Below are 130,987 nucleotides of genomic sequence, written 5' to 3' on the forward strand. Positions count from 1 at the left end.
ATATATATTACAGGAGGAGACAGACCAAGACCCCAAACTGATGCTAAGTTTGAGGAGGTCCCAAATGGCACCCCATTTCCTATATAGTGCACTACTTTGGATCAGAACCCTGTGGACCAGAGCCCTATGGACCAGAACCCTGTGGACCAGAGCCCTATGGACCAGAACCCTGTGGACTAGAACCCTGTGGACCAGAACCCTATGGACCAGAACCCTATGGACCAGAACCCTATGGACTAGAACCCTGTGGACCAGAACCTTGTGGACCAGAGCCCTATGGACCAGAACCCTATGGACCAGAACCCTATGGACCAGAACCCTGTGGACCAGAACCCTATGGACTAGAACCCTATGGACCAGAACCCTGTGGACCAGAATCCTATGGACCAGAGCCCTATGGATGAGAACCCTATGGACTAGAACCCTGTGGACCAGAACCCTATGGACCAGAGCCCTATGGACCAGAGAACCCTGTGGACCAGAACCCTATGGACCAGAACCCTATGGACTAGAACCCTGTGGACCAGAACCCTATGGACCAGAACCCTGTGGATCAGAACCCTATGGACCAGAACCCTGTGGATCAGAACCCTTTGGACCAGAACCCTATGGACCAGAACCCTGTGGATCAGAACCCTATGGACCAGAACCCTGTGGACCAGAGCCCTATGGACCAGAACCCTGTGGACCAGAACCCTATGGACCAGAGCCCTATGGACCAGAACCCTGAGGACCAGAGACCTACGGACCAGAACCCTATGGATCAGAGCCCCAGAACCCTATGGATCAGAGCCCCAGAACCCTATGGACCAGAACCCTATGGACCAGAGACCTACGGACCAGAACCCTATGGATCAGAGCCCCAGAACCCTATGGATCAGAGCCCTATGGACTAGTACCCTATGGACCAAAACCCTATGCGAATAGGGTACCATTTGGAATGTAGCCTGTGTTTTCAGTTGTCGTAATAGAAAGCTATTAGGACATGCTAAAGCTACTATTGTCATTATGCGATTTAAAGTGGTGGTCTCGTGTTTCCTGAGCTAAAATTAATGTTCCATTTGCACAAAAAGCTTCTTTCTCTCAAATTTGTTAACATCCCTGTTAGTGAGCATTTTCTCCTTTGCCAAGATAATCCATCCACCTGACAGGTGTGGTATATCAAGAAGATGATTAGACAGCATGATCATTACACAGGTGCACCTTGTGCTGGGGAGAATAAAAGGCCACTTTAAAATGTGCAGTTTTGTCACTGAACACAAGGCCACAGATGTCCCAAGTTTTGAGGGAGCGTGCCACTGGCATGCTGACTGCAGGAATGTCCACCAAAGCTGTTACAAGATAATTTAATGTTAATTTCTAATCCATAAATTATTTTAAGAGAATTTGTCAGTATGTTCAACCCGGCTTAAAAAAAACAGACCATCTGCATGGTGTCGTCTGGGCAAGTTGTTAGCTGATGTCAACGTTGGGAACAGAGTGCCTTGTGGTGGGGTGATGGTATGGGCAGGCTTAAACTACGGACAATGAACACAATTGCATTTTATTGACGGCAATTTGAATGAACAGAGAAACCATGTCGAGATCCTGAGGCCCATTGTTGTGCCATTCATCCACTGCCATCACCTCATGTTCCAGCAGGATAATGCACGGCTCCACACTACCGATTGAGCGATTCCATAATGTGGTAGGTGTGTCTAGGGTTTAAAATCCCGGTAAACCTCTCCAAAGTTCCCAGGTATTCCAGAAATTCTGGTTGGGCGGTAACTGGATTTCCTGCTAATCCCCTCCTGCTTCTGGTTTAATTCCAACCCGGGATTTATGAAAAACCTGGGAATTTTGTGAAAGTTCCAGAACTTTTGTGAAAGTTCCAGAACTTTTGTGAAAGTTCCAGAACTTTTGCAACCATAGGTAGGTGTCTCAGTATGGTGGACGGGTTTATGATTGTATGAGAAAATTATGTTAGTTAAATAAGATGAAATGTCACCCCCAGAAATATTTGACACGTTTATTTCTTAACAGCTTTTTTTTGGGGGGGGCTTTGTGCACATATTGTTAAAAGAAAAAGAACTTAAAAAAAAAATACATAATGTAAGCTTAAGGGACAATGACAGGCCAAACATACCCAGGGATATGTAATAGGATTGGGATGGGTTAAATCCCATGGATACTTGCTCATACCACATACAGTATACACCGAGTACAAAACATTAAGAACACCTGTTCTTTCTATGACATAGACTGACCAGGTGAAGCCAATTGACAAACACAGCTGAGGTGCTGACCTGTTGCACCCTCTACAACCACTGTGATTATTATTATTTGACCCTGTTGGTCATCTATGGACATTTGAACATCTTGAAGAATGATCTGGTGGTAATGGCCGTGTACTCTTATAATCTCCACCCGGCACAGCCAGAAGAGGACTGGCCACCCCACATAGCCTGGTTCCTCTCTAGGTTTCTTCCTAGGTTGGCTAATGCCTTTCTAGGGAGTTTTTCCTAGCCACCGTGCTTCTACATCTGCATTGTTTGGTGTTTTAAGCTGGGTTTTTGTACAAGTACTTTTTAAATTTTATTTTATTTCACCTTTATTTAACCAGGCAAGTCAGTTAAGAACAAATTCTTATTTTCAATGACGGCCTAGGAACAGTGGGTTAACTGCCTGTTCAGGAGCAGAACGACAGATTTGTACCTTGTCAGCTCGGGGGTTTGAACTTGCAACCTTCCGGTTACTAGTCCAACGCTCTAACCACTAGGCTACCCTGCCACTTTGAGACAGCTGCTTTATAAATACATTTCATTCATTGATTGATTGACATCCAGCCAACTTGACACAACTGTGGGAAGCATTGGAGTCAACATGGGCCGACACTCCCGTGGAAACGCTTTCCACACCTTTTAGTGTCCATGCCCGAGTCTTTTAGTGTCCATGCCCGAGTCTTTTAGTGTCCATGCCCGAGTCTTTTAGTGTCCATGCCCGAGTCTTTTAGTGTCCATGCCCGAGTCTTTTAGTGTCCATGCCCGAGTCTTTTAGAGTCCATGCCCGAGTCTTTTAGAGTCCATGCCCGAGTCTTTTAGTGTCCATGCCCGAGTCTTTTAGTGTCCATGCCCGAGTCTTTTAGTGTCCATGCCCGAGTCTTTTAGTGTCCATGCCCGAGTCTTTTAGTGTCCATGCCCGAGTCTTTTAGTGTCCATGCCCGAGTCTTTTAGTGTCCATGCCCGAGTCTTTTAGTGTCCATGCCCGAGTCTTTTAGTGTCCATGCCCATTTAGTGTCCATGAGTCTTTAGTAGTCTTTTAGAGTCCATGCCCGAGTCTTTTTAGTGTCCATGCCCGAGTCTTTTAGTGTCCATGCCCGAGTCTTTTAGTGTCCATGCCCGAGTCTTTTAGTGTCCATGCCCGAGTCTTTTAGTGTCCATGCCCGAGTCTTTTAGAGTCCATGCCCGAGTCTTTTAGTGTCCATGCCCGAGTCTTTTAGTGTCCATGCCCGAGTCTTTTAGTGTCCATGCCCGAGTCTTAGTGTCCATGCCCGAGTCTTTTAGTGTCCGGACGAATTGAGTCTGTTCTGAGGGCAAAAGGGATTTCTCATGTGTTTTTTTTTACAGACAGTGTAAAAAACAGCATTATTAATGACGTATAGATCACCTTATAGTAATGCCATTATGCTATTCAAGGAGCAATCGGAGGATAACGTTTCGGGGTTAAGTCCCTAATAGCACCCTACTGTATGTAGTTTAGTACACTACGCCCATATGGAGCTGGTCAAACGTAGTGCACTACAAATGGAATAGGGTACCATTAAGGACGCATTTAAAGGTTTTGACATTGTGACAGTTGTCTCCTTGTGAAATGGAACTTGGAGAGGATAATGGACATTAACTTTGAATCCTTGATTATCACTAAGGGAAGACAGGTCTATGTGATGGGAGTTAGTAGGGGCTGCTGGGTGTTCAGAAGAATAATGTATTTTTATTTTTATAATTTACTCAATGATTACTTCTACTCATACGAATTTCCTACCCATTCTTATAAATCGTTTTGTGTGCAGTAGTTAAAGCTGCAATCTGTAATTTTTTTTTCTTCGGCAACCCAAAGAAATTCACATAGAAATGTGAGTTACACAGTGGAGCTGTCCTCATTGAAAGCAAGTCTGAGAAGCGGTAGACCCTGTTCTATGTGTGCTATTTCTATAACTTCCCATTCTTACATTTAATTTTGGGTTTTGTATACCAACTTCAAAACAGCTGAAAATACAATATTTTTTGGTGATGGAAAATATATTTCACAGTGGGTTTAGATGGTACAATGATTCTCTGCACTATACTTGCTTGTTTTGTCACAAACTGAAATTAGGCGAACGAATGGAATTTTAGAAACCAGGAAATGGCGAAGCGATTTCTGCATGTTTCACCTTTAACAATTTATGTTTACTATCTGAAGTTTTAATTTGAGTGTAGAGGCTGGGTGTACTGTAGACCAAAATGTGAAATAGGGAGAAGTTACTGTAGCTATAAGAGTAACATAACAACATAGTAAACAAAGTTAAATAATTATATTTAGCAAATCATTAAATTATGGTAACAATGTTCATTTTTGTCATTTTCTTTTTTGAAACTATAAACGGTCACATTCAGTGTTTCACTTGCAGTAGCAGTTATCCATAAAATGACTGTGTTCAAAATGAAATACCAATGATCAGTATTAAGCATCATGACACAATTGGGAGTTACACTGACCGTGTCCGAATACCCTAGTAGGTTACATATGCAATATAATATATCGTTTTATAGTATGTGACGTTTTGAAAATCGAGTATACTTTAAATGCCCAGATCTCATACTCATTTGACTTTTGATGAAATAGAATTCGCAGCACACTATTGAGGAAGCGACGCAGCTTTTTTCCCCCACGTGTTTGACAACAGCTGATAATCAGAATAGGGGATGCGGAACAAGTGTGATTGCGCAGTCGATGACTCCTTCTCAGTGTGGATGAGCAGTACGTTGATATTTGTTGCTTACTTCGTACATTCTTACTAAACCATGCGTTCTAAATAGCATGTAGTACGTTTAGTACACAATGTTTAGTTTAAGTAGTAGGCAAGTCAGATTTCGGACATGACCCAGTGACTACCTTTTTCCAAACCACACACATTTAAACTAAAGACAACGGTCAGTTCAAGGGAAAAGCTGAATGTTTAAAGTGCGTTTAGGGTCAAACTGTTGGCATCATCTGAGTGATGATCGGTCTAGAGATGACTTAGGGCGGATTCAATCCGATCGCGCATTATCGACAATGCGTCTTTTAAAAAGGTAACGCTCCCGCATTCACAGGCAATCGTATTCACAGTAAACACTGCAAATGTCAGCTCAATCGGAAAATGACTTTAAATGTCAAGCACTCTTTAACACGGATCTAACGCAGATCAAATTGCGTCCCGGCCTGAGTCTGTTAGCATTAGCCAACTTCATTGTAGCACACCAAGGTGTTAGCATTAGCCAACTCCATTGTAGCACACCAAGGTGTTAGCATTAGCCAACTCCCTTGTAGCACACCGAGGTGTTAGCATTAGCCAAGTCCATTGAAGCACACCAAGGTGTTAGCATTAGCCAACTCCATTGTAGCACACCAAGGTGTTAGCATTAGCCAACTCCATTGCAGCACACCAAGGTGTTAGCTAACGCCAAAAGACAACTATAAACTTCAGACCAGGAAATGGTTTCACCATTCTTATAACCTTTAATATATATATTTATTATTAAAATGGTCAACTGTGTTATTTTGTACTTGGATCTTAATTAAAATCAATTAAAAGTTGAATTCCCCACATTTCAATAATTTCTGCTGTGTTAAGGATTTACATTTTTTTTTACAAAATATATATTTTGAAAAAACAAAACACTGTAGTTTTTCTAATAATAATAAATGAAAGCACCTGTGAAAAAACAAAAACAAGAATAACTTTAATACTCATTAATAATACAGCACTAACTGACTGGTGCTGAAATCATCGTCAGCCATCTTGGCTCTCCATCTCCCCCAGTTTCTGTGTGTCTCTATGGTGACCATCAGGCTTCATCGTCAGCCATCTTGGCTCTCCATCTCCCCCAGTTTCTGTGTGTCTCTATGGTGCCCACCAGGCTGCCCAATGGCAGGTCAGCACCTTTAATTTGTCTGTATGTGTCTCACTGGGTGTGGTTGGAGGAGGGCTGAGGGGATTGGCCCTAGGGAGTCTACTGCATCTCTACCTGTTACTGTTGGGTCTGGAGGTGCTGGCCCACTACCAACCCAGTCCCCTTGGGAGCTCCCAGTGATAGTGTTGGAGGCCTGTATTGTGGGCATCATTGTCTGTCTGTGGGGAGAGGGGGAGGTAGCCTTGGGCCTCTTCCTCCCAGCTCCAGTCCCTGGATGAGGCTTCCTCCCAGCTCCGTCCCCCTCTCCAGGTCATTGTGTCACACCTCCTTCTCCGTCAGCCCGTTGTTCCTGTTGCCACTGAAGACCAGCCCCGCCCCCTTGCTGTCTAGCCCCTCCTCCAGCTGATGGGCCACTCACGGGCAACCACCTCCCCCCAGGCCCCTCCCCCTCTGATCTGCTGACGATGACGTCACAGAGATGATAACACACCACCTGAGGTCTGTCTAATGGGTTAGTCTCATCCGGAAGCTCATTCATAGATTGTAGTTGACCTCTAACCTTTGAGTCGCGTGCTGTGTGGGTGGTACTGAGGAGGTGGTGATTGGGGGGGGGGTGCTTGGGGCAAGAGGAGTGGTGAGGGGGGTCTCTGGGAGTCCCGTGGTGGCCCAGTTCAGGGTGACCAGGCCTGGCTGGGGGTCTCCTCCAGCCCCACGGGCACCCTCTGCACAGACGCCGGGTCATCCTTAAAGTCAAGCTTTTTGGGGTTTTGGTCGTCGTCGTTGTTTTTCTCCGGTTGGTCTAAAAGGTGTAGCAGAAACATCATCAACGTCCTTCTGGAAGATGTGTGGGTGGGGGGTGGGGGGGGGGAGGAGAGGGACATTAGTATCCAGTCCAACATTAGTATCCAGGCAACATTAGTATCCAGTCCCTGGGCTGTAGTCACCTCCTCCTCCTCCGTCAGGTTGGGTATCCAGTCCAACTTCCAGCCCAACATTAGTATCCAGTCCAACATCGTATCCAGTCCCAGACTGGTTGTATCCAGTGCTGTGTATCCAGTCCAACATTAGTATCCAGGTAGTATCCAGTCCAACATTAGTATCCAGGGGTCTAATCCAGTCCAACATTAGTATCCAGGGGGTCCAACATTAGGGGAGTCCAACATTAGTATCCAGTCCAACATTAGTATCCAGTCCAACATTAGTATCCAGCGCAACATTAGTATCCAGTCCAACATTAGTATCCAGTCCAACATTAGTATCCAGTCCAACATTAGTATCCAGTCCAACATTAGTATCCAGTCCAACATCAGTATCCAGTCCAACATTAGTATCCAGTCCAACATTAGTATCCAGTCCAATCCAGTTAGTATCCAGTCCAACATTAGTATCCAGTCCAACATTAGCCCATCCACATTAGTAAGTCCAACATTAGTATCCAGTCCAACATTAGTATCCAGTCCAACATTAGTATCCAGTCTAATCCAGTCCAACATTAGTATCCAGTCCAACATTAGTATCCAGCCCAACATTAGTATCCAGTCCAACATTAGTATCCAGTCCAACATTAGTATCCAGTCCAACATTAGTATCCAGTCCAACATTAGTATCCAGTCCAACATTAGTATCCAGTCCAACATTAGTATCCAGTCCAACATTAGTATCCAGTCTAATCCAGTCCAACATTAGTATCCAGTCCAACATTAGTTTCCAGCCCAACATTAGTATCCATCAACATTAGTATCCAACATTAGTATCCAGTCCAACATTAGTATCCAGTCCAACATTAGTATCCAGTCAACATTAGTATCCAGTCCAACATTAGTATCCAGTCATTAGTATCCAGTCCAACATTATTCCAGCCCAACATTAGTATCCAGTCCAACATTAGTATCCAGTCAACAGTCCAACATTAGTATCCAGTCCAACATTAGTATCCAGTCCAACATTAGTATCCAGTCCAACATTAGTTTCCAGCCCAACATTAGTATCCAGTCCAACATTAGTATCCAGTCCAACATTAGTATCCAGTCCAACATTAGTATCCAGTCCAACATTAGTATCCAGTCCAACATTAGTATCCAGTCCAACATTAGTATCCAGCCCAACCAGCCCAACATTAGTATCCAGTCTAACATTAGTATCCAACATATCCAGTATCCAGCCCAACATTAGTATCTAGCCCAGCATTAGTATCCAGTCTAATCCAGTCCAACATTAGTATCCAGTCTAATCCAGTCCAACATTAGGTTCCAGCCCAACATTAGTATCCAGTCCAACATTAGTATCCAGTCCAACATTAGTATCCAGTCCAACATTAGTATCCAGTCCAACATTAGTATCCAGCCCAACATTAGTATCCAGTCCAACATTAGTATCCAGTCCAACATTAGTATCCAGTCCAACATTAGTATCCAGTCCAACATTAGTATCCAGTCCCAACATTAGTATCCAGTCCAACATTAGTATCCAGCCCAACATCAGTATCCAGATGTCCTAATAGACACACAGACAGACAGATACAGACAGACAGATGTTCTAATAGACACACAGACAGACAGACACAGACAGACAGATGTCCTAATAGACACACAGACACAGACAGACAGATGTCCTAATAGACAGACAGACAGACAGACACAGTCTGACAGATGTTCTAATAGACAGACAGACACAGTCTGACAGATGTTCTAATACATTTACATTTAAGTCATTTAGCAGACGCTCTTATCCAGAGCGACTTACAAATTGGTGCATTCACCTTATGACATCCAGTGGAACAGTAGTGCATCTAAATCTTTTAAGGGGGGTGAGAGGGATTACTTTATCCTATCCTAGGTATTCCTTAAAGAGGTGGGGTTTCAGGTGTCTCCGGAAGGTGGTGATTGACTCCGCTGTCCTGGCGTCGTGAGGGAGTTTGTTCCACCATTGGGGGGCCAGAGCAGCGAACAGTTTTGACTGGGCTGAGCGGGAACTGTACTTCCTCAGTGGTAGGGAGGCGAGCAGGCCAGAGGTGGATGAACGCAGTGCCCTTGTTTGGGTGTAGGGCCTGATCAGAGCCTGGAGGTACTGAGGTGCCGTTCCCCTCACAGCTCCGTAGGCAAGCACCATGGTCTTGTAGCGGATGCGAGCTTCAACTGGAAGCCAGTGGAGAGAGCGGAGGAGTGGGGTGACGTGAGAGAACTTGGGAAGGTTGAACACCAGACGGGCTGCGGCGTTCTGGATGAGTTGTAGGGGTTTAATGGCACAGGCAGGGAGCCCAGCCAACAGCGAGTTGCAGTAATCCAGACGGGAGATGACAAGTGCCTGGATTAGGACCTGCGCCGCTTCCTGTGTGAGGCAGGGTCGTACTCTGCGGATGTTGTAGAGCATGAACCTACAGGAACGGGCCACCGCCTTGATGTTAGTTGAGAACGACAGGGTGTTGTCCAGGATCACGCCAAGGTTCTTAGCGCTCTGGGAGGAGGACACAATGGAGTTGTCAACCGTGATGGCGAGATCATGGAATGGGCAGTCCTTCCCCGGGAGGAAGAGCAGCTCCGTCTTGCCGAGGTTCAGCTTGAGGTGGTGATCCGTCATCCACACTGATATGTCTGCCAGACATGCAGAGATGCGATTCGCCACCTGGTCATCAGAAGGGGGAAAGGAGAAGATTAATTGTGTGTCGTCTGCATAGCAATGATAGGAGAGACCATGTGAGGTTATGACAGAGCCAAGTGACTTGGTGTATAGCGAGAATAGGAGAGGGCCTAGAACAGAGCCCTGGGGGACACCAGTGGTGAGAGCACGTGGTGTGGAGACGGATTCTCGCCACACCACCTGGTAGGAGCGACCTGTCAGGTAGGACGCAATCCAAGCGTGGGCCGCGCTGGAGATGCCCAACTCGGAGAGGGTGGAGAGGAGGATCTGATGGTTCACAGTATCGAAGGCAGCCGATAGGTCTAGAAGGATGAGAGCAGAGGAGAGAGAGTTAGCTTTAGCAGTGCGGAGCGCCTCCGTGATACAGAGAAGAGCAGTCTCAGTTGAATGACTAGTCTTGAAACCTGACTGATTTGGATCAAGAAGGTCATTCTGAGAGAGATAGCGGGAGAGCTGGCCAAGGACGGCACGTTCAAGAGTTTTGGAGAGAAAAGAAAGAAGGGATACTGGTCTGTAGTTGTTGACATCGGAGGGATCGAGTGTAGGTTTTTTCAGAAGGGGTGCAACTCTCGCTCTCTTGAAGACGGAAGGGACGTAGCCAGCGGTCAGGGATGAGTTGATGAGCGAGGTGAGGTAAGGGAGAAGGTCTCCGGAAATGGTCTGGAGAAGAGAGGAGGGGATAGGGTCAAGCGGGCAGGTTGTTGGGCGGCCGGCCGTCACAAGACGCAAGATTTCATCTGGAGAGAGAGGGGAGAAAGAGGTCAGAGCACAGGGTAGGGCAGTGTGAGCAGAACCAGCGGTGTCGTTTGACTTAGCAAACGAGGATCGGATGTCGTCGACCTTCTTTTCAAAATGGTTGACGAAGTCATCTGCAGAGAGGGGAGGAGGGGGAGGGGGAGGAGGATTCAGGAGGGAGGAGAAGGTTGCAAAGAGCTTCCTAGGGTTAGAGGCAGATGCTTGGAATTTAGAGTGGTAGAAAGTGGCTTTAGCAGCAGAGAGAGAAGAGGAAAATGTAGAGAGGAGGGAGTGAAAGGATGTCAGGTCCGCAGGGAGGCGAGTTTTCCTCCATTTCCGCTCGGCTGCCCGGAGCCCTGTTCTGTGAGCTCGCAATGAGTCGTCGAGCCACGGAGCGGGAGGGGAGGACCGAGCCGGCCTGGGGGATAGGGGACATAGAGAGTCAAAGGATGCAGAAAGGGAGGAGAGGAGGGTTGAGGAGGCAGAATCAGGAGATAGGTTGGAGAAGGTTTGAGCAGAGGGAAGAGATGATAGGATGGAAGAGGAGAGAGTAGCGGGGAGAGAGAGCGAAGGTTGGGACGGCGCGATACCATCCGAGTAGGGGCAGTGTGGGAAGTGTTGGATGAGAGCGAGAGGGAAAAGGATACAAGGTAGTGGTCGGAGACTTGGAGGGGGAGTTGCAATGAGGTTAGTGGAAGAACAGCATCTAGTAAAGATGAGGTCGAGCGTATTTCCTGCCTTGTGAGTAGGGGGAAGGTGAGAGGGTGAGGTCAAAAGAGGAGAGGAGTGGAAAGAAGGAGGCAGAGAGGAATGAGTCAAAGGTAGACGTGGGGAGGTTAAAGTCGCCCAGAACTGTGAGAGGTGAGCCGTCCTCAGGAAAGTAGCTTATCAAGGCATCAAGCTCATTGATGAACTCTCCGAGGGAACCTGGAGGGCGATAAATGATAAGGATGTTAAGCTTGAAAGGGCTGGTAACTGTGACAGCATGGAATTCAAAGGAGGTGATAGACAGATGGGTAAGGGGAGAAAGAGAGAATGACCACTTGGGAGAGATGAGGATCCCGGTGCCACCACCCCGCTGACCAGAAGCTCTCGGGGTGTGCGAGAACACGTGGGCAGACGAAGAGAGAGCAGTAGGAGTAGCAGTGTTGTCTGTGGTGATCCATGTTTCCGTCAGTGCCAAGAAGTCGAGGGACTGGAGGGAGGCATAGGCTGAGATGAACTCTGCCTTGTTGGCCGCAGATCGGCAGTTCCAGAGGCTACCGGAGACCTGGAACTCCACGTGGGTCGTGCGCGCTGGGACCACCAGATTAGGGTGGCCGCGGCCACGCGGTGTGGAGCGTGGCCGCTCCACACCGACAGACAGACAGACAGACACAGACAGACAGATGTTCTAATAGACAGACAGACAGACAGACAGACAGACAGATGTTCTAATAGACACACAGACACACAGACAGATGTTCTAATAGACAGACAGATGTTCTAATAGACACAGACAGACAGACAGATGTTCTAATAGACAGACACAGTCTGACAGATGTTCTAATAGACAGACAGACACAGTCTGACAGATGTTCTAACAGACACACAGACAGACAGATGTTCTAATAGACACACAGACACAGTCTAACAGATGTTCTAACAGACACACAGACAGACAGATGTTCTAATAGACACACAGACAGACAGACACAGACAGACAGATGTCCTAATAGATACACAGATACAGTCTGACAGATGTTCTAACAGACACACAGACAGACAGATGTTCTAATAGACACACAGACAGACAGACACAGACAGACAGATGTCCTAATAGACACACAGATACAGTCTGACAGATGGTCTAATAGACACACAGACAGACAGACACAGTCTGACAGATGTTCTAATAGACACACAGACACAGTCTGACAGATGTTATAATAGACACACAGACAGTCTGACAGATGTTCTAGAAGACACACAGACAGTCTGACAGATGTTCTAGAAGACACACAGACAGTCTGACAGATGTTCTAGAAGACACACAGACAGTCTGACAGATGTTCTAGAAGACACACAGACAGTCTGACAGATGTTATAATAGACACACAGACAGTCTGACAGATGTTCTAGAAGACAGCCCTGATGCATGAAGGAGTGGAGAGAGGGGCTGAAGACAGATCTGTGCCTCAACCAGAAGATAAAGACAGTTTTGTTCTGACTAGAAGTCAATCTGGATGAGAGTATCATCTTAAATGAACACAGTGTAAAGATACAACGATGACTCCCCCTCAGACTTCCTGGTGACGTGATGACAAGCTACTTTCAATTAAGAGGAAATCTAAAAATCGAGTCGACTAATCGATTATTAGTTAGCATAGTTTCCCAGGCATGCAGTCAAAAAACCAAGCAGCTTCGAACACCTCATGGATTATTACACTATTCCCTATGTAGTGCACTTTAGACCAGAGCCCTAAGGGACCTAAGGGTTCTGGTCAAAAGTGCACTATATTGGTAATAGTGTACAATTTGGGACACACTCAGAGAGATCGTAAAAGAAGGGTGGGATACCTGTGTGCTTCGTAGCTGTCTCCATCTTTACCTCCTGGTCAGGAAAATAAGAACCAATGTTAATAAAGAGATGTGTTGTGGGTAAGAAAAATAACAAATCATTCACATTGTCTCTTCATGAACAGGACAAACCAGCATCTCTAGAGGAGAACTGACGGTTCTGTTAGAGTATGGATGGAGAGACGATGGAGGAGAGGAGGAGCAGGACAGGGCTCGGGTGGAGAGGATGGAGGGATATTTGATTGGGTTGGATGGGTAGATAGATGGTGAGATTGGGAAGGACGTAACTAGTGGGATGGTGTGGGTGTACAGTAAAACACTGTAGGGTACAGTAACACACTGTCGTGTACAGTAACACACTGTAGGATACAGTAACACACTGTAGGGTACAGAACCACACTGTAGGGTACAGTAACACACTGTAGGGTACAGTAAAACACTGTAGGGTACAGTAACACACTGTAGTGTACAGTAACACACTGTAGGGTACAGTAACACACTGTAGTGTACAGTAACACACTGTAGGGTACAGTGACACACTGTAGTGTACAGAGACACACTGTAGTGTACAGTAACACACTGTAGTGTAAAGTAACACACTGTAGTGTACAGTAACACAGTAACACACTGTAGTGTACAGTAACACAGTAACACACTGTAGTGTACAGTAACACACTGTAGTGTACAGTAACACACTGTAGGGTACAGTAACACACTGTAGGGTACAGTAACACAGTAACACACTGTAGTGTACAGTAACGCAGTAACACACTGTAGTGTACAGAGACACACTGTAGGGTACAGAGACACACTGTAGGGTACAGTAACACAGTAACACACTGTAGGGTACAGTAACACACTGTAGTGTACAGTAACACACTGTAGGGTACAGTAACACACTGTAGTGTACAGTAACACAGTAACACACTGTAGTGTACAGTAACACAGTAACACACTGTAGTGTACAGTAACACACTGTAGTGTACAGTAAAACAGTAACACACTGTAGTGTACAGTAACACAGTAACACACTGTAGTGTACAGTAACACACTGTAGGGTACAGTAACACACTGTAGGGTACAGTAACACACTGTAGTGTACAGTAACGCAGTAACACACTGTAGTGTACAGAACCACACTGTAGGGTACAGTAACACACTGTAGGGTACAGTAACACACTGTAGTGTACAGTAACACACTGTAGTGTACAGTAACACACTGTATGGTACAGTAACACAGTAACACACTGTAGTGTACAGAACCACACTGTAGGGTACAGTAACACACTGTAGGGTACAGTAACACACTGTAGTGTACAGAGACACACTGTAGTGTACAGTAACACACTGTAGTGTACAGTAACACACTGTAGTGTACAGTAACACAGTAACACACTGTAGTGTACAGTAACACAGTAACACACTGTAGTGTACAGTAACACACTGTAGTGTACAGTAACACAGTAACACACTGTAGTGTACAGTAACACACTGTAGGGTACAGTAACACAGTAACACACTGTAGTGTACAGTAACACACTGTAGTGTACAGTAACACAGTAACACACTGTAGTGTACAGTAACACACTGTACAGTAACACAGTAACACACTGTAGTGTACAGTAACACACTGTAGTGTACAGTAACACAGTAACACACTGTAGTGTACAGTAACACACTGTAGGGTACAGTAACACAGTAACACACTGTAGTGTACAGTAACACACTGTAGGGTACAGTAACACACTGTAGTGTACAGTAACACACTGTAGTGTACAGTAACACACTGTAGGGTACAGTAACACAGTAACACACTGTAGTGTACAGAACCACACTGTAGGGTACAGTAACACACTGTAGGGTACAGTAACACACTGTAGGGTACAGTAACACAGTAACACACTGTAGTGTACAGAGACACACTGTAGTGTACAGTAACACACTGTAGGGTACAGTAACACACTGTAGGGTACAGTAACACACTGTAGTGTACAGTAACACACTGTAGGGTACAGTAACACACTGTAGTGTACAGTACAGTAACACACTGTAGGGTACAGTAACACACTGTAGGGTACAGTAACACAGTAACACACTGTAGTGTACAGAACACACTGTAGTGTACAGTAACACACTGTAGGGTACAGTAACACACTGTAGGGTACAGTAACACACTGTAGGGTACAGTAACACAGTAACACACTGTAGGGTACAGTAACACAGTAACACACTGTAGGGTACAGTAACACAGTAACACACTGTAGTGTACAGTAACACACTGTAGGGTACAGTAACACAGTAACACACTGTAGTGTACAGTAACACACTGTAGGGTACAGTAACACACTGTAGGGTAACACAGTAACACACTGTAGGGTACAGAACCACACTGTAGTGTACAGTAACACACTGTAGGGTACAGTAACACAGTAAAACACTGTAGTGTACAGTAACACAATGTAGTGTACAGTAACACACTGTAGGGTACAGTTACACACTGTAGTGTACAGTAACACACTGTAGGGTACAGTAACACACTGTAGGGTACAGTAACACAAAACACTGTAGGGTACAGAAAACACTGTAGTGTACAGTAACACACTGTAGTGTACAGTAAAACACTGTAGTGTACAGTAACACACTGTAGTGTACAGTAACACACTGTAGTGTACAGTAACACAGTAAAACACTGTAGGGTACAGTAACACACTGTAGTGTACAGTAACACACTGTAGGGTACAGTAACACACTGTAGGGTACAGTAAAACACTGTAGTGTACAGTAACACACTGTAGGGTACAGTAACACAGTAACACATTGTAGTGTACAGTAACACACTGTAGTGTACAGTAACACAGTAAAACACTGTAGTGTACAGTAACACACTGTAGTGTACAGTAACACACTGTAGGGTACAGTAACACACTGTAGGGTACAGTAAAACACTGTAGTGTACAGTAACACACTGTAGGGTACAGTAACACAGTAACACACTGTAGTGTACAGTAACACACTGTAGGGTACAGTAACACAGTAACACACTGTAGGGTACAGTAACACAGTAACACACTGTAGTGTACAGTAACACAGTAACACACTGTAGTGTACAGTAACACACTGTAGGGTACAGTAACACAGTAACACACTGTAGGGTACAGTAACACAGTAACACACTGTAGTGTACAGTAACACAGTAACACACTGTAGTGTACAGTAACACACTGTAGTGTACAGTAACACAGTAACACACTGTAGTGTACAGTAACACACTGTAGGGTACAGTAACACAGTAACACACTGTAGTGTACAGTAACGCAGTAACACACTGTAGGGTACAGTAACACAGTAACACACTGTAGGGTACAGTAACACAGTAACACACTGTAGTGTACAGTAACACACTGTAGTGTACAGTAACACACTGTAGGGTACAGTAACGCAGTAACACACTGTAGTGTACAGTAACACACTGTAGTGTACAGAACCACACTGTAGGGTACAGTAACACACTGCAGTGTACAGTAACACACTGTAGTGTACAGTAACACACTGTAGGGTACAGTAACACAGTAACACACTGTAGTGTACAGTACCACACTGTAGGGTACAGTAACACACTGTAGGGTACAGTAACACACTGTAGGGTACAGTAACACAGTAACACACTGTAGTGTACAGAGACACACTGTAGTGTACAGTAACACACTGTAGGGTACAGTAACACACTGTAGGGTACAGTAACACACTGTAGTGTACAGTAACACACTGTAGGGTACAGTAACACACTGTAGTGTACAGTAACACAGTAACACACTGTAGGGTACAGTAACACACTGTAGGGTACAGTAACACAGTAACACACTGTAGTGTACAGTAACACACTGTAGGGTACAGTAACACACTGTAGGGCACAGTAACACACTGTAGGGTACAGAACCACACTGTAGGGTACAGTAACACAGTAACACACTGTAGGGTACAGTAACACAGTAACACACTGTAGTGTACAGTAACACAATGTAGTGTACAGTAACACACTGTAGGGTACAGTAACACACTGTAGTGTACAGTAACACACTGTAGGGTACAGTAACACACTGTAGGGTACAGTAACACAGTAACACACTGTAGGGTACAGAACCACACTGTAGTGTACAGTAACACACTGTAGTGTACAGTAACACAGTAAAACACTGTAGTGTACAGTAACACACTGTAGTGTACAGTAACACACTGTAGGGTACAGTAACACAATGTAGTGTACACTAACCCACTGTAGTGTACAGTAACACACTGTAGGGTACAGTAAAACACTGTAGGGTACAGTAAAACACTGTAGTGTACAGTAACACACTGTAGTGTACAGTAACACACTGTAGGGTACAGTAAAACACTGTAGTGTACAGTAACACACTGTAGTGTACAGTAACACACTGTAGTGTACAGTAACACAGTAAAACACTGTAGGGTACAGTAACACACTGTAGTGTACAGTAACACACTGTAGGATACAGTAACACACTGTAGGGTACAGTAACACACTGTAGGGTACAGAACCACACTGTAGGGTACAGTAACACACTGTAGGGTACAGTAAAACACTGTAGGGTACAGTAACACACTGTAGTGTACAGTAACACACTGTAGGGTACAGTAACACACTGTAGTGTACAGTAACACACTGTAGGGTACAGTAACACACTGTAGTGTACAGAGACACACTGTAGGGTACAGAACCACACTGTAGTGTACAGTAACACAATGTAGGGTACAGTAACACACTGTAGGGTACAGTAACATAGTAACACACTGTAGGGTACAGTAACACAGTAACACACTGTAGGGTACAGTAACACAGTAACACACTGTAGGGTACAGTAACACACTGTAGGGTACAGTAACACACTGTAGTGTACAGTAACACACTGTAGGGTACAGTAACACAGTAACACACGGTAGTGTACAGTAACACACTGTAGGGTACAGTAACACACTGTAGGGTACAGTAACACAGTAACACACTGTAGTGTACAGTAACACACTGTAGGGTACAGTAACACACTGTAGGGTACAGTAACACACTGTAGGGTACACACTGTAGTGTACAGTAACACACTGTACTGTAGTATCGCTGTAGTAGTACTAATAGACGTACTGTAGTATCACTGTAGTAGTACTAGTAGTATCACTGTAGTAGTACTAATAGACATACTGTAGTATCGCTGTAGTAGTACTAGTAGTATCGCTGTAGTAGTACTAATAGACGTACTGTAGTATCGCTGTAGTAGTACTAATAGACGTACTGTAGTATCGCTGTAGTGGTACTAATAGACATACTGTAGTATCGCTGTAGTAGTACTAGTAGTATCACTGTAGTAGTACTAATAGACATACTGTAGTATCGCTGTAGTAGTACTAGTAGTATCACTGTAGTAGTACTAATAGACGTACTGTAGTATCGCTGTAGTAGTACTAATAGACGTACTGTAGTATCGCTGTAGTAGTACTAATAGACGTGCTGTAGTAGTATGTGTGTGTTTACCTGTTGTGTCCAGCCCTTTGGGTCGGGGGTTACACTGCCTGTGTCCCTGGCAGCTCCTCATCTCCATCAGCTGGGAATGGAGGGTGTTCAACACCTCTCTGTCCACGGAATACACCACGTTGGTCAACTATAAGACACACACAGACACGGACACACACAGACACACATACACACGGACACACACAGACACACAGACACATACACACGGACACACACAGACACACAGACACAGACACACGGACACACACAGACACACGGACACACACAGACACACACAGACACAGACACACACACAGACACACACAGACACACAGACACACACGGACACACACAGACACAGACACAGACACACACACATGGAGGCACACACACAGACAGGCACAGACACACACACATGGAGGCACACAGAGGCACACAGACAGACACACATAGACAGACAGACACAAACACAGACAGACAGACACAAACACAGACAGCCACACACAGACACACACGGACACACACAGACACAGACACAAACACAGACAGACAGACACAAACACAGACAGCCACACACAGCCACACACAGACACACACAGACACACAGACACAGACACACGGACACACACAGACACACGGACACACACAGACACACACAGACACAGACACACACAGACACACAGACACACACACACAGACACACACAGACACACGGACACAGACACAAACACAGACAGACAGACACAAACACAGACAGACACAGACACACACAGACACACACAGACACACACACAGACACACGGACACAGACACAAACACAGACAGACAGACACAAACACAGACAGACACAGACACACACACAGACACACACAGACACACGGACACAGACACAAACACAGACAGACAGACACAAACACAGACAGACACAGACAGACACAGACACACACAGACACACGGACACAGACACAAACACAGACAGACAGACACAAACACAGACAGACACAGACACACACAGACACACACAGACACACACACAGACACACACAGACACACGGACACTGGAGGATTAGAGGAAGACACAAACACAGACAGACAGACACAAACACAGACAGACACAGACAGACACAGACACACGGACACAGACACACACACAGACAGACAGACACAAACACACACAGACACACACAGACACACACAGACACTGGAGGAAGGACAACAAGGTTAACTACTAACTAGAACAGAACCTCCAACTGGAGGAAGGACAACAGGGTTAACTACTTAACTACTAACAGACAGTTAACTACTAACACAGACTTCAAGGGTTACATAGTTTTCTAGAACAGAATAGACAGAAAATACAAACTGAAAGGTATCTGAAGGGGGAGGAGGGTTCCACTAGAACAGAACCCTCCAACTGATAGGGGTAACTAGTGGTTGAGGTCAAAGTACTAGAGGAAGCCAGGTTAACTACTAACTAGAACAGAACCCTCCAACTCACAGAACAGGGTGTTGAACGCCTCCAACTGGAGGAAGGACAACAGGGTTAACTACTTTAGAACAGAACCTCCAACTGATGGTCCTCACGCACCAGTAGGTGTTGTTGTTGGAACTGGTGCAGGCACAGAATGCTCCCACTGGGGGATTAGAGGAAGGGACAGACCAGGGTTAACTACTAACTAGAACGGAACCCTCCAACTGTAGGAAGGACAACAGAGTTAACTACTAACTAGAACAGAACCCTCCAACTAGAGGAAGGACAACAGGGTTAACTACTAACTAGAACAGAACGCTCCAACTGGAGGAAGGACAGACCAGGGTTAACTACTAACTAGAACAGAACCCTCCAACTGGAGGAAGGACAACAGGGTTAACTACTAAATAGAACAGAACCCTCCAACTAGAGGAAGGACAAGGGACAGACCAGGAAGGGTTAACTACCCTCTAACTAGAACAGAACCCTCCAACTGGAGGATTAGAGGAAGGACAACAGGGTTAACTACTAACTAGAACAGAACCCTCCAACTGGAGGAAGGACAACAGGGTTAACTACTAACTAGAACAGAACCCTCCAACTAGAGGAAGGACAGACCAGGGTTAACTACTAACTAGAACAGAACGCTCCAACTGGAGGAAGGACAACAGGGTTAACTACTAACTAGAACAGAACCCTCCAACTAGAGGAAGGGACAGACCAGGGTTAACTACTAACTAGAACAGAACCCTCCAACTGGAGGATTAGAGGAAGGACAACAGGGTTAACTACTAACTAGAACAGAACGAACCCTCCAACTGGAGGAAGGACAGCAGGGTTAACTACTAACTAGAACAGAACCCTCCAACTGGAGGAAGGACAACAGGGTTAACTACTAACTAGAACAGAACCCTCCAACTAGAGGAAGGGACAGACCAGGGTTAACTACTAACTAGAACAGAACGCTCCAACTAGAGGAAGGACAACAGGGTTAACTACTAACTAGAACAGAACCCTCCAACTAGAGGAAGGACAACAGGGTTAACTACTAACTAGAACAGAACGCTCCAACTGGAGGAAGGACAGCAGGGTTAACTACTAACTAGAACAGAACCCTCCAACTAGAGGAAGGACAACAGGGTTAACTACTAACTAGAACAGAACGCTCCAACTGGAGGATTAGAGGAAGGGACAGATCAGGGTTAACTACTAACTAGAACAGGACGCTCCAACTGGAGGATTAGAGGAAGGGACAGATCAGGGTTAACTATTAACTAGAACAGAACCTTCCAACTGGAGGAAGGACAACAGGGTTAACTACTAACTAGAACAGAACCCTCCAATTGGAGGATTAGAGGAAGGGACAGATCAGGGTTAACTACTAACTAGAACAGAACCTTCCAACTGGAGGAAGGACAGACCAGGGTTAACTACTAACTAGAACAGAACCTTCCAGTGTAGTAACAGTGTACTGTTGGGGTAGTAACGGTGTAGTAACAGTGTATTGTTGGCGTATTAATGGTGTAATAACAGTGTAGTGTTGGTGTAGTAACAGTGTAGTGTTGGCGTATTAACGGTGTAGTAACGGTGTAGTAATGGTGTAGTAACAGCGTAGTAACAGTGTAGTGTTGGCGTAGTAACGGTGTAGTAACAGTGTAGTGTTGGCATATTAACGGTTTAGTAACCGTGTAGTAACAGTGTAGTGTTGGCATATTAACGGTGTAGTAACAGTGTAGTAACGGTGTAGTGTTGGCATATTAATGGTGTAGTAACAGTGTAGTGTTGGCGTATTAACGGTGTAGTAACAGTGTAGTAACGGTGTAGTGTTGGCATATTAATGGTGTAGTAACAGTGTAGTGTTGGCATATTAATGGTGTAGTAACAGTGTAGTAACGGTGTAGTGTTGGCATATTAATGGTGTAGTAACAGTGTAGTGTTGGCGTATTAACGGTGTTGTAAAGGTGTAGTGTTGGCATATTAACGGTGTAGTAATGGTGTAGTGTTGGCATATTAACGGTGTAGTAACAGTGTAGTAACGGTGTAGTGTTGGCATATTAATGGTGTAGTAACAGTGTAGTGTTGGCGTATTAACGGTGTTGTAAAGGTGTAGTGTTGGCATATTAACGGTGTAGTAATGGTGTAGTGTTGGCATATTAACGGTGTAGTAACAGTTTAGTAACGGTGTAGTAACAATGTAGTGTTGGCATATTAACGGTGTAGTAATGGTGTAGTGTTGGCATATTAACGGTGTAGTAACAGTGTAGTAACGGTGTAGTAACAGTGTAGTAACAGTGTAGTGTTGGCGTAGTAACGGTGTAGTAACGGTGTAGTAACGGTGTAGTGTTGGCGTAGTAACGGTGTAGTGTTGGCGTAGTAACGGTGTAGTAACGGTGTAGTAACGGTGTAGTGTTGGCGTAGTAACGGTGTAGTAACGGTGTAGTGTTGGCGTAGTAACGGTGTAGTAACGGTGTAGTGTTGGCGTAGTAACGGTGTAGTGTTGGCGTAGTAACGGTGTAGTGTTGGCGTAGTAACGGTGTAGTAACGGTGTAGTAACGGTGTAGTGACGGTGTAGTAGCGTACGGTTCCAGAAGGGGGCGGTCTGCCAGTGGTCGTTGTTGTGAGTGAAACAGGTGAGGCCAGGTAGACTACAGTCATCCCCATTTTCAGCCTCTTTCTCTCTTTCCTCTCCTTTTTCTTCCGCCTGATCTCGTTAAACAGCTGCGTCTTCCCATCCACTTCTTGGGCCGCCTCCCTGCACAGACAGGACAGACAGACACACCCACCAAATAAAAGTACAGACAGTAGTGCATTATATAGGGAAAAGTGTGCCAATTCAGACCCATCCCCCTGGGGCAAAGCGATGGTTAAGAAGCAAAGGCTGATCCCTTTCAGACTGAGTCACGGTATTGTGTTCCTACTGCCGCTTGTGACGATCCCTTCCAGACCTCTGCACAGAGGCTGGCTTGACTGGAGAACATGCAACCTCCATACAGGAACCATGAAGATTTACCACAAGACAGGACACATCATACAGTACCAGTCACCTACTCATTCCAGGGGTTTTTCTTTATTTGTTCTATTGTAGAACAATAGTGAAGACATCAAAACTACGACATAACACATACGGAATCATGTAGTAACCACAAAAGTGTTAAACAAATCAAAATATATTTTATATTTGAGATTCTTCAAAGTAGCCACCTTTTACCTCGATGACAATAGGAAATGGCCTTCCCCAAACTGTTGCCACAATGTTGGAAGCACAGCATCGTCTAGAATGTCATTGTATGCTGTAGCGTTACGATTTACCTTCACTGGAGCTAAGGGGTGTAGCCCGAACCATGAAAAACAGCCCCAGACCATTATTCCTCCTCCACCAAACTTTACAGTCGGAACTATGCGTTGGGGCAGGTAGTGTTCTCCTGCCATCCACCAAACCCAGATTAGTCCGTTGGACTGCCAGATGGTGAAGAGTGATTCATCACTCCAGAGAACGTGTTTCCACTGCTCCAGCGTCCAATTGTGGCGAGCTTTATACCACTCCAGCAGAGACTTGGCATTGCGCATGGTGATCTTAGGCTTGTGTGCGGCTGCTCGGCCATGGAAACCCATTTCATGAAGCTCCCGACGAACAGTCCTTGTGCTGACGTTGATTCCAGAGGCAGATTGGAACTCTGTAGTGAGGGTTGCAACTGAGGACAAACAATTTTTCTGCGGTATGCGCTTCAGCACTCGGTGGTCCCGTTCTGTGAGCTTGTGTAACTTATCACTTCGCGGCTGAGCCGTTGGTGCTCCTAGACGTTTTCACTTCGTTGACAGCGGCAGCTCTAGCAGGGCAGAAATGTGATGAACTGACTTGTTGGCAAGGTGGAATCCTATGACGGTGGCACGGTGAAAGTCACTGAGCTCTTCAGTAAGGCCAATCTACTGTCAATGTTTGTCTATGGAGATTGCATGACTGTGTGCTCGATTTTCCCCTAACTTTACCAGCCCTCCCCTAATTGGAGTAAACTATACGACAACACTTAGGCTTCTACTTCCAGTTTATACATTTTACAGACACAGTATATATATTTTTTTACATTAGTTCTCTTCAGTTTGTTTTTAGTCCCATCCTTCATCTACCCTAACCCCCTCTCATCTATCTCTGAACACCGTCCAGTTATGAGTACTACCTGAAATATATATATTTTTTTAAATCTGTGCTGTGACGTTTCATAAAGGTTCTGAACTTTTCTACTCTCATAGTTTCTACAGACCGTAAACTGAAGATAAACATGTTTGCTAACAGTATTGTTACATTATTGATCGATTCACGATGACTGTTTAAATCACCCAGCAATGCTATCTGCAGAGTTAGCTACAGGTAAATGTTACAATTCAAAACCCATTCCTGAACCTGCGACCAAAAACAAGCTACTTATGGACAGTAGCGATTTTATTTCTACAGTTCGAAGATCTGTAGTTCATCGTGATGTATGGCCCAATCTGTATGGCTCAGCATGTTTGGCCCAATCTGTATGGCTCAATCTTATTTCTGCAGTTCGAAGATCTGTAGTTCATCGTGATGTTTGAATCCCATCATTTAAACTGAAAAACCAAGATTTTAATCATCCAGTGTTGTTTTGTGTATCGGTTCATAAACCATGTGACATAGAATCAGTACATCCAAAATCTCTTCCCAACTATTTTAGAATCTGTATGGCTCAATCTGTATGGCTCAATCTGTATGGCTCAATCTGTATGACTCAGCATGTATGGCTCAATCTGTATGGCTCAGCATGTATGGCTCAATCTATATGGCTCAGCATGTATGGCTGAGCATGTATGGCGCAATCTGTATGGCTCAATCTGTATGACTCAGCATGTATGGCTCAATCTGGATGGCTCAATCTGTATGACTCAGCATGTATGGCTCAATCTGTATGGCTCAGCATGTATGGCTCAATCTATATGGCTCAGCATGTATGGCTGAGCATGTATGGCTCAATCTGTATGGCTCAATCTGTATGGCTCAATCTGTATGGCTCAATCTGTATGACTCAGCATGTATGGCTCAATCTGTATGGCTCAATCTGTATGGCTCAATCTGTATGGCTCAATCTGTATGGCTCAATCTGTATGGCTCAATCTGTATGACTCAGCATGTATGGCTCAATCTGTATGGCTCAATCTGTATGGCTCAGCATGTATGGCTCAATCTGTATGACTCAGCATGTATGGCTCAATCTGTATGGCTCAATCTGTATGGCTCAATCTGTATGGCTCAATCTGTATGGCTCAATCTGGATGGCTCAATCTGTATGGCTCAATCTGTATGGCTCAATCTGTATGGCTCAATCTGTATGGCTCAATCTGTATGGCTCAGCATGTCAATCTTTTTTTTACAATTTTCTTAAACCATTGGTTGTCTTTAATACTGACCTCTTCTTCAATGTTGGTCTTTAATACTGACCTCTTCTTGCCACAGTCACATAATATTTGGGCTATTTTTTATCCACATCCAATAACAAGGCTATACAGTACAACAATAATTAGGCAAGTTAGCTGGCTAACTCATTGATCCGTCTTTGTTTGTATACCCCTCAGTTGAATAATTTTTTAAATTATTTTTTATTTTACTAGGCAAGTCAGTTAAGAACAAATTCTTATTTTCAATGACGGCCTAGGAACAGTGGGTTAACTGCCTGTTCGGGGGCAGAACGACAGATTTGTACTTTGTCAGCTCAGGGATTTGAACTTGCAACCTTTCGGTTACTAGTCCAACGCTCTAACCACTAGGCTAACTTGCCGCGAATGAGGAGGCATTACTACGATTTTTTAGAAAGGCAAATAAACAAACACCAACCTCTTCTTTCCACAGTCACACTCATCAGGTCGCCTCCTCTTCAGATGACCCCTGACCTCCCGAAGGTTCTTTATCTTGTCCTGAAGGGCCTCGATCTGCAATCATATAAAGCGTACTTTTAATATTTTCATTCACACAGAGCGAGGAGAGAGAGTAGCTGATAGAAGAGAGGAAGGGAAGAGAGGAAGGGAAAGAGATCAGACAGGACAGTTATATGATATATAGAGAGGAAAGAGATCAGACAGGACTGTTATATGATGTATAGAGAGGAAAGAGATCAGACAGGACTGATAATGGATTATAGAGTAAAGAGATTAGACAGGACTGATATGTGATGTATAGAGAGGAAAGAGATCAGACAGGACTGTTATGTGAGGTTTAGAGTAAAGAGATCAGACAGGACTGATATTGGATTATAGAGTAAAGAGATCAGACAGGACTGTTATGTGATGTTTAGAGTAGAGAGATCAGACAGGACTGATATGTGATGTTTAGAGAGATCAGACAGGACTGATATGTGATGTTTAGAGTAAAGAGATCAGACAGGACTGATATTGGATTATAGAGTAAAGAGATCAGACAGGACTGTTATGTGATGTTTAGAGTAGAGAGATCAGACAGGACTGATATGTGATGTTTAGAGAGATCAGACAGGACTGATATTGGATTATAGAGTAAAGAGATCAGACAGGACTGTTATGTGATGTTTAGAGTAGAGAGATCAGACAGGACTGATATGTGATGTTTAGAGTAGAGAGATCAGACAGGACTGATATGTGATGTTTAGAGTAGAGAGATCAGACAGGACTGATATGTGATGTTTAGAGTAGAGAGATCAGACAGGACTGATATTGGATTATAGAGTAAAGAGATCAGACATGACTGATATGTGATGTTTAGAGTAAAGAGATCAGACAGGACTGATATTGGATTATAGAGTAAAGAGATCAGACAGGACTGTTATGTGATGTTTAGAGAGATCAGACATGACTGATATGTGATGTTTAGAGTAAAGAGATCAGACAGGACTGATATGTGATGTTTAGAGTAGAGAGATCAGACAGGACTGTTATGTGATGTTTAGAGTAGAGAGATCAGACAGGACTGTTATGTGATGTTTAGAGTAGAGAGATCAGACAGGACTGATATGTGATGTTTAGAGTAGAGAGATCAGACAGGACTGATATGTGATGTTTAGAGTAGAGAGATCAGACAGGACTGTTTTGTGATATATAGAGTAAAGAGATTAGACAGGACTGTTTTGTGATGTAAGATAGTTATGTGGTGTATAGAGACAGACTAACTTCCTGGTCCACATAGCTCTTATGGTCCTTCCAGGCTCTAGAGGAAGAGTAGATCTCTCTCTCACAGTGGACCGTGTCATTCATCAGGAAGTAACACCTGGGAGAGGGGCGAGGGAGGACTGTGTCATTCATCAGGCAGTAACACCTGGGAGAGGGGCAAGGGAGGACTGTGTCATTCATCAGGCAGTAACACCTGGGGCGAGGGAGGACTGTGTCATTCATCAGGAAGTAACACCTGGGGCGAGGGAGGACTGTGTCATTCATCAGGCAGTAACACCTGGGAGAGGGGCGAGGGAGGACTGGGTCATTCATCAGGAAGTAACACCTGGGAGAGGGGCGAGGGAGGACTGTGTCATTCATCAGGAAGTAACAACTGGGGCGAGGGAGGACTGTGTCATTCATCAGGCAGTAACACCTGGGAGAGGGGCGAGGGAGGACTGTGTCATTCATCAGGCAGTAACACCTGGGAGAGGGGCGAGGGAGGACTGTGTCATTCATCAGGAAGTAACTCCTGGGTGAGGGAGGACTGTGTCATTCATCAGGCAGTAACACCTGGGAGAGGGGCGAGGGAGGACTGTGTCATTCATCTGGAAGTAACTCCTGGGAGAGGGGTGAGGGAGGACTGTGTCATTCATCAGGCAGTAACACCAGGGAGAGGGGCGAGGGAGGACTGTGTCATTCATCAGGAAGTAACACCTGGGGTGAGGGAGGACTGTGTCATTCATCAGGCAGTAACACCAGGGAGAGGGGTGAGGGAGGACTGTGTCATTCATCAGGAAGTAACACCTGGGAGAGGGGCGAGGGAGGACTGTGTCATTCATCAGGAAGTAACTCCTGGGAGAGGGGTGAGGGAGGACTGTGTCATTCATCAGGCAGTAACACCAGGGAGAGGGGCGAGGGAGGACTGTGTCATTCATCAGGAAGTAACACCTGGGGCGAGGGAGGACTGTGTCATTCATCAGGAAGTAACACCTGGGAGAGGGGCGAGGGAGGACTGTGTCATTCATCAGGTAGTAACACCTGGGAGATGGGCGAGGGAGGACTGTGTCATTCATCAGGCAGTAACACCTGGGAGAGGGGCGAGGGAGGACTGTGTCATTCATCAGGCAGTAACACCTGGGGCGAGGGAGGACTGTGTCATTCATCAGGAAGTAACACCTGGGGCGAGGGAGGACTGTGTCATTCATCAGGCAGTAACACCTGGGAGAGGGGCGAGGGAGGACTGGGTCATTCATCAGGAAGTAACACCTGGGAGAGGGGCGAGGGAGGACTGTGTCATTCATCAGGAAGTAACAACTGGGGCGAGGGAGGACTGTGTCATTCATCAGGCAGTAACACCTGGGAGAGGGGCGAGGGAGGACTGTGTCATTCATCAGGCAGTAACACCTGGGAGAGGGGCGAGGGAGGACTGTGTCATTCATCAGGAAGTAACACCTGGGAGAAGGGCGAGGGAGGACTGTGTCATTCATCAGGAAGTAACACCTGGGAGAGGGGCGAGGGAGGACTGTGTCATTCATCAGGTAGTAACACCTGGGAGAGGGGTGAGGGAGGACTGTGTCATTCATCAGGAAGTAACACCTGGGAAAAGGGCGAGGGAGGACTGTGTCATTCATCAGGAAGTAACTCCTGGGAGAAGGGCGAGGGAGGACTGTGTCATTCATCAGGCAGTAACACCTGGGAGAGGGGTGAGGGAGGACTGTGTCATTCATCAGGCAGTAACACCTGGGAGAGGGGTGAGGGAGGACTGTGTCATTCATCAGGAAGTAACACCTGGGAGAGGGGCGATGGAGGACTGTGTCATTCATCAGGTAGTAACACCTGGGAGAAGGGCGAGGGAGGACTGTGTCATTCATCAGGAAGTAACACCTGGGAGAAGGGCGAGGGAGGACTGTGTCATTCATCAGGAAGTAACACCTGGGAGATGGGCGAGGGAGGACTGTGTCATTCATCAGGCAGTAACACCTGGGAGAGGGGCGAGGGAGGACTGTGTCATTCATCAGGCAGTAACACCTGGGGCGAGGGAGGACTGTGTCATTCATCAGGAAGTAACTCCTGGGAGAGGGGCGAGGGAGGACTGTGTCATTCATCAGGCAGTAACACCTGGGAGAAGGGCGAGGGAGGACTGTGTCATTCATCAGGCAGTAACACCTGGGAGAGGGGCGAGGGAGGACTGTGTCATTCATCAGGCAGTAACACCTGGGAGAGGGAGGACTGTGTCATTCATCAGGCAGTAACTCCTGGGAGAGGGGTGAGGGAGGACTGTGTCATACATCAGGAAGTAACACCTGGGGCGAGGGAGGACTGTGTCATACATCAGGAAGTAACACCTGGGGCGAGGGAGGACTGTGTCATACATCAGGAAGTAACTCCTGGGAGAGGGTCAAGGGAGGACTGTGTCATTAATCAGGAAGTAACACCTGGGAGGGGTGGGAGGACTGTGTCATACATCAGGAAGTAACTCCTGGGAGAGGGTCAAGGGAGGACTGTGTCATACATCAGGAAGTAACACCTGGGAGAAGGGTGAGGGAGGACTGTGTCATTCATCAGGAAGTAACACCTGGGAGAGGGGCGAGGGAGGACTGTGTCATTCATCAGGCAGTAACAGCTGGGAGAGGGGTGAGGGAGGACTGTGTCATTCATCAGGAAGTAACACCTGGGGCGAGGGAGGACTGTGTCATTCATCAGGCAGTAACAGCTGGGAGAGGGGTGAGGGAGGACTGTGTCATACATCAGGAAGTAACACCTGGGGCGAGGGGGGACTGTGTCATTCATCAGGCAGTAACAGCTGGGAGAGGGGTGAGGGAGGACTGTGTCATTCATCAGGCAGTAACACCTGGGAGAGGGGCGATGGAGGACTGTGTCATTCATCAGGTAGTAACACCTGGGAGAAGGGCGAGGGAGGACTGTGTCATTCATCAGGAAGTAACACCTGGGAGAAGGGCGAGGGAGGACTGTGTCATTCATCAGGAAGTAACACCTGGTCGATGGGCGAGTGAGGACTGTGTCATTCATCAGGCAGTAACACCTGGGAGAGGGGCGAGGGAGGACTGTGTCATTCATCAGGCAGTAACACCTGGGGCGAGGGAGGACTGTGTCATTCATCAGGAAGTAACTCCTGGGAGAGCGGCGAGGGAGGACTGTGTCATTCATCAGGCAGTAACACCTGGGAGAAGGGCGAGGGAGGACTGTGTCATTCATCAGGCAGTAACACCTGGGGCGAGGGAGGACTGTGTCATTCATCAGGAAGTAACTCCTGGGAGAGGGGTGAGGGAGGACTGTGTCATACATCAGGAAGTAACACCTGGGAGAGGGAGGACTGTGTCATTCATCAGGCAGTAACTCCTGGGAGAGGGGTGAGGGAGGACTGTGTCATACATCAGGAAGTAACACCTGGGGCGAGGGAGGACTGTGTCATTCATCAGGAAGTAACTCCTGGGAGAGGGGTGAGGGAGGACTGTGTCATACATCAGGAAGTAACACCTGGGGCGAGGGAGGACTGTGTCATTCATCAGGCAGTAACACCTGGGAGAGGGGTGAGGGAGGACTGTGTCATTCATCAGGCAGTAACACCTGGGAGAGGGGTGAGGGAGGACTGTGTCATTCATCAGGAAGTAACACCTGGGAGAGGGGCGAGGGGAGGACTGTGTCATTCATCAGGTAGTAACACCTGGGAGAAGGGCGAGGAGGACTGTGTCATTCATCAGGAAGTAACACCTGGGAGAAGGGCGAGGGAGGACTGTGTCATTCATCAGGAAGTAACACCTGGGAGATGGGCGAGGGAGGACTGTGTCATTCATCAGGCAGTAACACCTGGGAGAGGGGCGAGGGAGGACTGTGTCATTCATCAGGCAGTAACACCTCAGGGAGGACTGTGTCATTCATCAGGAAGTAACTCCTGGGAGAGGGGCGAGGGAGGACTGTGTCATTCATCAGGCAGTAACACCTGGGAGAAGGGCGAGGGAGGACTGTGTCATTCATCAGGCAGTAACACCTGGGAGAGGGGCGAGGGAGGACTGTGTCATTCATCAGGCAGTAACACCTGGGAGAGGGAGGACTGTGTCATTCATCAGGCAGTAACTCCTGGGAGAGGGGTGAGGGAGGACTGTGTCATACATCAGGAAGTAACACCTGGGGCGAGGGAGGACTGTGTCATACATCAGGAAGTAACACCTGGGGCGAGGGAGGACTGTGTCATACATCAGGAAGTAACTCCTGGGAGAGGGTCAAGGGAGGACTGTGTCATTCATCAGGAAGTAACACCTGGGGCGAGGGAGGACTGTGTCATACATCAGGAAGTAACTCCTGGGAGAGGGTCAAGGGAGGACTGTGTCATACATCAGGAAGTAACACCTGGGAGAAGGGTGAGGGAGGACTGTGTCATTCATCAGGAAGTAACACCTGGGAGAGGGGTGAGGGAGGACTGTATCATTCATCAGGCAGTAACACCTGGGGCGAGGGAGGACTGTGTCATTCATCAGGCAGTAACACCTGGGGCGAGGGAGGACTGTGTCATTCATCAGGCAGTAACAGCTGGGAGAGGGGTGAGGGAGGACTGTGTCATTCATCAGGAAGTAACACCTGGGGCGAGGGAGGACTGTGTCATTCATCAGGCAGTAACAGCTGGGAGAGGGGTGAGGGAGGACTGTGTCATACATCAGGAAGTAACACCTGGGGCGAGGGGGGACTGTGTCATTCATCAGGCAGTAACAGCTGGGAGAGGGGTGAGGGAGGACTGTGTCATTCATCAGGCAGTAACACCTGGGAGAGGGGCGATGGAGGACTGTGTCATTCATCAGGTAGTAACACCTGGGAGAAGGGCGAGGGAGGACTGTGTCATTCATCAGGAAGTAACACCTGGGAGAAGGGCGAGGGAGGACTGTGTCATTCATCAGGAAGTAACACCTGGTCGATGGGCGAGTGAGGACTGTGTCATTCATCAGGCAGTAACACCTGGGAGAGGGGCGAGGGAGGACTGTGTCATTCATCAGGCAGTAACACCTGGGGCGAGGGAGGACTGTGTCATTCATCAGGAAGTAACTCCTGGGAGAGGGGCGAGGGAGGACTGTGTCATTCATCAGGCAGTAACACCTGGGAGAAGGGCGAGGGAGGACTGTGTCATTCATCAGGCAGTAACACCTGGGGCGAGGGAGGACTGTGTCATTCATCAGGAAGTAACTCCTGGGAGAGGGGTGAGGGAGGACTGTGTCATACATCAGGAAGTAACACCTGGGAGAGGGAGGACTGTGTCATTCATCAGGCAGTAACTCCTGGGAGAGGGGTGAGGGAGGACTGTGTCATACATCAGGAAGTAACACCTGGGGCGAGGGAGGACTGTGTCATTCATCAGGAAGTAACTCCTGGGAGAGGGGTGAGGGAGGACTGTGTCATACATCAGGAAGTAACACCTGGGGCGAGGGAGGACTGTGTCATTCATCAGGAAGTAACTCCTGGGAGAGGGGTGAGGGAGGACTGTGTCATACATCAGGCAGTAACTCCTGGGAGAGGGTCAAGGGAGGACTGTGTCATTCATCAGGAAGTAACTCCTGGGAGAGGGGTGAGGGAGGACTGTGTCATACATCAGGAAGTAACACCTGGGAGAAGGGTGAGGGAGGACTGTGTCATTCATCAGGAAGTAACACCTGGGAGAGGGGTGAGGGAGGACTGTATCATTCATCAGGCAGTAACACCTGGGGCGAGGGAGGACTGTGTCATTCATCAGGCAGTAACACCTGGGGCGAGGGAGGACTGTGTCATTCATCAGGCAGTAACAGCTGGGAGAGGGGTGAGGGAGGACTGTGTCATTCATCAGGAAGTAACACCTGGGGCGAGGGAGGACTGTGTCATTCATCAGGCAGTAACAGCTGGGAGAGGGGTGAGGGAGGACTGTGTCATACATCAGGAAGTAACACCTGGGGCGAGGGGGGACTGTGTCATTCATCAGGCAGTAACAGCTGGGAGAGGGGTGAGGGAGGACTGTGTCATTCATCAGGCAGTAACACCTGGGGCGAGGGAGGACTGTGTCATTCATCAGGAAGTAACTCCTGGGAGAGGGGCGAGGGAGGACTGTGTCATTCATCAGGCAGTAACACCTGGGAGAAGGGCGAGGGAGGACTGTGTCATTCATCAGGCAGTAACACCTGGGGCGAGGGAGGACTGTGTCATTCATCAGGCAGTAACAGCTGGGAGAGGGGTGAGGGAGGACTGTGTCATTCATCAGGAAGTAACACCTGGGGCGAGGGAGGACTGTGTCATTCATCAGGCAGTAACAGCTGGGAGAGGGGTGAGGGAGGACTGTGTCATACATCAGGAAGTAACACCTGGGGCGAGGGGGGACTGTGTCATTCATCAGGCAGTAACAGCTGGGAGAGGGGTGAGGGAGGACTGTGTCATTCATCAGGCAGTAACAGTAGGGAGGACTGTGTCATTCATCAGGAAGTAACTCCTGGGAGAGGGGCGAGGGAGGACTGTGTCATTCATCAGGCAGTAACACCTGGGAGAAGGGCGAGGGAGGACTGTGTCATTCATCAGGCAGTAACACCTGGGAGAGGGGCGAGGGAGGACTGTGTCATTCATCAGGCAGTAACACCTGGGAGAGGGAGGACTGTGTCATTCATCAGGCAGTAACTCCTGGGAGAGGGGTGAGGGAGGACTGTGTCATACATCAGGAAGTAACACCTGGGGCGAGGGAGGACTGTGTCATTCATCAGGAAGTAACTCCTGGGAGAGGGGTGAGGGAGGACTGTGTCATACATCAGGAAGTAACACCTGGGGCGAGGGAGGACTGTGTCATTCATCAGGAAGTAACTCCTGGGAGAGGGGTGAGGGAGGTCTGTGTCATACATCAGGCAGTAACTCCTGGGAGAGGGTCAAGGGAGGACTGTGTCATTCATCAGGAAGTAACTCCTGGGAGAGGGGTGAGGGAGGACTGTGTCATACATCAGGAAGTAACACCTGGGAGAAGGGTGAGGGAGGACTGTGTCATTCATCAGGAAGTAACACCTGGGAGAGGGGTGAGGGAGGGCTGTATCATTCATCAGGCAGTAACACCTGGGGCGAGGGAGGACTGTGTCATTCATCAGGCAGTAACACCTGGGGCGAGGGAGGACTGTGTCATTCATCAGGCAGTAACAGCTGGGAGAGGGGTGAGGGAGGACTGTGTCATTCATCAGGAAGTAACACCTGGGGCGAGGGAGGACTGTGTCATTCATCAGGCAGTAACAGCTGGGAGAGGGGTGAGGGAGGACTGTGTCATACATCAGGAAGTAACACCTGGGGCGAGGGGGGACTGTGTCATTCATCAGGCAGTAACAGCTGGGAGAGGGGTGAGGGAGGACTGTGTCATTCATCAGGAAGTAACACCTGGGAGAGGGGTGAGGGAGGACTGTGTCATTCATCAGGCAGTAACACCTGGGGCGAGGGAGGACTGTGTCATTCATCAGGCAGTAACACCTGGGAGAGGGGCAAGGGAGGACTGTGTCATTCATCAGGCAGTAATACCTGGGGCGAGGGAGGACTGTGTCATTCATCAGGAAGTAACACCTGGGGCGAGGGAGGACTGTGTCATTCATCAGGCAGTAACACCTGCGAGAGGGGCGAGGGAGGACTGTGTCATTCATCAGGAAGTAACACCTGGGAGAGAGGCGAGGGAGGACTGTGTCATTCATCAGGAAGTAACACCTGGGGCAAGGGAGGACTGTGTCATTCATCAGGAAGTAACACCTGGGGCAAGGGAGGACTGTGTCATTCATCAGGAAGTAACACCTGGGAGAGGGGCGAGGGAGGACTGTGTCATTCATCAGGCAGTAACACCTGGGAGAGGGGCGAGGGAGGACTGTTTCATTCATCAGGCAGTAACTCCTGGGAGAAGGGTGAGGGAGGACTGTGTCATTCATCAGGAAGTAACACCTGGGAGAAGGGCAAGGGAGGACTGTGTCATTCATCAGGAAGTAACACCTGGGAGAGGGGCGAGGGAGGACTGTGTCATTCATCAGGTATTAACACCTGGGAGAGGGGTGAGGGAGGACTGTGTCATTCATCAGGAAGTAACACCTGGGAGAGGGGTGAGGGAGGACTGTATCATTCATCAGGCAGTAACACCTGGGGCGAGGGAGGACTGTGTCATTCATCAGGCAGTAACACCTGGGAGAGGGGCGAGGGAGGACTGTGTCATTCATCAGGCAGTAACACCTGGGGCGAGGGAGGACTGTGTCATTCATCAGGAAGTAACTCCTGGGAGAGGGGCAAGGGAGGACTGTGTCATTCATCAGGCAGTAACACCTGGGAGAAGGGCGAGGGAGGACTGTGTCATTCATCAGGCAGTAACACCTGGGAGAGGGGCGAGGGAGGACTGTGTCATTCATCAGGCAGTAACACCTGGGAGAGGGAGGACTGTGCCATTCATCAGGCAGTAACTCCTGGGAGAGGGGTGAGGGAGGACTGTGTCATACATCAGGAAGTAACACCTGGGGCGAGGGAGGACTGTGTCATTCATCAGGAAGTAACTCCTGGGAGAGGGGTGAGGGAGGACTGTGTCATACATCAGGAAGTAACACCTGGGGCGAGGGAGGACTGTGTCATTCATCAGGAAGTAACTCCTGGGAGAGGGGTGAGGGAGGACTGTGTCATACATCAGGCAGTAACTCCTGGGAGAGGGTCAAGGGAGGACTGTGTCATTCATCAGGAAGTAACTCCTGGGAGAGGGGTGAGGGAGGACTGTGTCATACATCAGGAAGTAACACCTGGGGCGAGGGAGGACTGTGTCATTCATCAGGCAGTAACAGCTGGGAGAGGGGTGAGGGAGGACTGTGTCATTCATCAGGAAGTAACACCTGGGAGAGGGGTGAGGGAGGACTGTGTCATTCATCAGGAAGTAACACCTGGGAGAGGGGAAAAGGCCTTAACTGCACCGCCAGGCCAAACCCCCACAAAGAGCAAGTTAAGCAGACATTGGCTAGGGAAATATTCCCTCGGTAGGAACGATGTCATACTTGTGTGTGACCTTGACAGAGTTCGGGTACCCCACGGCGTTGGTATCATCCGCTAGCATCTCCTCTGACCTGTCGTCTGACTCCAAGGCAAACTCGGGGTCCTCCTGCTCATAGTGACGCTTTTTGATGACACGTCTCTGCACGGCTGACTGGTCGTCTGCCGCGAGGTCAACGTCATAGATCTGCCCTTCGAACTCCACTGATAGAGATCTGGTGGGTCGAGTATGGACGAAACGAGGCCTGTAGCCTAATAGATATTATAGCAGAGAGAGTATAACACACTTTTATTTTCTTGTGTCTTTTTTATAGATGTATCTCTTACAAGATTTAACACAACAAACACAACAGACTGTCAACAGCCCACAGTGATAAAGATCCAGACAGTCATTCAGCCCACAGCGATAAAGATCCAGACAGTCATTCAGCCCACAGCGATAAAGATCCAGACAGTCATTCTGCCCACAGCGATAAAGATCCAGACAGTCATTCAGCCCACAGCGATAAAGATCCAGACAGTCATTCTGCCCACAGTGATAAAGATCCAGACAGTCATTCAGCCCACAGACAGTCATTCTGCCCACAGTGATAAAGATCCAGACAGTCATTCAGCCCACAGTGATGAAGATCCAGACAGTCATTCAGCCCACAGACAGTCATTCTGCCCACAGCGATAAAGATCCAGACAGTCATTCAGCCCACAGCGATAAAGATCCAGACAGTCATTCTGCCCACAGTGATAAAGATCCAGACAGTCATTCTGCCCACAGCGATAAAGATCCAGACAGTCATTCAGCCCACAGACAGTCATTCAGCCCACAGCGATAAAGATCCAGACAGTCATTCAGCCCACAGTGATGAAGTTCCAGACAGTCATTCAGCCCACAGACAGTCATTCTGCCCACAGCGATAAAGATCCAGACAGTCATTCAGCCCACAGCGATAAAGATCCAGACAGTCATTCTGCCCACAGTGATAAAGATCCAGACAGTCATTCTGCCCACAGCGATAAAGATCCAGACAGTCATTCAGCCCACAGCGATAAAGATCCAGACAGTCATTCAGCCCACAGCGATAAAGATCCAGACAGTCATTCAGCCCACAGCGATAAAGATCCAGACAGTCATTCAGCCCACAGTGATGAAGCTCCAGACAGTCATTCTGCCCACAGTGATAAAGATCCAGACAGTCATTCAGCCCACAGTGATAAAGATCCAGACAGTCATTCAGCCCACAGACAGTCATTCAGCCCACAGTGATAAAGATCCAGACAGTCATTCTGCCCACAGCGATAAAGATCCAGACAGTCATTCAGCCCACAGCGATAAAGATCCAGACAGTCATTCAGCCCACAGCGATAAAGATCCAGACAGTCATTCAGCCCACAGCGATAAAGATCCAGACAGTCATTCAGCCCACAGCGATAAAGATCCAGACAGTCATTCAGCCCACAGTGATGAAGCTCCAGACAGTCATTCTGCCCACAGTGATAAAGATCCAGACAGTCATTCAGCCCACAGTGATAAAGATCCAGACAGTCATTCAGCCCACAGACAGTCATTCAGCCCACAGTGATAAATATCCAGACAGTCATTCAGCCCACAGACAGTCATTCAGCCCACATTGATAAATATCCAGACAGTCATTCAGCCCACAGCGATAAAGATCCAGACAGTCATTCAGCCCACAGTGATAAATATCCAGCCAGTCATTCAGCCCACAGACAGTCATTCAGCCCACAGCGATAAAGATCCAGACAGTCATTCAGCCCACAGTGATAAAGATCCAGACAGTCATTGAGCCCACAGTGATAAAGATCCAGACAGTCATTCAGCCCACAGCGATAAAGATCCAGACAGTCATTCAGCCCACAGTGATAAATATCCAGACAGTCATTCAGCCCACAGACAGTCATTCAGCCCACAGCGATAAAGATCCAGACAGTCATTCAGCCCACAGTGATAAATATCCAGACAGTCATTCAGCCCACAGACAGTCATTCAGCCCACAGTGATAAATATCCAGACAGTCATTCAGCCCACAGTGATACAGATCTCCAGCATGTGATGAATCAAATTTAACATACATGTTGGTATGGGACTATGTAAAGATATACTGAAATTAAATGAATTGGATGTGGAAAAAGTCCATTCAGTAGCAATGTCTCTTAATTCCACTAGGTGGCGCCACAACATTCCAAACTACCAGATCCTTGGCAGACGTGACAGAGCGACATCTCATCTCAACTACATATCCACCAGACCACTGATCTAATGTAAGAAGGTGTATTGGTCTGGCTCTCTCTCTCTCTCCTCTGCATCGGCCTCTCTTTATAGCCGAGCGTGTAAATCAAGGCTCTGACAAAACACAGACATGGTCATTTTCCCCATTGCTATACACACATAGTCCACAGAGGGACATCTGTTCAAATCCAAATCAAATCGATTGTTATTGATCACATACACATATTCATCAGATGTTATTACAACAGTGCGGTAGTATCTAACAATTCACAACAATACACACAAATCTAAAAGTAAAATAAAGAAATTAAGAAATATATAAATATTAGGACGAACAATGTCGGAGTGACACAGACTAAAATGCAGTGGAATAGAATACAGTATATACATATGAAATGAGTAAAGCAGTATGTAAACATTATTAAAGTGACCAGTGATGCCATGTCTATGTATATAGGGCAGCAGCCTCTAAGGTGCAGGGTTGAGTAACCGGGTGGTAGCCGGCTAGTGATGACTATTTAACAGTCTGATGGCCTTGAGATAGAAGCTGTTTTTCAGTCTCTCGGTCCCAGCTTTGATGCACCTGTACAGACCTCGCCTTCTGGATGATAGCGGGGTGAACAGGCAGTGGCTCGGGTGGTTGTTCTCCTTGATGATCTTTATGGCCTTCCTGTGATATCGGGTGATTGTTCTCCTTGATGATCTTTATGGCCTTCCTGTGACATCAGGTGCTGTAGGTGTCCTGGAGGGCAGGCAGTGTGCCCCCGGTGACGCGTTGGGCAGACCGCTCAGAATACAACTCCCTTGCCAGCCTGAGCCACCATCAGCCTCAGTCTCAACCTCAGCTCCATCCCCGGTCCCCCAGAAACTGTCTCTTAGATAACCCCTTATAACCCCAGCTACAACCCCGGTCCCCCAGAAACTGTCTCTTAGATAACCCCTTATAATCCCAGCTCCATCCCCGGTCCCCCAGAAACTGTCTCTTAGATAACCCCTTATAACCCCAGCTCCATCCCCGGTCCCCCAGAAACTGTCTCTTAGATAACCCCAGCTCCATCCCCAGTCCCCCAGAAACTGTCTCTTAGATAACCCCAGCTCCATCCCCAGTCCCCCAGAAACTGTCTCTTAGATAACCCCAGCTCCATCCCCAGTCCCCAGAAACTGTCTCTTAGATAACCCCAGCTCCATCCCCAGTCCCCAGAAACTGTCTCTTAGATAACCCCAGCTCCATCCCCAGTCCCCCAGAAACTGTCTCTTAGATAACCTCAGCTCCATCCCCAGTCCCCCAGAAACTGTCTCTTAGATAACCCCTTATAACCCCAGCTCCATCCCCGGTCCCCCAGAAACTGTCTCTTAGATAACCACATCACCATCCCCAGTCCCCCAGAAACTGTCTCTTAGATAACCCCTTATAACCCCAGCACCATCCCCGGTCCCCCAGAAACTGTCTCTTAGATAACCCCATCACCATCCCCGGTCCCCCAGAAACTGTCTCTTAGATAACCCCTTATAACCCCAGCTCCATCCCCGGTCCCCCAGAAACTGTCTCTTAGATAACCCCTTGTAACCCCAGCTCCATCCCCGGTCCCCCAGAAACTGTCTCTTAGATAACCCCTTATAACCCCAGCTCCATCCCCGGTCCCCAGAAACTGTCTCTTAGATAACCCCTTATAACCCCAGCTCCATCCCCGGTCCCCCAGAAACTGTCTCTTAGATAACCCCTTATAACCCCAGCTACAACCCCGGTCCCCCAGAAACTGTCTCTTAGATAACCCCTTATAACCCCAGCTCCATCCCCGGTCCCCCAGAAACTGTCTCTTAGATAACCCCAGCTCCATCCCCAGTCCCCCAGAAACTGTCTCTTAGATATCCCCATCACCATCCCCGGTCCCCCAGAAACTGTCTCTTAGATAACCCCTTATAACCCCAGCTCCATCCCCGGTCCCCCAGAAACTGTCTCTTAGATAACCCTTGTAACCCCAGCTCCATCCCCGGTCCCCCAGAAACTGTCTCTTAGATAACCCCTTATAACCCCAGCTCCATCCCGGTCCCCAGAAACTGTCTCTTAGATAACCCCTTATAACCCCAGCTCCATCCCCGGTCCCCAGAAACTGTCTCTTAGATAACCCCTTATAACCCCAGCTACAACCCCGGTCCCCCAGAAACTGTCTCTTAGATAACCCCTTATAACCCCAGCTCCATCCCCGGTCCCCAGAAACTGTCTCTTAGATAACCCCAGCTCCATCCCCAGTCCCCCAGAAACTGTCTCTTAGATAACCCCAGCTCCATCCCCAGTCCCCCAGAAACTGTCTCTTAGATAACCCCAGCTCCATCCCCAGTCCCCCAGAAACTGTCTCTTAGATAACCCCAGCTCCATCCCCAGTCCCCCAGAAACTGTCTCTTAGATAACCCCAGCTCCATCCCCAGTCCCCCAGAAACTGTCTCTTAGATAACCTCAGCACCGTCCCCAGTCCCCCAGAAACTGTCTCTTAGATAACCCCTTATAACCCCAGCACCATCCCCGGTCCCCCAGAAACTGTCTCTTAGATAACCCCATCACCATCCCCCGGTCCCCAGAAACTGTCTCTTAGATAACCCCTTATAACCCCAGCTCCATCCCCAGTCCCCAGAAACTGTCTCTTAGATAACCCCAGCTCCATCCCCAGTCCCCCAGAAACTGTCTCTTAGATAACCCCAGCTCCATCCCCAGTCCCCCAAAACTGTCTCTTAGATAACCCCAGCTCCATCCCCAGTCCCCCAGAAACTGTCTCTTAGATAACCCCAGCTCCATCCCCAGTCCCCAGAAACTGTCTCTTAGATAACCCCAGCTCAATCCCCAGTCCCCCAGAAACTGTCTCTTAGATAACCTCAGCTCCATCCCCAGTCCCCCAGAAACTGTCTCTTAGATAACCCTTATAACCCCAGCTCCATCCCCGGTCCCCCAGAAACTGTCTCTTAGATAACCCCATCACCATCCCCGGTCCCCCAGAAACTGTCTCTTAGATAACCCCTTATAACCCCAGCACCATCCCCGGTCCCCCAGAAACTGTCTCTTAGATAACCCCATCACCATCCCCCGGTCCCCCAGAAACTGTCTCTTAGATAACCCCTTATTACCCCAGCTCCATCCCCGGTCCCCAGAAACTGTCTCTTAGATAACCCCTTGTAACCCCAGCTCCATCCCCGGTCCCCCAGAAACTGTCTCTTAGATAACCCCTTATAACCCCAGCTCCATCCCCGGTCCCCCAGAAACTGTCTCTTAGATAACCCCTTATAACCCCAGCTCCATCCCCGGTCCCCCAGAAACTGTCTCTTAGATAACCCCTTATAACCCCAGCTCCATCCCCGGTCCCCCAGAAACTGTCTCTTAGATAACCCCTTATAACCCCATCACCATCCCCGGTCCCCCAGTAACTGTCTCTTAGATAACCCCATCACCATCCCCGGTCCCCCAGAAACGGTATCTTAGATAACCCCTTATAACCCCAGCTCCATCCCCGGTCCCCCAGAAACTGTCTCTTAGATAACCCCTTATAACCCCAGCTCCATCCCCGGTCCCCAGAAACTGTCTCTTAGATAACCCCTTATAACCCCAGCTACAACCCTGGTCCCCCAGAAACTGTCTCATAGATAACCCCATCACCATCCCCAGTCCCCCAGAAACTGTCTCTTAGATAACCCCTTATAACCCGAGCTCCATCCCAGCTCCCCCAGAAACTGTCTCTTAGATAACCCCTTATAACCCCAGCTCCATCCCCAGTCCCCAGAAACTGTCTCTTAGATAACCCCTTATAACCCCAGCTCCAACCACCGGTCCCCCAGAAACTGTCTCTTAGAGAACCCCATCACCATCCCCAGTCCCCCAGAAACTGTCTCTTAGATAACCCCTTATAACCCCAGCACCATCCCCGGTCCCCCAGAAACTGTCTCTTAGATAACCCCATCACCATCCCCGGTCCCCCAGAAACTGTCTCTTAGATAACCCCATCACCATCCCCGGTCCCCCAGAAACTGTCTCTTAGATAACCCCTTATAACCCCAGCTCCATCCCCGGTCCCCCAGAAACTGTCTCTTAGATAACCCCTTATAACCCCAGCTCCATCCCCGGCCTCCCAGAAACTGTCTCTTAGATAACCCCTTATAACCCCAGCTCCATCCCCGGTCCCCCAGAAACTGTCTCTTAGATAACCCCATCACCATCCCCAGTCCCCCAGAAACTGTCTCTTAGATAACCCCTTATAACCCCAGCACCATCCCCGGTCCCCCAGAAACTGTCTCTTAGATAACCCCATCACCATCCCCGGTCCCCCAGAAACGGTATCTTAGATAACTAAGAGACAGTTTCTGGGGGACCGGGGATGGAGCTGGGGTTATAACGGGTTATCCCCTTATAACCCCAGCTCCATCCCCGGTCCCCCAGAAACTGTCTCTTAGATAACCCCTTATAACCCCAGCTCCATCCCCGGTCCCCCAGAAACTGTCTCTTAGATAACCCCTTATAACCCCAGCACCATCCCCCGGTCCCCCAGAAACTGTCTCTTAGATAACCCCATCACCATCCCCCGGTCCCCAGAAACTGTCTCTTAGATAACCCCTTATAATCCCAGCTCCATCCCCGGTCCCCCAGAAACTGTCTCTTAGATAACCCCTTATAACCCCAGCTCCATCCCCGGTCCCCCAGAAACTGTCTCTTAGATAACCCCTTATAACCCCAGCTCCATCCCCGGTCCCCAGAAACTGTCTCTTAGATAACCCTTATAACCCGAGCTCCATCCCCGGTCCCCCAGAAACTGTCTCTTAGATAACCCCTTATAACCCCAGCTCCATCCCCCCGGTCCCCCAGAAACGGTCTCTTAGATAACCCCTTATAACCCCAGCACCATCCCCGGTCCCCAGAAACTGTCTCTTAGATAACCCCATCACCATCCCCGGTCCCCCAGAAACGGTATCTTAGATATCCCCTTATAACCCCAGCTCCATCCCCGGTCCCCCAGAAACTGTCTCTTAGATAACCCCTTATAACCCCAGCTCCATCCCCGGTCCCCAGAAACTGTCTCTTAGATAACCCCTTATAACCCCAGCTCCATCCCCGGTCCCCCAGAAACTGTCTCTTAGATAACCCCTTATAACCCCAGCTCCATCCCGGCCCCCAGAAACTGTCTCTTAGATAACCCCATCACCATCCCCGGTCCCCCAGAAACTGTCTCTTAGATAACCCCTTATAATCCCAGCTCCATCCCCGGTCCCCCAGAAACTGTCTCTTAGATAACCCCTTATAACCCCAGCTCCATCCCCGGTCCCCCAGAAACTGTCTCTTAGATAACCCCATCCCCGGTCCCCAGAAACAGTCTCTTAGATAACCCCTTATAACCCCAGCTCCATCCCCGGTCCCCCAGAAACTGTCTCTTAGATAACCCCTTATAACACCAGCTCCATCCCCGGTCCCCCAGAAACTGTCTCTTAGATAACCCCTTATAACCCCAGCTCCATCCCCGGTCCCCCAGAAACTGTCTCTTAGATAACCCCTTATAACCCCAGCACCATCCCCGGTCCCCCAGAAACTGTCTCTTAGATAACCCCATCACCATCCCCGGTCCCCAGAAACGGTATCTTAGATAACCCCTTATAACCCCAGCTCCATCCCCGGTCCCCCAGAAACTGTCTCTTAGATAACCCCTTATAACCCCAGCACCATCCCCGGTCCCCCAGAAACTGTCTCTTAGATAACCCCATCACCATCCCCGGTCCCCAGAAACGGTATCTTAGATAACCCCTTATAACCCCAGCTACAACCCTGGTCCCCCAGAAACTGTCTCTTAGATAACCCCAGCTCCATCCCCAGTCCCCCAGAAACTGTCTCTTAGATAACCTCAGCTCCATCCACAGTCCCCCAGAAACTGTCTCTTAGATAACCCCTTATAACCCCAGCTCCATCCCCCGGTCCCCAGAAACTGTCTCTTAGATAACCACATCACCATCCCCAGTCCCCCAGAAACTGTCTCTTAGATAACCCCTTATAACCCCAGCACCATCCCCGGTCCCCCAGAAACTGTCTCTTAGATAACCCCATCACCATCCCCGGTCCCCCAGAAACTGTCTCTTAGATAACCCCTTATTACCCCAGCTCCATCCCCGGTCCCCCAGAAACTGTCTCTTAGATAACCCCTTGTAACCCCAGCTCCATCCCCGGTCCCCCAGAAACTGTCTCTTAGATAACCCCTTATAACCCCAGCTCCATCCCCGGTCCCCCAGAAACTGTCTCTTAGATAACCCCTTATAACCCCAGCTCCATCCCCGGTCCCCAGAAACTGTCTCTTAGATAACCCCTTATAACCCCATCTCCATCCCCGGTCCCCAGAAACGGTCTCTTAGATAACCCCATCACCATCCCCAGTCCCCCAGAAACTGTCTCTTAGATAACCCCTTATAACCCAGCTCCATCCCGGTCCCCAGAAACTGTCTCTTAGATAACCCTTATAACCCCAGCTCCATCCCCGGTCCCCCAGAAACTGTCTCTTAGATAACCCCTTATATCCCCATCACCATCCCCCCGGTCCCCCAGAAACTGTCTCTTAGATAACCCCATCACCATCCCCGGTCCCCCAGAAACTGTATCTTAGATAACCCCTTATAACCCCAGCTCCATCCCCGGTCCCCAGAAACTGTCTCTTAGATAACCCCTTATAACCCCAGCTCCATCCCCGGTCCCCCAGAAACTGTCTCTTAGATAACCCCTTATAACCCCAGCTACAACCCTGGTCCCCCAGAAACTGTCTCATAGATAACCCCATCACCATCCCCAGTCCCCAGAAACTGTCTCTTAGATAACCCCTTATAACCCGAGCTCCATCCCAGCTCCCCCAGAAACTGTCTCTTAGATAACCCCTTATAACCCCAGCTCCATCCCCAGTCCCCCAGAAACTGTCTCTTAGATAACCCCTTATAACCCCAGCACCATCCCCGGTCCCCCAGAAACTGTCTCTTAGATAACCCCATCACCATCCCCGGTCCCCAGAAACTGTCTCTTAGATAACCCCATCACCATCCCCGGTCCCCCAGAAACTGTCTCTTAGATAACCCCTTATAACCCCAGCTCCATCCCCGGTCCCCCAGAAACTGTCTCTTAGATAACCCCTTATAACCCCAGCTCCATCCCCGGCCTCCCAGAAACTGTCTCTTAGATAACCCCTTATAACCCCAGCTCCATCCCCGGTCCCCCAGAAACTGTCTCTTAGATAACCCCATCACCATCCCCAGTCCCCAGAAACTGTCTCTTAGATAACCCCTTATAACCCCAGCACCATCCCCGGTCCCCAGAAACTGTCTCTTAGATAACCCCATCACCATCCCCGGTCCCCCAGAAACGGTATCTTAGATAACTAAGAGACAGTTTCTCCCCGGGATGGAAAGCTCTTAGATAACGGGTTATCCCCTTATAACCCCAGCTCCATCCCCGGTCCCCCAGAAACTGTCTCTTAGATAACCCCTTATAACCCCAGCTCCATCCCCGGTCCCCAGAAACTGTCTCTTAGATAACCCCTTATAACCCCAGCACCATCCCCGGTCCCCCAGAAACTGTCTCTTAGATAACCCCATCACCATCCCCGGTCCCCCAGAAACTGTCTCTTAGATAACCCCTTATAATCCCAGCTCCATCCCCGGTCCCCAGAAACTGTCTCTTAGATAACCCTTATAACCCCAGCTCCATCCCCGGCCTCCCAGAAACTGTCTCTTAGATAACCCCTTATAACCCCAGCTCCATCCCCGGTCCCCCAGAAACTGTCTCTTAGATAACCCCATCACCATCCCCAGTCCCCCAGAAACTGTCTCTTAGATAACCCCTTATAACCCCAGCACCATCCCGGTCCCCCAGAAACTGTCTCTTAGATAACCCCATCACCATCCCCGGTCCCCCAGAAATGGTATCTTAGATAACTTAGAGACAGAAAGTTTAACCCCGGGATGGAGCAGGTTATAACGGGTTATCCCCTTATAACCCCAGCTCCATCCCCGGTCCCCAGAAACTGTCTCTTAGATAACCCTTATAACCCCAGCACCATCCCCGGTCCCCAGAAACTGTCTCTTAGATAACCCCATCACCATCCCCGGTCCCCCAGAAACTGTCTCTTAGATAACCCCTTATAACCCCAGCTCCATCCCCGGTCCCCCAGAAACTGTCTCTTAGATAACCCCTTATAACCCCAGCACCATCCCCGGTCCCCAGAAACTGTCTCTTAGATAACCCCATCACCATCCCCGGTCCCCCAGAAACTGTCTCTTAGATAACCCCTTATAATCCCAGCTCCATCCCCGGTCCCCCAGAAACTGTCTCTTAGATAACCCCTTATAACCCCAGCTCCATCCCCGGTCCCCCAGAAACTGTCTCTTAGATAACCCCTTATAACCCCAGCTCCATCCCCGGTCCCCCAGAAACTGTCTCTTAGATAACCCCTTATAACCCAGCTCCATCCCCGGTCCCCAGAAACTGTCTCTTAGATAACCCCTTATAACCCCAGCTCCATCCCCGGTCCCCCAGAAACGGTCTCTTAGATAACCCCTTATAACCCCAGCTCCATCCCCGGTCCCCCAGAAACTGTGTCTTAGATAACCCCTTATAACCCCAGCACCATCCCCGGTCCCCCAGAAACTGTCTCTTAGATAACCCCATCCCCGGTCCCCCAGAAACTGTCTCTTAGATAACCCCTTATAACCCCAGCTCCATCCCCGGTCCCCCAGAAACTGTCTCTTAGATAACCCCTTATAACCCCAGCTCCATCCCGGTCCCCCAGAAACTGTCTCTTAGATAACCCCTTATAACCCCAGCACCATCCCCGGTCCCCCAGAAACTGTCTCTTAGATAACCCCATCACCATCCCCGGTCCCCCAGAAACGGTATCTTAGATAACCCCTTATAACCCCAGCTCCATCCCCGGTCCCCCAGAAACTGTCTCTTAGATAACCCCTTATAACCCCAGCACCATCCCCGGTCCCCCAGAAACTGTCTCTTAGATAACCCCATCACCATCCCCGGTCCCCCAGAAACGGTATCTTAGATAACCCCTTATAACCCCAGCTACAACCCTGGTCCCCCAGAAACTGTCTCTTAGATAACCCCTTATAACCCCAGCTCCGTCCCCGGTCCCCCAGAAACTGTCTCTTAGATAACCCCTTATAACCCCAGCTCCATCCCGGTCCCCCAGAAACTGTCTCTTAGATAACCCCATCCCCGGTCCCCAGAAACAGTCTCTTAGATAACCCCTTATAACCCCAGCTCCATCCCCGGTCCCCCAGAAACTGTCTCTTAGATAACCCTTATAACCCCAGCTCCATCCCCGGTCCCCAGAAACTGTCTCTTAGATAACCCCTTATAACCCCAGCTCCATCCCCGGTCCCCCAGAAACTGTCTCTTAGATAACCCCTTATAACCCCAGCACCATCCCCGGTCCCCCAGAAACTGTCTCTTAGATAACCCCATCACCATCCCCGGTCCCCCAGAAACGGTATCTTAGATAACCCTTATAACCCCAGCTCCATCCCCGGTCCCCCAGAAACTGTCTCTTAGATAACCCCTTATAACCCCAGCACCATCCCGGTCCCCCAGAAACTGTCTCTTAGATAACCCCATCACCATCCCCGGTCCCCCAGAAACGGTATCTTAGATAACCCCTTATAACCCCAGCTACAACCCTGGTCCCCAGAAACTGTCTCTTAGATAACCCCTTATAACCCCAGCTCCGTCCCCGGTCCCCCAGAAACTGTCTCTTAGATAACCCCTTATAACCCCAGCTCCATCCCCGGTCCCCCAGAAACTGTCTCTTAGATAACCCCATCACCATCCCCAGTCCCCCAGAAACTGTCTCTTAGATAACCCCTTATAACCCCAGTACCATCCCCGGTCCCCCAGAAACGGTCTCTTAGATAACCCCTTATAACCCCAGCTCCATCCCGGGCCCCCAGAAACTGTCTCTTAGATAACCCCTTATAACCCCAGCTCCATCCCCGGCCTCCCAGAAACTGTCTCTTAGATAACCCCTTATAACCCCAGCTCCATCCCCGGTCCCCCAGAAACTGTCTCTTAGATAACCCCATCCCCGGTCCTCCAGAAACGGTCTCTTAGATAACCCCTTATAACCCCAGCTCCATCCCCGGTCCCCCAGAAACTGTCTCTTAGATAACCCCTTATAACCCGAGCTCCATCCCCGGTCCCCCAGAAACTGTCTCTTAGATAACCCCTTATAACCCCAGCTCCATCCCCGGTCCCCCAGAAACTGTCTCTTAGATAACCCCATCACCATCCCCAGTCCCCCAGAAACTGTCTCTTAGATAACCCCTTATAACCCCAGCACCATCCCGGTCCCCAGAAACGGTCTCTTAGATAACCCCATCACCATCCCGGTCCCCCAGAAACTGTCTCTTAGATAACCCCATCACCATCCCCCGGTCCCCCAGAAACGGTCTCTTAGATAACCCCTTAGAACCCCATCACCATCCCCGGTCCCCCAGAAACGGTCTCTTAGATAACCCCTTATAACCCCAGCTCCATCCCCGGTCCCCCAGAAACTGTCTCTTAGATAACCCCAGCTCCATCCCCGGTCCCCAGAAACTGTCTCTTAGATAACTCCATCACCATCCCCGGTCCCCCAGAAACTGTCTCTTAGATAACCCTTTATAACCCCAGCTCCATCCCCGGTCCCCCAGAAACTGTCTCTTAGATAACCCCTTATAACCCCAGCTCCATCCCCGGTCCCCCAGAAACTGTCTCTTAGATAACCCCTTATAACCCCAGCTCCATCCCCGGTCCCCCAGAAACTGTCTCTTAGATAACCCCTTATAACCCCAGCACCATCCCCGGTCCCCCAGAAACTGTCTCTTAGATAACCCCATCCCCGGTCCCCAGAAACAGTCTCTTAGATAACCCCTTATAACCCCAGCTCCATCCCCGGTCCCCAGAAACTGTCTCTTAGATAACCCTTATAACCCCAGCTCCATCCCCGGTCCCCCAGAAACTGTCTCTTAGATAACCCCTTATAACCCCAGCTCCATCCCGGTCCCCAGAAACTGTCTCTTAGATAACCCCTTATAACCCCAGCACCATCCCCGGTCCCCCAGAAACTGTCTCTTAGATAACCCCATCACCATCCCCGGTCCCCCAGAAACGGTATCTTAGATAACCCCTTATAACCCCAGCTCCATCCCCGGTCCCCCAGAAACTGTCTCTTAGATAACCCCTTATAACCCCAGCACCATCCCCGATCCCCCAGAAACTGTCTCTTAGATAACCCCATCACCATCCCGGTCCCCCAGAAACGGTATCTTAGATAACCCCTTATAACCCCAGCTCCAACCCTGGTCCCCCAGAAACTGTCTCTTAGATAACCCCTTATAACCCCAGCTCCATCCCCGGTCCCCCAGAAACTGTCTCTTAGATAACCCCTTATAACCCCAGCTCCATCCCGGTCCCCCAGAAACTGTCTCTTAGATAACCCCATCACCATCCCCAGTCCCCCAGAAACTGTCTCTTAGATAACCCCTTATAACCCCAGTACCATCCCCGGTCCCCCAGAAACTGTCTCTTAGATAACCCCTTATAACCCCAGCTCCATCCCCGGTCCCCCAGAAACTGTCTCTTAGATAACCCCATCACCATCCCCAGTCCCCCAGAAACTGTCTCTTAGATAACCCCTTATAACCCCAGTACCATCCCCGGTCCCCAGAAACGGTCTCTTAGATAACCCCTTATAACCCCAGCTCCATCCCCGGGCCCCCAGAAACTGTCTCTTAGATAACCCCTTATAACCCCAGCTCCATCCCCGGCCTCCCAGAAACTGTCTCTTAGATAACCCCTTATAACCCCAGCTCCATCCCCGGTCCCCCAGAAACTGTCTCTTAGATAACCCCATCCCCGGTCCCCCAGAAACGGTCTCTTAGATAACCCCTTATAACCCCAGCTCCATCCCCCGGTCCCCAGAAACTGTCTCTTAGATAACCCCTTATAACCCGAGCTCCATCCCCGGTCCCCCAGAAACTGTCTCTTAGATAACCCCTTATAACCCCAGCTCCATCCCCGGTCCCCAGAAACTGTCTCTTAGATAACCCCATCACCATCCCCAGTCCCCCAGAAACTGTCTCTTAGATAACCCCTTATAACCCCAGCACCATCCCCGGTCCCCAGAAACGGTCTCTTAGATAACCCCATCACCATCCCCGGTCCCCCAGAAACTGTCTCTTAGATAACCCCATCACCATCCCCGGTCCCCCAGAAACGGTCTCTTAGATAACCCCTTAGAACCCCATCACCATCCCCGGTCCCCCAGAAACGGTCTCTTAGATAACCCCTTATAACCCCAGCTCCATCCCCGGTCCCCCAGAAACTGTCTCTTAGATAACCCCAGCTCCATCCCCGGTCCCCCAGAAACTGTCTCTTAGATAACTCCATCACCATCCCCGGTCCCCCAGAAACTGTCTCTTAGATAACCCTTTATAACCCCAGCTCCATCCCCGGTCCCCCAGAAACTGTCTCTTAGATAACCCCTTATAACCCCAGCTCCATCCCCCGGTCCCCCAGAAACTGTCTCTTAGATAACCCCTTATAACCCCAGCTCCATCCCCGGCCTCCCAGAAACTGTCTCTTAGATAACCCCTTATAACCCCAGCTCCATCCCCGGTCCCCCAGAAACTGTCTCTTAGATAACCCCATCCCCGGTCCTCCAGAAACTGTCTCTTAGATAACCCCTTATAACCCCAGCTCCATCCCGGTCCCCCAGAAACTGTCTCTTAGATAACCCCTTATAACCCCAGCTCCATCCCCGGTCCCCCAGAAACTGTCTCTTAGATAACCCCTTATAACCCCAGCTCCATCCCCGGTCCCCCAGAAACTGTCTCTTAGATAACCCCATCACCATCCCCAGTCCCCCAGAAACTGTCTCTTAGATAACCCCTTATAACCCCAGCACCATCCCCGGTCCCCCAGAAACGGTCTCTTAGATAACCCCATCACCATCCCCGGTCCCCCAGAAACTGTCTCTTAGATAACCCCATCACCATCCCCGGTCCCCCAGAAACGGTCTCTTAGATAACCCCTTAGAACCCCAGCACCATCCCCGGTCCCCCAGAAACGGTCTCTTAGATAACCCTTATAACCCCAGCTCCATCCCCGGTCCCCAGAAACTGTCTCTTAGATAACCCCAGCTCCATCCCCGGTCCCCAGAAACTGTCTCTTAGATAACTCCATCACCATCCCCGGTCCCCCAGAAACTGTCTCTTAGATAACCCTTTATAACCCCAGCTCCATCCCCGGTCCCCCAGAAACTGTCTCTTAGATAACCCCTTATAACCCCAGCTCCATCCCCGGTCCCCCAGAAACTGTCTCTTAGATAACCCCTTATAACCCCAGCTCCATCCCCCGGTCCCCCAGAAACTGTCTCTTAGATAACCCCTTATAACCCCAGCACCATCCCCGGTCCCCCAGAAACTGTCTCTTAGATAACCCCATCCCCGGTCCCCCAGAAACAGTCTCTTAGATAACCCCTTATAACCCCAGCTCCATCCCCGGTCCCCAGAAACTGTCTCTTAGATAACCCCTTATAACCCCAGCTCCATCCCCGGTCCCCAGAAACTGTCTCTTAGATAACCCCTTATAACCCCAGCTCCATCCCCGGTCCCCCAGAAACTGTCTCTTAGATAACCCCTTATAACCCCAGCACCATCCCCGGTCCCCCAGAAACTGTCTCTTAGATAACCCCATCACCATCCCCGGTCCCCCAGAAACGGTATCTTAGATAACCCCTTATAACCCCAGCTCCATCCCAAGGTCCCCCAGAAACTGTCTCTTAGATAACCCCTTATAACCCCAGCACCATCCCCCGATCCCCCAGAAACTGTCTCTTAGATAACCCCATCACCATCCCCGGTCCCCCAGAAACGGTATCTTAGATAACCCCTTATAACCCCAGCTACAACCCTGGTCCCCCAGAAACTGTCTCTTAGATAACCCCTTATAACCCCAGCTCCGTCCCCGGTCCCCCAGAAACTGTCTCTTAGATAACCCCTTATAACCCCAGCTCCATCCCCGGTCCCCAGAAACTGTCTCTTAGATAACCCCATCACCATCCCCAGTCCCCCAGAAACTGTCTCTTAGATAACCCCTTATAACCCCAGTACCATCCCCGGTCCCCAGAAACTGTCTCTTAGATAACCCCTTATAACCCCAGCTCCATCCCGGTCCCCCAGAAACTGTCTCTTAGATAACCCCATCACCATCCCCAGTCCCCCAGAAACTGTCTCTTAGATAACCCCTTATAACCCCAGTACCATCCCCGGTCCCCCAGAAACGGTCTCTTAGATAACCCCTTATAACCCCAGCTCCATCCCCGGGCCCCCAGAAACTGTCTCTTAGATAACCCCTTATAACCCCAGCTCCATCCCCGGCCTCCCAGAAACTGTCTCTTAGATAACCCCTTATAACCCCAGCTCCATCCCCGGTCCCCCAGAAACTGTCTCTTAGATAACCCCATCCCCGGTCCCCCAGAAACGGTCTCTTAGATAACCCCTTATAACCCCAGCTCCATCCCCGGTCCCCCAGAAACTGTCTCTTAGATAACCCCTTATAACCCGAGCTCCATCCCCGGTCCCCCAGAAACTGTCTCTTAGATAACCCCTTATAACCCCAGCTCCATCCCCGGTCCCCCAGAAACTGTCTCTTAGATAACCCCATCACCATCCCCAGTCCCCCAGAAACTGTCTCTTAGATAACCCCTTATAACCCCAGCACCATCCCCGGTCCCCCAGAAACGGTCTCTTAGATAACCCCATCACCATCCCCGGTCCCCCAGAAACTGTCTCTTAGATAACCCCATCACCATCCCCGGTCCCCAGAAACGGTCTCTTAGATAACCCCTTAGAACCCCATCACCATCCCCGGTCCCCAGAAACGGTCTCTTAGATAACCCCTTATAACCCCAGCTCCATCCCCCGGTCCCCCAGAAACTGTCTCTTAGATAACCCCAGCTCCATCCCCGGTCCCCCAGAAACTGTCTCTTAGATAACTCCATCACCATCCCCGGTCCCCCAGAAACTGTCTCTTAGATAACCCTTTATAACCCCAGCACCATCCCCGGTCCCCAGAAACTGTCTCTTAGATAACCCTATCACCATCCCCGGTCCCCCAGAAACTGTCTCTTAGATAACCCCAGCTCCATCCCCGGTCCCCCAGAAACTGTCTCTTACATAACCCCAGCCCCATCCCCGGTCCCCCAGAAACTGTCTCTTAGATAACCTCTTATAACCCCATCACCATCCCCGGTCCCCCAGAAACTGTCTCTTAGATAACCCCATCACCATCCCCAGTCCCCAGAAACTGTCTCTTAGATAACCCCTTATAACCCCAGCACCATCCCCGGTCCCCCAGAAACTGTCTCTTAGATAACCCCTTATAACCCCAGCTCCATCCCCGGTCCCCCAGAAACTGTCTCTTAGATAACCCCTTATAACCCCAGCACCATCCCCGGTCCCCCAGAAACTGTCTCTTAGATAACCCCATCCCCGGTCCCCCAGAAACGGTCTCTTAGATAACCCCTTATAACCCCAGCTCCATCCCCGGTCCCCCAGAAACTGTCTCTTAGATAACCCCTTATAACCCCAGCTCCATCCCCGGTCCCCCAGAAACTGTCTCTTAGATAACCCCTTATAACCCCAGCTCCATCCCCGGTCCCACAGAAACTGTCTCTTAGATAACCCCATCACCATCCCCGGTCCCCCAGAAACTGTCTCTTAGATAACCCGTCCATGATAAGACCCATATTTTGTCCATTAGTATTCTATGGTCATGCAGCTCCAACTCTGATCCAATTCTGGTTCCCCAGCCTCATCTCCATCTCACCACTCCAGCCCTCATCCCTGGCCCCAGCATCAGCCTCATCCACTCCCCTTGTCCTCATCCCCATCTCACCACTCCAGCCCTCATCCCTGGCCCCAGCATCAGCTTCATCCACTCCCCTTGTCCCCATCCCACTCACCTGGTTCTCCAGAGGAGGGTGTGAACTGGCGGTGTGAGCGTCCCGGTCGGTCAAGACCACAGTCGCAGGGTTCCCTCTCCCTACTGTTGTAGCTGCCGTGAGGCCTCAGGCTGGGGTCCCTCTTCCTATGGCCCTCCTTCAGTCCACCTCCTTTACACTTCTGGATCCGCCACTTCCCAGTGATCTCCTCCACACAGTGCCACTTCTGGAGAGGAGAGACAAGGACAAAGAGAACGGGGTTATATTAGTGGTGGAAGAGAGATGCTTTTACTCCTCTAATGTGAAGGTCTTTAAAGTCATTTGTTGCATCTGAAATGGAACCCTAGTCTTTGTCTGTTTCCTGTCAGAACAACACGTAGGCAGGCCAACCGACAAGACAGACAACCAGATCACAGACTGACGGTGTGGGAAAGAAACAGAATCCTGAAGAGGAAGATGATCCAGAACCAGCATGAAATGAACTGGTTCACTCTGCTGTCTTGAACTTATTCTAAAACTCTCTCTCTCTCCCCCTCTGTCTCTCTTTCTCTTAGTGTCTTGCTCTGTCTGTGTCTCTCTCTCTCTCTCTCTCTCTCTCACTCCCCCTCTGTCTCTCTTTCTCTTAGTGTCTTGCTCTCTGTCTGTCTGTCTGTCTCTCTCTCTCTCTCCCCCTCTGTCTCTCTTTCTCTTAGTGTCTTGCTCTGTCTGTCTGTCTCTCTCTCTCTCTCTCACTCTTGCTCTGTCTCTCTTTCTCTTAGTGTCTTGCTCTGTCTGTCTGTCTGTCTGTCTCTTAGTGTCTTGCTCTGTCTCTCTTAGTCTCTCTCTCTCTCTCTCTCTCTCTCTCTCTCTCTCTCTCTCTCTCTCTCTCTCTCTCTCTCTCTCTCTCTCTCTCTCTCTCTCTCTCTCTCTCTCTCTGTACCTCTCTGGTGCCAGGAAAATAACCTCTCCCTCAATGTCAACCAAATGATGGAGCTGATCGTGGACTTCGTTGATACCAGGCAGGATGGGTCCATGGACTCACGTAGCTTACGCCAAATCCTGACTTCTCAATTGTCCGGTGTTGGTGATCGCGTATCGGAGCCTCTTCTTGTTTTTAGCTGTTAGGAGTGGAACCCGGTGTTGGTGACCGCGTACCCGTTGGAGCCTCTCATTCACTCTGTGTACACATAGGCCTTCCCCTTTAAATACATTCACCACAAAGGCTTTTAGTTTGAACCTTCCCCTTTAAATCATGGTTTTGACCCTCGCTGGAGGGTCAAGTGCTCAGGTGTTCAGTGCTCATAGCCCAGTGTGTGTGTGTGTGTGTGTGTGTGTGTGTGTGTGTGTGTACTAAACCCCTACATTTACGTGTTATAACTAGGCATATTGTGACTGCCCTGCATTTTTCTGAACCGTCTCAGTGCTTCCCCTTCCAATAGGGCGGTTTCCCTTTAATTCCCAATTAAACAGCCAGCATCAGCTGCCCAAAAGTAGGGTTGTGATGGAGACGTGAATGAGGATGTGTTCAACCCTCAGTTCCCGAAGCTCCTCTATTCCGTTAAACTTGTGTTTTGTAGCCTAATAGAGTTTACCCAGGATCGGATCCACTCTTTGCGTCTGGCGGATTGGATTGTCTGACTGACTACAACCTTTTTGTATACTGGTATTTCATTTGTTTTGATGTTTGACTGTGATTATTTATGCAGTTAGTTGTAGTTGAGGACTTTAAGAGTTGATAGCTTGAAAGTTGTGTGGTAAAATAATTGTTATATTGATTGTATGATTTGATACTGAGTGTACGCTACACTTGAATGAACGGACAAACATTGCGTGACAAAGGTCACTTGAGTTCCCTGAACTCCTTTACCGGGCTGGACTCTTTTTAGGCCCGAGGTACAGGACATTTCTGGAGGAACCAGAACTCATTGTGTTATACTATTATATGTGTGTGTAATCATTTATGTTGGTAATATAACCCAACTAAAAGAATAGTTGTTTTTGAAGTTCTTTCCAATGTTTTAAGGGTTTATGAAAAGTTTCTTTCCATCCTGACTTTTACACAAGTCCTTTGTATTGGTGTAGACGGACCAGATGGGGCTCATTCCCTCCCAAAACCAAAAGGAGAAACCAATGTTTTCTCTGGTAGGCACGACCTACCTGGCACCCCTATAAATAATAACCTCAAGTCAAAACCGTTACAATATATTGGCTGTATACGCTGGCTACATACACTGTACACACCAGAGAGCACATCAATAAGTCCATGTCCCCATTCTCTCTCTTTAATAAATGATTGAGTGAGTGCACACTTAAGTGCTAAATAAAAAATAAAAAAAAGTGTTTGGTTCACATTGCTACCTGAACATTGGGCCAATTAGTATTGTTCAGGTCTGATGGTTGGTGGCTGGTTGCATGCCTGTGTGCCTGTGTGCGTGTGTGTGTGTGTGTGTGGGTGGGGTGGTCTGCCACACCCTTTAATGGGCCTGGGAACCATCCAGACATTAGTCCCATTTTCAAACAGCTCAAATGGCCAATTACTGATTGTGGTAAACGGCTATTTGAGTTACGGCTGTCTGTCGACGTTGCTTCCAAAACGGCACCCTATTCCCTACACAGTGCACTACTTTAGACCAGAGCCCAAAGGCACCTTATTCCCCACAGTGCACTACTTCAGACCAGAGCCCTATGGCTCCCTATTCCCCACAGTGCACTACTTTAGACCAGAGCCCAAAGGTACCCTATTCCCTACACAGTGCACTACTTTATACCACATTCGTACCCTATATACACTTGAGTGTACAAAACATTAGGAACACCTTTTTGTCCTCAGAACAGCCTCAATTCATCGGGGCGTGGGACTCTACAAGGGGATGAAATAGTTCCACAGGGATACTGGCCCCATGTTGTCTCAATGCTTTCCACAGTTGTGTCAAGTTGGCTGGATGTCCTTTGGGTGGTTGGACCATTCCCGATACACAATTGGAAACTGTTTTTAGGGTGAAAAATAGCATTGCAGTTCTCGACACACTCAAGCCGATGTGCCTACTACCGTACCCCCGTTTCAAAAGCACCTAAATATTTTGTCTTGCCCATTCACCCTCTGATTGGCACACAGACACAACGTGTTTAGTCTGTTTGTTATGTACACGACCCTGTTCACCAAAACAGTTTGCTCCTAGAGACGTGTCTGTGGTTGGCTATATAAATCAGGCAGACAGGCATCGAGGCATTCAGTTACTGTTCCATTGAATTTTTATTTTTTTTTCAATTTAAAGTTTTATTAAGTTTTCTTGTTTTTCAATCAACCAACAAAACACATTCCACATTCACAGATGTGACAGGCTTTAAAAAAATAAAAAGTCAAAAAATAAGAATACATTTGAAAAAATTAAAATACAATTAAAATGAATGATAAAGTCAAATAAAAGCATTTATTTTTCTTAATCTATATATTTTCCTTGGTACCTGTATATACATACATACATACATACATACATACATACATACATACATACATACATACATACATACATACATACATACATACATACATACATACGCATATACATACGCATATACATACACACACACATACGTACTCAAAAACTAAATTAAAATAAAAACACACACACAACAAAAAATAAAAACATACCACTTGCAGCAGCACTATCAAGGTTCTTATCAGCTATTTCAAGCATTCGCTGAGACGACGGGCCAATAATTCGTTTTGAGGTTTTACAGTACCTTACACAAAATGTATCTGCGCATTTCCCTAGTCACCCCGTTCACTCTGTCCAGTTTGAAATATAGTTGAATAGTGGGGACCAGAGTCTATCAAACTTGGGCTGTCTCTTGTGGAGGTCATAAGTGAGCTTTTCAAGAGGAAGGAAGTCAACAATCTGGTCAATCCACATTTTAAATGTAGGGGGGGTATTAGAGGCCCACAATAGAAGAATACATTTCTTAGCAAAGTATGTAATAGTCCTAAGCAAATTTTCTCTGTCAGGATCAAGAACATGTCCTAATCCAAGTCCTGCTGGGCATTAAGAAGATAGATACATTATCAAACTGTGCCTCTAGTATTTTCTGTATGTACAGATTGCCAGAATCTGGCAATCTCCCTACAGCTCCAAAATACATGCATATAGGTTCTACATTCAGAGGTACATCTTTTACAGTTAGGAGACATATCTGTTTTCATTCTATGGAGTCTCAAAGGAGTATAATAAAATTTGTACAAAAATTTGTAATTAGATTCTTTCATTTTTACACTGGTAGAGGAGCAGTATACCTTTTCGCAAACCTCCGCCCATAACTCATCACTAATAGTCAGACCAAGGTCCTTTTCCCAGATTATTTTCAAAGGAGTAAAGGAGGAGCTTCCTTTCTCAGAAAGGAGTCTATAGATGCAAGATATTTTGCCTTTAATGGATTGTGCTGTGACAAGAAGGGTTTCAACTTCGTTCAACTGAGTTCTAAACCTCCTCTTGGAGGTAAATGAGGAAATTACATGTCTAATTTGAAGATATTTAAAAAAATGGGATCTTGGCACGTCGAATTCACTGCAGAGCTCTTGAAAGGATTTCAGTGTAGTGGTTTTCTGATGAAATAGGTCTGAAAAGGTCCTGATTCCTAGAGTATGCCAAAGATTAAAGTTGGCATCCCTCAGGGCTTTTGGCAAGTCTGGGTTGCCTACTATAGGCGAGTGAGAACATATTTGGGAGGAAATGCCCAGGTATTTCTTACAGTCCCTCCACGCTAGTAGGGTGCTGTAAATCACAAAGGATTTGGCTATGTTGCCCACTTCACTAAAGTTATTAATGAATATAATTGAGCTTAACCTCTTGCCTCTACTTGGGACGCTTGCGTCCCAACTAGAGCTCTGGAAATGCAAATGCGCTACGCTAAATGCTAATAGTATTAGTTAAAACTCAAAAGTTCATTAAAATACACATGCAGGGTATCAAATTAAAGCTACACTCGTTGTGAATCCAGGCAATAAGTCAGATTTTTAAAATGCTTTTCGGCGACAGCATGAGAAGCTATTATCTGATAGCATGCACCAATACACTACAACAGAAAAGCACAGCAGGGGACGTAAACAAAATAATTAGCATTTCGGCGTTACACAAACCGCACAATAAAATAGAAAACAGTCATTACCTTTCACCATCTTCTTTGTTGGCACTCCTAGATGTCCCATAAACACTATTGGGTCTTTATTTCGATTAAATCGGGCCATATAAAGCCAAGATATCGTTATATGTAGACTGTGTGATAAACGAAAAAAACAGCGATTTCACAACGTAACGTCATTTTTTAAAATTCAAAAAGTAGACGATAAACTTTCACAAAACACTTCGAAATAAGTTTGTAATGCTACTTTAGGTATTAGTAAACGTTAATAAGCGATAAAAATCATCCATAGGCGATGTCAAAATCATTAGCTGTCGTCTTGGAAAAAATTTCACGAGAGAGCTCTTCCGGAATGATCTGGGCGGAGACCGGAGGTAAGTGGTGCACCTGTTTCGGTTCAACCAAGAATCAAAGAGGATTCAATTCACAAGACTCTAGACAACATGGGGATGCTGTGGGAGTTGAATGCTCGGTCTTATCTAATTCGGCTCACTGTTAACAATTGCTGGAAGTGGCGCAAGGATATTTATTTCCATTTTCTGTGATCAGGTTTTCCTGCGCTTTCCGATGTAACACACGTTATGTAATAGCCACAGTCGTGATTTAACCAGTTTTAAAAACGTCCGAGGGTTTCCTATCCACACATTCTAACCATATGAACGTACTATATTCCTGGCATGAGTAGCAGGGCGCTGAAATGTTGCGCGATTTTTAACAAAATGTTCAAAAAAGTAGAGGGTAGGAGCAACTAGTTTTAAGGGCAATGAACCACAGGATTGGGCTTCTATCTGAATCCACGTTGACTCTTGTCTGTTTGTGATCCATGTTAGCATGTTGCGGATTTGGGCAGACCAGTAGTACAATTGAAGGGAGGGAAGGGCAAGACCACCTTTAGATTCAGGTTTTGATAAAGTGGAAAACTTGATCCTAGGTTTTTTATTGCCCCATATAAATTTGGTGATGCTTTGGTTAGTTGTTTTGAAGAAGGAAACTGGGAGATAGCATGGGAGCATCTGAAATAAGTAGTTCAGTCTAGGGAGGACGTTCATACGGATTACATTAATTCTTCCTACTAAGCTAATTGGGAGGGAGATCCAGGTTTGGAGATTGTTCTTGATTCGATCCAGGAGTGGAAGATAATTTTCCTTAAAAAGGCTATTCAGATCTGGTGTTATGAAGATCCCGAGGTATTGAAACCCCTGTGTTTTCCATTGGAAAGGACAAAGTGTCTTCATAGAGCTGGTGAGTGTAATATTGAGAGGGCAGACAGTGGATTTGTTAAAATTGATCTTATAACCTGAGAACTTGCCATACTGAGCAATTGTGTCTAAAATGAGAGGGAGGGATTTCTCAGGGTTGGATATGTAGAGCAAGACATCATCCGCGTAAAGCGAAATCTTGTGCTGCAGGCCACCTGCAGAAACACCCATAATACTTGGATTGCTCCTTATCAGCTCTGCCAGAGGCTCCGCCCCCAACAAGTAGAGCAGCGGGGACAGCGAGCACCCTTGTCTTGTGCCCCGTTCCAGAGGGAATCTGTCAGAGTTCAGTCCATTAGTAGTCACCATGGCATTTGGATGAGAGTATAGTGATTTGATCCATTTAATAAAATTTGGGCCCATATTGAACTTTTCTAAGACTGAAAACAGAAAGCTCCACTCCATCCTGTCAAACGCCTTCTCAGCATCCAGTGAAGCCAGCAGGACAGGGGTCTTTTGTGCGTTTACTTGATCAATAATATCAAAAAGACGGCGAATGTTATCAGAAGAGTATCTGTCTCTAATAAATCCAGTTTGGTCCGCTTTTATTATTTTGGAAGAAGAGTGTTTAGTCTTATGGCGAGCAATTTGGTAATTATTTTATAGTCGAAATCCAACAAGCTTATGGGCCGGAAGGACGAGCAGGATAGGGGTCCTTGTCCTTTTTTAGCAACACTGTAATGCGAGCTGTGTGCATTGAGTCTGGGAGAACTCCGTTTTTGCAAAAATCCTCCAGCATTGGCATGAAGATAGGGCTGAGCTGGGGCCAAAAAGCTTTATAGAACTCTCTGGGGAATCCATCTGGGCCTGGGGACTTATTAGGTGGCATGGAGGTAATTGCCTCCAGGATCTCCTCAGGAGTGAAGGGGGAGTTGAGATCTTCCTGGTCGGTCTCTGATAGTTTAGGTAGCGAGATTCCCTCTAGGAAAGAGTGGAGTTCTGCCTCCGTGTGTTTTCTCTCAGAGGTATATAGTTTGCAGTAAAAATCATGAAAAGTTAAATTGATCTTTTTTGGGTCATATGTGACCTCGTCCTCTGCTGTTCGGATAGCCATGATTGTACGCTCTGACTGCTCCTTTTTAAAATTGGTAAGCAAGCAATCTACTGGGCCTATTGCTATACTCATGGTATTTCTGTTTAGTAAAGAAAACTTTTTTTTTTATCTCCCGAGTGTAGTCCAAATTCAGTTTGGCTTTGGCTGCTTTAAGATGACTCCAGGAAGTGCTGTCTAGGGATTGTTTATGTATTTTTTCACAGCATTCCAGCTCCCTCTCAAGATCTAGCCTGTGTGCTTCCATTGCTTTTTTCTTAGAGGAAGCATATGCAATTAGATGACCTCTTAGTGTGGCTTTAGCAGCGTCCCACATTGTGGCCGGAGAAACAGGGGAATCTTTATTGTCTTATGTGTCATTGTCTATCCATGTAGTTACTAATGTATGGAACTCGTCATTTGATAGCATGGAGGTGTTGAATTTCCAGCTCTTTGACCTCGGGATGTTTTTGCAGAGGTCAAAGCGGAGGTGGACAAAGGCGTGATCTGAAAGTGCTATGGGTCCGATTGTACAAGTGGCTGAATTTATGAAACTCTTTGGGATAAAACTGTAATCTATACGGGAGTAGGTGTTATGGACATTAGAGTAGTATGTATAGTCCATAGATGAGCTATTATTCTCTCTCCAGATATCTATCAGCCCCATCTCTTTAGTAAGAGAGTTCAACATCTTTGCAGATCTAGGATTTGTGGTGGGGACTTGAGATGATTTGTCTAGGGTTGGGTTAAGGGTACAATTAAAATCTCCGGCCACCACACCAAAGGAGACACAATGCTCATTGAACAGGGTTATAATTTTTGACATGAAGGCAGGAGTATCTGTGTTAGGGGCGTATATGTTTAATATAGTAATTGGTTGACCATATAGTGACCCAGTTATCAAAATAAATCTCCCCTCCGGATCAGATATGTTTTTGTCTATTATGAATGGAACATTTTTATGGATAAGTATGGCTGTGCCTCTACTGTTTGATTTGAAAGATGAGAAATACACCTGTCCCACCCAAGCTCTGCGGAGTTTGGCATGTTCAGCATCACAGAGGTGTGTCTCTTGTAATAGCGCAATGTCTGCTTTTTCCTTTTTTAGAGCACATAGTATCTTTTTCCGTTGTATTGCATGCCCTAGACCATGGCAGTTCCATGTCAATAGATTTAAGGTACTAGTCATCGTCATCGAGCAGTAATCGAACTTTAGTGCAAGTCATCGCTGGGTAAAAGTGGATAGTAATTACAGCTGCGTTCACATAAAAGGAAAATAAATGGTGTACATAAAATAATAATCTCTGAACACCCCAGCCGAGTTCCCAAACAACTACAAAAACCGGGAACAGTTAGCAACGCACAACGTCTCCCTCGCCCCACCAAAGAAATGCCTCATCCTCTCCACCCCGCATTGAGTAAGTAACACAGTTGCCCTCGTCCAGACCTCAGTAAAAAAGGGGAGAAAAATAAAATCAATAGCCCAGTCTACATATACCTCCCCCAAGGGACATAGGGAACCCCAGGTAATAATAGCAACAACAAAAAAAAACAGGGAAATAAAAGTAGGCTGAAACATTAGTAGGCCTAGGTTAGGCTATACAGCCCATCCCTCTCAGTTAAAGGAAAATAAATATAAATTGGACGGCTGTAATGACATTTAGGGGGTGGGTCTCTGGATATCGGCTATATGTCGTCTTACCTCCTTTAGTAATGGCATTAATCGCATTTAGTCATTGGTCTGTTTCTCATTGGCCAGGATTGTCTTTCAAAAAACGTTTTGCCTCTTCGGGAGTTTTGAAGTGTCGCAAGGCTCCTTGGTGAAGAATCCTGAGCTCGTTTGGGTATTTGAATCCCCTGAAGATGCCTCGGTCAATGGAGTATTTCTTCACTTCGTCAAATTCTCGGCGCTTTCGGCGTATTCCAGCTGACAGGTCCTGGTGTAAAGCGAGTTTGGCGTTTCCCACTGTGATGGTGTTGCCCACTGTGATGACGCCTGTAGGACTCGTGCCTTGTCGGTGAATCTCAGGAAACGTATGGTGATTGGGCGCGGTGGTTGTCTGGCTGCTGGTGGGGGCCTCAGTGCTCTGTGAGCTCTCTCGAGTTCTATGGGCCTGTCGGTGGGCAGGTGGAGCCACTCGGGAAGTTTGTCTTGCAGGTAGCGGATCAGTGGCATGTTTCCCTCCTCTTTTTCGCCCAGATTGAATAGAACACAATTATTCCTTCGCCCCCTGTTTTCCAGGTCCTCTGTTTTCTCTTCCAGATGCTCGATTTTCTTTTTAGCATATGCTATTGTTTCCATGGCATCTGTCAATAAGTTTTCCATGGATAGGATTCGCCCCTCTGCCTCGTCCAGGCGCCCCGCGTTTATGGTTATCTTGTTGTTGATGTCAGGCAATGCGTTTTCCAGGATTGTCACCTTGCCCCCTATCGCACTGAGCTGAGAGTTAATGGCATCTAATTTGGTGTTTAGTTCTGTACGTTGGGATCTCAACTCAGAGAGGATGTCTTCGACAGAGTGCGAGGTTGGCATTCGTTGTGCCTCGTGGGGGAGCGGGTTCTCTTGCTCCTGGCTAATGGCGCTAGTTTTTTCTGAAGCTAATACTCGAGTCCGGGTAAAAATGTCACCTGTAGTGTCGCCTTTTGTAGCCGCCATGACTTTTTCTTACTAAAGCTAAATGAGTGTGAACTTGGAATGGAGGTAAGATTAGGAATTGGAAACTACTTGTGCGGAGCTCTTAGTTCACGCGGCCATCTCGTTCAAGGGTCACGTGATCCCCCCATTGAATTTTTGAATGGACGAGTGACCTAAGCAACCTTCAGCTTGGTATGATCACGGTGCCAGACGTGCCGTGTTCAAATATCTCCGAAATAGGCTGGCCTCCTGGGCTTTTCACGCATGACCGTGTCTAGGGTTTACTGAGAACGGTGCGACCAATAAACATCCAGTCAGCTCGTTGACGAGAGAGACGTCGAAGGAGAACGGCGAGAATGGTGCGAGCTAACAGGCGGGCCACAAACAGACAAATAACGTTGCAGTACAACAGTGGTGTGCAGAACACCATCTTGGAACGCACAACTGGTCGGCCCTTGTCACAGATGGGCTATTGCAGCAGACGAACACACCGGGTTCCTATCAGCTAAAAACAAGAAGCAGCAGCTCCAGTGGGCATCCCATCACCAACACTGGACAATTGAGGAGTGGAAAAACATTGCCTGGTCCGATAACTCCTGGTTCCTGTTGCGTCATGGCAGAGTCAGGAAGTGGCGTTAGCAGCATGAGTCCATGTACCCCATCCTGCCTGGTGTCAACGGTACAGGTGTAATGGTGTGGAGAATGTTTTCCTGGCACACGTTAGGTCCCTTGATACCAATTGCGCAACACTTCCATGACACAAAGAATTCAGGCTGTTCTGGAGGCAAAGGAGGGTCCGACCCGGTACTAGATTGATGTACCTAAAAAAAACTGGCCACTGAGTGTATATGCTGTCTGCTATGGCTAAGACTGACTACAATGCAGGATTTCTACTTTATGACCACTGGCAAAAACTGTTTCTGGAATAAACTCTAACTTGTCAGTATGTTGGGGGGAACCCCCAGGTACTTTATATAGCATGTGAGATCACGAGGGTGATGCTTTAGTGTCAGTATGTTGGGGGGACCCCAAGGTACTTTATATAGCATGTGAGGTCACGAGATCACGTGTGTGTGTGTCTGTACACAAATACCTGTCCAGGCTGTTCACAAGGTGTCTGGAACTCTGCCTGTTGACACACCTCTTTGACCTTCTTGTATTTGGGCAGGCTGTTGGTGTTCTGGGTGGTTGAACCTCTGTCCTCCTTCTTCCTCAGGAGTTTACTGTAGAGAAGACATGTGAGGTGGAGAGGGTTAGGACAGGACAGAGGTACAGATCAGGGAGAGGTACAGATTAGGACAAGAAAGGTACAGATTAGGACAAGAGGGAGGTACAGTTTAGGACAGGACAGAGGTACAGATCAGGATTAGGACAGGACATAGGTACAGATTAGGACAGGACAGAGGTACAGATTAAGACAAGAGAGAGGTGAAGATTAGGACAGGACAGAGGTACAGATTAGGACAAGAGAGGTACAGATTAGGACAAGAGAGGTACAGATTAGGACAAGAGAGGTACAGATTAGGACAAGAGAGGTACAGTTTAGGACAAGAGAGGTACAGATTAGGACAAGAGAGGTACAGATTAGGACAAGAGAGGTACAGATTAGGACAAGAGAGGGGTACAGATTAGGAGAGGACAGAGGTACAGATTAGGAGAGGACAGAGGTACAGATTAGGAGAGGACAGAGGTACAGATTAGGACAGGACAGAGGTACAGATCAGGATTAGGACAGGACAGAGGTACAGATCAGGGAGAGGTACAGATCAGGACAGGATAGAGGTACAGATCAGGACAGGATAGAGGTACAGATTAGGACAGCATAGAGGTACAGGTCAGGGTTAGGACAGAGGTAAAGATCAGGATTAGGACAGGACAGAGGTACAGGTCAGGATTAGGACAGGAGAGAGGTACAGGTCAGGATTAGGACAGGAGAGGTACAGGTCAGGATTAGGACAGAGGTGCAGGTCAGGATTAGGACAGGAGAGAGGTACAGGTCAGGATTAGGACAGGAGAGAGGTACAGGTCAGGATTAGGACAGGAGAGGTACAGGTCAGGATTAGGACAGAGGTGCAGGTCAGGATTAGGACAGGACAAAGGTTCAGGATTAGGACAAGACAGAGGTACAGGTCAGGGTTAGGACAGAAGTACAGATCAGGATTAGGAGAGGTACAGGTCAGGATTAGGACAGGACAGAGGTACAAGTCAGGATTAGGACAGGGAGAGGTACAGGTCAGGATTAGGACATAGGTACAGATTAGGACAGGACAGAGGTACAGGTCAGGGTTAGGACAGAGGTACAGGTCAGGCTTAGGACAGGATGAGGTACAGGTCAGGCTTAGGACAGGGAGAGGTACAGGTCAGGCTTAGGACAGGGAGAGGTACAGGTCAGGATTAGGACAGAGGTACAGGTCAGGATTAGGACCAGTAGGTACAGGTCAGGATATGGAAAGGTACAGGTCAGGATTAGGACAGGACAGATGTACAGATCACGATTAGGACAGGACAGAGGTACAGGTCAGGATTAGGACAGAGGTGCAGGTCAGGATTAGGACAGAGGTGCAGGTCAGGATTAGGACAGGACAGAGGTGCAGGTCAGGATTAGGACAGAGGTGCAGGTCAGGATTAGGACCAGTAGGTACAGGTCAGGATATGGAAAGGTACAGGTCAGGATTAGGACAGGACAGATGTACAGATCACGATTAGGACAGGACAGAGGTACAGGTCAGGATTAGGACAGAGGTGCAGGTCAGGATTAGGACAGAGGTGCAGGTCAGGATTAGGACAGGACAGAGGTGCAGGTCAGGATTAGGACAGAGGTGCAGGTCAGGATTAGGACAGAGGTGCAGGTCAGGATTAGGACAGAGGTGCAGGTCAGGATTAGGACAGAGGTGCAGGTCAGGATTAGGACAGAGGTGCAGGTCAGGATTAGGACAGAGGTACAGGTCAGGATTAGGAGAGGACAGAGGTACAGGTCAGGATTAGGAGAGGACAGAAGTACAGGTCAGGATTAGGAGAGGACAGAGGTACAGGTCAGGATTAGGACAGAGGTACAGGTCAGGATTAGGAGAGGACAGAGGTACAGGTCAGGATTAGGAGAGGACAGAGGTACAGGTCAGGATTAGGACAGAGGTACAGGTCAGGGTTAGGACAGGACAGAAGCCCCGATTAGGATTCGGACAGGACAGAGGCCCAGGGCTAGTCTGTTCTCTGTTAGCCCAGGCTTAGTCTGTTCTCTGTTAGCCCAGGCTTAGTCTGTTCTATGTTAGCCCAGCGCTAGTCTGTTCTCTGTTAGCCCAGCGCTAGTCTGTTCTCTGTTAGCCCAGGGCTAGTCTGTTCTCTGTTAGCCCAGTGCTAGTCTGTTCGCTGTTAGCCCAGGGCTTAGTCTGTTCTCTGTTAGCCCAGCGCTAGTCTGTTCTCTGTTAGCCCAGGGCTAGTCTGTTCTCTGTTAGCCCAGGGCTAGTCTGTTCTCTGTTAGCCCAGGCTTAGTCTGTTCTCTGTTAGCCCAGGCTTAGTCTGTTCTCTGTTAGCCCAGCGCTAGTCTGTTCTCTGTTAGCCCAGGCTTAGTCTGTTCTCTGTTAGCCCAGGGCTAGTCTGTTCTCTGTTAGCCCAGCGCTAGTCTGTTCTCTGTTAGCCCAGCGCTAGTCTGTTCTCTGTTAGCCCAGCGCTAGTCTGTTCTCTGTTAGCCCAGGACTAGTCTGTTCTCTGTTAGCCCAGCGCTAGTCTGTTCTCTGTTAGCCCAGCGCTAGTCTGTTCTCTGTTAGCCCAGGCTTAGTCTGTTCTCTGTTAGCCCAGGGCTAGTCTGTTCTCCCAGGGCTAGTCTGTTCTCTGTTAGCCCAGGGCTAGTCTGTTCTCTGTTAGCCCAGGGCTAGTCTGTTCTCTGTTAGCCCAGCGCTAGTCTGTTCTCTGTTAACCCAGGGCTAGTCTGTTCTCTGTTAGCCCAGGGCTAGTCTGTTCTCTGTTAGCCCAGCGCTAGTCTGTTCTCTGTTAGCCCAGCGCTAGTCTGTTCTCTGTTAGCCCAGCGCTAGTCTGTTCTCTGTTAGCCCAGCGCTAGTTAGTTCTCTGTTAGCCCAGGGCTAGTCTGTTCTCTGTTAGCCCAGCGCTAGTCTGTTCTCTGTTAGCCCAGCGCTAGTCTGTTCTCTGTTAGCCCAGCGCTAGTCTGTTCTCTGTTAGCCCAGCGCTAGTTAGTTCTCTGTTAGCCCAGGGCTAGTCTGTTCTCCCAGGGCTAGTCTGTTCTCTGTTAGCCCAGCGCTAGTTAGTTCTCTGTTAGCCCAGGGCTAGTCTGTTCTCCCAGGGCTAGTCTGTTCTCTGTTAGCCCAGCGCTAGTCTGTTCTGTTAGCCCAGCGCTAGTCTGTTCTCTGTTAGCCCAGCGCTAGTCTGTTCTCTGTTAGCCCAGGGCTAGTCTGTTCTCTGTTAGCCCAGCGCTAGTCTGTTCTCTGTTAACCCATGGCTAGTCTGTTCTCTGTTAACCCAGGGCTAGTCTGTTCTCTGTTAGCCCAGGGCTAGTCTGTTCTCTGTTAGCCCAGGGCTAGTCTGTTCTCTGTTAGCCCAGAGCTAGTCTGTCCTCTGTTAGCCCAGGCTTAGTCTGTTCTCTGTTGGCCCAGGGCTATACTTCCGGGTTGGAGCGAGCGGTCGCATCTGCACTCGGTCCGCAGGTAGTATTACATTTCATTACATTTCATTATAGTACAACGGTTTGATTTGTCTAATCTTAGCAATTTCTTCTTAGCTAGCTACATAGCCGTCTTTGTATCATAGATAATTGCGTAACGACGTATTTCGTCGTCCTAACGCAGTCTACACTGCCCTGCAGCTAGCCAGCTAGCTAACGTCCACCGTTAGCTAGTCCACCGTCTACCGATTAGCAGCACAACTATTACACTCAACTGAACGACTTGATTAGTGTAGTGTTAGCTAGCTACATAGTTGTCTTTGCTGTCTTCGTATCCAAGATAATTGTGTAGTTTAGAGTGTGTAGTTTTAGAGTGATTATCTTAATTTACCGAGGTTAGCTAGCCAGCTATTTGTCGTCCTTAACGTAGGAGACACTGCTAGCTAGCCAACAGCTAGCCAACGTCTACCGAACAGAACTTCCGCACTCAACAATCCGGTCTCATTTCGCTTCGCTCCACAGGTAGTATCACATTTTTCATTTCATTTCATTACAGCACAACGGCTTGATTTGTTTGATCGTAGCTAGCTACATAGCTAGCTACATAGCCATCTTTGTATCAAAGATAATTGTGTAGTCTAGAGCGATTTCCTAGGTTAGCTAGCCAGCTATTGTCGTTCTTTTAATGCAACGTAACGTAATCAACACTGCTAGCTAGCCAGCTAGCCCCGAATAGCAGCACAGTAGAAACTATTACACTCAACGGAACGACTTGATTAGTGTAGTGTCAACAACGCAGCCACTGCCAGCTAGCCTACATAGTCAACAACGCAGCATCTGCCAGCTAGCCTACTTCAGCAGTACTGTATCATTTTAATCATTTTAGTCAATAAGATTCTTGCTACGTAAGCTTAACTTTCTGAACACTCAAGACGTGTAGTCCACTTGTCATTCCAATCTCCTTTGCATTAGCGTAGCCTCTTGTGTAGCCTGTCAACTATGTGTCTGTCTATCCCTGTTCTCTCCTCTCTGCACAGACCATACAAACGCTCCACACCGCGTGGCCGCGGCCACCTAATCTGGTGGTCCCAGCGCACGACCCACGTGGAGTTCCAGGTCTCCGGTAGCCTCTGGAACTGCCGATCTGCGGCCAACAAGGCAGAGTTCATCTCAGCCTATGCCTCCCTCCAGTCCCTCGACTTCTTGGCACTGACGGAAACATGGATCACACACAGACAACACTGCTACTCCTACTGCTCTCTCTTCGTCTGCCCACGTGTTCTCGCACACCCCGAGAGCTTCTGGTCAGCGGGGTGGTGGCACCGGGATCCTCATCTCTCCCAAGTGGTCATTCTCTCTTTCTCCCCTTACCCATCTGTCTATCGCCTCCTTTGAATTCCATGCTGTCACAGTTACCAGCCCTTTCAAGCTTAACATCCTTATCATTTATCGCCCTCCAGGTTCCCTCGGAGAGTTCATCAATGAGCTTGATGCCTTGATAAGCTCCTTTCCTGAGGACGGCTCACCTCTCACAGTTCTGGGCTCTTTAACCTCCCCACGTCTACCTTTGACTCATTCCTCTCTGCCTCCTTCTTTCCACTCCTCTCCTCTTTTGACCTCACCCTCTCACCTTCCCCCCTACTCACAAGGCAGGAAATACGCTCGACCTCATCTTTACTAGATGCTGTTCTTCCACTAACCTCATTGCAACTCCCCTCCAAGTCTCCGACCACTACCTTGTATCCTTTTCCCTCTCGCTCTCATCCAACACTTCCACACTGCCCCTACTCGGATGGTATCGCGCCGTCCCAACCTTCGTTCTCTCTCCCCGCTACTCTCTCCTCTTCCATCCTATCATCTCTTCCCTCTGCTCAAACCTTCTCCAACCTATCTCCTGATTCTGCCTCCTCAACCCTCCTCTCCTCCCTTTCGTCCTTTGACTCTCTATGTCCCCTATCCTCCAGGCCGGCTCGGTCCTCCCCTCCCGCTCCGTGGCTCGACGACTCATTGCGAGCTCACAGAACAGGGCCCGGGCAGCCGAGCGGAAATGGAGGAAAACTCGTCCTCCCTGCGGACCTGACATCCTTTCACTCCCTCCTCTCTACATTTTCCTCTTCTCTCTCTGCTGCTAAAGCCACTTTCTACCACTCTAAATTCCAAGCATCTGCCTCTAACCCTAGGAAGCTCTTTGCAACCTTCTCCTCCCTCCTGAATCCTCCTCCCCTCCCCCCCTCCTCCCTCTCTGCAGATGACTTCGTCAACCATTTTGAAAAGAAGGTCGACGACATCCGATCCTCGTTTGCTAAGTCAAACGACACCGCTGGTTCTGCTCACACTGCCCTACCCTGTGCTCTGACCTCTTTCTCTCTTTCTAACCCAGGGCTAGTCTGTTCTCTGTTAACCCAGGGCTAGTCTGTTCTCTGTTAGCCCAGGGTTAGTCTGTTCTCTGTTAGCCCAGGGCTAGTCTGTTCTCTGTTAGCCCAGGGCTAGTCTGTTCTCTGTTAGCCCAGGGCTAGTCTGTTCTCTGTTAGCCCAGGGCTAGTCTGTTCTCTATTAGCCCAGCGCTAGTCTGTTCGCTGTTAGCCCAGCGCTAGTCTGTTCTCTGTTAGCCCAGGGCTAGTCTGTCCTCTGTTAGCCCAGAGCTAGTCTGTTCTCTGTTAGCCCAGCGCTAGTCTGTTCTCTGTTAGCCCAGCGCTAGTCTGTTCTCTGTTAGCCCAGCGCTAGTCTGTTCTCTGTTAGCCCAGCGCTAGTCTGTTCTCTGTTAGCCCAGGGCTAGTCTGTTCTCTGTTAGCCCAGCGCTAGTCTGTTCTCTGTTAGCCCAGCGCTAGTCTGTTCTCTGTTAGCCCAGGCTTAGTCTGTTCTCTGTTAGCCCAGGGCTAGTCTGTTCTCCCAGGGCTAGTCTGTTCTCTGTTAGCCCAGGGCTAGTCTGTTCTCTGTTAGCCCAGGGCTAGTCTGTTCTCTGTTAGCCCAGCGCTAGTCTGTTCTCTGTTAAGCCCAGCGCTAGTCTGTTCTCTGTTAGCCCAGGGCTAGTCTGTTCTCTGTTAGCCCAGCGCTAGTCTGTTCTCTGTTAGCCCAGGGCTAGTCTGTTCTCTGTTAGCCCAGGGCTAGTCTGTTCTCTGTTAGCCCAGCGCTAGTCTGTTCTCTGTTAGCCCAGCGCTAGTCTGTTCTCTGTTAGCCCAGGGCTAGTCTGTCCTCTGTTAGCCCAGAGCTAGTCTGTCCTCTGTTAGCCCAGAGCTAGTCTGTTCTTTGTTAACCCAGGGCTAGTCTGTTCTCTGTTAGCCCAGGCTTAGTCTGTTCTATGTTAGCCCAGCGCTAGTCTGTTCTCTGTTAGCCCAGGCTTAGTCTGTTCTCTGTTAGCCCAGCGCTAGTCTGTTCTCTGTTAGCCCAGCGCTAGTCTGTTCTCTGTTAGCCCAGGGCTAGTCTGTTCTCTGTTAGCCCAGGCTAGTCTGTTCTCTGTTAGCCCAGGCTAGTCTGTTCTCTGTTAGCCCAGGGCTAGTCTGTTCTCTGTTAGCCCAGGCTTAGTCTGTTCTATGTTAGCCCAGCGCTAGTCTGTTCTCTGTAGCCCAGCCCAGGTTCTCTGTTAGTCTGTTCTCTGTTAGCCCAGGGCTAGTCTGTTCTCTGTTAGCCCAGTCTGTTCTCTGGCCCAGCGCTAGTCTGTTCTCTGTTAGCCCAGGGCTAGTCTGTTCTCTGTTAGCCCAGGGCTAGTCTGTTCTCTGTTAGCCCAGCGCTAGTCTGTTCTCTGTTAGCCCAGGGCTAGTCTGTTCTCTGTTAGCCCAGCGCTAGTCTGTTCTCTGTTAGCCCAGCGCTAGTCTGTTCTCTGTTAGCCCAGCGCTAGTCTGTTCTCTGTTAGCCCAGGGCTAGTCTGTTCTCTGTTCTCCCAGGGCTAGTCTGCTAGTCTGTTCTCTGTTAGCCCAGGGCTAGTCTGTTCTCTGTTAGCCCAGCGCTAGTCTGTTCTCTCTGTTAGTCTGCCCAGCGCTAGTCTGTTCTCTGTTAGCCCAGGGCTAGTCTGTTCTCTGTTAGCCCAGGGCTAGTCTGTTCTCTGTTAGCCCAGGGCTAGTCTGTTCTCTGTTAGCCCAGGCTTAGTCTGTTCTCTGTTAGCCCAGGGCTAGTCTGTTCTCTGTTAGCCCAGCGCTAGTCTGTTCTCTGTTAGCCCAGCGCTAGTCTGTTCTCTGTTAGCCCAGGGCTAGTCTGTTCTCTGTTAGCCCAGGGCTAGTCTGTTCTCAGTTAGCCCAGGGCTAGTCTGTTCTCTGTTAGCCCAGGCTTAGTCTGTTCTCTGTTAACCCAGGGCTAGTCTGTTCTCTGTTAGCCCAGCGCTAGTCTGTTCTCTGTTAGCCCAGCGCTAGTCTGTTCTCAGTTAGCCCAGGGCTAGTCTGTTCTCTGTTAGCCCAGGGCTAGTCTGTTCTCAGTTAGCCCAGGGCTAGTCTGTTCTCTGTTAGCCCAGGGCTAGTCTGTTCTCTGTTAGCCCAGGGCTAGTCTGTTCTCTGTTAGCCCAGCGCTAGTCTGTTCTCTGTTAGCCCAGCGCTAGTCTGTTCTCTGTTAGCCCAGCGCTAGTCTGTTCTCTGTTAGCCCAGGGCTAGTCTGTTCTCCCAGGGCTAGTCTGTTCTCTGTTAGCCCAGGGCTAGTCTGTTCTCTGTTAGCCCAGGCCTAGTCTGTTCTCTGTTAGCCCAGGGCTAGTCTGTTCTCTGTTAACCCAGCGCTAGTCTGTTCTCTAGTCTGTTCTCTGTTAGCCCAGCGCTAGTCTGTTCTCTGTTAGCCCAGGGCTAGTCTGTTCTCTGTTAGCCCAGCGCTAGTCTGTTCTCTGTTAGCCCAGGGCTAGTCTGTCCTCTGTTAGCCCAGAGCTAGTCTGTTCTTTGATAACCCAGGGCTAGTCTGTTCTCTGTTAGCCCAGCGCTAGTCTGTTTAAAAAAAAAAGTATTTTATTTTTAAATTTCACCTTTTAACAGCTAGGCTAGTTGAGAACCAGTTCTCATTTACAACTGCGACCTGTTGCTGCTCTAGCCAACTGACCTGTTGTTTGTTTCTGCATTCAACAAACCTAATTATTGTTGCCTTGTCTAGACAATTATATTTTTTTGCTGAACCCAGAATCAGTCTGGTACTTTAAATATAAAGATGGAGTAAAAGGTTGTAGAACTTGGCTACAAAGCTGAAGCATTGCCAGTACATAAACAACGTCTGTTAACCTCTAACGCTACAATACAGAGCTACATCCATTAGTGAGTAACTTCTCTGTTAGCTCTATCTTGCCAGACAGGACAGCAGTCCCAAACACTCTCAAAGCCAAGGGGACAGGTTGTACTTTAGGGTCACAGTGTTGTTGTCGTAGCGATTATGTCTGTGTGTCTGGAGAATGTAGTCAGTGTTGGCGGAGGCAGGAAGTTGGCAGGCGGTGGTTGGCAGAACAGTTGGCTGTTGGTTGGCAGGGCCGTGTGGATCTGCGGGCTAGAGTGGTGCCAGTGTGCCAAAGCCAGGGGGGAGGTCAATGTGCTTGGCCCACGGTAGAGCTGGCCAGGGCTGGGTAGAGAGAAGGGCAGGGTGCACCCCAAATGGTACCCTATTCCCTATAGGTCCTGTCAAAACCACTACATAGGGAATAGAGTACCATTTGACTAGAGACACTACATAGGGAATAGGGTGCCATTTGAGTAGAGACACTATATAGGGAATAGGGTACTATTTGGGATGCAGTCTAGAGCGAAGTAGAACTGGGATGGCTGGGATGTACTGGGAAGGGATGCAATGGGCTGGGATGAGCTGGGATGGGCTGGCTTTGATGCATGGGCTGGGCTGGGCTGGGCTGGGATGGGCTGGCTGGGATGCAATGGGCTGGGATGAGCTGGGATGGGCTGGCTTTGATGCATGGGCTGGGCTGGGCTGGGATGGGCTGGCTGGGATGAGCTGGCTTTGATGCCTGGGCTGGGCTGGGATGGCCGGGCTGGGATGGCCTGGCTTTGATGCCTGGGCTGGGATGGGCTTGGGTGGGCTGGCTGGGATGGCCTGGCTTTGATGCCTGGGCTGGGATGGGCTTGGATGGGCTGGCTGGGATGGCCTGGCTTTGATGCCTGGGCTGGGCTGGGATGGCCTGGCTGGGATGGCCTGACTTTGATGCCTGGGCTGGGATGGGCTTGGATGGGCTGGCTGGGATGGCCTGGCTTTGATGCCTGGGCTGGGCTGGGATGGCCTGGCTGGGATGAGCTGGCTGGGATGAGCTGGCTGGGATGAGCTGGTTTTGATGCCTGGGCTGGGCTGGGATGGCCTGGCTTTGATGCCTGGGCTGGGATGGGCTTGGATGGCCTGGCTGGGATGGCCTGGCTTTGATGCCTGGGCTGGATGGGCTTTGAAGCCTGGGCTGGGCTGGGAAGGCCTGGCTGGGAAGGCCTGGCTGGGATGAGCTGGCTGGGATGAGCTGGCTGGGATGGCCTGGCTGGGATGAGCTGGCTTTGATGCCTGGGCTGGGCTGGGATGTGCTGGCTGGGATGGGCTGGTATGGCCTGGCTGAGATGAGCTGCCTTTGCTGGGCTGGGCTGGGCTGGGATGGGATGGGCTGGCTGGGATGGGCTGGGATGGGCTGGCTGGGATGGGATGGGCTGGGATGGCTGTCCTGGGATTGGCAACTTGGGATAGGCTGAGATGAGCTGGCTGGGCTGGCTGGAAAGCCTGGTCTGGGCAGGGCTGGGATGCCTTGGCTGAGCTGGCTGGAAAGCCTGGTCTGGGCCGGCTGGAATGGGATGGGTCAGAGTCCGGGGATGGCTTTCTTGGCATCCAGAGACAGAACGTAGTGTTAGTGTAGATGGAGCTCAGACCGTAGGTAATGTGCTAGAGCTACAATTACAGCCAAGGACAATTGCACATAACACAATGGTTCTGAACATGGGAATACAGGGAGCTCCAAAAGTATTGGGATAGTAACAATTCTGTTGTTTGATTTGGCTCAGTACTCCAGCACTTTGGATTTCAAATGATACAATGACTATAGACTGACAGCTATAATTTAAGAGTATTTTCATCCATATCGGGTGAACCATTTAGAAATTACAGCACTTTTTTTGTGCATGGCCCTACATTTTAGCAAGTAAGAGGCATACATATCATACCCCCCCAAAAGGCTAACCTCCCATGTTATTGTAATGGTGAGAGGTTAGCATGTCTTGGGGGTATGATATAAAATGTTAACCTCCCCTGTTATTGTAATGGTGAGAGGTTAGCATGTCTTGAAAGATGATATGAAATGCTAACCTCCCCTGTTATTTTAATGGTGAGAGGTTAGCATGTCTTGGAGTTATGATATGAAATGCTAACCTCCCCTGTTATTGTAATGGTGAGAGGTTAGCATGTCTTGGAGATATGATATAAAATGCTAACCTCCCCTGTTATTGTAATGGTGAGAGGTTAGCATGTCTTGGAGGTATGATATGAAATGCTAACCTCCCCTGTTATTGTAATGGTGAGAGGTTAGCATGTCTTGGAGGTATGATATAAAATGCTAACCTCCCCTGTTATTGTAATGGTGAGAGGTTATCATGTCTTGGGGTATGATATTTTTGTGGCTAACTTTCTCACTCATCATTATTCACAATTTATTCAGGACTATCCATAATCATGGTAGCATTGATATTTTTAATTTACAATAAAAGTGTTACCAATAAATCAAATCTGTTTACCAATAATTTCCATTGGGCACAACATGTGAAACAACCAAAAACAAACTGCAAATGCAACAACAAGTTTGAAGAGTAAAAAGCTTAATGTAGTCATTGTGTGCTAGGAATATGGGACCAAATACTACACTGGTAAGTGAATTTGTTCCAATACTTTTGGTCCCCTAGAACGGGGGAACTATGTACAGGAAGTGATGTAATCTCTAAAAGGTTTACCTGTTATGGATGAAAATACCCTCAAATTAAAGCTGACAGGCAGCACTTTAATGTCATCAATCCAAAGTACAGAGTACAGAAACAAAACTGTCACTGTCCCAATACTGTTGGAGCTCACTGTATTAAAGGATGTGAGATAGTCATTACTCAACAACTTGACCATTTTGAAAGCAGTTTCCTGGACAGAACAGAGCAGCCAATGAGCTGAATGGGAGGCAGTTAACCGGAACAGAACAGCCAATGAGCTGAAGGGAATGGGAGGCAGTTTCCTGGAACTGAACAGAGCAGCCAATGAGCTGAATGGGAGGCAGTTTCCTGGAACAGAACAGAGCAGCCAATGAGCTGAATGGGAGGCAGTTAACCGGAACAGAACAGCCAATGAGCTGAAGGGAATGGGAGGCAGTTTCCTGGAACTGAACAGAGCAGCCAATGAGCTGAAGGGAATGGGAGGCAGTTAACTGGAACTGAACAGAGCAGCCAATGAGCTGAAGGGAATGGGAGGCAGTTTCCTGGAACTGAACAGAGCAGCCAATGAGCTGAATGGGAGGCAGTTTCCTGGAACTGAACAGAGCAGCCAATGAGCTGAATGGGAGGCAGTTAACTGGAACTGAACAGAGCAGCCAATGAGCTGAAGGGAATGGGAGGCAGTTTCCTGGAACTGAACAGAGCAGCCAATGAGCTGAAGGGAATGGGAGGCAGTTAACTGGAACTGAACAGAGCAGCCAATGAGCTGAAGGGAATGGGAGGCAGTTTCCTGGAACTGAACAGAGCAGCCAATGAGCTGAATGGGAGGCAGTTTCCTGGAACTGAACAGAGCAGCCAATGAGCTGAAGGGAATGGGAGGCAGTTAACTGGAACTGAACAGAGCAGCCAATGAGCTGAAGGGAATGGGAGGCAGTTTCCTGGAACAGAACAGAGCAGCCAATGAGCTGAAGGGAATGGGAGGCAGTTTCCTGGAACAGAACAGAGCAGCCAATGAGCTGAAGGGAATGGGAGACGATAAGGGGAACAGGAGTGGATGACTGTGTGTGTGAGGGTTACATCCCAAATGGCACCAGCCTCACCAGCCTGTCTTCCAATGCAGGCACCACAGAGCAGAAAAGCAACAAACATATGTCACTTTAAAGCTCTTAGTGTCAAACGCCTCCATGTGTGAACTTTCACGAAGCACCAGGCAGGCATTTATAGCTCCTAACGTCGACCAAATAATGCTAAAAATAGATGTCCCCAACCGGCCTGTGTGTGTGTGCTTGTCTGAAGAGGACACTGAGTCTTGACAGTGTGAGGGCACATGCTTGTGAATGAGTGCACCTCCGTGTGTGTGTGTGTGTGTGTGCGTGTGTCAGTTTACCCTCTCTCCACCAGGAATGTATCTCTCCAGACTTTGGGTTTCCGATTGCGTTTGAATCTGGAAAGACAGAATGCCTCTTTAGTTGATAGAATTCAAAGTGGGCCTGGCATTACACTTACCAATGGCTCCTTTACAAATGGCGCCCTACATAGTGCACTCCATTTGACCAGGACAAATTGAGTTACCCATAGGATCCTGGTCAAAAGCAGTGCACTACGTAGGGAATAGGGTGCAATTTGGGACTCCAAACCATGAGCTACGTTGGTCTGCCAGTGTACAGCCAGAGCTATGATTATAAGATTCCTAAAGATTTGCGGAGTCAAGATAAGGAACTGAAATGTGTTCAACATGAAACCCTGAATCATTGACTTGGTTTACAGGATCGATATCCCACAGATGTTTTGTTTTACCTTGCTCGGTCTCCCTATTTCCCATAGTGCTCTGGTTAAGACTAGTGTCAGTTTATAGGGAATATGGAGCCATTTGGGATGCACTTTTGCTCTGTGAATGTTTCCAATGTTTTATAGCAGAATATATTTTGTGTGGAAAGGTTTTACTTGAAATAGAAAGATGCTTAATCTCAATGGCATTACCTGGTGTTCTAAATGTTGAGTGTTCTAAATGTTGGGTGTTCTAAATGTTGAGTGTTCTACATTTTGGGTGTTTAATTTTTTATGATTTTTCTCCCCAATTTCGTGGTATCCTATTGGTAGTTACAGTCCTGTTTCGTCGCTGCAACTCCCGTACGGACTCGGGAGAGGCAAAGGTCGAGAGCTGTGAGTCCTCCGGAAAACAACCCAGCCAAGCCGTACTGCTTCTTGACACAATGCCCGCTTAACCCGGAAGCCAGCCGCACCAATGTGTCGGAGGAAACACCGTACACCTGGCGACCGTGTCAGCGGGCATTGCGTCCTGCCCGCCACAGGAGTCTCTAAAGACCGATGGGACAAGAACATCCCTGCCGGCCAAACCCTCCCCTAACCCGGACGACGTTGGGCCAATTGTACGCCTCCCCATGGGTCTCCCGGTCGCGGCCGGCTGCGACAGAGCCTGGACTCAAACCAGGATCTCTAGTGGCACAGCTAGCACTGTGATGCAGTGCCTTAGACCACTGCACCACTCGGGAGGCCTGAGTAGAATATATATTTCAAAATTATATGCCACCCTTCATACCTGTTGTTGTATATGAACCCCATTCCTACCTGTTGTAGAAGAACCCCATTCATACCTGTTGTATATCACCCCCATTCCTACCTGTTGTATACGAACCCCATTCCTACCTGTTGTATACGAACCCCATTCCTACCTGTTGTATATGACCCCATTCCTACCTGTTGTATATCACCCCATTCCTACCTGTTGTATATGAACCCCATTCCTACCTGTTGTAGAAGAACCCCATTCCTACCTGTTGTATATGAACCCCATTCCTACCTGTTGTAGAAGAACCCCATTCCTACCTGTTGTATATGAACCCCATTCCTACCTGTTGTATATGAACCCCATTCCTACCTGTTGTAGAATAACCCCATTCCTACCTGTTGTATACGAACCCCATTCCTACCTGTTGTATATGAACCCCATTCCTACCTGTTGTAGAATAACCCCATTCCTACCTGTTGTATATGAACCCCATTCCTACCTGTTGTAGAAGAACCCCATTCCTACCTGTTGTATATCACCCCCATTCCTACCTGTTGTATACGAACCCCATTCCTACCTGTTGTATATGACCCCATTCCTACCTGTTGTATATGACCCCATTCCTACCTGTTGTATATGAACCCCATTCCTACCTGTTGTATATGAACCCCATTCCTACCTGTTGTATATCACCCCATTCCTACCTGTTGTATATGAACCCCATTCCTACCTGTTGTATATCACCCCATTCCTACCTGTTGTATATGAACCCCATTCCTACCTGTTGTATCAGAACCCCATTCCTACCTGTTGTATAAGATCCCCATTCCTACCTGTTGTAGAAGAACCCCATTCCTACCTGTTGTATATCACCCCATTCCTACCTGTTGTATACAAACCCCATTCCTACCTGTTGTATAAGAACCCCATTCCTACCTGTTGTATATCACCCCATTCCTACCTGTTGTATAAGATCCCCATTCCTACCTGTTGTATACGAACCCCATTCCTACCTGTTGTATAAGAACCCCATTCCTACCTGTTGTATAAGATCCCCATTCCTACCTGTTGTATAAGAACCCCATTCCTACCTGTTGTATAAGAACCCCATTCCTACCTGTTGTATAAGAACCCCATTCCTACCTGTTGTATATGAACCCCATTCCTACCTGTTGTATAAGATCCCCATTCCTACCTGTTGTATACGAACCCCATTCCTACCTGTTGTATAAGAACCCCATTCCTACCTGTTGTATATGAACCCCATTCCTACCTGTTGTATATGAACCCCATTCCTACCTGTTGTATATCACCCCATTCCTACCTGTTGTATATGAACCCCATTCCTACCTGTTGTATATGAACCCCATTCCTACCTGTTGTATACGAACCCCATTCCTACCTGTTGTATATGAACCCCATTCCTACCTGTTGTATACGAACCCCATTCCTACCTGTTGTATATGAACCCCATTCCTACCTGTTGTATACGAACCCCATTCCTACCTGTTGTATATGAACCCCATTCCTACCTGTTGTATACGAACCCCATTCCTACCTGTTGTATATGAACCCCATTCCTACCTGTTGTATAAGAACCCCATTCCTACCTGTTGTTGTATATGAACCCCATTCCTACCTGTTGTAGAAGAACCCCATTCCTACCTGTTGTATATCACCCCATTCCTACCTGTTGTATACGAACCCCATTCCTACCTGTTGTATAAGAACCCCATTCCTACCTGTTGTATATGAACCCCATTCCTACCTGTTGTAGAAGAACCCCATTCCTACCTGTTGTATTTCACCCCCATTCCTACCTGTTGTATATGAACCCCATTCCTACGTGTTACATACGAACCCCATTCCTACCTGTTGTATATGAACCCCATTCCTACCTGTTGTAGAAGAACCCCATTCCTACCTGTTGTATATCACCCCATTCCTACCTGTTGTATATGAACCCCATTCCTACCTGTTGTATATGAACCCCATTCCTACCTGTTGTATATGAACCCCATTCCTACCTGTTTCCAGTCTTCTCCTGTTCCAGTAGTTTGAGGATGGACTTCCCGTCCATGTCTGGAGGCGTGTCCAGCCCAGCCATGTGCAGTATGGTGGGGGCCAGATCAATGTTCAACACCAGCTGAGGGACACTGGGGAGGAACAGTACAACAACGTCATTAACACCAACAGACACAACCAATGCTTGGCACTCAGCATTAGGAGATGGATTGAGGGGGGCTAACTCCCTGCAACAGACTAGCGCCTGGTCCACGCGGTGTACTTGTACATCAAGCGACCTCACGCTACTGAAATACAGAAACAGTAGGTGCAGAAACAGGAAATACAGAAACAGTAGATGCAGAAACAGGAAATACAGAAACAGGAGATGCTGAAACAGGAAATACAGAAACAGGAAATACAGAAACAGGAGATGCAGAAACAGGAAATACAGAAACAGGAGATGCTGAAACAGGAAATACAGAAACAGTAGATGCAGAAACAGGAAATACAGAAACAGGAGATGCTGAAACAGGAAATACAGAAACAGGAAATACAGAAACAGGAGATGCAGAAACAGGAAATACAGAAACAGGAGATGCTGAAACAGGAAATACAGAAACAGGAGATGCAGAAACAGGAAATACAGAAACAGGAGATGCAGAAACAGGAAACAGGAAAAACAGGAAATACAGAAACAGGAAATACAAAAACAGGAAATACAGAAACAGGAAATACAGAAACAGGAAATACAGAAACAGGAAATACAGAAACAGGAAATGCAGAAACAGGAAATACAGAAACAGGAAATACAGAAACAGGAGATGCAGAAACAGGAAATACAGAAACAGGAAATACAAAAACAGGAAATACAGAAACAGGAAATGCAGAAACAGGAGATGCAGAAACAGGAAATACAGAAACAGGAGATGCAGAAACAGGAGATGCAGAAACAGGAAATACAGAAACAGGAGATGCAGAAACAGGAAATGCAGAAAAAGGAGATGCAGAAACAGGAAATACAGAAACAGGAAATACAGAAACAGGAAATACAAAAACAGGAGATGCAGAAACAGGAGATGCAGAAACAGGAGATGCAGAAACAGCAGAAACAGGAGATGCAGAAACAGGAGATACAGAAACAGGAAATACAGAAACAGGCTCCTACCCTGTGGCTTGGACATGGCTTACTTACACGGCTCCAGGTTCGACGTTGGGCCCGCGGAGGAAGAAGGGCACTCTGATGTCAAAGTCGTAGGGCATGGACTTCCCCTTGACCAGCCCAAACTGGCCAATGTGGTAGCCGTGGTCAGCCGTGTAGATTATGTAGGTGTTGTCCAGTTCCCCACTCTCTACCAACATCTCATATACCTGGGGTGGGGGGGGGGGGGGGGGGGGGGGGGGGGGGGGGGGGAGACAGAGAGGGAGAGACAGAGAGAGAGACAGAGCGGGAGAGAGGGAGAAGGCATCAATCTAGCAGTAAAAAACACCTACTCTATATTCAGGCAAACGGCAAAAGAAGCACAATTGAAATTGATAAGAAACAAAACAAAAAGACCTCAGATGAGAACTGGTTTGTTGCGGATTGTGAAATTATAAGGAAAAAACTTAGAACACTTTCCAACCAAAAGCACAGAGACCCAAATAATGGTGAATTATGCCATCATTACTGTGAGACTTGTCGTGGTAGGGGATTTTGCTATAGGACCGCTAAGGTGCCCCCGTCGAGAGTGATACAAGTCGTCTCAGAAATCAGAAGTCAAGAGATACAATTGTTCTAGAGTATGAAAGTCAGATATGACCTGTCCGAGCTGTCCGTCGGTGATAAGTCAAGTAGCACTATCATGCCCTCTTAAGGAAGGCACTCTCCTTATATGCTCTTTTCGGACCAGGTCGGTTTTAGCGCTGAGTCATATTCTAACCTTGTGGCGAGTTATTTCTGTAAAGGGTCAGTTTGACATGTTACTGTGAAACATTACTAATGACAGATGAATCCTCTATCCCCAACTCTCGCATCAGTTTAACCCATTCAATTTCTACTGCTAGTCTAGTTCTTCCTCGTTCCGTCGATGACCCGCTCTCTCCCCCTTCTGGGGGCGGCGCCCGAATGCAAGGCATCTCTTCAGGCCAGCTCTCTCCCCCTTCTGGGGGTGGTGCCCGAATGCAAGGCATCTCTTCAGGCCAGCTCTCTCCCCCTTCTGGATGCGGTGCCCGAATGCAAGGCATCTCTTCAGGCCAGCTCTCTCCCCCTTCTGGATGCGGTGCCCGAATGCAAGGCATCTCTTCAGGCCAGCTCTCTCCCCCTTCTGGGGGCGGTGCCCGAATGCAAGGCATCTCTTCAGGCCAGCTCTCTCCCCCTTCTGGATGCGGTGCCCGAATGCAAGGCATCTCTTCAGGCCAGCTCTCTCCCCCTTCTGGGGGCGGTGCCCGAATGCAAGGCATCTCTTCAGGCCAACTCTCTCCCCCTTCTGGATGCGGTGCCCGAATGCAAGGCATCTCTTCAGGCCAGCTCTCTCCCCCTTCTGTATGCGGTGCCCGAATGCAAGGCATCTCTTCAGGCCAGCTCTCTCCCCCTTCTGGATGCGGTGCCCGAATGCAAGGCATCTCTTCAGGCCAGCTCTCTCCCCCTTCTGGGGGTGGTGCCCGAATGATAGGCAGCTCCTCAGGCCAGCTCTCTCCCCCTTCTGGATGCGGTGCCCGAATGCAAGGCATCTCCTCAGGCCAGCTCTCTCCCCCTTCTGGATGCGGTGCCCGAATGCAAGGCATCTCTTCAGGCCAGCTCTCTCCCCCTTCTGGGGGTGGTGCCCGAATGATAGGCAGCTCCTCAGGCCAGCTCTCTCCCCCTTCTGGATGCGGTGCCCGAATGCAAGGCATCTCTTCAGGCCAGCTCTCTCCCCCTTCTGGGGGCGGCGCCCGAATGCAAGGCATCTCTTCAGGCCAGCTCTCTCCCCCTTCTGGGGGTGGTGCCCGAATGCAAGGCATCTCCTCATGCCAGCTCTCTCCCCCTTCTGGGGGCGGTGCCCGAATGCAAGGCATCTCTTCAGGCCAGCTCTCTCCCCCTTCTGGGGGCGGTGCCCGAATGCAAGGCATCTCTTCAGGCCAGCTCTCTCCCCCTTCTGGGGGTGGTGCCCGAATGCAAGGCATCTCCTCAGGCCAGCTCTCTCCCCCTTCTGGGGGCGGTGCCCGAATGCAAGGCATCTCTTCAGGCCAGCTCTCTCCCCCTTCTGGGGATGGTGCCCGAATGCAAGGCCTCTCCTCAGGCCAGCTCTCTCCCCCTTCTGGGGGCGGCGCCCGAATGCAAGGCATCTCTTCAGGCCAGCTCCCCGGCCCTCACTCAAGATGCTGAGCCGTTGGTGATGGTGTGTGCTGATCCAGTGAAGGAGGTGTCATCAGACCGATTTTTTGTGCTACCGCATCAGACTTTAAAACTCTATAAACTCAGAACCAAAAAATGCACAGTACAGCAGCAAGCAGCTGACACTAATTGAGTCCATAAACACAAACAACTTCTGGCAAAATTGGATAAACCAAAAAAATTTAAAAAAGAGGAAATAGCGATACAAAATGGTGACATATGGACAACCCATTTTAAAACGCTCTACAACACCGTTCAAATTGACACAACCGCAGAACAACGCCAAATTCATGAGAAGTTGAATGGATTAGCTATAAAGGACCATCAAAATCCACTGGACTCCCCAATTACTGACCAGGAGCTCTATAAGAACTAAACTATTATGACCAGGAGCTCTATAAGAAACTAAACTATTACTGATCAGGAGCTCTATAAGAAACTAAATTATTACTGACCAGGAGCTCTATAAGAAACTTCAGGCCCTCAGATTTAAAAAAGCATGCGGACCTGATGGCATCCTAAATGAGATGCTCAAACTCACTAGACCAAAATGTCAATTGACTATATTAAAACTGTTTAATTTGATCCGGAGTGTAGGTTATTTCCCTGACATCTGGAATCAAAGACTCATAACCACAATCTTTAAGAACAGAGACATTCTAGAGTTCTAAACTTCCTTAATAAGCACAATGTCTTGAGTAAAAGCCAAATTGGATTCATACCAAAACATCGCACGACTGATCATATTCACACCCTACACACCCTGATAGATAAACATGTCCACCAAAATAATACCAAAATATACGCTCGCTTTATCGACTTCCAAAAAGCATTTGATTCTATTTGGCAAACAGAACTGTTCTACAAAGTTATTGAAAGTGGTGTAGGGGGTAAAACATATGACATAATTAAATCAATGTATACAGGCAATACATGCAGCATTAAAATTGGTAAGAAAAAAACAGAATTCTTAACCAGGGGTGGGGCCTTCGCCAGGGTTGCAATCTGAGCCCTGCACTCTTCAATATTTACATCAACGAATTGGCCACTATTCTAGGAAAATCCTCAGCCACTGGTGTTAGTTTACACAATTCAGCAGTTAAATGCCTACTCTTCGCAGATGACCTATGCCTGCTGTCACCCACAGCACATGGCCTAGAGCAGAGCCTGGACCCGCTAGAGCAGTACTGCCAGACCTGGGCCCTTTCAGTAAACCCCAAAACGACTAAAATAATGAATTTCCAGAGAAGATCCAGATCTCAGGGAATTAGACTAAAGTTCTGTACACACTACAATTACTGAGGTTTAAAAATAAGCACAACTGGACATCTTAATGAATGAACTGAGTGTCACAGCCGTGGAATGAAGAGGACCAAAGCGCAGCGTGGTGAGCGTACATATTCCTTTTATTTAGGATGACGCTGACAATAAGTACAACTGGACATCTTAATGAATGAACTGAGTGTCACAGCCGTGGAATGAAGAGGACCAAAGCGCAGCGTGGTGAGCGTACATATTCCTTTTATTTAGGATGACGCCGACAAAAACAATAAACAATACAAAACAACCGTGAAGCTTAAGGGCTATGTGCCACAAACAAAGTTCACTTCCCACAAAGAAAGGAGGGAAAAGGGCTACCTAAGTAGATAGATAGAACGATAGACAGCTGTCCCTGATTGAGAACCATACCAGGCCAAAACATAGAAATACAAAGTCATAGAAAAACAAAACATAGAATGCCCACCCCACATCACACCCTGACCGAACCAAATAGCTAAATAAAACGGCTCTCTGAGGTCAGGGCGTGACAGTACCCCTGAGACACTAAGAGAGAAAGCACACAGGGCATTCTACGCCATTAAAAGACTAATTAAAATTCCTATTAAAATTTGGCTAAAACTAATGGAATGTGTCATTGAACCAATGGCACTTCATGGCAGCAAGGTGTGGGGTCCACTTGCAAAATAAGATTTCATCAAATGTGACAAACACCCCATTGAAACCCTGCATGCAGAGTTCTGTAAGATTCTCCTACATGTCCAGAGGAAAACTACAAACAATGCACGCAGGGCAGAATTAGGCCAATATCCACTAATAATAAAAACTCAAAAAGAGCAATTAAGTTTTGGAAACATTTAAATTTAGGGCTATCTGGCCCTTAATGGACAGTACACTGTGGCTAACTATTTGACCATGGTTACTGATCAAAACCTTGACAAAGTACAGGCTCAGTGAGCACAGCCTTGCCATTGAGAAGGGTAGACACAGGAAAACCTGGCTCCCTGTAGAGGAAAGGCTGTGCAACCACTGCATCACAGTAGAACCTGAGACGGAGCTGCATTTCCTGATAAAATGTAAAAAATATAAAACAATTAGAGAGTGTCATTTCCCTAAATTTGAAACCCTTATTCAAGGTTTCAAAGACCTCTCTGATGAGAAAAGACTACCCGTCCTGTTGGGGGAGGACGCAGAGAGCTGTGGGTTGGCAGCGCACTACATTGCTACCTGCCATAAGTTGAGGGACAGTGTCTGACAGACCAATACACCTGCACATGTCCTCTACTGTATGTTTATTGCTACTGTTCAATGTATGGTTATTGTGACCCTTGGTTACTGTTGTTACTATTGTCCCGTTGACAATTTTGATTCTTATTATTTTCATATCCAAAGTAAGCTTTGACTATATGTACATTGTTAAGTCATGCCAATAAAGAAAATTGAATTGAATTGAGTGAGAGAGAGAGAGAGAGAGACAGACAGACAGACAGAGAGAGAGAGAGAGAGAGACAGACAGAGAGAAAGACACAGAGAGACAGAGAGAAAAATAGAGACAGAGAGACAGAGAGAGAGAGAGAGAGAGAGAGAAAGACAGAGAGAGAGAGACAGACAGAAATAAAGACAGAGAGAGAGAGACAGACAGAGAGAAAAACAGAAATAGAGAGAGAGAGAGGGACAGACAGACAGAGAGAGAGACAGAAAGACAGAGAGAGAGAGACAGACAGAGAGAAAGACAGAAATAGAGAGAGAGACAGAGAGACAGACAGAGAGAAAGACAGAGAGAGAGACAGACAGAGAGAAATACAGAAATAGAGAGAGAGACAGACAGAGAGAGAGACAGAGAGAGACAGAGAGAGAGAGAGACAGAGAGAGAGAGAGACAGACAGAGAGAAAGACAGAGAGAGTGAGAGAGAGAGAGAGACTGAGACAGAAAGACAGAGAGAGAGACAGACAGAGAGAAAGACAGAAATAGAGAGAGAGAGAGAGAGAGAGAGAGAGAGAGAGGCAGACAGAGAGAAAGACAGAGAGAGTGAGACAGAAATAGAGAAAGAGAGAGAGACAGACAGAGAGACAGAGAGAGAGAGAGACAGAGAGAGAGAGAGACAGACAGAGAGAAAGACAGAAATAGAGAGAGAGAGAGAGAGAGAGAGAGAGAGGCAGACAGAGAGAAAGACAGAGAGAGAGAGACAGACAGAGAGAAATACAGAAATAGAGAGAGAGAGAGCAGAGAGAGAGAGAGAGAGAGAGAGAGAGAGAGAGAGAGAGAGAGAGAGAGAGAATTAAGAAACTCTTTTTGACCCCACTCTAAATAATGATAATGGTATTTTCATATGAAAGAGAGAAAGAGAGAGCCAATCATCAGTATCAGTGTTGGAATTCACACTGGCCAATTAGAGGAGATGAGCTCATTGGGATGTGAATTGACGTATGAATAAACAAAATGGTGGAGACAAATCCTCTTACCTTCTGTACAGAGTCGTCCACTGACATGAGTGTTTGCAGTCTCTTCCTGTGCAGGAAGTTAGTGAACTCCATGTGGATGGGTCTCATGGGACCGGTGTACTGCATGATCCAGTGTTTATCCATGTTGGGGGCGTAGTTATAACTGGGGGTGCTGCGGAGACGACAGGAGAGGAGACCAGCAGTGGTTACAAAACAAGGCCTGTCTGTCGATACAGCGAGTGTGGAGGAGAGGGGACTTACGGGGTTGGTGTGAGTTATAACTGGGGGAGAGGAGAGGAGCCATTGTGTGGTTTTAATTTTTTAATATATTTTTTGTCTCAGTGGACATAAAGAAGAAGACACTATTGAAAAAATGATGTTACAATATAGAGGCTATGAAATAAACAGAACCTTCTTGAAGAGATGCAGAACCTGTTTTAAAAAGAAGCAGAACCTGTTTTAAAGAGAAGCAGAACCTGTTTTAAAGAGAAGCAGAACCTGTTTTAAAGAGAAGCAGAACCTGTTTTAAAGAGAAGCAGAACCTTTTTAAAGTGAAGCAGAACCTGTTTTAAAGAGAAGCAGAACCTGTTTTAAAGAGAAGCAGAACCTGTCTTGAAGAGAAGCAGAACCTGTTTTAAAGAGAAGCAGAACCTGTTTTAAAGTGAAGCAGAACCTGTTTTAAAGAGAAGCAGAACCTGTTTTAAAGAGAAGCAGAACCTGTCTTGAAGAGAAGCAGAACCTGTTTTAAAGAGAAGCAGAACCTGTCTTGAAGAGAAGCAGAACCTGTTTAAAGCAGTACCTGTCTTGAAGAGAAGCAGAACCTGTTTCAAAGAGAAGCAGAACCTGTCTTGAAGAGAAGCAGAACCTGTTTTAAAGAGAAGCAGAACCTGTTTTAAAGAGAAGCAGAACCTGTCTTGAAGAGAAGCAGAACCTGTTTTAAAGAGAAGCAGAACCTGTCTTGAAGAGAAGCAGAACCTGTTTTAAAGAGAAGCAGAACCTGTCTTGAAGAGAAGCAGAACCTGTTTTAAATAGAAGCAGAACCTGTTTTAAAGAGAAGCAGAACCTGTTTTAAAGAGAAGCAGAACCTGTCTTGAAGAGAAGCAGTACCTGTCTTGAAGAGAAGCAGAACCTGTTTCAAAGAGAAGCAGAACCTGTCTTGAAGAGAAGCAGAACCTGTTTTAAAGAGAAGCAGAACCTGTCTTGAAGAGAAGCAGAACCTGTCTTGAAGAGAAGCAGAACCTGTTTTAAAGAGAAGCAGAACCTGTCTTGAAGAGAAGCAGAACCTGTTTTAAAGAGAAGCAGACCTGTCTTGAAGAGAAGCAGAACCTGTTTTAAAGAGAAGCAGAACCTGTTTTAAAGAGAACCAGAACCTGTCTTGAAGAGAAGCAGAACCTGTTTTAAAGAGAAGCAGAACCTGTCTTGAAGAGAAGCAGAACCTGTTTTAAAGAGAAGCAGAACCTGTTTTGAAGAGAAGCAGAACCTGTTTTAAAGAGAAGCAGACCTGTCTTGAAGAACCTGTTTTAAAAGCAGAACCTGTTTTAAAGAGAAGCAGAACCTGTTTTAAAAGAGAAGCAGAACCTGTCTTGAGAAAGAACCTGTCTTGAAGAGAAGCAGAACCTGTTTTAAAGCAGAACCAGAGAACCTGTCTAAAGAGAACCAGAACCTGTCTTGAAGAGAAGCAGAACCTGTTTTAAAGAGAAGCAGAACCTGTCTTGAAGAGAAGCAGAACCTGTTTTAAAGAGAAGTAGGACCTGTCCTGAAGAGAAGCAGAACCTGTCTTAAATGTCCCTAAATAGAACAACCATTCAGAGCATCAACGAACCATAAAGAAAACCTTTAAAGTTTAAGCAGTAAGCAACACACCCTTTCTCATTTCTCATGGCTCAGCCTTGCTCAGGTGTCTATGATTGCATCCCAAATGGCATCCTATTCCATACATAGTCCACCACTTTAGTCCAGAGCCCTGATCAAAAGTAATGCACTATATAGGGAATATGAGGTCATGTGAGAAGCAGTCTGTGGGTTCTACCCTTCTGTCCGCTGTTTTTATCAATCAATCAATCTCTTTCTCTCTCTCTGCTCTCTCTCATCTCTCTCTCTGCTCTCTCTCTCTCTCTCTCTCTTCTCTCTCTCTGCTCTCTCATCTCTCTCTCTCTTCTCTCTCTCTCTCTCTCTCTCTCTCTCTCTCTCTCTCTCTCTCTCTCTCTCTCTCTCTCTCTCTGTGCTCTCTCTCTCTGCTCTCTCTCTGCGCTCTCTCTCTGTGCTCTCTCTCTCTGCTCTCTCTCTGCGCTCTCTCTCTGCGCTCTCTCTCTCTGGGCTCTCTCTCTCTCTGCGCTCCCTCTCTCTCTGCTCTCACTTTCTCTCTCTCTCTCTCTGCTCTCTCTCTCTGCTCTCCCTCTCTCTCTGCTCTCCCTCTCTCTCTGCTCTCCCTCTCTCTCTGCTCTCTCTCCATTCCTCTCTCTCTCTGCACTCTCTCTCCTCTCTCCATTCTCTCTCTCTCTCTCTCTCCCCCTCTCTCCCTCCCTCACTCCCCCTGACTATCTCTCCTCTCACACCAAGACGACAGACCTGTTGCTTTTGGCTCGGATAAATAATTTGAGGGTTGGCACATGCTTAAGAAAATAATAGCTGTGTTAGACTCCAGACCCCAAAGTCAAGTTGACTACAAGTCTTGGACTGTAAAGCTAATAATTGATGATCTTAACGCTATTTAAAACCAAGTATTATTTTACTGGGTGACTCACTTCACTTCTGTAACTTTCTCTTTCTAAGGTATCTATAATTTTAGTGAAGTATGTCATCTTTCCACCACTGGGTGGGTGTGAGTGGGTTGGTTGGTCTGTGGGTGTGAGTGGGTGGGTTGGTCGGTGGGTGTGAGTGGGTGGGTTGGTCTGTGGGTGTGGATGGGTGGGTTGGTTGGTCTGTGTGAGTGGGTGGGTTGGTCTGTGGGTGTGAGTGGGTGGGTTGGTCTGTGGGTGTGAGTGGGTTGGTCTGTGGGTGTGAGTGGGTGGGTTGGTCTGTGGGTGTGAGTGGGTGGGTTGATATGTGGGTGTGAGTGGGTTGGTTGGTCTGTGGGTAGGTGGGTGGGTTGGTCTGTGGGTGTGGGTGGGTGGGTGGGTTGGTCTGTGGGTGGGTTGGTCTGTGGGTGTGAGTGGGTGGGTCTGTGGGTGGGTGGGTTGGTCTGTGGGTGTGAGTGGGTGGTTGGGTGGGGATGGGTGTCTGTGTGGGTAATGGTGGGTGGGTGTCTGTATGTGTTTGTGTCTGTGTGGGTAGGGGTGGGTGGGTGTCTAGATGTGGCTGGACCCTACCTGTGAATAACCAGATAGACCCTACCTGTGAATAACCAGATAGACCCTACCTGTGAATAACCAGCTAGACCCTACCTGTGAATAACCAGCTAGTCCCTACCTGTGAATAAACAGATAGACCCTACCTGTGAATAACCAACTAGACCCTACCTGTGAATAACCAGCTAGATCCTACCTGTGAATAAACAGCTAGACCCTACCTGTGAATAACCAGCTAGTCCCTACCTGTGAATAACCAGATAGACCCTACCTGTGAATAACCAGCTAGTCCCTACCTGTGAATAACCAGCTAGACCCTACCTGTGAATAACCAGCTAGACCCTACCTGTGAATAACCAGATAGACCCTACCTGTGAATAAACAGCTAGACCCTACCTGTGAATAACCAGCTAGTCCCTACCTGTGAATAACCAGATAGACCCTATCTGTGAATAACCAGCTAGACCCTACCTGTGAATAACCAGCTAGACCCTACCTGTGAATAACCAGCTAGACCCTACCTGTGAATAAACAGCTAGACCCTACCTGTGAATAAACAGCTAGACCCTACCTGTGAATAAACAGCTAGACCCTACCTGTGAATAACCAGCTAGACCCTACCTGTGAATAAACAGCTAGACCCTACCTGTGAATAACCAGCTAGACCCTACCTGTGAATAACCAGCTAGACCCTACCTGTGAATAACCAGCTAGTCCCCTACCTGTGAATAACCAGATATACCCTACCTGTGAATAACCAGCTAGACCCTACCTGTGAATAAACAGCTAGACCCTACCTGTGAATAACCAGCTAGACCCTACCTGTGAATAACCAGCTAGACCCTACCTGTGAATAACCAGCTAGACCCTACCTGTGAATAACCAGCTAGACCCTACCTGTGAATAACCAGCTAGACCCTACCTGTGAATAACCAGATAGACCCTACCTGTGAATAACCAGCTAGACCCTACCTGTGAATAAACAGCTAGACCCTACCTGTGAATAACCAGCTAGACCCTACCTGTGAATAAACCAGCTAGAATAACCCTACCCTGTGAATAACCAGCTAGACCCTATGAATAACCAGCTACCCTACCTGTGAATAACCAGCTAGACCCTACCTGTGAATAACCAGCTAGACCCTACCTGTGAATAAACAGCTAGACCCTACCTGTGAATAAACAGCTAACCCAGAATAACCAGCTAGTCCCTACCTGTGAATAACCAGATAGACCCTACCTGTGAATAACCAGCTAGACCCTACCTGTGAATAACCAGCTAGACCCTACAGCTAGACCCTACCTGTGAATAACTACCTGTGAATAAACAGCTAGACCCTACCTGTGAATAAACCAGCTAGACCCTACCTGTGAATAAACAGCTAGACCCTACCTGAATGAATAACCAGCTAGACCCTACCTGTGAATAACCAGCTAGACCCTACCTGTGAATAACCAGCTAGACCCTACCTGTGAATAAACCTAGACCCTACCTGTGAATAACCAGCTAGACCCTACCTGTGAATAACCAGCTAGACCCTACCTGTGAATAACCAGCTAGACCCTACCTGTGAATAACCAGCTAGACCCTACCTGTGAATAAACCAGCTAGACCCTACCTGTGAATAACCAGCTAGACCCTACCTGTGAATAACCAGCTAGACCCTACCTGTGAATAACCAGCTAGACCCTACCTGTGAATAACCAGCTAGACCCTACCTGTGAATAAACAGCTAGACCCTACCTGTGAATAACCAGCTAGACCCTACCTGTGAATAACCAGCTAGACCCTACCTGTGAATAAACAGCTAGACCCTACCTGTGAATAACCAGCTAGACCCTACCTGTGAATAACCAGCTAGACCCTACCATTTAAGTAAACAGAGATCTTGAACCAGCTAGACCCTACTGAATAACCACTAGACCCTACCTGTGAATAACCATAGACCCTACCTTGAATGACATCCAGTGGAACTGTGAATAAATCTTTTAAGCTAGATTACCCTTTAAACCCTATCCTGTGAATAACTACCTGTGAATAACCAGCTAGAATAACCCTAGCTAGACCCTACCTGTGAATAACCAGCTAGACCCTACCTGTGAATAACCAGCTAGACCCTACCTGTGAATAACCAGCTAGACCCTACCTGTGAATAACCAGCTAGACCCTACCTGTGAATAACCAGCTAGACCCTACCTGTGAATAAACAGCTAGACCCTACCTGTGAATAACCAGCTAGACCCTACCTGTGAATAAACAGCTAGACCCTACCTGTGAATAACCAGCTAGACCCTACCTGTGAATAACCAGCTAGACCCTACCTGTGAATAACCAGCTAGTGAATAACCAGCTAGACCCTACCTGTGAATAACCAGCTAGACCCTACCTGTGAATAAACATATAGACCCTACCTGTGAATAACCAGCTAGACCCTACCTGTGAATAACCAGCTAGACCCTACCTGTGAATAACCAGCTAGACCCTACCTGTGAATAACCAGCTAGACCCTACCTGTGAATAAACCCATGAATAGAGACCCTACCTGTGAATAAACAGCTAGACCCTACCTGTGAATAACCAGCTAGACCCTACCTGTGAATAACCAGCTAGACCCTACCTGTGAATAACCAGCTAGACCCTACCTGTGAATAAACAGCTAGACCCTACCTGTGAATAACCAGCTAGACCCTACCTGTGAATAACCAGATAGACCCTACCTGTGAATAACCAGATAGACCCTACCTGTGAATAACCAGCTAGACCCTACCTGTGAATAAACAGCAGACCCTAGAATAACCCTACCTGTGAATAACCAGATAGACCCTACCTGTGAATGAAAAGCTAGACCCTACCTGTGAATAACCAGCTAGACCCTACCTGTGAATAAACAGATAGACCCTACCTGTGAATAACCAGCTAGACCCTACCTGTGAATAACCAGCTAGACCCTACCTGTGAATAAACAGCTAGACCCTACCTGTGAATAACCAGCTAGACCCTACCTGTGAATAACCAGCTAGACCCTACCTGTGAATAACGCTACCTGTGAATAACCAGAGACCCCCTACAAATTGTGAATGCATTAGACCTTATGACATCCAGTGGAACCTACCTGTGAATAAACTTTTAAGCAGATTACTTTATACCTCCTAGATTCCTGAATAAACCCTGGGGACCCTGTCTCCAGAATGAATAACCAGCTAGACCCTACCTGTGAATAACCAGATAGACCCTACCTGTGAATAACCAGCTAGACCCTACCTGTGAATAACCAGATAGACCCTACCTGTGAATAACCAGCTAGACCCTACCTGTGAATAACCAGCTAGACCCTACCTGTGAATAAACAGCTAGACCCTACCTGTGAATAACCAGCTAGACCCTACCTGTGAATAAACAGCTAGACCCTACCTGTGAATAACCAGCTAGACCCTACCTGTGAATAAACAGCTAGACCCTACCTGTGAATAACCAGCTAGACCCTACCTGTGAATAACCAGCTAGACCCTACCTGTGAATAAACAGCTAGACCCTACCTGTGAATAACAGCAGCTACCTGTGAATAACCCTACTACCTGTGAATAACCAGCTAGACCCTACCTGTGAATAACCAGCTAGACCCTACCTGTGAATAAACAGCTAGACCCTACCTGTGAATAACCAGCTAGACCCTACCTGTGAATAACCAGCTAGACCCTACCTGTGAATAACCAGCTAGACCCTACCTGTGAATAACCAGCTAGACCCTACCTGTGAATAAACATATAGACCCTACCTGTGAATAACCAGCTAGACCCTACCTGTGAATAAACATATAGAATAAACAGCTAGAATAAACCCTACCTGTGAATAACCAGCTAGACCCTACCTGTGAATAAACAGCTAGACCCTACCTGTGAATAACCAGCTAGACCCTACCTGTGAATAAACAGCAGACCCTAGAATAACCCTACCTGTGAATAAACAGCTAGACCCTACCTGTGAATAACCAGCTAGACCCTATGAATAACCAGCTAGACCCTGAATAACCTGTGAATAACCAGCTAGACCCTACCTGTGAATAACCAGCTAGACCCTACCTGTGAATAACCAGCTAGACCCTACCTGTGAATAACCAGCTAGACCCTACCTGTGAATAACCAGCTAGACCCTACCTGTGAATAACCAGCTAGACCCTACCTGTGAATAAACATATAGTCCCTACCTGTGAATAACCAGCTAGACCCTACCTGTGAATAACCAGCTAGACCCTACCTGTGAATAACCAGCTAGACCTGTGAATAACCAGCTAGACCCTACCTGTGAATAACCAGCTAGACCCTACCTGTGAATAACCAGCTAGACCCTACCTGTGAATAACCAGCTAGACCCTACCTGTGAATAACCAGCTAGACCCTACCTGTGAATAACCAGCTAGACCCTACCTGTGAATAACCAGCTAGACCCTACCTGTGAATAACCAGCTAGACCCTACCTGTGAATAAACAGCTAGACCCTACCTGTGAATAACCAGCTAGACCCTACCTGTGAATAACCAGCTAGACCCTACCTGTGAATAACCAGCTAGACCCTACCTGTGAATAACAAGCTAGACCCTACCTGTGAATAAACAGCTAGACCCTACCTGTGAATAAACAGCTAGACCCTACCTGTGAATAACCAGCTAGACCCTACCTGTGAATAACCAGCTAGACCCTACCTGTGAATAACCAGCTAGACCCTACCTGTGAATAAACAGCTAGACCCTACCTGTGAATAAACAGCTAGACCCTACCTGTGAATAACCAGCTAGACCCTACCTGTGAATAACCAGCTAGACCCTACCTGTGAATAACCAGCTAGACCCTACCTGTGAATAAACCAGACCCTAGACCCTAGACCTGTGAATAACCAGCTAGACCCTAGACCTGTGAATAACCAGCTAGACCCTACCTGTGAATAACCAGCTAGACCCTACCTGTGAATAACCAGCTAGACCCTACCTGTGAATAACCAGCTAGACCCTACCTGTGAATAACCAGCTAGACCCTACCTGTGAATAACCAGCTAGACCCTACCTGTGAATAACCAGCTAGACCCTACCTGTGAATAACCAGCTAGTCCCTACCTGTGAATAACCAGCTAGACCCTACCTGTGAATAATAAACAGCTAGACCCTACCTGTGAATAACCAGCTAGACCCTACCTGTGAATAACCAGATAGACCCTACCTGTGAATAACCAGCTAGACCCTACCTGTGAATCACCAGCTAGTCCCTACCTGTGAATAACCAGCTAGAACCTACCTGTGAATAACAAGCTAGACCCTACCTGTGAATAAACAGCTAGACCCTACCTGTGAATAAACATATAGACCCTACCTGTGAATAACCAGCTAGACCCTACCTGTGAATAACAAGCTAGACCCTACCTGTGAATAACAAGCTAGACCCTACCTGTGAATAAACATATAGACCCTACCTGTGAATAAACAGCTAGACCCTACCTGTGAATAACCAGCTAGACCCTACCTGTGAATAAACATATAGACCCTACCTGTGAATAAACATATAGACCCTACCTGTGAATAACCAGCTAGACCTGTGAATAACCAGCTAGACCCTACCTGTGAATAACCAGCTAGACCCTACCTGTGAATAACCAGCTAGACCCTACCTGTGAATAACCAGCTAGACCCTGCCTGTAAATAACCAGATAGACCCTACCTGTGAATAACCAGCTAGACCTGTGAATAACCAGATAGACCCTACCTGTGAATAACCAGATAGACCCTACCTGTGAATAAACATATAGTCCCTACCTGTGAATAACCAGCTAGACCCTACCTGTGAATAACCAGCTAGACCCTACCTGTGAATAACCAGCTAGACCCTACCTGTGAATAACCAGCTAGACCCTACCTGTGAATAACCAGCTAGACCCTACCTGTGAATAAACCAGCTAGACCCTACCTGTGAATAACCAGCTAGACCCTACCTGTGAATAACCAGCTAGACCCTACCTGTGAATAACCAGCTAGACCCTACCTGTGAATAACCCTACCCAGCTAGACCCTACCTGTGAATAACCAGCTAGACCCTACCTGTGAATAACCAGCTAGACCCTACCTGTGAATAACCAGCTAGACCCTACCTGTGAATAACCAGCTAGACCCTACCTGTGAATAACCAGCTAGACCCTACCTGTGAATAACCAGCTAGACCCTACCTGTGAATAAACAGCTAGACCCTACCTGTGAATAACCAGCTAGACCCTACCTGTGAATAACCAGCTAGACCCTACCTGTGAATAACCCCAGACCCTACCTGTGAATAAACAGCTAGACCCTACCTGTGAATAACCAGCTAGACCCTACCTGTGAATAAACAGCTAGACCCTACCTGTGAATAACCAGCTAGACCCTACCTGTGAATAACCAGCTAGACCCTACCAGATAGAATAACCAGTGAATAAACAGCTAGACCCTACCTGTGAATAAACAGCTAGACCTGTGAATAACCAGCTAGACCCTACCTGTGAATAACCAGCTAGACCCTACCTGTGAATAACCAGCTAGACCCTACCTGTGAATAAACAGCTAGACCCTACCAGCTAGACCCTACCTGTGAATAACCAGCTAGACCCTACCTGTGAATAACCAGCTAGACCCTACCTGTGAATAACCAGCTAGACCCTACCTGTGAATAAACAGCTAGACCCTACCTGTGAATAAACAGCTAGACCCTACCTGTGAATAACCAACTAGACCTGTGAATAACCAGCTAGACCCTACCTGTGAATAACCAGATAGACCCTACCTGTGAATAACCAGCTAGACCCTACCTGTGAATAACCAGCTAGACCTGTGAATAACCAGCTAGACCCTACCTGTGAATAACCAGCTAGACCCTACCTGTGAATAACCACCTACCTGTGAATAACCAGCTAGACCCTACCTGTGAATAACCAGCTAACCCTACCTGTGAATAACCAGCTAGACCCTACCTGTGAATAACCAGCTAGACCCTACCTGTGAATAACCAGCTAGACCCTACCTGTGAATAACCAGCTAGACCCTACCTGTGAATAACCAGCTAGACCCTACCTGTGAATAACCAGCTAGACCCTACCTGTGAATAAACAGCTAGACCCTACCTGTGAATAACCAGCTAGACCCTACCTGTGAATAACCAGCTAGACCCTACCTGTGAATAACCAGCTAGACCCTACCTGTGAATAACCAGCTAGACCCTACCTGTGAATAACCAGCTAGACCCTACCTGTGAATAACCAGATAGACCCTACCTGTGAATAACCAGATAGACCCTACCTGTGAATAACCAGCTAGACCCTACCTGTGAATAACCAGCTAGACCCTACCTGTGAATAACCAGCTAGACCCTACCTGTGAATAACCAGCTAGACCCTACCTGTGAATAACCAGCTAGACCCTACCTGTGAATAACCAGCTAGACCCTACCTGTGAATAACCAGCTAGACCCTACCTGTGAATAACCAGCTAGACCCCTACCTGTGAATAACCAGCTAGACCCTACCTGTGAATAAACCAGCTAGACCCTACCTGTGAATAACCAGCTAGACCCTACCTGTGAATAACCAGCTAGACCCTACCTGTGAATAACCAGCTAGACCCTACCTGTGAATAACAGCTAGACCCTACCTGTGAATAACCAGCTAGACCCTACCTGTGAATAACCAGCTAGACCCTACCTGTGAATAACCAGCTAGACCCTACCTGTGAATAACCAGCTAGACCTGTGAATAACCAGCTAGACCTGTGAATAAACAGCTAGACCCTACCTGTGAATAAACAGCTAGACCCTACCTGTGAATAAACAGCTAGACCCTACCTGTGAATAACCAGCTAGACCCTACCTGTGAATAACCAGCTAGACCCTACCTGTGAATAACCAGCTAGACCCTACCTGTGAATAAACAGCTAGACCCTACCTGTGAATAAACAGCTAGACCCTACCTGTGAATAACCAGCTAGACCCTACCTGTGAATAAACAGCTAGACCCTACCTGTGAATAAACATATAGACCCTACCTGTGAATAACCAGCTAGACCCTACCTGTGAATAACCAGCTAGACCCTACCTGTGAATAACCAGCTAGACCCTACCTGTGAATAACCAGCTAGACCCTACCTGTGAATAACCAGCTAGACCCTACCTGTGAATAACCAGCTAGACCCTACCTGTGAATAACCAGCTAGACCCTACCTGTGAATAACCAGCTAGACCCTACCTGTGAATAACCAGATAGACCCTACCTGTGAATAAACATATAGACCCTACCTGTGAATAACCAGCTAGACCCTACCTGTGAATAACCAGCTAGACCCTACCTGTGAATAACCAGCTAGACCTGTGAATAACCAGCTAGACCCTACCTGTGAATAACCAGCTAGACCCTACCTGTGAATAACCAGCTAGACCCTACCTGTGAATAACCAGCTAGACCCTACCTGTGAATAACCAGCTAGACCCTACCTGTGAATAACCAGCTAGACCCTACCTGTGAATAACCAGCTAGACCCTACCTGTGAATAACCAGATAGACCCTACCTGTGAATAACCAGCTAGACCCTACCTGTGAATAAACCAGCTAGACCCTACCTGTGAATAACCAGCTAGACCCTACCTGTGAATAACCAGCTAGACCCTACCTGTGAATAACCAGCTAGACCCTACCTGTGAATAAACAGCTAGACCCTACCTGTGAATAACCAGCTAGACCCTACCTGTGAATAACCTGTGAATAAACAGCTAGACCCTACCTGTGAATAACCAGCTAGACCCTACCTGTGAATAACCAGCTAGACCCTACCTGTGAATAACCAGCTAGACCCTAGAATAACCAGCTAGACCTGTGAATAACCAGCTAGACCCTACCTGTGAATAACCAGCTAGACCCTACCTGTGAATAACCAGATAGACCCTACCTGTGAATAACCAGCTAGACCCTACCTGTGAATAACCAGCTAGACCCTACCTGTGAATAACCCTACCTGTGAATAACCAGCTAGACCCTACCTGTGAATAAACAGCTAGACCCTACCTGTGAATAACCAGCTAGACCCTACCTGTGAATAACCAGCTAGACCCTACCTGTGAATAACCAGCTAGACCCTACCTGTGAATAACCAGCTAGACCCCCTGAATAACCTGACCCTACCTGTGAATAACCAGCTAGACCCTACCTGTGAATAACCAGCTAGACCCTACCTGTAACCAGCTAGAATGAAAACCAGCTAGACCCTACCTGTGAATAAACAGCTAGACCCTACCTGTGAATAACCAGCTAGACCCTACCTGTGAATAAACAGCTAGACCCTACCTGTGAATAACCAGCTAGACCCTACCTGTGAATAACCAGCTAGACCCTACCTGTGAATAACCAGCTAGACCCTACCTGTGAATAACCAGCTAGACCCTACCTGTGAATAAACCAGACCCTAGACCCTACCTGTGAATAACCAGCTAGACCCTACCTGTGAATAACCAGCTAGACCCTACCTGTGAATAACCAGCTAGACCCTACCTGTGAATAACCAGCTAGACCCTACCTGTGAATAACCAGCTAGACCCTACCTGTGAATAACCAGCTAGACCCTACCTGTGAATAACCAGATAGACCCTACCTGTGAATAACCAGCTAGACCCTACCTGTGAATAACCAGCTAGACCCTACCTGTGAATAAACAGCTAGACCCTACCTGTGAATAACCAGCTAGACCCTACCTGTGAATAACCAGCTAGACCCTACCTGTGAATAACCAGCTAGACCCTACCTGTGAATAACCAGCTAGACCCTACCTGTGAATAACCAGCTAGACCCTACCTGTGAATAACCAGCTAGACCCTACCTGTGAATAACCAGCTAGACCCTACCTGTGAATAACCAGCTAGACCTGTGAATAACCAGCTAGACCCTACCTGTGAATAACCAGCTAGACCCTACCTGTGAATAAACAGCTAGACCCTACCTGTGAATAACCAGCTAGACCCTACCTGTGAATAACCAGCTAGACCCTACCTGTGAATAACCAGCTAGACCCTACCTGTGAATAACCAGCTAGACCCTACCTGTGAATAACCAGCTAGACCCTACCTGTGAATAACCATAGACCCTACCTGTGAATAACCAGCTAGACCCTACCTGTGAATAACCAGCTAGACCCTACCTGTGAATAACCAGCTAGACCCTACCTGTGAATAACCAGCTAGACCCTACCTGTGAATAACCAGCTAGACCCTACCTGTGAATAACCAGCTAGACCCTACCTGTGAATAACCAGCTAGACCCTACCTGTGAATAACCAGCTAGACCCTACCTGTGAATAACCAGCTAGACCCTACCTGTGAATAACCAGCTAGACCCTACCTGTGAATAACCAGCTAGACCCTACCTGTGAATAACCAGCTAGACCCTACCTGTGAATAACCCTAGTGAGACCCTACCTGTGAATAACCAGCTAGACCCTACCTGTGAATAACCAGCTAGACCCTACCTGTGAATAACCAGCTAGACCCTACCTGTGAATAACCAGCTAGACCCTACCTGTGAATAAAACTAGACCCTACCTGTGAATAAACAGCTAGACCCTACCTGTGAATAACCAGCTAGACCCTACCTGTGAATAACCAGCTAGACCCTACCTGTGAATAACCAGCTAGACCCTACCTGTGAATAACCAGCTAGACCCTACCTGTGAATAACCAGCTAGACCCTACCTGTGAATAACCAGCTAGACCCTACCTGTGAATAACCAGCTAGACCCTACCTGTGAATAACCAGCTAGACCCTACCTGTGAATAAACAGCTAGACCCTACCTGTGAATAACCAGCTAGACCCTACCTGTGAATAACCAGCTAGACCCCAGCTAGACCCTACCTGTGAATAACCAGCTAGACCCTACCTGTGAATAAACAGCTAGACCCTACCTGTGAATAACCAGCTAGACCCTACCTGTGAATAACCAGCTAGACCCTACCTGTGAATAACCAGCTAGACCCTACCTGTGAATAACCAGCTAGACCCTACCTGTGAATAACCAGCTAGACCCTACCTGTGAATAACCAGCTAGACCCTACCTGTGAATAACCAGCTAGACCCTACCTGTGAATAACCAGCTAGACCCTACCTGTGAATAACCAGCTAGACCCTACCTGTGAATAACCAGCTAGACCCTACCTGTGAATAACCAGCTAGACCCTACCTGTGAATAAACAGCTAGACCCTAGAATAACCAGCTAGACCCTACCTGTGAATAACCAGCTAGACCCTACCTGTGAATAACCAGCTAGACCCTACCTGTGAATAACCAGCTAGACCCTACCTGTGAATAACCAGATAGACCCTACCTGTGAATAAACAGCTAGACCCTACCTGTGAATAACCAGCTAGACCCTACCTGTGAATAACCAGCTAGACCCTACCTGTGAATAAACAGCTAGACCCTACCTGTGAATAAACAGCTAGACCCTACCTGTGAATAACCAGCTAGACCCTACCTGTGAATAACCAGCTAGACCCTACCTGTGAATAAACAGATAGACCCTACCTGTGAATAACCAGCTAGACCCTACCTGTGAATAACCAGCTAGACCCTACCTGTGAATAACCAGCTAGACCCTACCTGTGAATAACCAGCTAGACCCTACCTGTGAATAACCAGCTAGACCCAGAATAACCAGATAGACCCTACCTGTGAATAACCAGCTAGACCCTACCTGTGAATAACCAGCTAGACCCTACCTGTGAATAACCAGCTAGACCCTACCTGTGAATAACCAGCTAGACCCTACCTGTGAATAACCAGCTAGACCCTACCTGTGAATAACCAGATAGACCCTACCTGTGAATAACCAGATAGACCCTACCTGTGAATAACCAGATAGACCCTCCATGTGAATAACCAGATAGACCCTACCTGTGAATGAAAAGCTAGACCCTACCTGTGAATAACCAGCTAGACCCTACCTGTGAATAAACAGCTAGACCCTACCTGTGAATAACCAGCTAGACCCTACCTGTGAATAACCAGCTAGACCCTACCTGTGAATAACCAGCTAGACCCTACCTGTGAATAACCAGCTAGACCCTACCTGTGAATAACCAGCTAGACCCTACCTGTGAATAACCAGCTAGACCCTACCTGTGAATAACCAGCTAGACCCTACCTGTGAATAACCAGCTAGACCCTACCTGTGAATAAACAGCTAGACCCTACCTGTGAATAACCAGCTAGACCCTACCTGTGAATAACCAGCTAGACCCTACCTGTGAATAACCAGCTAGACCCTACCTGTGAATAAACAGCTAGACCCTACCTGTGAATAACCAGCTAGACCCTACCTGTGAATAAACAGCTAGACCCTACCTGTGAATAACCAGCTAGACCCTACCTGTGAATAACCAGCTAGACCCTACCTGTGAATAACCAGCTAGACCCTACCTGTGAATAACCAGCTAGACCCTACCTGTGAATAACCAGCTAGACCCTACCTGTGAATAACCAGCTAGACCCTACCTGTGAATAACCAGCTAGACCCTACCTGTGAATAACCAGCTAGACCCTACCTGTGAATAACCAGCTAGACCCTACCTGTGAATAAACAGCTAGACCCTACCTGTGAATAACCAGCTAGACCCTACCTGTGAATAACCAGCTAGACCCTACCTGTGAATAACCAGCTAGACCCTACCTGTGAATAAACAGCTAGACCCTACCTGTGAATAACCAGCTAGACCCTACCTGTGAATAACCAGCTAGACCCTACCTGTGAATAACCAGCTAGACCCTACCTGTGAATAACCAGCTAGACCCTACCTGTGAATAACCAGCTAGACCCTACCTGTGAATAACCAGCTAGACCCTACCTGTGAATAAACAGAATAAACAGCTAGACCCTACCTGTGAATAACCAGCTAGACCCTACCTGTGAATAACCAGCTAGACCCTACCTGTGAATAAACAGCTAGACCCTACCTGTGAATAACCAGCTAGACCCTACCTGTGAATAACCAGCTAGACCCTACCTGTGAATAACCAGCTAGACCCTACCTGTGAATAACCAGCTAGACCCTACCTGTGAATAACCAGCTAGACCCTACCTGTGAATAACCAGCTAGACCCTACCTGTGAATAACCAGCTAGACCCTACCTGTGAATAACCAGCTAGACCCTACCTGTGAATAACCAGATAGACCCTACCTGTGAATAACCAGCTAGACCCTACCTGTGAATAACCAGATAGACCCTACCTGTGAATAACCAGCTAGACCCTACCTGTGAATAACCAGCTAGACCCTACCTGTGAATAACCAGCTAGACCCTACCTGTGAATAACCAGCTAGACCCTACCTGTGAATAAACAGCTAGACCCTACCTGTGAATAACCAGCTAGACCCTACCTGTGAATAAACCATAACCAGCTACCTGTGAATAACCAGCTAGACCCTACCTGTGAATAACCAGCTAGACCCTACCTGTGAATAACCAGCTAGACCCTACCTGTGAATAAACAGCTAGACCCTACCTGTGAATAACCAGCTAGACCCTACCTGTGAATAAACCAGCTAGACCCTACCTGTGAATAACCAGCTAGACCCTACCTGTGAATAACCAGCTAGACCCTACCTGTGAATAACCAGCTAGACCCTACCTGTGAATAACCAGCTAGACCCTACCTGTGAATAACCAGCTAGACCCTACCTGTGAATAACCAGCTAGACCCTACCTGTGAATAACCAGCTAGACCCTACCTGTGAATAACCAGCTAGACCCTACCTGTGAATAACCAGCTAGACCCTACCTGTGAATAACCAGCTAGACCCTACCTGTGAATAAACAGCTAGACCCTACCTGTGAATAACCAGCTAGACCCTACCTGTGAATAAACAGCTAGACCCTACCTGTGAATAACCAGCTAGACCCTACCTGTGAATAACCAGATAGACCCTACCTGTGAATAACCAGCTAGACCCTACCTGTGAATAACCAGCTAGACCCTACCTGTGAATAACCAGCTAGACCCTACCTGTGAATAACCAGCTAGACCCTACCTGTGAATAACCAGCTAGACCCTAGATAGACCCTACCTGTGAATAACCAGCTAGACCCTACCTGTAGAATAACCAGCTAGACCCTACCTGTGAATAACTAGACCCTAGCAGCTAGACCCTACCTGTGAATAAACAGCTAGACCCTACCTGTGAATAAACAGCTAGACCCTACCTGTGAATAACCAGCTAGACCCTACCTGTGAATAACCAGCTAGACCCTACCTGTGAATAAACAGACCCTAGACCCTACCTGTGAATAACCAGCTAGACCCTACCTGTGAATAACCAGCTAGACCCTACCTGTGAATAACCAGCTAGACCCTACCTGTGAATAAACAGCTAGAACCCTAGACCCTACCTGTGAATAAACAGCTAGACCCTACCTGTGAATAACCAGCTAGACCCTACCTGTGAATAAACAGCTAGACCCTACCTGTGAATAACCAGCTAGACCCTACCTGTGAATAACCAGCTAGACCCTACCTGTGAATAACCAGCTAGACCCTACCTGTGAATAACCAGCTAGACCCTACCTGTGAATAAACCAGCTACCTGTGAATAACCAGCTAGACCCTACCTGTGAATAACCAGCTAGACCCTACCTGTGAATAACCAGCTAGACCCTACCTGTGAATAACCAGCTAGACCCTACCTGTGAATAACCAGCTAGACCCTACCTGTGAATAACCAGCTAGACCCTACCTGTGAATAACCAGCTAGACCTGTGAATAACCAGCTAGACCCTACCTGTGAATAACCAGCTAGACCCTACCTGTGAATAACCAGATAGACCCTACCTGTGAATAACCAGCTAGACCCTACCTGTGAATAACCAGCTAGACCCTACCTGTGAATAACCAGCTAGACCCTACCTGTGAATAACCAGCTAGACCCTACCTGTGAATAACCAGCTAGACCCTACCTGTGAATAAACAGATAGACCCTACCTGTGAATAACCAGCTAGACCCTACCTGTGAATAAACAGCTAGACCCTACCTGTGAATAACCAGCTAGACCCTACCTGTGAATAACCAGCTAGACCCTACCTGTGAATAACCAGCTAGACCCTACCTGTGAATAACCAGCTAGACCCTACCTGTGAATAACCAGCTAGACCCTACCTGTGAATAACCAGCTAGACCCTACCTGTGAATAACCAGCTAGACCCTACCTGTGAATAACCAGCTAGACCCTACCTGTGAATAACCAGCTAGACCCTACCTGTGAATAACCAGCTAGACCCTACCTGTGAATAACCAGCTAGACCCTACCTGTGAATAACCAGCTAGACCCTACCTGTGAATAAACAGCTAGACCCTACCTGTGAATAAACAGCTAGACCCTACCTGTGAATAACCAGCTAGACCCTACCTGTGAATAACCAGCTAGACCCTACCTGTGAATAACCAGCTAGACCCTACCTGTGAATAACCAGCTAGACCCTACCTGTGAATAAACAGCTAGACCCTACCTGTGAATAACCAGCTAGACCCTACCTGTGAATAACCAGCTAGACCCTACCTGTGAATAACCAGCTAGACCCTACCTGTGAATAACCAGCTAGACCCTACCTGTGAATAACCAGCTAGACCCTACCTGTGAATAACCAGCTAGACCCTACCTGTGAATAACCAGCTAGACCCTACCTGTGAATAACCAGCTAGACCCTACCTGTGAATAAACAGCTAGACCCTACCTGTGAATAACCAGCTAGACCCTACCTGTGAATAAACAGCTAGACCCTACCTGTGAATAACCAGCTAGACCCTACCTGTGAATAAACAGCTAGACCCTACCTGTGAATAACCAGCTAGACCCTACCTGTGAATAAACAGCTAGACCCTACCTGTGAATAACCAGCTAGACCCTACCTGTGAATAAACAGCTAGACCCTACCTGTGAATAACCAGCTAGACCCTACCTGTGAATAACCAGCTAGACCCTACCTGTGAATAACCAGCTAGACCCTACCTGTGAATAACCAGCTAGACCCTACCTGTGAATAACCAGCTAGACCCTACCTGTGAATAACCAGCTAGACCCTACCTGTGAATAACCAGCTAGACCCCTACCTGTGAATAAACAGCTAGACCCTACCTGTGAATAACCAGCTAGACCCTACCTGTGAATAACCAGCTAGACCCTACCTGTGAATAACCAGCTAGACCCTACCTGTGAATAACCAGCTAGACCCTACCTGTGAATAACCAGCTAGACCCTACCTGTGAATAACCAGCTAGACCCTACCTGTGAATAACCAGCTAGACCCTACCTGTGAATAACCAGCTAGACCCTACCTGTGAATAACCAGCTAGACCCTACCTGTGAATAACCAGCTAGACCCTACCTGTGAATAACCAGCTAGACCCTACCTGTGAATAACCAGCTAGACCCTACCTGTGAATAACCAGCTAGACCCTACCTGTGAATAACCAGCTAGACCCTACCTGTGAATAACCAGCTAGACCCTACCTGTGAATAACCAGCTAGACCCTACCTGTGAATAACCAGCTAGACCCTACCTGTGAATAACCAGCTAGACCCTACCTGTGAATAACCAGCTAGACCCTACCTGTGAATAACCAGCTAGACCCCTGTGAATAACCAGCTAGACCCTACCTGTGAATAAACAGCTAGACCCTACCTGTGAATAACCAGCTAGACCCTACCTGTGAATAACCAGCTAGACCCTACCTGTGAATAACCAGCTAGACCCTACCTGTGAATAACCAGCTAGACCCTACCTGTGAATAACCAGCTAGACCCTACCTGTGAATAACCAGCAGCTAGACCCTACCTGTGAATAACCAGCTAGACCCTACCTGTGAATAACCAGCTAGACCCTACCTGTGAATAACCAGCTAGACCCTACCTGTGAATAACCAGCTAGACCCTACCTGTGAATAACCAGCTAGACCCTACCTGTGAATAACCAGCTAGACCCTGAATAAACAGCTAATGAATAACCAGCTAGACCCTACCTGTGAATAACCAGCTAGACCCTACCTGTGAATAACCAGCTAGACCCTACCTGTGAATAACCAGCTAGACCCTACCTGTGAATAACCAGCTAGACCCTACCTGTGAATAACCAGCTAGACCCTACCTGTGAATAACCAGCTAGACCCTACCTGTGAATAACCAGCTAGACCCTACCTGTGAATAACCAGCTAGACCCTACCTGTGAATAACCAGCTAGACCCTACCTGTGAATAAACAGCTAGACCCTACCTGTGAATAACCAGCTAGACCCTACCTGTGAATAACCAGCTAGACCCTACCTGTGAATAACCAGCTAGACCCTACCTGTGAATAACCAGCTAGACCCTACCTGTGAATAAACAGCTAGACCCTACCTGTGAATAAACAGCTAGACCCTACCTGTGAATAACCAGCTAGACCCTACCTGTGAATAACCAGCTAGACCCTACCTGTGAATAAACAGCTAGACCCTACCTGTGAATAACCAGCTAGACCCTACCTGTGAAGCTAGAACCTGTGAATAACCAGCTAGACCCTACCTGTGAATAAACAGCTAGACCCTACCTGTGAATAACCAGCTAGACCCTACCTGTGAATAACCAGCTAGACCCTACCTGTGAATAACAGCTAGACCCTACCTGTGAATAACCAGCTAGACCCTACCTGTGAATAACCAGCTAGACCCTACCTGTGAATAACCAGCTAGACCCTACCTGTGAATAACCAGCTAGACCCTACCTGTGAATAACCAGCTAGACCCTACCTGTGAATAACCCAGAATAGACCCTACCTGTGAATAACCAGACCCTAGAATAACCCTAGACCTGTGAATAACCTGTGAATAAACATAGACCCTACCTGTGAATAACCAGCTAGACCCTACCTGTGAATAACCAGCTAGACCCTACCTGTGAATAACCAGATAGACCCCTACCTGTGAATAACCAGCTAGACCCTACCTGTGAATAACCAGCTAGACCCTACCTGTGAATAACCAGCTAGACCCTACCTGTGAATAACCAGCTAGACCCTACCTGTGAATAACCAGCTAGACCCTACCTGTGAATAACCAGCTAGACCCTACCTGTGAATAACCAGATAGACCCTACCTGTGAATAACCAGATAGACCCTACCTGTGAATAACCAGCTAGACCCTACCTGTGAATAACCAGCTAGACCCTACCTGTGAATAACCAGCTAGACCCTACCTGTGAATAACCAGCTAGACCCTACCTGTGAATAACCAGCTAGACCCTACCTGTGAATAACCAGCTAGACCCTACCTGTGAATAACCAGCTAGACCCTACCTGTGAATAACCAGCTAGACCCTACCTGTGAATAACCAGCTAGACCCTACCTGTGAATAAACAGCTAGACCCTACCTGTGAATAACCAGCTAGACCCTACCTGTGAATAACCAGCTAGACCCTACCTGTGAATAAACAGCTAGACCCTACCTGTGAATAACCAGCTAGACCCTACCTGTGAATAACCAGCTAGACCCTACCTGTGAATAAACAGCTAGACCCTACCTGTGAATAAACAGCTAGACCCTACCTGTGAATAACCAGCTAGACCCTACCTGTGAATAACCAGCTAGACCCTACCTGTGAATAACCAGCTAGACCCTACCTGTGAATAACCAGCTAGACCCTACCTGTGAATAACCAGCTAGACCCTACCTGTGAATAACCAGCTAGACCCTACCTGTGAATAACCAGCTAGACCCTACCTGTGAATAACCAGCTAGACCCTACCTGTGAATAACCAGCTAGACCCTACCTGTGAATAACCAGCTAGACCCTACCTGTGAATAACCAGCTAGACCCTACCTGTGAATAACCAGCTAGACCCTACCTGTGAATAAACAGCTAGACCCTACCTGTGAATAACCAGCTAGACCCTACCTGTGAATAACCAGCTAGACCCTACCTGTGAATAACCAGCTAGACCCTACCTGTGAATAACCAGCTAGACCCTACCTGTGAATAACCAGCTAGACCCTACCTGTGAATAACCAGCTAGACCCTACCTGTGAATAACCAGCTAGACCCTACCTGTGAATAACCAGCTAGACCCTACCTGTGAATAACCAGCTAGACCCTACCTGTGAATAACCAGCTAGACCCTACCTGTGAATAACCAGCTAGACCCTACCTGTGAATAACCAGCTAGACCCTACCTGTGAATAACCAGCTAGACCCTACCTGTGAATAACCAGCTAGACCCTACCTGTGAATAAACCAGCTAGACCCTACCTGTGAATAACCAGCTAGACCCTACCTGTGAATAACCAGCTAGACCCTACCTGTGAATAACCAGCTAGAGAATAACCCTAGACCCTACCTGTGAATAACCAGCTAGACCCTACCTGTGAATAACCAGCTAGACCCTACCTGTGAATAACCAGCTAGACCCTACCTGTGAATAACCAGCTAGACCCTACCTGTGAATAACCAGCTAGACCCTACCTGTGAATAACCAGCTAGACCCTACCTGTGAATAACCAGCTAGACCCTACCTGTGAATAACCAGCTAGACCCTACCTGTGAATAACCAACAGACCCTAGAATAACCCTAGACCCTACCTGTGAATAACCAGCTAGACCCTACCTGTGAATAACCAGCTAGACCCTACCTGTGAATAAACAGCTAGACCCTACCTGTGAATAAACCAGCTAGACCCCCTGTGAATAACCAGCTAGACTACCTGTGAATAACCAGCTAGACCCTACCTGTGAATAAACAGCTAGACCCTACCTGTGAATAAACAGCTAGACCCTACCTGTGAATAACCAGCTAGACCCTACCTGTGAATAACCAGCTAGACCCTACCTGTGAATAACCAGCTAGACCCTACCTGTGAATAACCAGCTAGACCCTACCTGTGAATAACCAGCTAGACCCTACCTGTGAATAACCAGCTAGACCTGTGAATAACCAGATAGACCCTACCTGTGAATAAATAACCAGATAGACCCTACCTGTGAATAACCAGCTAGACCCTACCTGTGAATAACCAGCTAGACCCTACCTGTGAATAACCAGCTAGACCCTACCTGTGAATAACCAGATAGACCCTACCTGTGAATAAACCAGCTAGACCCTATGAATAACCAGCTAGACCCTACCTGTGAATAACCAGCTAGACCCTACCTGTGAATAACCAGCTAGACCCTACCTGTGAATAACCAGCTAGACCCTACCTGTGAATAACCAGCTAGACCCTACCTGAATAACCAGCTAGACCCTACCTGTGAATAACCAGCTAGACCCTACCTGTGAATAACCAGCTAGACCCTACCTGTGAATAAACAGCTAGACCCTACCTGTGAATAACCAGCTAGACCTACCTGTGAATAACCAGCTAGACCCTACCTGTGAATAACCAGCTAGACCCTACCTGTGAATAACCAGCTAGACCCTACCTGTGAATAACCAGCTAGACCCTACCTGTGAATAACCAGCTAGACCCTACCTGTGAATAACCAGCTAGACCCTACCTGTGAATAACCAGCTAGACCCTACCTGTGAATAACCAGCTAGACCCTACCTGTGAATAACCAGCTAGACCCTACCTGTGAATAACCAGCTAGACCCTACCTGTGAATAACCAGCTAGACCCTACCTGTGAATAACCAGCTAGACCCTACCTGTGAATAACCAGCTAGACCCTACCTGTGAATAACCAGCTAGACCCTACCTGTGAATAACCAGCTAGACCCTACCTGTGAATAACCAGCTAGACCCTACCTGTGAATAACCAGCTAGACCCTACCTGTGAATAAACAGCTAGACCCTACCTGTGAATAACCAGCTAGACCCTACCTGTGAATAACCAGCTAGACCCTACCTGTGAATAACCAGCTAGACCCTACCTGTGAATAACCAGCTAGACCCTACCTGTGAATAACCAGCTAGACCCTACCTGTGAATAACCAGCTAGACCCTACCTGTGAATAACCAGCTAGACCCTACCTGTGAATAACCAGCTAGACCCTACCTGTGAATAAACAGCTAGACCCTACCTGTGAATAACCAGCTAGACCCTACCTGTGAATAACCAGCTAGACCCTACCTGTGAATAACCAGCTAGACCCTACCTGTGAATAACCAGCTAGACCCTACCTGTGAATAACCAGCTAGACCTGTGAATACCTGTGAATAACCAGCTAGACCCTACCTGTGAATAACCAGCTAGACCCTACCTGTGAATAACCAGCTAGACCCTACCTGTGAATAACCAGCTAGACCCTACCTGTGAATAACCAGCTAGACCCTACCTGTGAATAACCAGCTAGACCCTACCTGTGAATAACCAGCTAGACCCTACCTGTGAATAACCAGCTAGACCCTACCTGTGAATAACCAGCTAGACCCTACCTGTGAATAAACAGCTAGACCCTACCTGTGAATAACCAACTAGACCTGTGAATAACCAGCTAGACCCTACCTGTGAATAACCAGCTAGACCCTACCTGTGAATAACCAGCTAGACCCTACCTGTGAATAACCAGCTAGACCCTACCTGTGAATAACCAGCTAGACCCTACCTGTGAATAACCAGATAGACCCTACCTGTGAATAACCAGCTAGACCCTACCTGTGAATAACCAGCTAGACCCTACCTGTGAATAAACAGCTAGACCCTACCTGTGAATAACCAGCTAGACCCTACCTGTGAATAACCAGCTAGACCCTACCTGTGAATAACCAGCTAGACCCTAGACCCAGCTAGACCCTACCTGTGAATAACCAGCTAGACCCTACCTGTGAATAACCATAACCCTACCTGTGAATAACCAGCTAGACCCTACCTGTGAATAACCAGCTAGACCCTACCTGTGAATAAACAGCTAGACCCTACCTGTGAATAACCAGCTAGACCCTACCTGTGAATAACCAGCTAGACCCTACCTGTGAATAACCAGCTAGACCCTACCTGTGAATAACCAGCTAGACCCTACCTGTGAATAACAGCACCCTACCTGTGAATAACCAGCTAGACCCTACCTGTGAATAACCAGCTAGACCCTACCTGTGAATAACCAGCTAGACCCTACCTGTGAATAACCAGCTAGACCCTACCTGTGAATAACCAGCTAGACCCTACCTGTGAATAACCAGCTAGACCCTACCTGTGAATAACCAGAATAACCAGCTAGACCCTACCTGTGAATAACCAGCTAGACCTACCTGTGAATAACCAGCTAGACCCTACCTGTGAATAACCAGCTAGACCCTACCTGTGAATAACCATAGACCCTACCTGTGAATAACCAGCTAGACCCTACCTGTGAATAACCAGCTAGACCCTACCTGTGAATAACCAGAATAACCAGACCCTACCTGTGAATAACCAGCTAGACCCTACCTGTGAATAACCAGCTAGACCCTACCTGTGAATAAACAGCTAGACCCTACCTGTGAATAACCAGCTAGACCCTACCTGTGAATAACCAGCTAGACCCTACCTGTGAATAACCAGCTAGACCCTACCTGTGAATAACCAGCTAGACCCTACCTGTGAATAACCAGCTAGACCCTACCTGTGAATAACCAGCTAGACCCTACCTGTGAATAACCAGCTAGACCCTACCTGTGAATAACCAGCTAGACCCTACCTGTGAATAACCAGCTAGACCCTACCTGTGAATAACCAGCTAGACCCTACCTGTGAATAACCAGCTAGACCCTACCTGTGAATAACCAGCTAGACCCTACCTGTGAATAACCAGCTAGACCCTACCTGTGAATAACCAGCTAGACCCTACCTGTGAATAACCAGCTAGACCCTACCTGTGAATAACCAGCTAGACCCTACCTGTGAATAACCAGCTAGACCCTACCTGTGAATAACCAGCTAGACCCTACCTGTGAATAACCAGCTAGACCCTACCTGTGAATAACCAGCTAGACCCTACCTGTGAATAACCAGCTAGACCCTACCTGTGAATAACCAGCTAGACCCTACCTGTGAATAACCAGCTAGACCCTACCTGTGAATAACCAGCTAGACCCTACCTGTGAATAACCAGCTAGACCCTACCTGTGAATAACCAGCTAGACCCTACCTGTGAATAACCAATAGACCCTACCTGTGAATAACCTAGACCCTGAATAACCAGCTAGACCCTACCTGTGAATAACCAGCTAGACCCTACCTGTGAATAACCAGCTAGACCCTACCTGTGAATAACCAGCTAGACCCTACCTGTGAATAACCAGCTAGACCCTACCTGTGAATAACCAGCTAGACCCTACCTGTGAATAACCAGCTAGACCCTACCTGTGAATAACCAGCTAGACCCTACCTGTGAATAACCAGCTAGACCCTAGAATAACCAGCTAGACCCTACCTGTGAATAACCAGCTAGACCCTACCTGTGAATAAACAGCTAGACCCTACCTGTGAATAAACATATAGACCCTACCTGTGAATAACCAGCTAGACCCCCTGTGAATACCAGCTAGACCCTACCTGTGAATAACCAGCTAGACCCTACCTGTGAATAACCAGCTAGACCCTAACCAGCTAGACCCTACCTGTGAATAACCAGCTAGACCCTACCTGTGAATAAAGCAGACCCTAGACCCTACCTGTGAATAAACAGCTAGACCCTACCTGTGAATAACCAGCTAGACCCTACCTGTGAATAAACAGCTAGACCCTACCTGTGAATAAACAGCTAGACCCTACCTGTGAATAACCAGCTAGACCTGTGAATAACCAGCTAGACCCTACCTGTGAATAACCAGCTAGACCCTACCTGTGAATAACCAGCTAGACCCTACCTGTGAATAACCAGATAGACCCTACCTGTGAATAACCAGCTAGACCTGTGAATAACCAGCTAGACCCTACCTGTGAATAACCAGCTAGACCCTACCTGTGAATAACCAGCTAGACCCTACCTGTGAATAACCAGCTAGACCCTACCTGTGAATAACCAGCTAGACCCTACCTGTGAATAACCAGCTAGACCCTACCTGTGAATAACCAGCTAGACCTGTGAATAACCAGCTAGACCCTACCTGTGAATAACCAGCTAGACCCTACCTGTGAATAACCAGCTAGACCCTACCTGTGAATAACCAGCTAGACCCTACCTGTGAATAACCAGCTAGACCCTACCTGTGAATAACCAGCTAGACCTGTGAATAACCAGCTAGACCCTACCTGTGAATAACCAGCTAGACCCTACCTGTGAATAACCAGATAGACCCTACCTGTGAATAACCAGCTAGACCCTACCTGTGAATAACCAGCTAGACCCTACCTGTGAATAACCAGCTAGACCCTACCTGTGAATAACCAGCTAGACCCTACCTGTGAATAACCAGCTACCTGTGAATAACCAGCTAGACCCTACCTGTGAATAACCAGCTAGACCCTACCTGTGAATAACCAGCTAGACCCTACCTGTGAATAACCAGCTAGACCCTACCTGTGAATAAGCTAGACCCAGCTAGACCCTACCTGTGAATAACAGCTAGACCCTACCTGTGAATAACCAGCTAGACCCTACCTGTGAATAAACAGCTAGACCCTACCTGTGAATAAAAGCCAGCTAGAATAACCAGCCCTACCTGTGAATAACCAGCTAGACCCTACCTGTGAATAACCAGCTAGACCCTACCTGTGAATAACCAGCTAGACCCTACCTGTGAATAACCAGCTAGACCCTACCTGTGAATAACCAGCTAGACCCTACCTGTGAATAACCAGCTAGACCCTACCTGTGAATAACCAGCTAGACCCTACCTGTGAATAACCAGCTAGACCCTACCTGTGAATAACCAGCTAGTGAATAACCAGCTAGACCCTACCTGTGAATAAACCAGCTAGACCCTACCTGTGAATAACCAGCTAGACCCTACCTGTGAATAAATAACCAGCTAGACCCTACCTGTGAATAACCAGCTAGACCCTACCTGTGAATAACCAGCTAGACCCTACCTGTGAATAACCAGCTAGACCCTACCTGTGAATAACCAGCTAGACCCTACCTGTGAATAACCAGCTAGACCCTACCTGTGAATAACCAGCTAGACCCTACCTGTGAATAACCAGCTAGACCCTACCTGTGAATAAACAGCTAGACCCTACCTGTGAATAACCAGCTAGACCCTACCTGTGAATAACCAGCTAGACCCTACCTGTGAATAACCAGCTAGACCCTACCTGTGAATAACCAGCTAGACCCTGTGAATAACCAGTATAGAACCTGTGAATAAACAGCTAGACCCTACCTGTGAATAACCAGCTAGACCCTACCTGTGAATAACCAGCTAGACCCTACCTGTGAATAAACAGCTATATAGACCCTACAGACCCTGTGAATAACCAGCTAGACCCCTACCTGTGAATAACCAGCTAGACCCTACCTGTGAATAACCAGCTAGACCCTACCTGTGAATAACCAGCTAGACCCTACCTGTGAATAACCAGCTAGACCCTACCTGTGAATAACCAGCTAGACCCTACCTGAACCTAGACCCTACCTGTGAATAACCAGCTAGACCCTACCTGTGAATAACCAGCTAGACCCTACCTGAATAACCAGAATAACCAGCTAGACCCTACCTGTGAATAACCAGCTAGACCCCCTAGACCCTACCTGTGAATAACCAGCTAGACCCTACCTGTGAATAACCAGCTAGACCCTACCTGTGAATAACCAGCTAGACCCTACCTGTGAATAACCAGCTAGACCCTACCTGTGAATAACCAGCTAGACCCTACCTGTGAATAACCAGCTAGACCCTACCTGTGAATAACCATTTAGACCCTACCTGTGAATAACCAGCTAGACCCTACCTGTGAATAACCAGCTAGACCCTACCTGTGAATAACCAGCTAGACCCTACCTGTGAATAACCAGCTAGACCCTACCTGTGAATAACCAGCTAGACCCTACCTGTGAATAACCAGCTAGACCCTACCTGTGAATAACCAGCTAGACCCTACCTGTGAATAAACAGCTAGAGACCCTACCTGTGAATAACCAGCTAGACCCTACCTGTGAATAACCAGCTAGACCCTACCTGTGAATAACCAGCTAGACCTGTGAATAACCAGCTAGACCCTACCTGTGAATAAACAGCTAGACCCTACCTGTGAATAACCAGCTAGACCCTACCTGTGAATAAACAGCTAGACCCTACCTGTGAATAAACAGCTAGACCCTACCTGTGAATAACCAGCTAGACCCTACCTGTGAATAACCAGCTAGACCCTACCTGTGAATAACCAGCTAGACCCTACCTGTGAATAACCAGCTAGACCCTACCTGTGAATAACCAGCTAGACCCTACCTGTGAATAACCAGCTAGACCCTACCTGTGAATAACCAGCTAGACCCTACCTGTGAATAACCAGCTAGACCCTACCTGTGAATAACCAGCTAGACCCTACCTGTGAATAACCAGCTAGACCCTACCTGTGAATAACCAGCTAGACCCTACCTGTGAATAACCAGCTAGACCCTACCTGTGAATAACCAGCTAGACCCTACCTGTGAATAACCAGCTAGACCCTACCTGTGAATAACCAGCTAGACCCTACCTGTGAATAACCAGCTAGACCCTACCTGTGAATAACCAGCTAGACCCTACCTGTGAATAACCAGCTAGACCCTACCTGTGAATAACCAGCTAGACCCTACCTGTGAATAACCAGCTAGACCTGTGAATAAACAGCTAGACCTGTGAATAAACAGCTAGACCCTACCTGTGAATAAACAGCTAGACCCTACCTGTGAATAACCAGCTAGACCCTACCTGTGAATAACCAGCTAGACCCTACCTGTGAATAACCAGCTAGACCCTACCTGTGAATAACCAGCTAGACCCTACCTGTGAATAACCAGCTAGACCCTACCTGTGAATAACCAGCTAGACCCTACCTGTGAATAAACCAGCTAGACCCTGTGAATACCTGTGAATAACCAGCTAGACCCTACCTGTGAATAACCAGCTAGACCCTACCTGTGAATAACCAGCTAGACCCTACCTGTGAATAAACAGCTAGACCCTACCTGTGAATAACCAGCTAGACCCTACCTGTGAATAACCAGCTAGACCCTACCTGTGAATAACCAGCTAGACCCTACCTGTGAATAACCAGCTAGACCCTACCTGTGAATAACCAGCTAGACCCTACCTGTGAATAACCAGCTAGACCCTACCTGTGAATAACCAGCTAGACCCTACCTGTGAATAAACAGCTAGACCCTACCTGTGAATAAACAGCTAGACCCTACCTGTGAATAACCAGCTAGACCCTACCTGTGAATAACCAGCTAGACCCTACCTGTGAATAAACAGCTAGACCCTACCTGTGAATAACCAGCTAGACCCTACCTGTGAATAACCAGCTAGACCCTACCTGTGAATAACCAGCTAGACCCTACCTGTGAATAACCAGCTAGACCCTACCTGTGAATAACCAGCTAGACCCTACCTGTGAATAACCAGCTAGACCCTACCTGTGAATAACCAGCTAGACCCTACCTGTGAATAACCAGCTAGACCCTACCTGTGAATAACCAGCTAGACCCTACCTGTGAATAACCAGCTAGACCCTACCTGTGAATAACCAGCTAGACCCTACCTGTGAATAACCAGCTAGACCCTACCTGTGAATAACCAGCTAGACCCTACCTGTGAATAACCAGCTAGACCCTACCTGTGAATAACCAGCTAGACCCTACCTGTGAATAACCAGCTAGACCCTACCTGTGAATAACCAGCTAGACCCTACCTGTGAATAACCAGTAGAATAAACAGCTAGACCCTACCTGTGAATAACCAGCTAGACCCTACCTGTGAATAACCAGCTAGACCCTACCTGTGAATAAACAGCTAGACCCTACCTGTGAATAACCAGCTAGACCCTACCTGTGAATAACCAGCTAGACCCTACCTGTGAATAACCAGCTAGACCCTACCTGTGAATAAACAGCTAGACCCTACCTGTGAATAACCAGCTAGACCCTACCTGTGAATAACCAGCTAGACCCTACCTGTGAATAACCAGCTAGACCCTACCTGTGAATAACCAGCTAGACCCTACCTGTGAATAACCAGCTAGACCCTACCTGTGAATAACCAGCTAGACCCTACCTGTGAATAACCAGCTAGACCCTACCTGTGAATACCTAGACCCTACCTGTGAATAACCAGCTAGACCCTACCTGTGAATAACCAGCTAGACCCTACCTGTGAATAACCAGCTAGACCCTACCTGTGAATAACCAGCTAGACCAGCTACCTGTGAATAACCAGCTAGACCCTACCTGTGAATAACCAGCTAGACCCTACCTGTGAATAACCAGCTAGACCCCCTGTGAATACCTGTGAATAACCAGCTAGACCCTACCTGTGAATAACCAGCTAGACCCTACCTGTGAATAACCAGCTAGACCCTACCTGTGAATAACCAGCTAGACCCTACCTGTGAATAACCAGCTAGACCCTACCTGTGAATAACCAGCTAGACCCTACCTGTGAATAACCAGCTAGACCCTACCTGTGAATAACCAGCTAGACCCTACCTGTGAATAACCAGCTAGACCCTACCTGTGAATAACCAGCTAGACCCTACCTGTGAATAACCAGCTAGACCCTACCTGTGAATAAATAACCAGCTAGACCCTACCTGTGAATAACCAGCTAGACCCTACCTGTGAATAACCAGCTAGACCCTACCTGTGAATAAACCAGCTAGACCCTACCTGTGAATAACCAGCTAGACCCTACCTGTGAATAACCAGCTAGACCCTACCTGTGAATAACCAGCTAGACCCTACCTGTGAATAACAGCTAGACCCTACCTGTGAATAAACAGCTAGACCCTACCTGTGAATAACCAGCTAGACCCTACCTGTGAATAACCAGCTAGACCCTACCTGTGAATAACCAGCTAGACCCTACCTGTGAATAACCAGCTAGACCCTACCTGTGAATAACCAGCTAGACCCTACCTGTGAATAAACAGCTAGACCCTACCTGTGAATAACCAGCTAGACCCTACCTGTGAATAACCAGCTAGACCCTACCTGTGAATAAACAGCTAGACCCTACCTGTGAATAACCAGCTAGACCCTACCTGTGAATAACCAGCTAGACCCTACCTGTGAATAACCAGCTAGACCCTACCTGTGAATAACCAGCTAGTCCCCTACCTGTGAATAACCAGATATACCCTACCTGTGAATAACCAGCTAGACCCTACCTGTGAATAAACAGCTAGACCCTACCTGTGAATAACCAGCTAGACCCTACCTGTGAATAAACAGCTAGACCCTACCTGTGAATAACCAGCTAGACCCTACCTGTGAATAAACAGCTAGACCCTACCTGTGAATAACCAGCTAGACCCTACCTGTGAATAACCAGCTAGACCCTACCTGTGAATAACCAGCTAGACCCTACCTGTGAATAAACAGCTAGACCCTACCTGTGAATAACCAGCTAGACCCTACCTGTGAATAACCAGCTAGACCCTACCTGTGAATAACCAGCTAGACCCTACCTGTGAATAACCAGCTAGACCCTACCTGTGAATAACCAGCTAGACCCTACCTGTGAATAACAGCAGCTAGACCCTACCTGTGAATAACCAGCTAGACCCTACCTGTGAATAACCAGCTAGACCCTACCTGTGAATAACCAGCTAGACCCTACCTGTGAATAACCAGCTAGACCCTACCTGTGAATAACCAGCTAGACCCTACCTGTGAATAAACAGCTAGACCCTACCTGTGAATAACCAGCTAGACCCTACCTGTGAATAACCAGCTAGACCCTACCTGTGAATAACCAGCTAGACCCTACCTGTGAATAAACAGCTAGACCCTACCTGTGAATAACCAGCTAGACCCTACCTGTGAATAACCAGCTAGACCCTACCTGTGAATAACCAGCTAGAATAAACAGCTAGACCCTACCTGTGAATAACCAGCTAGACCCTAGACCCTACCTGTGAATAACCAGCTAGACCCTACCTGTGAATAACCAGCTAGACCCTACCTGTGAATAAACAGCTAGACCCTACCTGTGAATAACCAGCTAGACCCTACCTGTGAATAAACAGCTAGACCCTACCTGTGAATAACCAGCTAGACCCTACCTGTGAATAACCAGCTAGACCCTACCTGTGAATAACCAGCTAGACCCTACCTGTGAATAACCAGCTAGACCCTACCTGTGAATAACCAGCTAGACCCTACCTGTGAATAACCAGCTAGACCCTGAATAACCAGCTAGACCCTACCTGTGAATAACCAGCTAGACCCTACCTGTGAATAACCAGCTAGACCCTACCTGTGAATAACCAGCTAGACCCTACCTGTGAATAACCAGCTAGACCCTACCTGTGAATAACCAGCTAGACCCTACCTGTGAATAAACAGCTAGACCCTACCTGTGAATAACCAGCTAGACCCTACCTGTGAATAACCAGCTAGACCCTACCTGTGAATAACCAGCTAGACCCTACCTGTGAATAACCAGCTAGACCCTACCTGTGAATAACCAGCTAGACCCTACCTGTGAATAACCAGCTAGACCCTACCTGTGAATAACCAGCTAGACCCTACCTGTGAATAAACAGCTAGACCCTACCTGTGAATAACCAGCTAGACCCTACCTGTGAATAACCAGCTAGACCCTACCTGTGAATAACCAGCTAGACCCTACCTGTGAATAACAGCTAGACCCTACCTGTGAATAACCAGCTAGACCCTACCTGTGAATAACCAGCTAGACCCTACCTGTAGAATGAATAACCAGCTAGACCCTACCTGTGAATAACCAGCTAGACCCTACCTGTGAATAACCAGCTAGACCCTACCTGTGAATAACCAGCTAGACCCTACCTGTGAATAACCAGCTAGACCCCTGTGAATACAGCTAGACCCTACCTGTGAATAAACAGCTAGACCCTACCTGTGAATAACCAGCTAGACCCTACCTGTGAATAACCAGCTAGACCTGTGAATAACCTAGACCCTACCTGTGAATAACCAGCTAGACCCTACCTGTGAATAACCAGCTAGACCCTACCTGTGAATAACCATAACCCAGAATAACCAGCTAGACCCTACCTGTGAATAAACAGCTAGACCCTACCTGTGAATAAACAGCTAGACCCTACCTGTGAATAACCAGCTAGACCCTACCTGTGAATAACCAGCTAGACCCTACCTGTGAATAACCAGCTAGACCCTACCTGTGAATAACCAGCTAGACCCTACCTGTGAATAACCAGCTAGACCCTACCTGTGAATAAACAGCTAGACCCCTACCTGTGAATACCCTGTGAATAACCAGCTAGACCCTACCTGTGAATAACCAGCTAGACCCTACCTGTGAATAACCAGCTAGACCCTACCTGTGAATAACCAGCTAGACCCTACCTGTGAATAAACCAGCTAGACCCTACCTGTGAATAACCAGCTAGACCCTACCTGTGAATAAACAGCTAGACCCTACCTGTGAATAACCAGCTAGACCCTACCTGTGAATAACCAGCTAGACCCTACCTGTGAATAACCAGCTAGACCCTACCTGTGAATAACCAGCTAGACCCTACCTGTGAATAACCAGCTAGACCCTACCTGTGAATAACCAGCTAGACCCTACCTGTGAATAACCAGCTAGACCCTACCTGTGAATAACCAGCTAGACCCTACCTGTGAATAACCAGCTAGACCCTACCTGTGAATAACCAGCTAGACCCTACCTGTGAATAACCAGCTAGAATAACCCTACCTGTGAATAACCAGCTAGACCCTACCTGTGAATAACCAGCTAGACCCTACCTGTGAATAAAACCAGCTAGACCCTACCTGTGAATAACCAGCTAGACCCTACCTGTGAAATAACCAGCTAGACCCTACCTGTGAATAACCAGCTAGACCCTACCTGTGAATAACCAGCTAGACCCTACCTGTGAATAACCAGCTAGACCCTACCTGTGAATAACCAGCTAGACCCTACCTGTGAATAACCAGCTAGACCCTACCTGTGAATAACCAGCTAGACCCTACCTGTGAATAACCAGCTAGACCCTACCTGTGAATAACCAGCTAGACCCTACCTGTGAATAACCAGCTAGACCCTACCTGTGAATAACCAGCTAGACCCTACCTGTGAATAACCAGCTAGACCCTACCTGTGAATAACCAGCTAGACCCTACCTGTGAATAACCAGCTAGACCCTACCTGTGAATAACCAGCTAGACCCTACCTGTGAATAACCAGCTAGACCCTACCTGTGAATAACCAGCTAGACCCTACCTGTGAATAACCAGCTAGACCCTACCTGTGAATGTAGAATAACCAGCTAGACCCTACCTGTGAATAACCAGCTAGACCCTACCTGTGAATAACCAGCTAGACCCTACCTGTGAATAACCAGCTAGACCCTACCTGTGAATAACCAGCTAGACCCTACCTGTGAATAACCAGCTAGACCCTACCTGTGAATAACCAGATAGACCCTACCTGTGAATAACCAGCTAGACCCTACCTGTGAATAAACAGCTAGACCCTACCTGTGAATAACCAGCTAGACCCTACCTGTGAATAAACAGCTAGACCCTACCTGTGAATAACCAGCTAGACCCTACCTGTGAATAACCAGCTAGACCCTACCTGTGAATAACCAGCTAGACCCTACCTGTGAATAACCAGCTAGACCCTACCTGTGAATAACCAGCTAGACCCTACCTGTGAATAACCAGCTAGACCCTACCTGTGAATAACCAGCTAGACCCTACCTGTGAATAACCAGATAGACCCTACCTGTGAATAACCAGCTAGACCCTACCTGTGAATAACCAGCTAGACCCTACCTGTGAATAACCAGCTAGACCCTACCTGTGAATAACCAGCTAGACCCTACCTGTGAATAACCAGCTAGACCCTACCTGTGAATAACCAGCTAGACCCTACCTGTGAATAACCAGCTAGACCCTACCTGTGAATAAACAGCTAGACCCTACCTGTGAATAACCAGCTAGACCCTACCTGTGAATAAACAGCTAGACCCTACCTGTGAATAACCAGCTAGACCCTACCTGTGAATAACCAGCTAGACCCTACCTGTGAATAACCAGCTAGACCCTACCTGTGAATAACCAGCTAGACCCTACCTGTGAATAAACAGCTAGACCCTACCTGTGAATAACCAGCTAGACCCTACCTGTGAATAAACATATAGACCCTACCTGTGAATAACCAGCTAGACCCTACCTGTGAATAACCAGCTAGACCCTACCTGTGAATAACCAGCTAGACCCTACCTGTGAATAACCAGCTAGACCCTACCTGTGAATAACCAGCTAGACCCTACCTGTGAATAAACAGCTAGACCCTACCTGTGAATAACCAGCTAGACCCTACCTGTGAATAAGACCCAGCTAGACCCTACCTGTGAATAAACAGCTAACCAGCTAGACCCTACCTGTGAATAACCAGCTAGACCCTACCTGTGAATAACCAGCTAGACCCTACCTGTGAATAAACCAGCTAGACCCTACCTGTGAATAACCAGCTAGACCCTACCTGTGAATAACCAGCTAGACCCTACCTGTGAATAAACAGCTAGACCCTACCTGTGAATAACCAGCTAGACCCTACCTGTGAATAAACAGCTAGACCCTACCTGTGAATAACCAGCTAGACCCTACCTGTGAATAACCAGCTAGACCCTACCTGTGAATAACCAGCTAGACCCTACCTGTGAATAACCAGCTAGACCCTACCTGTGAATAACCAGCTAGACCCTACCTGTGAATAACCAGCTAGACCCTACCTGTGAATAACCAGCTAGACCCTACCTGTGAATAACCAGCTAGACCCTACCTGTGAATAACCAGCTAGACCCTACCTGTGAATAACCAGCTAGACCCTACCTGTGAATAACCAGCTAGACCCTAGACCCTACCTGTGAATAAAGACCCAGCTAGACCCTACCTGTGAATAAACAGCTAGACCCTACCTGTGAATAACCAGACCCTACCTGTGAATAACCAGCTAGACCCTACCTGTGAATAACCAGCTAGACCCTACCTGTGAATAACCAGCTAGACCTGTGAATAACCAGCTAGACCCTACCTGTGAATAACCAGCTAGACCCTACCTGTGAATAACCAGCTAGACCCTACCTGTGAATAACCAGCTAGACCCTACCTGTGAATAAACCAGCTAGACCCTACCTGTGAATAACCAGCTAGACCCTACCTGTGAATAACCAGCTAGACCCTACCTGCTAGAATAACCAGCTAGACCCTACCTGTGAATAACCAGCTAGACCCTACCTGTGAATAACCTAGACCCTAGAATAACCTAGACCCTACCTGTGAATAACCAGCTAGACCCTACCTGTGAATAACCAGCTAGACCCTACCTGTGAATAACCAGCTAGACCCTACCTGTGAATAACCAGCTAGACCCTACCTGTGAATAACAGCTAGACCCTACCTGTGAATAACCAGCTAGACCCTACCTGTGAATAACCAGCTAGACCCTACCTGTGAATAACCAGCTAGACCCTACCTGTGAATAACCAGCTAGCTAGACCCTACCTGTGAATAAACAGCTAGACCCTACCTGTGAATAACCAGCAGACCCTACCTGTGAATAACCAGCTAGACCCTACCTGTGAATAACCAGCTAGACCCTACCTGTGAATAACCAGCTAGACCCTACCTGTGAATAACCAGATAGACCCTACCTGTGAATAACCAGCTAGACCCTACCTGTGAATAACCAGCTAGACCCTACCTGTGAATAAACAGCTAGACCCTACCTGTGAATAACCAGCTAGACCCTACCTGTGAATAACCAGCTAGACCCTACCTGTGAATAACCAGCTAGACCCTACCTGTGAATAACAGCTAGACCCTACCTGTGAATAACCAGCTAGACCCTACCTGTGAATAACCAGCTAGACCCTACCTGTGAATAACCAGCTAGACCCTACCTGTGAATAACCAGCTAGACCCCCTACCTGTGAATAACCAGCTAGACCCTACCTGTGAATAACCAGCTAGACCCTACCTGTGAATAACCAGCTAGACCCTACCTGTGAATAACCAGCTAGACCCTACCTGTGAATAACCAGCTAGACCCTACCTGTGAATAACCAGCTAGACCCTACCTGTGAATAACCAGCTAGACCCTACCTGTGAATAACCAGCTAGACCCTACCTGTGAATAACCAGCTAGAATAACCCTACCTGTGAATAACCAGCTAGACCCTACCTGTGAATAACCAGCTAGACCCTACCTGTGAATAACCAGCTAGACCCTACCTGTGAATAACCAGCTAGACCCTACCTGTGAATAACCAGCTAGACCCTACCTGTGAATAACCAGCTAGACCCTACCTGTGAATAACCAGCTAGACCCTACCTGTGAATAACCAGCTAGACCCTACCTGTGAATAACCAGCTAGACCCTACCTGTGAATAAACAGCTAGACCCTACCTGTGAATAAACATATAGACCCTACCTGTGAATAACCAGCTAGACCCTACCTGTGAATAAACAGCTAGACCCTACCTGTGAATAACCAGCTAGACCCTACCTGTGAATAAACAGCTAGACCCTACCTGTGAATAACCAGCTAGACCCTACCTGTGAATAACCAGCTAGACCCTACCTGTGAATAACCAGCTAGACCCTACCTGTGAATAACCAGCTAGACCCTACCTGTGAATAACCAGCTAGACCCTACCTGTGAATAACCAGCTAGACCCTAACCAGCTAGAATAACCAGCTAGACCCTACCTGTGAATAACCATAGACCCTACCTGTGAATAACCAGCTAGACCCTACCTGTGAATAACCAGCTAGACCCTACCTGTGAATAACCAGCTAGACCCTACCTGTGATAGACCCTACCTGTGAATAACCAGCTAGACCCTACCTGTGAATAACCAGCTAGACCCTACCTGTGAATAACCAGCTAGACCCTACCTGTGAATAACCAGCTAGACCCTACCTGTGAATAACCAGCTAGACCCTACCTGTGAATAACAAGCTAGACCCTACCTGTGAATAACCAGCTAGACCCTACCTGTGAATAACCAGATAGACCCTACCTGTGAATAACCAGCTAGACCCTACCTGTGAATAAACAGCTAGACCCTACCTGTGTTAATAACCAGCTAGACCCTACCTGTGAATAACCAGCTAGACCCTACCTGTGAATAACCAGCTAGACCCTACCTGTGAATAACCAGCTAGACCCTACCTGTGAATAACCAGCTAGACCCTACCTGTGAATAAACAGCTAGACCCTACCTGTGAATAACCAGCTAGACCCTACCTGTGAATAAACAGCTAGACCCTACCTGTGAATAAACAGCTAGACCCTACCTGTGAATAACCAGCTAGACCCTACCTGTGAATAACCAGCTAGACCTGTGAATAACCAGCTAGACCCTACCTGTGAATAACCAGCTAGACCCTACCTGTGAATAACCAGCTAGACCCTACCTGTGAATAACCAGCTAGACCCTACCTGTGAATAACCAGCTAGACCCTACCTGTGAATAACCAGCTAGACCCTACCTGTGAATAAACCAGCTAGACCCTACCTGTGAATAACAGCTAGACCCTACCTGTGAATAACCAGCTAGACCCTACCTGTGAATAACCAGCTAGACCCTACCTGTGAATAAACAGCTAGACCCTACCTGTGAATAACCCTAGACTAGACCCTACCTGTGAATAACCAGCTAGACCCTACCTGTGAATAACCAGCTAGACCCTACCTGTGAATAACCAGCTAGACCCTACCTGTGAATAACCAGCTAGACCCTACCTGTGAATAACCAGCTAGACCCTACCTGTGAATAACCAGCTAGACCCTACCTGTGAATAACCAGCTAGACCCTACCTGTGAATAACCAGCTAGACCCTACCTGTGAATAACAGCTAGACCCTACCTGTGAATAACCAGCTAGACCCTACCTGTGAATAACCAGCTAGACCCTACCTGTGAATAAACAGCTAGACCCTACCTGTGAATAACCAGCTAGACCCTACCTGTGAATAACCAGCTAGACCCTACCTGTGAATAACCAGCTAGACCCTACCTGTGAATAACCAGCTAGACCCTACCTGTGAATAACCAGCTAGACCCCTACCTGTGAATAACCAGCTAGACCCTACCTGTGAATAAATAACCAGCTAGACCCTACCTGTGAATAAACAGCTAGACCCTACCTGTGAATAACCAGCTAGACCCTACCTGTGAATAACCAGCTAGACCCTACCTGTGAATAACCAGCTAGACCCTACCTGTGAATAACCAGCTAGACCCTACCTGTGAATAACCAGCTAGACCCTACCTGTGAATAAACAGCTAGACCCTACCTGTGAATAACCAGCTAGACCCTACCTGTGAATAACAGCTAGACCCTACCTGTGAATAACCAGCTAGAATAACCAGCTAGACCCTACCTGTGAATAACCAGCTAGACCCTACCTGTGAATAACCAGCTAGACCCTACCTGTGAATAACCAGCTAGACCCTACCTGTGAATAACCAGCTAGACCCTACCTGTGAATAACCAGCTAGACCCTACCTGTGAATAACCAGCTAGACCCTACCTGTGAATAACCAGCTAGACCCAGATAGGCCCTACCTGTGAATAACCAGCTAGACCCTACCTGTGAATAACCAGCTAGACCCTACCTGTGAATAACCAGCTAGACCCTACCTGTGAATAACCAGCTAGACCCTACCTGTGAATAACCAGCTAGACCCTACCTGAATAACCAGCTAGACCCTACCTGTGAATAAACAGCTAGACCCTACCTGTGAATAACCAGCTAGACCCTACCTGTGAATAACCAGCTAGACCTGTGAATAACCAGCTAGACCCTACCTGTGAATAACCAGCTAGACCCTACCTGTGAATAACCAGCTAGACCCTACCTGTGAATAACCAGCTAGACCCTACCTGTGAATAACCAGCTAGACCCCTACCTGTGAATAACCAGCTAGACCCTACCTGTGAATAACCTGTGAATAAGCTAGACCCTACCTGTGAATAACCAGATAGACCCTACCTGTGAATAACCAGATAGACCCTACCTGTGAATAACCAGCTAGACCCTACCTGTGAATAACCAGCTAGACCCTACCTGTGAATAACCAGCTAGACCCTACCTGTGAATAACCAGCTAGACCCTACCTGTGAATAACCAGCTAGACCTGTGAATAAACAGCTAGACCTGTGAATAAACAGCTAGACCCTACCTGTGAATAAACAGCTAGACCCTACCTGTGAATAACAGCTAGCTAGACCCTACCTGTGAATAAACAGCTAGACCCTACCTGTGAATAAACCAGCTAGACCCTACCTGTGAATAACCAGCTAGACCCTACCTGTGAATAACCAGCTAGACCCTACCTGTGAATAACAGCTAGACCCTACCTGTGAATAACCAGCTAGACCCTACCTGTGAATAAACAGCTAGACCCTACCTGTGAATAAACAGCTAGACCCTACCTGTGAATAAACAGCTAGACCCTACCTGTGAATAACCAGCTAGACCCTACCTGTGAATAAACAGCTAGACCCTACCTGTGAATAACCAGTGAATAACCAGCTAGACCCTACCTGTGAATAACCAGCTAGACCCTACCTGTGAATAACCAGCTAGACCCTACCTGTGAATGAATAACCAGCTAGACCAGATAGACCCTACCTGTGAATAACCATAGTCCCTAGACCCTACCTGTGAATAACCAGCTAGACCCTACCTGTGAATAACCAGCTAGACCCTACCTGTGAATAACCAGCTAGACCCTACCTGTGAATAACCAGCTAGACCCTACCTGTGAATAACCAGCAAGACCCCCTACCTGCTAGACCCTACCTGTGAATAACCAGCTAGACCCTACCTGTGAATAACCAGCTAGACCCTACCTGTGAATAACCAGCTAGACCCTACCTGTGAATAAATAGAACCCAGAATAAACAGCTAGACCCTACCTGTGAATAACCAGCTAGACCCTACCTGTGAATAACCAGCTAGACCCTACCTGTGAATAAACAGCTAGACCCTACCTGTGAATAACCAGC

General features: G+C 47.7%; 1 pseudogene; it reads right to left on the reverse strand.

Annotated features, from left to right (window-relative positions):
* Positions 1–3,345: 3,345 nt before the first annotated feature.
* Positions 3,346–90,405, reverse strand: LOC115124278 (extracellular sulfatase Sulf-1-like; annotated as a pseudogene).
* Between the last annotated feature and the right edge of the window lie 40,582 nt (positions 90,406–130,987).

The sequence above is a fragment of the Oncorhynchus nerka genome, linkage group LG22 (assembly GCF_034236695.1).
Source record: "Oncorhynchus nerka isolate Pitt River linkage group LG22, Oner_Uvic_2.0, whole genome shotgun sequence".
Classification (NCBI taxonomy): Eukaryota; Metazoa; Chordata; class Actinopteri; order Salmoniformes; family Salmonidae; genus Oncorhynchus; species Oncorhynchus nerka.